The sequence below is a fragment of the Rhipicephalus microplus genome, chromosome 6 (assembly GCF_043290135.1).
Source record: "Rhipicephalus microplus isolate Deutch F79 chromosome 6, USDA_Rmic, whole genome shotgun sequence".
In the NCBI taxonomy this organism is placed as follows: Eukaryota; Metazoa; Arthropoda; class Arachnida; order Ixodida; family Ixodidae; genus Rhipicephalus; species Rhipicephalus microplus.
In genome coordinates, this window is record NC_134705.1 from 143,090,900 (window position 1) to 143,235,078 (window position 144,179).

Sequence of the window (144,179 nt, forward strand, 5' to 3'; positions counted from 1 at the left end):
CATTGAAGCAGTATTTGCCCAACAAGCCCAAAAAATGGGGTTATAAGCTTTTCCTTCTCTGCGATGAATGTGGCATAATGTACAACTTTGAAGTTTACACAGGCAAAATTCTTCCTCAGCAAGGTTTTCCCGACATCGGCGCAAGTGGCAACATCGTCCTGCGAATGGCGAGTATTGTGCCCCGCGGTCTAGACTACATCTTGTATTTTGACAACTGGTTTTGCGGCGTGGACTTACAAGTAGTCCTCAAGAAGGTTGGAATCAGTTCCATAGGGACAGTACGCGAGGCTCGCCTAAAAGGATGCAAACTTCCATCCGACAAAGATCTGAAGAAGAAAGGGCGTGGCTCTTACGTGGAAATGGCGACCACATTTGAAGGGGTGAGCCTGAGGGCTGTCAAGTGGTTTGACAACCGCCCCGTGACTTTACTGTCCACGTTTGCTTCAGCGTCACCCGAGCAGGCCCTGAAGCGCTTGGACAAGAAGACCCGAACCACTGTGAGCATACCCCGCCCTGCTATTGTCGGCATCTACAATGAATGCATGGAAGGTGTTGATCTTTTGGACATGCTTGTGGCACTCTACCGCATCCACATAAGGTCAAAAAAGTGGTACAGGAGGCTCTTTTTTCATTTATTGGATGTAGCAGTTGCCAACTGCTGGCTCCTCTACGGCGGAGATGCCACCGCGGCTAACGTGCCTCGCAAGCACCGAATGACCCTGCTAACATTCAAAGCAGACAATGCCTGCGCCCTGAGGCAACAGGGAAAGGTATCAACCCCTTCGAGGAAGCGACCATTGGGCCCATCAAAAGTCGAGAATGAATTGCAGGTGAAGAAGCGGCGCGGGCCATCAGCTCCTGTTCTATGCAAGGAGATAGGGCTCGACACTATCGGCCATCTCCCGATGTTTTCTGCAAAAAAAGGCCGTTGTAAATACCCAAACTGCACAGGAATCACGCGAGTCATGTGCAGGAAGTGCAACGTACACATTTTGTTTCACTCCAAGGAAGGAGTGCATGCACAAATTCCACACTAACCCGTAAGAAGCACGCAGTGAAGCCTACCTTGTGGCTCGTGCCTACTGTTGCCCACAGGCAACAAAGCTGTATTTTAGAAACTATACGCAGAATTTTTTTTCTTTTTATGAAATATGCTTAGTCTTGTTGCAACAATTGTAAATATGTAGAAAATAAATGTTTTTTGCAAGTATTTTATTGTCTCGTCAATAAAGGGTTAACATTTCATACACCACACGGTCAGAACCTGGGGCAGAAGTACTGCAGGAGTTTAGAGATGTTCGGAGCTCAGCTAGACTGAAAGCTTGGTTATATGCCTCGTATCTAGTGGATTTGTGTTCGAGTTTCTGCTTTTCTATTCTTGTTCTGTATTTTTGGAAAGTGTCAGTATAATGGGACGAGCTGGATACCCGTTCAAAGTGTGCACCGAGGAAGTTTGCCTGATCTTCCAAGGTATCAACTTGAGTGTTTACGAGTGGAAGTGTGTGTACTTGCTTTCCTGCTATCCTACCGACCATGTTCCAGACTTTAGCCTCCTGTGTGTATGAATTGATCCCCGACAAAAACTTCTGCCAGCTTTCTCTTTTGGCCTGCCGACGCGTTCTCCTGCCTTGAGACTTTATTTTCTTGAAGGTGTCAATATTTTCGGCTGTCGGTGAGTTCCGAAGCCACCTCCATGGCTTATTCTGCTCCTTTCGCGCATTGCGACACTCAGTGTTCCACCATGGGACGTGTCGCTTGCCGGGCTGTCCAGTTGTTTGTGGGATGCATTTGGCTGCTGCGTTAATGAGGAGAGCTGTGAAGTACTGCACAGATTCATCTATGCTTAGCCCACATATGTCAGTCCAACATAACTGAGCATTGTTATGAAACTGTTCCCAGTCGGCTTTGTGTATAAGCCATTTGGGAACTCGTAGAGGACATTCGTATGATGTTTGTGTACTCAAAACAACAGGAAAATGGTCACTTTGGTAGGGATTATTTAGAACTTTCCATTGGAGTAATGGTACAAGTGAAGGAGATGCGATGCTGAGATCTATGGAAGAGTAGGTTTTGTTGGCAAGGTTATAATATGTTGCCTCTTTCCTATTCAACAGACAGGCACCGGAGGAAAAAAGGAACTGTTCAATGAGACGACCTCGTGCATCGCAGCGAGAATCACCCCATAGACTGCTATGAGCATTCAGGTCACCAAGGACCAGATAAGGTTCCGGTAGTTGATCTATTAAGGACTCGAATTCTAGTTTTCCAAGACAGTGGCGTGGGGGTATGTACAGAGGGCATATGGTGACGAGCTTGTTGAAAAGAACTGCTCGAACAGCGACTGCCTCTAGTGTTGTTTGCAGTGGTAAATGTGTGCATGCTACTTTTTGATTAACAATAATGGCTACACCGCCGGATGATGCCGCAGCATCATCTCTGTCCTTTCGGAAGAGAACATACCGACGCGAAAAATTCGCGTTTTTATATTTTAAATGAGTTTCCTGTACACACAGCACTTACGGCGAATGTTTGCAAAGGAGCTCTTGAACATCATCGAGGTTTCTAAGGAGTCCTCTAACGTTTCAATGTATTATTTGTGTTGCCATATTGGAGGTAACGTAGTGCTGTGTGTAAAAAAAATGGGTGTGTCTGCTTCTTAAGCTAAGCGTTAAGACTCAAAGAACAGGGCCGTCGCCGGGCCCCGTTATTGGCTTTTTATTTCTTTTGGCGCGCTCCAGGGAGCTACGCCGATCTTTCGGCACCAGGGGTACCGTGGTGTCCATTGCCTCCTCAGAGGCACTGCGTGCCCGCATTTGCGAGCTGATGTTTTGGGCTTGGGACCTCGCCTGGTGAGACGAGGCCTTCATATCGGCTGACCCTGGGGTCTCCTTCACCTCGGAGGGCGAAACCTTCGGTCCTCTTCGGCTAGAGGACTAAGGAACCTCCTTTGGTGCTGGGATACCCTGGCCGCTGCAAGAGCTTGCAACGGCCGTGGTTGTTGCCGTGGGGACGAGTGGCAGGGCAGCCTTGGCTGTTCCCGCCGTGGGTGGGGGCATTGGCGACCGCCTGGGCACACTGTGCCTGGCATGGGCAGTTGCCGCAGGCCGTTGTAGTGCTGCCCCCTGTTGCACTACATCGCCGAATGATGGTTTGTTTGTGAAAAGACCAGATACTTGTTGACGGGCTTCTCAGAAAGTAATGTTTTGTGTGATTTTGATTGTAACAATTTCTTTTTCCTTTTTCCATGTTGGACAGGTTCGGGAGTATGCGGGATGGGCACCATCGCAGTTTGCGCAGGGGCCCCATCCTCCACCTTACACTCGTCTGTAGCGTGTCCTGTGGTGGCACACTTTCCGCAGGTGAGTTGGCCGCGGCAACTCTGAGAGCCGTGACCGAAACGCTGGCATTTGAAGCAACGTCGCGGGTTGGGAATGTAGGGTCTCACATTCAACTTCAAGTATCCTGTTTCGAGATGTTCAGGCAGGGTACTGGTGCAAAATGTCACAATTATGTGTTTTGTTGGGATTTCCTTCTTATCACGCCTAATTTTGATTCTTTGTACTTGTGTCACATGCTGGTCTTTCCAGCCCTCGAGGAGCTCACCTTCAGTCAGGCCAAGCAAGTCTTGATCAGATACAACGCCTCGGGAAGTGTTGAGTGAGCGGTGTGGTGTAATTGAGATAGGAATGTTTCCAAACGATTCTAGTTTCGAGAGGTTTTCATACTGGCTCTGACTTTTTACCTCTAAGAGGAGATCCCCACTGGCCATTCTTGTAGCCTGGTAACCTGGTCCAAGTGTAGTGGTGAGGCATTTGGAAACAACGAAAGGCGAAATAGTTCTGGCGTTCTTTTCAGCCGTTTCACAATGGATTACATGGTGGCGGGGAAAGGTTTCTTTCGGTTTGCTGAAATAATTGCAAAAGTCTTCGGTGCACCCTCTCTTCGAGAGAGGACGATCGTGCAATGAAGCGAGAGAAGAAAAAGCCATAAACTAAATACGAGTTCGGCAGCCATGCCAGCCGCCCACCATGGAGCCCAACACGGGGATGTGACAAGTCCTAAATTTATATGAGGCATGTCAACGTCAGCTGTACACAGCCGCTATAACCAAATATATTGTGCCCAAGACAGAGCACATACACAAGGTTAACCCTTGCCGCCAGGAAAAATCGGTAGTAAGTGGAAGAGAGAAGAAGACAGGATAGATTTAAAGGCGAGAAAAGACTAAGATGTAGAGAGAGAGAGAGAGAAATAGGAAAAGGCGACTACCGATTTCCCCTGGGTGGGCCAGCCCAGGGGTGCCGTCTACGTGAAGCCGGGGCCAAAGGGGTGTGTTGTCTCTGCCGGGGGGCCTTAAAGGTCCAATCACCCAGCATTGGCTCAACCCCCAGGATCCCCTTTTCTCCAGACACGGCAAAGCCACGCACGGCTAGGCGTGGGAGGGAGCCGAAACTCCCCCGTTAGCTCGGGTCCGTGGTGTCGCTACACACCAAACGCCTACTTGCGCAGGCGCCCCTGCGGGGCATCGAGCTTCAAGTAGGTGGAAGTCCCACTGCTCTTGGAATGTTCAATGCGCTTCTTGGAGTGGCGAGTTGGAGCATCATCGCGTTGCACACAAACGCCTTCGCACGCGAAAGGCAGCTTTTGCATCCTGACTCCTCATGGCATGATCCATCCAGGCTTTCCTTAGTTTGCAATTCGCATGGCAAAAAGTCCGAGAGCCGGTGGGAGTGCGAAAAATGCGAAGTTGCGCTTCACATGCCTGTGTGTTTTAAAGAATTTCACACACGCAAATCATACTGACCGAGTTGCTGCAGTAAAGCATTTTAAACAGAATAAAGCAAGAATTGTGGTTCTATGACGTTTCTTGCGGACTTTATTGCGATTTTTATACACCGCCCAATGCCGCCCGCTGGCGCGAAACTTTTGCCGCGGAGTGGTAGGCAGGACCGGGCACGCAGTGCGCGGAAGCCAATGGGTTAAAGCTATAGATTCATAGCCTTAGTACATCAAACGTGACAATAGTATTTGTAAAATATTTACTAAAGTTTAAATCGCACAAATAAATGAAGCTTCATCTTTCACATACAATTTTTATAGAAGCATTGCAGTGTTTCATTTATTCGGTCACTGCTCATCGTCTTCACGACTGTTTATAAGGATTATGCTTGACATGCACGTGCCGTCTCGATCAAAAACAACACAATACATGGATTTGCCGTTTGCTGGGAGTGGTGAAGTTTAAAATTTCGAAACAAGACGGGGGGGGGGGGGGGGGCCTTCTCGGTGTGCTAGTACGCCGCAAGTTGTGCGCTTTTAAACCTGCGTTTACGTCATCTCAATTTGTGCTACATGTTTAATTTTAACTGGCTTTTTGTGAACAGCAGTTCCAACTCCCCACTCCTGGAAAATTAAAAGGACAGAACATATTTTTATTTAATTGACCATTTTCAAAAATCTGCAAGGCAGCTTTCCTACTAGGTTGTTTTCCAACCATAAGAAAAACAAACAAAATTAAAGCTCTCGTGCTCAGACTGCTTATCTTGCTCACTGTGCTTTTACCACTCCAATTCCAGTGAAGGCACGTGAATGCGACTAATGCGTTGGTGCGACAAAACGATTTTTACTTTGTGATTGTCCCGTGGAGTTGACCCACCTCGAACGAAACCGCAGTACAGTGTTCTGGAAAGTGTAACCGCAGATCGCATGGCAGGCAATAGGCAGCCGTAGCTCGTAAAAAGAAAGGATTGGGGCAATTGAGGCAAAAACACAATGAGTGAGAAAAGCAGTCTGGGAACGAGACCTTTTGGTTGGGAAACACCTTTGCAGAAAAGCCAGCTTGAAATTTGCGCATATGGTCAATTCTCGTCACACTTTTTTTTTTTTTTCAACATTTGTGGCACTTAATATTTTGGCTTGAAAAAAATTACATCGTTGTGTACTTTTTTGCATATGCATATTTTTATTTTATTTCCCGACCACATCCTTCACAAGCCAAGCCAGGATTAATCCAATCCGCTCACTGAGTGGCTAAGAGCATTTTAGCGCCCCACGTGTATTGTTGCGTTGCTGCACTTATTTTTATGTCAGAAATGGTGCAGTTCTGCTTAGTGCGTTTTGATGGCGATGCGGATAAGCGAACAACTTTCGACATTGTCAAAATGACTCGTTTCGTGAGCAAAGAAGATGATGGTCCCTGCGAAGGATCGCAGGTGCAAGTTCGGTGGCGGGACAAAGGGCTGTTTAAGGCTACGCTGATTGCCATATCAGGTAAGCTTGAATTTTGGTTTCTATCATACAAATACCGATGTCACACAAGCTGTTTTGATCCCGATCTGGACCGGATTTCGATGGTCGCTCCTGCTCGGACAAATCTTATCCGGATCGAGCCTGGCGCTCATGTCACCCCAGTTGCGACCTGGAAGCCAAATCTGGATGCACAGATCGCTGTCGGGCCGGACTGCGATTGAAAGTGACCTTGTAGCAGTGCCTGATGTGGATCGGTGATCGCCGGGACCAAAAGTGACCGTGTGACCCCGGTATAACTGGTGGCATTATTACAATGTCGGCCGCGCACCACGTTGGCCCCGGTGGTATTTCCTGTTGCTAGGATTTTTGCATTGCGTCAGGCCTTCATGCTTTACTTTTCCGTGTAACTAACGTGTCCCATGAGCACTTTTTATTGCTATCAAGCCTGAATGGGAGAAAATGATCAACAAATGTACATCGCGATCTGGCTGACTTCTGCGCCGAAACTGATCTGGATTGATCTGCACAGTGTAGCAGCGACTTTTCTTCATCGTGACCGAGAAATATGGTCTTGATTGGCTCTGATCGTGACCAAACATGCCCGTTTTCACACTGATACTGTCCTGTCAACTGAGGAATGTGAATTTACGTAAGCTCATAGCTGTTAGGGGCTACCTTTTGCCATACCAAGACGTACACCGTGGGCGCTGAAAATGGCGTTAACTTTGTAAGGCCTTATGATATATCGTAATTCTTGCCGCGTCTCCCGGACTAATCAAATCGCATTCATCTTAAGGACATCTGTCACCCTTTGCTAGAACTTAAAACTTAGAAATACGTACTTTTGACAAAAACTTTGCTTACTACACTACAAATGTAACATTTGTAATAGCATCTATGGTTCAGACATATTTTGTACGTCACTTGTAACAAATCCCATGTGGTTCTTAAGGTTCACTTCAGTGAAATTCACTTGATAATTGTACATCGTCAATGTAAGAGCAATGGCTGGAGTTGCTGTGATATATGTTGCAATGTTGTGAAAGATACAAAGTCAAGCTAATGGCACCACATTGTGCTTGCTTCCACATTTCAATATACCTGGAAGGAGATTGGAGTTGGTATAATGCAAGTTTATTTCATTATTAACCTAAGATTTTTCTCTTCAAAAGACACTGTTGTTGACATCATCAGCTGAAACGTGAGTAACCCTTTACTGCCTAACGTCACGAATTCAGAACATAACGAAAAACTTAGAGCAAGCAAGTCATTGAATGCGTGCCTCCTTTAATGCCAGCTATCAACTACTCATGGGGAATGTAGGTTTTAGCATGAAAAATCTAGCGCTATCTTGCGCAATGTATTGTATGCTAGAATCAATTGTTTTTAGCTGGTGGTAGAGAGTGCGAAGCACGTGCAAGAGCGCTCACTTTCACTCTCTTTATTTTTTCTCACAAGCCCCGCCGTGGTGGTCTAGTGGCTAAGGTACTCGGCTGCTGACCCGCAGGTCGCGGGTTCCAATCCCGGCTGCGGCGGCTGCATTTCCGATGGAGGCGGAAATGTTGTAGGCCCGTGTGCTCAGATTTGGGTGCACGTTAAAGAACCCCAGGTGGTCTAAATTTCTGGAGCCCTCCACTACGGCGTCTCTCATAATCATATGGTGGTTTTGGGACGTTAAACCCCACATATCAATCAATCTATTTTTTTCTCACATGGCTGACGGGAGTTCTATCTTCGATAATTTTGTTAATTTGGTGTGTACACACTCCAGGTATGGCACATGACATGTTGCGTAGTTCTGAAGTACGTTTTTTATTGCGAGGTCCTCACTTCCGTGGCATGTGGAGATTTTGCCACGTACGTAAAAGTATGCATTAAAGGTAGATTTTAGATACTTTGACTGTGAAATCATTTAAAGGTTGCTATTTAAAGCTTAAAAGGAAAGCAATTTTCATTTTCTTCAGCAGTTTCATAATTTAGGCCTTAAGGGGTTAAATTAGATGTGCGGCACCTTGGACAAAAAAATGTTAAGCAACCTAATACATCAACTTGTGAATGTTACTTGTGCTTGTGTAGAATGGGTATCTGCCGCAGGTTGCTAAGCCAGACTGGCCTATCGACTTGTGCCATGGCTATTTCTTGCCCACAATGAGTCGGGCCTTGAATGATGTTCAATACTATAGGCTGCGTTGCCTTCATATGGCATGTGCTTTGCTCCTTTGTCCAACAGGCATCCAATATGCCTAATGTTTATATAATTTATTACTTAATTGCTTTTAAATAGTGCAGCAATCGAATTAGTGTTAATATAAGGGTTGGTTTACCACCTGTAATCTTTTCGTTTTTGCTATCTAAAAAAATATTAGTGCCAGTTCCCACGTGTGAAATCTGCATAATAAACAGAGCAAGTGCCACCACCCTGCAATCGCAGATCGAGTTCTTTCATCATCTTATTCTGCTTTCTTCATCTCTTTCAACGTCGTCTTTTTTCTTTCATAATTTCTTTTTATTTCTGTATATCTTGCACTCTCTCCTTTTTTTTCTTTCTCCATTCCTGTCTACCCTCACTCTCCTTAACCACAACTGGTTATGCTACACTGTATATGGTTATGCTATGGTTTACACTCTCACTTCTACATCAGTACTCCTCATCCTTGCTTCCCTTTTCTACCCTTTTGCTAAACTTCTCTATACAAGGCTATATCATGCTGTACCCTCTACCCTTCCTTCTTTTCTCCTCACCAATACATTACTCCTTACTCACTTCTTTCCCACCCAATTTCTATATTGTAATATGCATGGCTATGCTTTGTATAAAAAAAGTCTACTGTTAGAAGAAGTTTTGACATAAAAACCATCCTGAATAGCGCAACTAAACAGAGTATGCAGCAATAAACAACGTGTTTATTGGTGACAGACGTGCCTCTCTATTCGGGGTTTGTGGGCAAAATTATATTTTCTTGATTCGGTTCTTGTTTTTAGGGGCAAAAGAAAGGTGCTAGGGCCTTCGCCTAGCTTGTTGTGTAACTTGGGCAGGTTGCACGTAAAACTGCATGCCTTAAAATATGAAAATGTCACAAAATGAGGGAACGCTAGACGGTGAACAATCCACACCTCTACATACTGCACAAGCGTATTGGGGACAATGTCTTCCCCAGGCCATGGAATTGAAGTGCGGGGACCCCCCGCTCCTCGACCAGATGGTGCATCAGAACGTTGCAAAAACGCCGAGCGACATCACGCCGTGGAGCTGGGCAGAGCGAGCCGCTTATACCGATGGCGATGCGGTGAGCTGAAGTGGTCGGCGACGAGGTCATCACCAGCACATCCTGGTCCAACCACTGTCCCGTGCGCAATGTGCGCATTGACAGACAGATCAGGGCTGTGCTGGTTGGAGTCCAGACAACAGAAAAATTTCGTGCCATTGCCGATGTGTTAGCAAAACCCATTGGCAACTTCCAGGCCAGCCGGTTTTTCGAGTTTCCGGCGATGCTTGACACTGAGGCGATGGCACAGATCGTCGAAACAGTCCGCACATCGACAGGGACTGAACGGGATGAAGCAGCTTTTTTAAGATGCATGCTGCTGGGAGAAATTGTCGCCTCCGGCGACACACTAAAATTACTGACACACGCAGCGTCCGTTGTGGCAGTCGACGCATACGTGGCTCGAGCCGAACGCCACATCAGCCTTTACGGCAACTGCGCCCCTAATGGAATCGTAGCAGCGGTCGACTTGTCGTTCTTTGCTGCTTTGATGACCCGCAAGGCTACCTATAGGGAGAGAGAAGAGTTCAACGCCGATGGCTGGGACAGCCTGGTGGCCGTTGTACCCGTCAAGATGGAGTACAGCGGTTCAAGGGCCGTACTTCCTTACGTGCTTAGCTTCTTGACCTCAAGGTACTGGACCCAGAGGGTCGCATATCTCGTCAAGTCACATGAAGTTGGGACAGATGGGACGAATATGCGACAGATCGATTGCCTGCACCATGCAGGTCAGGCTCTGATCGGGGGGTCCAGAACACTTTTTGGTAGTTGTTTTGGACGTTGAGGTGCACCCAAACAAAGAGATTCGTTTCGGCCTAGGCGGAGGAATAGGTGTGAGCGTCCTCGGACGATCTGCTAGGATGGGGCCTGGGGAGTTTACCACAGTGCGCGATGCCATTGTCGATCAATGGCTTGGGAGGCAGATGATGAGTGGCATTCCCCCTGGACGTCAGCGAGACGCCTACGAGGCATTAGCTCGACTGAAAATAGCGCTAAGAAACGGGGACACAAGAAGAGGACACACGGCACAGGCGTTAACTTCCAACATAATGTTTATTACCACTGCACGCTCGCCTATATCACCAAAAAAATATATCACATGACATGAATGATGCGCACAAAAAATTATAGTCTTAGAAAATACAATTCTTTATCACTAAGCGTGCACACCCTAAGCCCATGACCAACTGAGGGGGCAACGTTGCTGAAAAGGCGCTTGACTTCCTGTGGCGAATGCAAAAAGCAAGGGATCGAGCTTGACAGGATACAAGAGCGATGTAGGCGACTGTGGCACATGGATTTGATTTGCCCCTTGCTTTTTGCATTCGCCACAGGATAATGCCTCAGGAAGTCAAGCGCCTTTTCGGCAACGTTGCCCCCTCAGTTGGTCATGGGCTTAGGGTGTGCATGCTTAGTGATAAAGAATCGTATTTTCTAAGACTTTAATTTTTTGTGCGCATCATTCATGTCATGTGATATATTTTTTTGGTGATTTAGGCGAGCGTGCAGTGGTAATAAACATTATGTTGGAAGTTAGCGCCTGTGCCATGTGTCCTTTTCTTGTGTCCCCGTTTCTTAGCGCTATTTTCAGTCGTCACAATGCACCAACAAGCCCAAATTTCGACAGTGTTGAGGCATTAGCTATGATGAACACCCTTATAGGTACCCACGAGGTTCACGACACTGCTCTGAACCTGGCGACAGAATTGTCGCGAGGATTCCACCTCGGAGCAAGTGTTAGTAGCGAAGGCGACGAAAGTCAGGGGCTGTAATGCTACGGGGAGGACATGTCTGGTGGCAGGCGTTTCGGGGCAGGCGGGCCTCTTGGAAAGCAGTACAGTTGGGCGGATCCCGATGTTGTCAGCAGGGAGCTTGAATGGGCAAGGAGATACGCCCTCGCTCCATCCGGGATGTTAGCAGAGGCGACGGGGGTAGCTGAAGGTTACGCGGGTGGTGTTTGGCCGAACGCACTAAGATTCGCGTACGACGCCTTCTTGGTTGTGGTCAGCTCAGCCGACTATGAGCTCCGCATAGCGCGAGCTCTTCAACTGATCGAACCTGGAACACCCTCAGTGGTGCCGAGACATGAGCGCTCTCTGTCATTCCAGCTTAGTGGCAATGCTTTGTTGCTGGCCGGTGTGACGTGGGGGGCTTATTTGTCAAGCGGCACCAACTGGGCCCTCGTGAACGGGATGCTCACCCCCTCATCTGATCTAACAACTTCCGTCAAGGTGCTCGTCCTCTTGGTGACCAATAATCGTGTCACCAATTGCGTGGACTCGAAGCGCCGGCTGTACCGCCAGGGGGGCCAGCTGGCTCACATACGCCGATGCCACGATGACTACCTCGACCAACCTCACGCGTAAGTTGAAAAGGAAATTCAGTGATGCGGCACGCACGCTGAAAGTTCCACAGCGTAGTGCTGTGTGTGTGTGCATATCGCCTTTGTGTGTGTTCTTGTCGTGGTGCGCTATACCAGTGAAAATGATGAATCTCAACCAACTAGCCCGGCAACGTGCCTTAGCAATAAACAAATAAGCACAGGCGTACACTAACTACTGATTTTATTGAAGGCAGATTATACATCCAACAAGCTGCACAGGCACTACGTCACGATAAACAATTTAGATAAAAAAAAAACAAGGCACAAAAGGAATTGAATTGCAACAATGCACGGCACAATAGAAATGTTGCCTCCGCACTACTCACTTGCTTTCCTAATAAAAAGTGCTTATAATATTTCGTGAGCCGTTTCGTCCGCTTCTGCCTAGGATATTTTGAAATTAGAATCATAGTTAACAATGTGAACACGCAATGCAGTGGTCAATGAGGTGACTTCTCTCGTTATTCAGATTTCTTTGATGTTCTCTGCGTCGGTCACTGAAGCAGCACCCCATCTAGCCGATGTAGACATATAAGCAGCATAGCGGTCATGCCGTGCTAGAAGCTGCTTGGCACAAGCTTGTTTTCGGTGGTTCATACCTGATGAGTTTTCAGAAATGACGGCTGGCTCAACCTCTCTTTCTAACAGCTCTGCTATCAGAAAAAAAAAATGCTGGCATGTGTATTCGTTGCTAGTAATATATTATACGTGTAGGTATTGTGCGCATTTGTCAAAAATTATTAGGGATGCTTGTACCTACTCAGCTGGAGATTGAGTTGCAAAAGGTATACATGTGAACAGGGTAAAATAATATGCCTCTTTTTTTACCTTGCCGCATTTACTCTATTTACTAAACACTGCAGGTTAGACACTAGTTTGGCGGGAGTGCAGTTGAACTCAGGAGCTTTATTGCCACAATGCATGTTTGGTAATAGAGCTCTCAGTAGGATTGTTTCCCATGAAATTCATACTTCTAATACCTATTTCAGAGGACCGTCCCAAGCTAATTAAGCAAATGGTTAAAGCCATTGCAGAATATAACAGACAGGCCATGGCAGACCCTAAAAAAAGTGTAAGTTGTTTTCTATCTATTGTACAGTCATTACTAGTTTTACAGATTGTTTTGCACAAAACCCAGGCTCACACTTCACTCCCTTTCTACTGAAACTACAACAAGAATAAATATAAATTTGTTTCATTTCACAACTTCTTCAAATTAGACTTTAAGTAAGTTATCAAGTTGGATGGTATCGGCTGACACATTCTGTGGGAACCATCATGTACGCCGTTCTCAGGGCACTAGCCCACTCGCCGACGTTCTGTGATCATTGCTGATGGTGCGTATATTTTAGAATTACTCCGCTGGAGCACTGCCTGCCAATTTGCTGCTCTTTTACTTCGCTTAAATTCATTGTAACACTTTATTATCAAGCAGTGTCATGCAAGCACTCACTCTGTAAGCAAACAGAAGGAACCACTTCTTTGTCTGTTGATGCTTAAGTATTGTTGATATTGTGTCTTGCAACAGCTATGCCTTTCGCTTATATAGCAAAATAAATAATACAATAATTAAAAGCCTGTCACGCAAATGCACTGTGCATTCTTATACCTTGAAGTGTACCTAAGGATGCTGCTATTCATCATCATCAGCCTGACTACGTCCACTGCAGGACAAAGGCTTCTTCCATTTTCCGCCAGTCGACTCGGCCCTGTGCTTGCTGCTGCCACTTTATACCTGCGAACTTCTTAATCTCATCTGCCCACCTAACTTTCTGTCTAACCTGCTTGCCTTCTCTTGGAACCCAGGCAGTTACCCTTATTGACCATAAGTTATTTTGCCTGCGTATTACATGTCCAGCCATTGTCGATTTTCTCTTCTTTATTTCAACTATGATATCCTTAACGCTGGTTTGTTCCCTGATCCACTGATCCACTCTGCTCTCTTCTTGTCTCTTAAGGTTACACCTATCATTTTCCTTTCCATCGCTCGCTCCGTCGTCCTCAATTTAAGCTGAACCCTCTTTGTAAGTCTCCAAGTTTCTGCTCCGTAGCTAAGTAGCGGCAAAATACAGCTGTTATATACCTTCCTCTTGAGGGATAGTGGCAATCTACCTTTCATATCTTGAGAGTGCTTGCCAAATGTGCTCCACACCATTCTTATTCTTCTAGTTACTTCAGTCTCGTGGTTCGGCTCCGCGGTTATTACCTGCCCCAAGTAGACATAGTCGTTTACAACTTGAAGTGCACTATTACCTATCTCGAAGCGTTGCTCTTTTCCGAGGTTGTTGAACATCACTTTCGGTTTATGCAGATTAATTTTAAGACCCACCTTTCTGCTCTCCTTGTCTAACTCAGTAATCATGAGTTTTTGTTCCCATTCTAGGCTTCTGAAAACCTCCTGTAAGCACGCAGTAAATAGCATTGAGGAGATTGTGTCCCCCTGTCTTACACCCTTCTTGATTGGTACTCTGTTGCTTTCTTTATAGAGCACTGTGATGGCAGTTGATCCCTCCGGAATTTTCTTCCGGGATGTTTATATATGCTTCGTCAGCACCCTGATTCTGCGATGTCTGCATGACTGCAGATATTTCTACTGAATCAAACGCTTTCTCGTAATATATTAAGGCTATGTGTAGTGGTTGGTTGTATTCTGAGCATTTTTCTATTACCTGGTTGATAGTATGAATGTAGTCGATTGTTGAGTTGTCTCTTCGAAATCCTGCTTGTTCCTTTGGTTCATTGAATTCTAATGCTGATATGTAATGTTCACTAACCTCTCACCTATTCTTTTACAGCCATCCTCTTTTCTCTCACAATATTAAATCCTATATATTATGCCATCTCAAGGTCATAATAGTGTGAAGAAACTATGCTAGTAAACACTATAGAATAATCTTTATTAAAAAGTAAGAAAACAATGCTTATTGAAAGCAGAGCTGAAATGACCAGCAGCATAATTGAGCACAGGCAAGGCACATCATTTTATGTTGGTCCCTGAAACCTGTTTCATATGCTAGCTACTGAGGGGCTGCAGTTGCAGCGATGAGTGGCAGCAGGACGCGTGTATGCATCTTTATTTTACATGCTTTACTTTTTCACGGCACGCTTTTGCAATGCGCAGTGATACTTGTGGAAAGCGAGTGTTCGCATGGGTGTCTTTCTCCAAGTTGGCTTGTTATGGCGAGCTTGAGTTTCAGGTTTCAGCAGCCTTCTACATTGGCGACCCAGTTTCAGGCGTCTAATGATTGATTGGTGGAGTTTATTGGCGCAAGGGCCAGATATGGCCAAAGAGCGCCAGAGCGATGATAATGAACTGTGTGATGTCCAGTGTGGATAAAACAGATGTGACGTGGCTGTATATGGGCCTAAAAAACAGTCGCTGTAGGTGCATAAAAATATACATATAGTAAAATTATGGCAATGAGAAATGATGTGTGCTATGGAGACATAAATTGCTTTAAAAGTGATACGTATGTGAAATAAAAACTTGGCATGGAGCACCATTGTCTCGACAGAACCCTTAAAACAAGAGCATGGAGGCCTGAACTCATTGAAAGCTGCTATCACAGTAGCATTCTCTGAACAGAGGATGCGCTATGAATCAGTTGGGCTAAAAACATTCAATGTTGGCCTAAAAACATTCAATACTACATCCTTTAAAAAGCTTAAAACTGATTTCGCATCAAAAAGCGGCTCTTCACTGAGAAACATAATCGGATGTAAAGGAAGATTATAGAGGTATGCTAAAGCAAAATATTTTTTTTCTCTCACTTTCAGCTTCTGGACACTCCAGGAGGACGTGGAGGACGATTAGCCTCTCACCACATCTACCACTTTAATCTCAAGGATTTGTTTTTACACACCGCACGCCTGCACAAGTAGGCGTTTCCTGCAACCTGAACTACCCTGGTATGCAAGGCACCCTTAGCATTGGCCCAGCAAAACGTTCGAACTAAGTAGAAAAATGACAGAATATCATATTTACTCACATGACGTGCGCACCCCTAATATTTAGTCAGCTTTACTAAAAAAGATATATTTAAAAAATGTTTTGCACTTCCTGACCCATCCTTCTGTGTGTTCTCGACACACGCATGAAGTGACTTAGGACCTTCAGATACTTTGGACGGGTGTGCCCCTCACCGAACAGGTTAGAGCAGTCATGTATACAACGGGCTGCAAGTGCGAAGTCTCTTCTTTCAAAGACTTCTCCCGAACGACGGTCCCAAGAATACCATACCCTAACAGTGTGGCTTACCGAAACACCCACACCTGTTGATGGGTTTTCAGAATTGCTCGAGTTTCTGCCTCCATATATTGCGCCATCTTTTCTGCCGTGAGAAGGCAAGAGCAGGCTTGCGACACGGCCCAAACTATTCTCTGCATCGATAAGATTTGATTTCTTTTTCTTTTTTTTTAAAGGGACACAAACTAAAATAACAATTTACGTTAGAGTGATTGATTAATTTGTGGGGTTTAACGTCCCAAAACCACCATTTGATTATGAGAGACGCCGTAGTGGAGGGCTCCGGAAATTTTGACCACCTGGGGTTCTTTAACGTTTACGTTTGAGTGAAAGCTCAAAGTATGGCAATACCTAAAACGACAATATTATCAATAGCAGTGCTCTACTTATAGAAAAATTAAGGTAAATTGACAAGAACACAAGCGTTTGAAAATTGATCCTGATGACATCAGACGGACCGCCAACAATTAATCACCAGTGATCGATCTAACTGCACTAAATAAAGAACTTTCTGTGCATCAAGAGACTCAATAAAAGGCTGCTTGCTCGTTTATGCTTGATTCGTGGAAAAGGGAACCGCCAGACGTTACTATTGCGAATAGCGCGAGTGGTTCAAAAATTCAATTTTCGCGTGGGTACACGAGACAGGTGGTGCCATCTAGCGGGACGCAGTTGAAACAAAAGCGTCTGCAATCGCGGAGCTAATGGAGCGAAACTTATCAACGGCCGTTGTTGCTGCTGTGGCTCCAACTGCTTTCGGTCTGCTGCTACTAGCGCAGTAAAGCCGGGCAATGTTGTGCACGGCAACAGTGACGTGAGGCGGACCGGTTGATGCACTTCTTGAGGCGGGTAGTTTAAAGGGCGCTAACCCGATGCGGACCACTAAAACGCGATTCTATTTCAAAATAGGCTCTTCCTCGGCACAAAAGTAACACTACGAGGTTTCTTGGCCACCATTTCAACAACCAACCTCGACTTAATAGTTGACTTTAGTGTCCGTTTAATGTCGAGAATAAAGATTCGCTCACACCTCCTTGAACTAAATTCTTAGCTCAGACTTGAAAAATAATAGTCTATTCTACCTTCCTTGGAATTGGGCAGGGTCATGCTGCAGGCTAAGTGATAATAATGATTGTTGGGGTTGAGGATCTCAAAGGTCAGGCTTATTGAGGCAGCTTGTACCCATTTTTTGGCCACAGCTAAATGTCAGTTCCAATGTTCTTAATGCATCGAATATACATCTGAATTATAGAATCATTTTGCATGGTCACCTCACATTCATAATCAGGGTTGTACTGTGTTTGCTTGTTGACCAAGGGCAGCAATTGATGCAGCCTGTACTTAATGCACTGCTAGTATAGACACTGATTACTGGCCGAGTTGCCTTTTTAGTCTAGTTGACAAGAATTATCTTTGTACTTTGTTCGGCACCAGCGTTTCATTTAACAATAAGTATTTAGCTGAAATTGTCAGATTGACATTTTTTTGACTGGCACTTACATTTACGTGTTTATGCTGACAGTGGCCTTTTTTGCTTTATCCAGAACTAGATGGCTATTTGAAAAGTGCAGAAGCACTTGTCAAACAACTGACAAAATGCACATCTTGCCGAAGTCGCGGGGAAGAGGAGGAGGAGAAGCGCGGTGCGGCCAAAAAAATGGGCGCAATATACCGGCCTGCCATGCTTAAACAAATTGTTTCAGCAACGCTGCCAACATCAGCAGACGCGCGTGGACCTCAACGGACCTGCGACCCACACCACGAGTCAACGGACCTGCGAGTCACCCCACACCTGCAGGCTGAAAAAGAGCAGGGGCCATGTTTGGCCTCGAGGACAAGCAGCTGTTCACCACCCTGACCTGCTGAAGAATACAGGTCAGTTTATAGCTGCAGCCCTGCGGGCCCAAGCAGGGAACCTGGTTCTGGGATAGCCACGCAGTTGCTGTTCTGTTGGAGTGACCCTGATGTAAGTCTATTTATACACGGCTTTCATTGTGCACAGGTGTAGTTAAAGTGGAGAAAAAGGCTGCGCTGCAAAGTTAAGGACAAAAAACAGGACTAACACAGTGAAAGTGCATCGAACAACTGAAGGTAATTGAAAGAAATAGCCAAAAAAAAAGAGGATAGAGTAACATACAAGGGAGTGGCTACTGGAAGCAAACCACTCATGATCCTACTAATATGCTATCTATGTCATAATACACATGCTTTTATAAAACTCTTATTTTTGCTTATCTTATTTCTCATGATCTGTAAACATCGAAAGTGCTATCGAAGGTGTTCGCCAAACTTCCCTTGTACGTTACTCCACCCCCCCCCCCTTTTTTTGGCTATTTGTTTCAATAAACTTCAGTTGTTAGATGCGTTTTCCCTGTGTCAACCCAGTTTTTCGGCATCAACTTTGCAGCGCAGCCTTTTCCTGCACTATGTTCCAACTAGCCGCCACACAAGCTTTTCTAATTAAAGTGGAGACAGTCTCATTGACTTAATATGAAGGCCCTCCGTGACAGTATTTCTAGCTGCTGATTGATAAAATATAAAGCCCTGTGATAGCTCTGGTATGAATTAGGTGGATAAAATATTATTTAAGAGGTAAGCATAGTTTTTGGAAATTGACCTATCTTCTTATCATGCTTGTTAATGTAGGCCTTGTGTGCCGGAGTTTTCAAATGCCACTGTATAGCTCCAGAAAGCAGTCTATTCGCCGCGAGACCAAGCAGAGTCCTCGCCTGGCGACAACTGGCCGAAACGGTAAAGTGTGGATTGCTCCTTGGGTTGTCTGCTAGCCACGTCGCGTTTCTATGTGCGCGTAAGGTCATGCACATTCTTAAAGTGTAGTTTGTTTGGTCGTGTCAGCGCGAATGTAACTGTTTCTACGCATGCCTGAAATGACGTACAAAAGCATTTATCCTGCTCGGCTGATTTGCATTGTAAGAGGATCGGCGAGTGCAACTTTCCAGAGTGCTGTTCATTGTCGTCCGGCCCTCCACATTCAGCAGAACAATTTCCAAATGGGTGCCGCTTTCTGTGTCAAACATATCGCAAAATGCTCTTGGCATCCTCCCAAACATGAGGACTATTAAATGCTGTGTGAATGCAGCGTTCTATAGTGACTTGACTGTAAAAAAAAACAAAAAAAAAACGCCACAGGCTCTAGGCCATGCGCTTACGCGCTGTTGGTAGGTGTACAACTACGGCACTGTAGTTTATCGATCATGCAAGGGGGCTTAGTTCTGTTTATCTGGCCCTATAGAAATACAGTCGAACCCCGCTACACGAAAATGACAGGACGCAGAAAAAATTTTGTTGTAGTGAAATCGAAAAAAAAATCGCTGATCTTAGCTAGCTAAACAAAGAAACGTTTATTCTCAAAATTCAAAAGATGTCTGCTGCTTCCTATTCTTTCCCAGCAGCGTCATGTCGTGGTTCTCACCAATGCATAGCGAGACCAGGGTGAAAAGCACGCTGAAACAACGCCTACAACCGCTTTCATGAACGAGCCAAACACTTGCATTGACACGTTAACACCAGCTGCTGTCCGCCATCAAAAGTGTCCGACAACGTCGACATGGAGGCAGGGTATCGTGGAGCGGCGACTTTTGCATTATTCTATGCCATTCTTATCATCCATCACTCGCAACTAGTTGATTTTGTTGATAATGCGGAGGAACAGCCTCTGAATAGTTACCACACTGGCCAAGCGCGAAGATAATGATAAGCATAGGAATCGTAAATTTTTCGTTGTAGTGGAAATTTCGCTGAAGCGGTGTTCGTTGTAGCGGGGTTCGACTGTAGTACTATCACACACACTGCGACACATTGGTACTTGAACTGTACTTGAAATAAAGTTACTGTGCTCAACTGTGTGCTTAAATATAAGACCGCTTTAAAAAGCCAAGACGTTGAAAATTAATTCAGATTGCATGGCCTATATATAATGTTGCATGATTTCGCTGGAAATTTCATCTTTTTTACATTGTCTTTAGCGTTTATGTGGCATTGTTGGTGACTGACATAAGGCAGTGGTCATTTGTTGTCTGAAAAAAAAAAACATGCTTGTCCTATTAACCAGGCCTTTGTTGTAGCACTGTCATGCACATAATCCATCGATGAAAGCTAGGTTTTTATATTTTTACTGGTGCAAGAACATGTGCGTACGCGTGGTAAATGCTGTGTAGCGCAAAGTGCTGTCAGCCACTAAGCTTTTCTGTTTAGACTTGTCGACTGTCTCACATTTCATGGCGAACAGAATGAGAGAAAAAAAATCAGGTGTGTAAGGTGCGAATGGTGGTATTGAAGTAATCGCACAGATAAGCGGGCTTTCTAAGATAATTCTTTCTTTCTCTCTTTTTGGTAGTATGCAGATGACAAAGATGTAGATGAGTACAGCAGTGCATAGTAGGTGAAACACAAGCTAACCACGTGCAAACAGCACAGCAAGGACATGATTTAGTGCGAAAGCGTGAAGAGTCGCCCAGGGCGAGCATGAAAGGCAGAATGCGCTTTATTCTCGGGTAATGTTGAACGTTGCGTGTCATGCACCGATTCAGTAGAGAAGAGTGTAACATGAGTTACAATGTCTGAGGCTACGTAAATATAACTGCGTGTAATTTCAAGATTATCGAACGAGCACATTCCAAGCTAGCCTGGCAGAAAGACCTGTTGACATGTGTTCTTTGGCTCAGCAACGTACCACTAGCATTTTTTTTATGGCACTTCGTTTCTCAATTGGGCGATTTTGCGACAATAACTGGGGCAGTTTTATCACAACCACTTTTTTTTTGTGGAAGTCTATTTGTTTTGAATAATCGACCTACAATCGCTGAGGCCAGGTAACTACCTGAACATGTACATTCATTGTGATTCTTCTTTAAATGAATTTTTTAAGAGCGACAACCATTTTATTAAAAATGGGCACACTTTTGGCATATCGCCAATGGTGGCTCGCTGCGCTGAAAGAAACTTACGCTATCATGCCGTGCTTCGAGATGTATAAGACGTTTATTTTCACTTTCTCTTTGTGTTGCTTCTACGTCGGATTTCAAGCTCATTCGTCATAGACCCGTTCGTTATCTAGTGCAGTGATTAGACACAAGCTTGACGACACAAATCAACACACACATCAGTGTTTGTGCTTTCATCGTTTCATAAACTTTGTATTGCGACATTTTGAGCCGAACCAAATGATCTGCTAGCGATTGTAGAATTACATTAAACTTAGAGTGACGGTAAATAAGCAAGAGTTATTTTAAACACTAATGCACACCTTAAGTGCCGTTGGACAATAGTGTACGTATTCGCTCGTCTCGATTCACATTTCACCCATTACTTCGACAGTTGTCTGTAAATTTATTGCTAGTGCTTACTGTATGTACAATGTCCATGCATGTTAAAGAGCTCCAGGTGGTCCAATTTTCCAGAACTAGACTTTCACTACGGTGTCATATTGGGGTTTCGGGGCGTAATCTCAAATATTAGTATTAATATTCTTTTCGTCATAAATGTGTGCACTATGGCAAGGACTGCACTGCGATTCATGCATGTCTCATTTTCGTTCCCCCTAGCGTTAGCAACATCAGTCGATCAACCAGTCAGAGCTATATAGCTTGCGTTCTGGCCAGTGGATGGCATCTACAAGTGTTCAACATGAGCAACAGTGCGACATGATGTATATATGCATTGAAGATTTAGTGATGCACTAGAAAATTATTGTTCTTGAAGAAACCAGCTGGCTGCCATGCAGGTGGAGCTACGGATTAGTATGTGCATATTTCCGTAACTAAAACAATTCACAAAAAATGTGTTAGCAAGTCACCCTCCTAGAGTTTTTAAGTAAGGACTCCAATAGTTTGGATCCCAAAAGTGCGCTTTGCGTGCGTTGACTGTGGGCCTTGCAGGATCGTACAATATTGGCCTAAGGGCAAGCTATATATACAAGAATAATTAATAAAAGCTGACACTTGTCTGCTGCATGAGTTTGGCCTAATTTTCACTTTTTTATGTGTCCACAGGTTGTGGAACTGCAGCCGGGGAGCTCAATCTTTGTTGAGGCACGGGCACTGCAAGCTGTGCTCCATTCAGCAAAAACATCAACTGCATTGGCCCGGGGGCTCCTCCCTGCAGTTTTCAACAAGCAGGCCCTCCTGACATGCTCAATGAAGGGCCAGAAGGCCAAAGGGGCACATAAACCAGTGGCCCAACGGCCTCCTCTTCACGCTGCTGCAATTGATGCAATTTTAGGTAAATATATGTTTCTGCTAGTGAATATTGATTATCCGAACTTGGTATGCACTTTAAGGTATAATTTATGCTTGATTGAAGTAATGGCATTTAAACTACATAACCAAGAATTTTTCGTTGTAGGGGGTTTGATCATATGTACATATTCAAAGTATAGTGCAAGAACCAATCATTAATTTGTTTTTATTCAGGCCTTGTATTCATTATTAGAGGCTATTGCAATAAATTTAATAGAGCTTATTGGCGGGGCTTATCTAATGAGTTTGTGTACACATCATGGTACATGTTAATCTGATTTTCTATTTACAGCGTACACGAAAAGCACAGCAATAGGGAAAGGGTGGGACTTCTCTGAAAAACTCCTGGTGCCCTCAATGGGCACGAAGCTGGCAGAGCTGAGAGCTGAAGAAAAAAAAAATGCAGTCCTCCAATAAACTAGTCGTTTTTACAGCATTATGTGTTTGAGTTTTCTAAAGAGAGGAAATTGCCTGTGCATGCGTGGTGCTGCCATACGTGCATCGCCATGCAGCCCTCGTGATCAATGCACACATAAGCCATTCAACTTAGCTTTATTGTACGTGCTAATTATTAAATCCTGCCTGCTGCTAGGCCCCGCAGTGCTTGCCACGTGCTGTGGCTGTTGTGTAACGTCTTACACTCACCTGATACTTTAGCAAATTCACCTGCTGTACAGGCAGATGTGTGTGTGTTTGTATGTATGTATATATATATATATATATATATATATATATATATATATATATATTATACAGCTGGCTCGATCATATATCTGCAGCAATATGATTTGTGTGTGCACGTATGTCACACAATTTTACTGTTGTGTTCCCCAGCTTTCTAGAGCTTCAAATCTGGAGTGGATACTTGGCCATACATCGACCTTTGTTATATACACCAAATAATAGACTAATTAAACTTGATCCTTCATCAATCTTCATATAAACCGTCGACATTAAAGTTTATAAGGTGCATGAGCAAATGGATATATAGGCTGAATTAATTCACGGGGCACCATCAATTATCAGGCAGTAATAATTATAGCTGTAGAATGATCCGTGAAACTGTTTAATTAGGCCATCCACAAGCTGAATTCATATATGCGTGGAAATTGTCTATATATGGCTATATATAGAAGTGTTTATATAAAGCCATACATAAGTATATAACGCCATATATGGCTTTATAAAGCCTGATATACATTCTATCCATATATGGGGACATCAGGATGGGCATATCTGGCCATATATGGTGAGCATTCATATATGGCTTGATATGCCCAATTCCTGATGTGGCCATATATGGCAATTTTTATATATGTCCATATATAGGATTTTTGTAAGGGACCTCGTTGTCTTAAGGTATGCTGTACGTATTTTAAAAGGAATGTGTTACTGGCGCTCTTTATGTAAAATCGGCCGTTCATGCTTTTGTGCTGTTGTTTTTCTTTTTTCGCATTTATGCACACATGCCTGCTCCATTGAATGTACTCAGTGACAAAGGCACAAGTGGACATCGTTCAGACGTCATGACAACATACTGCTCTGACGTCATGATGGGCAAATTTCAGTAGCCCTCCAAACATTAAATGATAAACTTATATCTTACCAAGTGCAAGCATACCTCTTTTTTTATTGATTTTCCCTCTGATGAGACATTTGCTTATAGACGACGATATTTCAGCTTATTAGTGATGACAACATTGCTCATTTCAGATTCTGACGGCTACCAGGTGGCAAGAGATCGCAAATGATTTTTGCGGCAAGTGGGATTTCCCGCTTTGTGTTGAAGCGGTGGACGGGAAACATGTCCAAATTCAAATGCCACCGCACTCCGGAAGACTTTACTGCAACAACAAGGTAATGTTGACATTGCGTAAAATGCTTTCAATTTCGGGCATATCCTGTTATCCAATTTGTAACACAAGCTGAAGATAGAAGAGACTAAACATTTATTTAGTGCCACGTCTTTAGTGTATGTACCTTGTTCGATCAATACAATCTCAGTTCTTCTCTGACGACCAAATTTTTCCTTTATCATAGGGGACCTACTCCATTGTCTTGATGGCAGTGGTCGACAGCAACCTGAAGTTTGTTGCCATTGATGGGGGTGCCTATGGGCGGCAGAGCGATGGGGGAACATTCAGCAACTCTAGATTCGGCCGAGCTTTGGGAAATAGCCTGCTGTGTCTTCCACCGCCGGAGCGACTACCTGGTGACACCACCATTGCTCCACATGTGTTTGTCGGTGATGAAGCTTTCCAGCTTCGCCCAGACTTTCTACGGCCCTATCCGGGGACTCGACTTGAAGATGACAAACGAATATTCAATTATCGCCTGGGCCGCACGGGATGATTTGGATGGCATGGAATTCTCATTATTAAAATAACTGTCGACCTTAAGTGCCTTATATGTACTTATACGTAATGTTCTTGTGCTATTCAAACCTACACTTTCTCTTATGTCAAACACTCACCTATGCTTGCGTCATTATTTATTTTTATGCGCAAGAGGTGCGTGGAAAATTCTTTCGGCGTCATGACATTAAGGTTCTGAATATTCAGGAGAACCATAAACCTGCTACTTGAAAACGCTATGTTGTTATGGCGTCGTGTGTTCTCCACAACTTCCTATCGGAAGACGTCTTTTACATGCCCACCAATTACGCGGATGGAGAAGATCCGTATGGAAATACAACGAATGGCCAGTGGCGCTCAGCAGCGGACGCAGAAGGAACTGCGATGATTTAACTACAGCCTCCTGTGGGCCACAATTACCGCAAATCAGCGGCTGAAACGAGAGATAGTTTTAGATCTTATTTTGTAAGCCCACAGGGGGTCGTGCTTTGGCAGCGGGCGTCCGCCCGACTACGTCCTTAAAGTTTTTGCAAAATGTATCGTAGGGTACATGCCAAGGTGAGCGATAACTTTTTTAGCGAGAAAGTGAAAGCTTGTAATGTACAAATAACTAGATAGCCTAAATGCAATTTTCATTCTTTTTTTGGGGGGGGGGCAGGGGGGTGTGTAGTATCAGCTCATATTTTGTAACATATCGTGTTCTCTTTTCATTGAAGTTCGAGTGTTGTTTTACCTTAGTTATAATATTGTATAATACACCACACTCTATCCCGGTATTATTTTATATATTATGTTTTATATTTTATTTCTATATTTCTGGGGCTACTGGCGTGGCTTCAGAAATCGAGTGTGTATGCATCGACACCTCTGCATTGCCACTAAGCAAACGGAAAATGTTACTGGAAAATACACTATAATTTCATGAACAGTGTCATATTTGCCTATACAGAACGTTCAGTTTGAACACAAATGTGCTTCGATTGGCCATTCAATAAATAAAGATACCGACGCATGAAGTTCACCGCCTAGTTCTATTTTATTTTCAATCGGCACTCAACGATCGTATGAATGCAGTGAAAGAGGATGGCGCCCCTCGCTATAGGTGGAGCAGACATGGAGTAGATATATCTTCAAATCTGTGAGCATTTCTTGTGGCGTGCTACGCAGGTATGGTTTCAAAGACAAAAGAAATAACCCGTTAGCACCCATTGGCTTGTGAGCCACAATGACGTTGTTCACTACGTTCAGTTTGTCGTCTACAATTTCCGATTCTCTTTATGAATTCATTTTGGTAATAAAAAGTGTGCAACTAAGTACGCCACCTTGCGGCACGCCTGTTTCTTGGACAAATGTTTGGGAAAGAATGCTGCCTACTCGAACTCGGAATGTCCAATTTGACAAGTAAGATTATGTTAAACATTCTTCCGCGCATGCCAAGATGGGACAGGTCTCTTAATATTCCAAAGTGCCATGTTGTATCGTAAGCCTTTTTGATATCGAGGAACACAGAGAGAAAATATTGTTTATGAACAAAAGCATCTCTGATCTGTGCCTCGTTACAAACAAGGTGGTCTGTGCTGGACATACCTTCTCGAAAACCCGAACTGAAATGGGTCAACTAAATTGTTTGTTTCAAGGTCGAGAATCTTTAAGGCTGATGGTGTCGCAGACTGATAGATTATAGCACCATAATCTAGGCGTGTGCGTATGAGGCTTTTATATAAATTCATCAGACATTTCCTGTCACAACCCCACTTAGTTCGTGATAACACTTTCAAAATAAGCATGCTTTTTAAACGCCTGTCTTTTAAATACTTGACGTATGGGATGAAGATTAGTTTTGTGTCTAATATTAGGTCCAGAATTTCATGCTCTATCTTCACAGACAGACGTTGACCATGCAGGTCAATCTTGGGATCGGGATGAACGCCCCTCTTTCGGCAGAACAAGATGCAGGTACTCTTTTGCGCATTCAGATTAAAACCGTTATCATCTGCCCATTGAGAGACCTTGTTCAAACCAAGTTGAACCTGACGTTCACACACTGAGAGCTTACAGGACTTAAAGCCGACCTGCACGTCGCCAACATGTGTACAGTAAAACATATTCCGTGGGATAACGAGACACAAAGAGTTCATTTTCACTATAAGAAGTGTACAACTCAGTAACCCTCCTTGCGGCACTCCTGTTTCTTGAACAAATGTACGGGACAACACAGTGCCCCCTCGAACACGGAATGTCCAATTAGACAGGTAGCTTGCGATTATTTTCAACATTCTGCCCCGCACACCTAGGTGTGACAGGTCTCGGAGTATGCCAAAGCGCCACGTAGTGTCATAGGCCTTCTCCATATCGAGGAACACTGACAGAAAGAATTGTTTATGAATAAAAGCATCACGAATTTGTGTCTCGATACGGACAAGGTGGTCAGTAGTGGACTTAGCCTCTCGGATTCCGCACTGGTATGGGTCAAGCAGGCTACTTGTTTAAAGGAAATGCATCAATCGTCTATTCAGCATTTTTTCAAAAACCTTGCATAGGCAACTTGTCAATGCTATGGGCCTGTAGCTTGTGGGAATCGAGAGCGCCCTCCTACCTGGCGCCTCGTTTCCAGCTGCCCACGCGCGCTGACAGATTAGCCCGGGTGTGCATAAGCACCGGCATCCGCCAAGATGGCTGCCAGGGCGCCTCTTGGTCTGGGCCAGTTAACCGTCAGCTTCTTCCCGCGCTGGCATGTCCGGGCACGCTACGCTGGTGCGCTGCGCGGGCCTACGTCACAATGCAGCGCCATTTCCCATTGGGCGCACGTGACATCCTCCTCTCCTACGAGCTGTGTTGCGCCCGACGATTCGCTCGTCGCAGCAGATGCTCTCAGGCCTTCACGAGGGGTTGACGCGCTGCTAAGCAGGCGGCTTCTCGTTCGTGCATTCAACTTCGGCCCTTGTGCGGGAGTCGTCGCGCCCTAGGCAAGCGTACTTGCTCGATCTTGCGAAGTTCCCTATACAGCCTGCAAGCCCGTGAGTGTCGCACTGTGCGTCATCTTGGGTTAATAAACCCGTTGTTGTTGTTATCCTGCAAAGTGGATGACGTAGTAGGGAAGCTGAGCAGACTGTTTCTGTATGTACCCTCAGCTGTGCACTTAGGACACCCAGAATAACCTGTATGTCCTTTAATCTGAAACACAAATGATCGTGCTGGGGCATTCAAAACAAAACACTTCAAAGAAACATCAATTATGTACCCATGAATAATCATCCCTTGGGAAAGAAGCTGTTGCAGGTCAATGACAAGTTGGTTGAGAAACTCATTGGCTGAAGCAGGCTTTCCTGGGCCTGCGAAAATTCCAACTACAAAGGGTGGTATTCTTCGATCTTCATGGATCGTGCACTGTATGGGCCACAACTGCATGGTGGAGCTTTTGGAAATTGGCAGCCCGTCAATGTTAAAGGCAAGAGAAACTTGACTGCCTTCGTAACGTGCTTTTGACAAAGCATTCTCGACACTTTTCTGTAGCCCAAAGTGGCAGTACTGTCCCGGTACCATTGAACTGACAACAGGTGCACGCTGCGTATCTCTAGGCGTGGCGAGAAGAGTACGAGCGTCGCTAGGCAGAGATGAAGAATCGAAAGTACTGACCTTGAGCATTTTTAGAAGAGCGGACAAAGCTGTATGAGTAACATTTTCTTTGATGTCCCAACTGCGCAGTGACACAACAAAATCTTTGTACTTTGACAATGCATCTGTGAAAGATGAACTAACAGGTACCTCCAGTACTCCGCTTACAGGAGAAGGCACATCGCTGAGTTGCATTGGCGAGCCTTCGGGTTCAGTGTGCGATGCTCCCCTGGGCGAACAGGGTGAACATTTTGTGGGCGATGCGTCCGTTAAGTCACTTTCGATGACGCAAGGCGGACTGCCCTCAGTGGGTGCCGAGTTGCAGCAATCTGCCTGAGTAGCTGCTGATGTAGCCGCAGTGTTTTCGTCAGCCCCACGCACGCAAATGCTCGCACACTCACTGGCACAGCATGTGTATCTGCACTGGCACAATCGTATCTGCACTGGCACTACAAGCACGCCGCCATTGTCCACAGGACTAACAGAACAAATCGAGTGGCTTGGCTTGACTAGGAGATGGCTCGCCAGACGAAACTTTTTTTTCTCCGCTGTTTAGATAGATCACCGTCAATATAAACAACCTCGTTAAAGTAGCTTTATAATATTTACCAATTAGGCAGTGTATTACAATGGTTTTTGAGGATAATTACTATCAAATAGCCTAAATTAAAAACACCATTTTTGTGATTTGTTTCAGTTTTTTAGAGAAACATTTGCGACGCGGCAACAGTGTCATCGCTAGCACGGTGTGTATGGAGCGCATGGCGCGTACCTCACGTAAATTTTACATTTGTCGGGTTGTCGGAGCAGCATGGTCGATGCGGTACATAGCAAGTCCAGCTGAACGAGGTGAGTACTCTATCATATATGGCCATTATATAGGCTACATAGCTGTTCTTTTTCTTTAACTCATATCGCTGCCATTCCGCCCTGGTGCACGCTGCCAGTAATTAATCCGCTTCAGAAAACAGGTGTTGGCGTACGTCTGGGCCAGGACGATAGAGCGTTATGCAGCGATGCCACATCTTTCAAAATATATATGCTGTTCAAAAGTGTGTCTTGATACGTGCGTGACTACTATCTTTTCAGATGTTCGCACTTGTTGAATTTTCGCCCTCACAATTGGTCGAGGTGGTACCGTCCACGTGGGTGAATGGCAAGTGTCAGTGGCTGAAAGGGCCTACTGACAAGGCACAAAGAATGGTTTGACGCCTTAAGGAACCAGATGATATATTTATCACCTATGATGCGAGACTGAAAGGCTTACTTCGTGAGTATTTGGCTGACCTAGACTTTTACGAGCTATTTCAAATATTACCAAGCGAATTGTAAACGCCTGTACTTTGTTGAGTCACCTGCATCATGTAGCAGCCCGTGGTTAGCTTGAGGCAAGTGCTTTGACCTGAATGTACTTCAGGCATCATTAAATATCGGCAGTAAATGATTAGATTTCACACTTTAATACTAGCTATGAGCTGTTATTTTCTGTTCGCATTTCAATTCATGCATGCTAACTGTATTTAATAATTGAGTGTATAATTAGGGTCATTAACAAACCCCAGTACATGTTACACTTACAGGCACATATGCAGAATGTCATGCAAACTTGGCAAAGCTCGTAGATAAGCGAGATTTTTTTAGTTCCAACAATTTCGGTACCAAGAAAAGGAAGAAGACCAAGCCCCAGCGCTACATTTCCAGCTCAGATTCCGATTGTGACGGCCCTCCTGCACCTTCTTTGCAGCTTTCTGCCCAGCACACACCATGTATGTAAAGTTATTTTGCTTGTATAATATATATAGGTCACCTTCTTGTTTGCACTGGATCTCTGAATGTGTATACTATCTAGTATAGGCTGGGTGAAAAGCTGATTCCCGATATTGTGCACTGGTTATTGGTTGGAGTTTTTCATTTGTGGTGCAGAACAATACTATCTCCTAAACCTTTGCAATCTACCTTCACTGCCACGTGAATTAGGTGCGAATTAAAAATAAACAAGCGAAATACAGTGAAAGTGCCTCTCAGAGTGCATATTAAAAATTTTCATGACATTTCTTAGTTTTTACTGCAAGCTTTCTTGTTTCATTTGAGCTTCCAGGGCGCACACAATTAGGGAAAATTCAGGGCTGATATCCCTCACAACCGATTGCCTTGTGTTTTTTTTTTTTCTCGTGGCATTCAACGTACATATTTTTGCAGCTTTTAGTCAGGAGCCATGTGACCGAGACCAACCAGAGTCTGGAAGGAGGGACCATGAACAGACGGCTGATTGTGCAACAGATAGTGCGAAAGAGTGTCCAGGTAAAAAAATTTTCATAAAGGTAATTTTCGTGCTTAATGCACATATGATCAAACTCGCATCACATTGTTATTTCATTGATTATCACAAGGTCAGTTGAGGAGCAACAACCGGCAGAAGAATATATTGACATCAATCACCAAGACCCAAAAATCGGAGCTCGAGACCCTGCTTCGTCAGGTTTCTCGCACGATACTGGGTACTCCTCATTATACAAAGTCTGATAGGGTTCAAGGAACTGCGATCCTACCAAACCTCGACGAGTTGGCCCAAATTCACTGTGAAGCACAATTCACGGTGAAGCAAATTCACTGTGAAGCACAATTCATCAGGCACCCCAACACAAGGATACGCCCAGCTTCGTGAATTAGGCTGTGATATATCTGCACCTGTCGCACTTGAAGCGACCCGGCCCCCTTGGGCGACGCTCGACCAGATCACCGTCGAACCAGTTCCGCGGCACATGGATCGAGATAACCAAACAGGACGACCTAAATCACGAGTACATCTCCAAGAAACCAGGAGAGAGCGCTGGAGATGCGCGGTAATCAGACGCGACGCTCGGTGGCTCCGTCGTTTTTCGGCTGGAATCGTGCTCTTTTCAATGTGGCTGCTCCAAAACTTGTGCGACTGCATCTGCAAAGTCAGCAAGATTCTGGAGACACCGATCTTACCCAGGTGCACCCAATTTTCGGCCACTTCGAGCAACTTCGCATCACGACGTAGCGAATGAGCCAAGCCTTACGGCTGCGGCTCCACCGCTGCTGGATGCGGAGACGCCTTTCGGTCAACTCCTCAATATGGCGCTGCCTGAACAACATGGCTACAACCCTACGAATCTGTCATGGTCATATATCCCGACAAATCAATCAAGCGAGGGCCCATCCACCATTACGGCGGAGCAAGCAGACATTTTTCAACTCGTCGAGGGACGGCGTCGCCGCCGAAGAAATGCGGAAGGAGGGTCTGCACAGAAAACTCCTCTCAACAATCCAACCACTGGAGACGCTCGCGGTCCATCTCCTAAAGCTCCACAAAAGACTTCACCAGTCTCCAAGTGGACGCCGAAACCAACCATCAGGATGAATCCTGGCGACTATGTGATCGTGTTCAAGCCACGCATCACGGTAGCCCCCAAGACAGCGTTTCAAAAAGATGAGCTCGGCGCCGCCATTTCCCAACTCATCGGAAGGCAGCACATGAATGACATCACCATTTCTCCCAATTGGGAGCAAAACATCATCATCTGTGGCACGCAGAATAACGAGGTGGTTCAGAAACTGCTGTCGGACTTTCAAATCAACACCAGCAAAGGACCGCTGCCGCTTCGCGGTCACCTCAAGCTCACCGGTGATGTATGTCGCGGCGTGATTTCTGTGCACAACCTCGAAACCAGTGCATCTCTGAAACATAGTGTGCAGTGGCATGGTGGTGAACTAGTCTATGTGCGCAAGCTAGGGAACTCCAACGTAGCTGTGTAGACTTTCGCGGGAAGGAGCATTCTGCGTTTCGTCCAATATAACCCAGAACTGACTCCCGTCAGGGAGTACAAGAAGACAGTGCCAGCGTGCTACCGCTGTGGCGCACTGGGGCATCGGGCGAATATCGGTCACCGAAAGATGCAGCCTTTGTGGCCAAAACGTGGGCGCTGGTCCCGAGGGGATGGCCCCCAATGAATGCAACCCAACGTGCATAGTTTGCGGGGGTCCGCACCTCATCAGCTCCCGCGAATGCACCGAAAAATTGATCAGGCTTCAGCAACCAGGGTCCACGACATCAGGTACCGCAATCCAATCCAATCCAAACTTCATTTCCACGCGAAAAAAAAGGAAAGCCAAAAATAAAGGTGTGGGAGAACCTGTCCCTGCATAATGCATACCAGGTTTAATGCCAATATAAAATAAATGAAAAGTGGTTTTAAAAAATACCCAAAGCGCAAATTTATATAAAAAGCCGATATTGATAAGAAGAAAAAAAAAGTGGGCCACGGTAACGCATATTGTGTCCTAAGGGCGCAACGAGCACGGATACCTCGCGGGGCGTTTAATAATTGACAAGGAGGCTTGGCTGGGACCAGCCCAGCAAGAAAAGTAAAGTTGTCAAAAAAAAACTGCATTGCACGTAGTCACTGCACTGCACTGCTAGTAATAGGCGCCAAGTTTCCAGTCTTCTCGTGTTCACGGTGTCCTCTTCGTGGCCAGTCCTTTATGCACTGTCGTGGTCGTAAGATTGGTGAACTGTCCAACGATAATGGCTGTTGTCGAACGATGATGGCGTCACGATCTCACCTCAGTCTTTGCCCGCCGACCGGGGCAATGTGGCAAGGCAGGGGCCGCCGAGGTTCTCACCCTCGCCAGTACATGGCCTACAGGGCGATCCTGCCCCCACATCGTCCCAATCGCGCGGGTGTGTTCTTTGTGTGTGTTCGGTTTTTCATAGATGACGTTCCGTTAATTTACCACGTACAAAACGCAAGAACAGGTGACGCGAAATGCAGGCCGTACTCAAGCGAGGTCGGGGATCGTGTCTCCAATCAGTTTAACTAGTCTAATGAATAATGCGCGATTTCTCGCGTGTCGCAACAGAGACGCGTATCTTCTTTGGTCGAAGTCGGCTCGTGGTTTTATTTTCCCCGTTATTTGTGTCGTAAGGGGGTAGTCGTACAGGTAATGATCGGTTCCCTCACATGTTGCACCGCACGAACAGACGGGTTCCGCGAGCAGATTAAATCGGTGAAAATATGAATGAAATCGGCCGTGCCCCGTTAGCAGGGTCACGAGGGTTTGGTTGGGCGGAAACCAAGAAAGCGCGTCTAATACATGTGGTACCCACTTAAAGAGGTTCGTGTCGGCGTTGTTTTGCCTCCAGTCGGATTCCCAGCGGCGCAGTTGCTCTCTCCTCAGCATACTGTGGACCGCTCTCGGAGTGAGTGGGGCCTGCCTCGCGTCGCCCAATCGTGCCGCGCGAGCTGCGAGAAAATCCGCCAGCTCGTTTCCGAACAGGCTGGAGTGTCCCGGTACGTGATAAAGTGTAATCTCTGTCGGGCTGAAATGTCATTTAAGAGAGCCTTCACATCCCGGACTCTCGGGTCGGTGGTCTTGTATTCAGATATCGCCTGTAGCAGGGACAGACAGTCTGTATATAGTCTGACCGTGGCGGCTGAGCACTTGTTTTTGACGTATCTCAACGCCTCGATCAACACTATGACTTCTGTGCAATACGCGCTCGTGGCATTCTCAACTTGGTATCTTCCTACCGCTCCGATGCGCTCACTCGGTCCTAATACGATAAACGCCACTCCTGCCAGGCGAGCGGTATACGAACCGTCTGTGTAAATGTGTAATCCCGGCAAGCGGGCCATTCGTCGCGCCTCGTCCCTCGTGAGTCTAAGAAAGCGGAAGGCGCATCAGGCCGCGGGGTGTTCCTGCCAGACGTCCAGTGTGGGCAGGACGCGATCTGGACGCACGGACAGTTGTCCGTAACGAATTGGCTTGCGAGCGATTAGTACGAATTCCGCATTGGCCCTTTCCAATTCTAGAGCGATGGGCGGTGCTCTCATGAGCACTTGAAGTGCCGTCGTTCGTGTAGTCTTGAACGCCCCCAACAAATTGAGTAGAACCGCGCGCTGCAGGGTGGTAACGCGGGATTTGAGGCGGCGGTCCGGGCATATCGCGTCCCACCAAACTGGTGAACCATACATAATGGCAGGTAAGATGACGTTTCTATACAGCGTCACTTTCTGTTCGGGGCGCAACAGTCCACCCTGCATTCCAGAAAGTACCCTGATCTTCGCAACCAGCAGTTCGGTCTTTTCTTTAAGGTAATCGGCATACTTAAAGAAAGAGAGGCGAGTGTCAAAGACGACTCCGAGTATCCTCAAGGAGTCTTTGTACGCGAGTTTTTTGTCTGCTGGGTTTAGGCGCATGCTCGGGCGCCATTTTTCCATACCACGGTGTCCGTTGGAGAATAGCACGCAGTATGTTTTTTCCGTGCTGAGGGTGACCCTTGCCCCAATGGTCCACTTCACTATGTTTTTAAGACTGCGGACCCAACCTCTCCCAAGCACTCTCGCGATTCCGCCGGGATGACAACGATGGTGTCGTCAGCGTACGCTTGAATTGTGATGCCCATAGGGAGTGGGAGGCATAACAGGTCGTGAATCACCACGTTCCAGAGCATGGGTGAGATTGGGGACCCCTGCGGACTCCCCAACGAGGGGTATGCCACCAGTTCGCCAGCGTTTGATCGAAACACCACCGACCGCTGTTGTAGGAACGTCCTGAGCATGTGATACAGATTAGCCGACACACGGCGCTCGTGGAAAAAAAACCCGAGCACTCGAGGGTGCCATACGCTATCGAAAGCGCCCTGGAAGTCTACTGACATCAGAACCGCGGGCGTCTTTGAGACTCTCAGCTGTAAGAAGGTCTCTTTTAGATGAACCAAAGCCATCACCGCACTTCTACCGTGTGAATCCATACTGATGGTCGTGAATATGCCTGTGCTTACATAGGAAGTGATAGAGGCGGCCGTTCAAGAGTCGTTCCAGGATCTTGCCCAGAACCGAATTCACAGATATCGACCTATATGACGTTGTGAGCTCGCGGGGCCGGCCGGGTTTCGGAATGAAGATTATCCTGCCGCGGCGCCAACAGCGAGGGAAATATCCAAGCGTGAGCGCCGCGTTGAGTACGAACATTACGAACCGCACATGCAATTTAAATAGGCCCTTCACGAGGAGCGGCATTATTGCGTCCGGCCCCGGCGACGAACGCGGTGGCATCGCCCCAATCACCTCGCGTACCTTCGCCTCGGTAAATGGGACATCTACCTCGTTGAAATCGTATGGCCTTGCGACCATTTGCCTGGCCTCGGCGGGCTCGGGCAAGTCTTTGCTCGCGTCATCCACCGCGATCTGCGTTTCAAGTAGGAGGGCCGCCGACTCGAGATGTGTCGCAGTCATCGAGCCGTTAGCTCGCTTCAGCGGGGGCAGGAACCTTGGTGGGCGGTTTCTGCCAAAAACTTCTCTATATGACGTCGAAAAGACGTTTCCGCGCGAACACGCCATATGGCATTCTCTTTCGTATTGGGGCTTTGCCTCCGCGACCCACAGACGAAACCGTGCCAATGCGCGACTGTAGTCCATTTTGAGGAAGGCCCTAACGTCGTCGCTTTTTGCTCTTTGAAAGTGTCTTCGCATGGCGTTTACCTTCTTACGCTCTTGTGCCAGAGCTGGTGTCCACCAAGAGTTTCCCCTGGCGTTCGACTTAACTGACCTGAGCTGGCGTCGCAAGTGTTTCTCCAAAATTCCATAAAAGGCCCCCAAGATGAAATCTAGTGCCTCTGGGGACCGTGGTTGCGAGCAGATGATCTTCGCGAACCAGGGCTCCCTCTCTAGCGAGCGCAAGAGCTCTTGCTGTGCGTATCTTGTTAGGCGTTTGCGGGCTACTCTTTCGTCGGATCCTATTCGCACTTCTATGTTCTTATGTTCTGAATATGTGACGAGCGCGCTTGCGATGACATTGCGACTTCGGCGCGCTTGCGATGACATTGCGAGTAACCATCGGGGAAAAAACTAGAGTGGGGTGGCGACCACCCACAAGCGCTGGTACGACTTATCACCGGGGAAAAGCCTTATCATAGCAAACATCCCCGGTTATCTGCTCAAGCACGCATGTGGCATACTGTCACTTTAGGCCTACTCTACGCTTTTAGTCGGCGCTGGGCCGCCGATAGCTGCTGCTTCATTTTACTGGACCGTGTTCAAGCGCGCACCTCCTTACAGCAACGGAAGAAGTTCGCTGTCGTGAAGTTCAGCGCTGCGGATCGCGGGCACAATGAAACCTTGCTGTATTAGAAAGTTTTAGAATACCGCACCGCGAGCCCTTGCGGTGGGGTCGCTGCCACTGCGCGTGCGTCACACCGCGAGTCGGCATTCGCGTTCGCGGACCGCACGCAGAAAATCCGAAATTGCCTGCGGTGATGGCGGCCCGTATGTGGCCCGCAAACGCCGGTCTCCAGGCTACGGTACAGTGGCTAGAATATTCTAGCCACTGTAGCTACCATGGAGAAAGGAAATTTTTTCTTCCTCCATGGTAGCTACCAAGGAGGTTATACTAATGCTGTTTTTCACTGGTAGATTCGGAGCAGGTTTTTTTGCTCCGTGGCGACGAAACCGCATTTCACTGGTAGATTCAGAGTGGATCCGCGCTTTTCACTGGTAGTTTCAGAGCAGCTCGCTCCGAGGCGGATTGCTCGCACTGCTCCGCCGACAAGTCGCAGATTCGGGCGGAAACACGACGAGCAGCATACGTCACTTCCGTCGTTGTACGTTGCTGAGTTTTGCAAAATGGCTGCGTTCGCTGCCTTGGCGGAACTTCTGTCTAGCGACGAAAGCACTTCAAGCAGCAGCTCGTCCAGCTCAGACGACGAAGACTTCGAGGAAAGACAAGCGCTATGCGAAGCCTTCTTTCGGGAAACTTTTTCGGAGTCCCACCGCGAACGTCCCAAAATTTTGGGGTTCATCGAGAACGTTGCGCGGCTGTACACAGACGAGCAGGTAAGCGCGGAGCTCCCTCTTTTCATAATACTACATGAACCTAATTTCATCTTTTTATCATTTCCTTCTCTGCAGTTCCGTCAAGACTTCAGGGTGTCGAGGCGTGTCGCGGAAACGTTGATCCGTGGTTTTGAAGGCTCGCGTCACTACCCATGCAGTGATCGTGGTGGGTCCCCCTCGAAAACCGCGGAAGAGCACATTCTGGTCTTTCTGTGGTAAGTCTGCACGCTGTTTTAAAAGTCATGCCTACCAGTGTGTATAATCTTAATGCTTTCAAGTGCTTCGGCGTAGAAGTACGTTTTTTCGTTGCGTGCGCAGAATTTTGACGGGGAGTCCAACCATTATAAATTTTTGTTCGTGTGTTTATGTGCGCGTGTGTAGAGAATATACACATGTGAAATTTAACAATTTCGGCGGCGTTAAATCTCCCTAGTAGCCTTCCCGTGGCTACGCCGCTTGTGCTTTTTGTCCTTGAAAGTTGCTAAGTGTGATGCAATGGAAACCAATGAAATATGACCGCTTGCAACTGCACAGCCAGAGAGAACAGTGTTAAGAGCTTCTACTTTTCTTACGGCTGCTAATTTTGATGCAAATATTTCATGCCTTTATTTCACAAAGCAGGCTTTACTTGATCACTTTCTTCCATAATGTGTGTTTGCTGTGTCAGGTTTGCTGCAAACAAGGCGTGCCTGAGGGACGTTGCTGGACGCTTTGGCATGGCAACTGCGACAGCATTTAGAGTCGTGGAGCGCACGCTCGAATATTTCCTTGATATAGCCGAAGAGGTAATATCATTTCCAGGAGATCTTGATCAGCTGTCAGCGGACTTCGAACAAGTAAGAATTTTAGGTATTTCACTGTTCCATGGCAAACACAACAAATGAGTTGTCTAATTGAAGCTTACTTTAGAGAATAGTCACATAATACATTGATTGTAGCAGGTTAAGCTGCCGTTGGGGCACAGGGGATGTGGTACTAAGTTGCGCTTGAAAGATGGGGTTATTGTCAAGCAGTCTCACTATCAAATGAGAAATGCTAGAGAAACATGTATTGTTCATTTACAGTGCACATAAAAGCAGGGTGTCTGCCAACGTGGAAAAGTCAGGGAATTTCAAAAAAACCAGGCCAGGTCATGAAAACTGACAGCAGTTCTGTGGGACCGTCACAAAAATAAGCATCGCCATTCATCAAAGCTTAAAAAGTCTCTCAGCTGCAACTACAGTGGGCTGCTGGAAGGTGTGTGAAAAAAAAAAAGGACAGTGCATAACTCTTGCTTCTGAGTGTAAACGCGAAAGGGACCCATAGAACACAAAGTTTACTGACATTTCAGTACCTCATATGGGAGAGAGCCTTGTTTAAAAGTCATGAAAAAGGCACAGTGTACTTCAGTACGCCTAAATACGTGACGTAAGCAGAGAGAGTACATTGTCAGAAGCCTCCCATCACTCCTGTGCAGCGTATGTACAGTTGTCTGTATCTGGATTCGAGAGTTTTACAAGTCTATTTGGTGGTCTGTGATTCCGTGTGTTCAGGGAGGGCAGTCGAGGCCACGCCTCGTTTTGTGGTATCATATTTGTGTTGTTTAACTTTTACCAGTTTCACCGATGTACTGGTCACAATTATGTCAGCCTATGGCATAAACTAGACTAAGGAAATTTCTGCTCGGCAACTTGTCCTTCACATTGGCTAAAGCATTCTTTAACATCCATGTTGGTATATCCACTCTTTTGGTGCCTGTTGCTTCTACATATCACACGGCATATCTGACTCACGTCTGTAGATTTATGCATGTTTTGTCTATGCCACGATTTCGGCCCGGCTTGAAGGCCGTCTGGTTTTTCTAGGCTAGAACTGCTATCAGCTGAAGCTTGCTGGGCTACTCATGTCTTTTAATAATAATAATAATAATAATAATAATAATAATAATAATAATAATAATAATATTATTATTATTATTATTATTATTATTATTATTATTATTATTATTATTATTGGTGGTGCAACACCAAACGTCTTCAGCTACACACTTATGCTGGTAGCTCGTGTTTCAAGGGTAGAACTTGGGTAACTTCAGCTAAATTTTTCATTTCAGTTTTGTGAGATTGTGTAAATAAATCTGCAATTATTTTTCAGTGTCACGTCTACAGCAGAGTACGTAAATCAAGGTAACATGCGGACATTCATGATTCATCTATAGAATCAAGGAAACTGTTCCACCTTGACAAATTCATTCTCACCACCACATATTCAAATGTCAGCACTTTAAACGTTGACCCCAGCTTTCATTTCACTTCAAGTATGACAGCCCAGATAAATGCATGTGCTTGTCGTAAAAAAAAAAAACATTTTGCAGTATGGCTATGTTCTTGCAACGTTGTCGTTACTCGTTGTCAAGGCAAGATACATAGAATATGCGAGTAGTAGTTATTTACTTTTTTTGTTGAAAAGTATACTTTAGAGGTGTGCAAATTAGGCGGCGGCGCAAATCAATAGTAAATACATCAATCTAGGTCGAATCAGTTCTAATCTAATCTACATATAAATAGGTGAGTCAGTAAATACAGTAGTTCAGGTCGATCTAATTAAATCCAATCCACATCCTAACCGGCGTGGGCTACAGCCATTATAGTAAAATAGATTTTACTCCAGTGGCAGAACCGGCCAGGCTCCTGTGTTTTCATTTTACACGAATGCCACCAAATGGCACCACTTCTAAGTTTCTCAGCAGCTTTGACTGCGATGTCAAACGATCGCAGACACCTTCAAACTTCATCTGCGGTTACTCTTAACTTGTGTGTTTTCTTCCTGGTTCTTCGGAACATCAAACAGCTGACTTGCTCACTGCCTAGCTCAGGGGTTTTATTTTGGCCAGATTTACATGTTTTTTCACAATTGTCGCATGCCCTGAGAACATTTTGAGTGCGTCTGGTAATTATGTTTACCTTTATAGAGCGCCCGGTTTTTTTTTTCTACTCGGGTTTGTTTGCAGTGTACAGTGTTTTCCATGCAAACGTGGCAGTCATGGAATTTGCTTTGAATCATGATGGAAAACCTGGGAAATTCAAGGAATTTAGAAATATGAAATTGGTAGACACCCTGAAAGGGACCCCTGGCACTTAAAATTTCTAATGCCTTTTGCTGTGGTGTTCCGTACAATGATTCCATAGTTCTGGCATGTAAAAGACTTGTGTCACCTAAAGTTAACTCCGCTAAGACCAACAAAACTACTGCATCAAGTGTTAAGATTATTTACTTCAAGAAGTTCACTACAGGTGTGTTCTTTTTCTCTCACTGTCACAGGTGTCAGGAGTGCCCAACACGATCGGTTGCATTGACGGATCCTACATAAGCATCCGCTGCCCTGCAAAAAAAGTGCGTTCAACCTATGTGAACAGGCACAGTTATCCGTCACTGACACTGCAAGCTCTGTGTGATCACAAAAAGAAGTTTCTCGATGTGACTACTGGACACCCCAGCAAGATTCACGATTCGAGAATCTTCAGGACATCGAGGCTTTCTTCAAAGTTGCCGCATGTGTGCTGTTCCGGGAAGTACCACGTTCTCGGGGACGCTGCCTACCCGCTTCGAGATTACCTCATAACCCCATTCAGGAATTATGGTCACCTTGACGCGAGGCAGCGCGCCTTCAATTATCACTTTTCGGCAACGAGAGTGAAGATTGAGAATGCCTTTGGAGACCTCAAGGCCAGGTTCCGCCAGCTGCTGCACCTGGACTTTCTGTTTGTAGACAAAATGAACAAGTTCATTATAGCTTGTTGTGTTTTGCACAATATGTGCATTAATTGTGGTGATGTGGATGTGCCGCCGTACATCGATGATGAACATGCACCGTGGGAATGGGAGGCACAACCGGATGATGTTCCCCCCAACAATGGCCCGCTTGCATCAACTGAAGATGCACTGCGTCGCCAAGGCGAGGAGAAGCGTGAGCGCTTAATGCAAGCGATGCGCATTTGATTTAAAGTTAGGACTGCCTACGTGTACACAAAACAAGAAACGTTAAGGTGTTGTAAATTTTGTTTCGTGTTGTAGAGATTTCTAGCAGAAAATAACACTAAAAGACGGGACGAAGCAAGGACACAAACTACGGCGCTGACTAACAAGCAAATTCGTTTTATTCTTCTAATCCGCGTATATATACTTTACCACAATCTCAAGGAAACAAAAAAAAATAGAATCATGATAAATGCATGCCCCTCATTTCTGAAGCGTATCATTTACAACGGCGGCGAAACATGCATCAGTTTCCCTTATATTTCCCTCTCTCTGAAGGAGTTACCTCTCCTGTCTTATTGAGCATTTCTTTCCTCCTGAGTCAGCCAACATTTGTGTGTGTCTTTTTTTTGCTTTTTCTCACCCTTCAGATTAGTGGTGGAGTGTATATACCTAGACTGGAAGAATAAGACACATTTGGCTGTTAGTCAGTGCCATGGTTGTGTCTCTGCCATGGTTGTGTCCCTGCTTTGTCCCATCCTTTAGCACTGTTTTCTACAGGAAACACTGTACTAACCAGCTAAAATGCATGCCGCACTGTGTTGTAGTGACTCATCTTGCTAGGGCGCAGCCTGATTTTTTTGTTTCTTAGCTTTGTGACACGTAGCAGCTTCCACATAGCGTGAGTCAACCCAAGATGTTTGCAGGAATCTGACTGGATCAGTGTAATTGTTTCCTATGCGAAGCCATCAGCATGCTTATTGCTGACTAGTGCTAACGCCGCAGCGTGTTGGTCGGTATGGCTACTGCAGCTGAAGATAGCTGGTGATATTGATAGTAACTGCACTCTTCGTGCTGGTGAGACACGAGAAAGTGACAAAGTCAACCGGCCAAACATAGCTGGGCTCCAGCTCTCGTCAGCCACCACAAACATTCTGAGAAACATGTAGTGACATTGGCATAAGTCCAAGCTAGTGCAGGCTACACTGAGGAGCATTTGTGTTAATGGAACAATGTCACCAAAATTACGAGCTTGAAATGTTTGTGTTGTTTGTCTTGCAGTTGGGGCACTATGCTTGTCAGTTAAACCTGTCGCTTCGAGGAATATTCGTAATGAACACCCATCCCGACTCATTGTTTCCCACGCATGGTGCCCAAATTCAAAAAGTGCGCTCTGAACGTCACAAAAGCCCGAGTCTACATAGTCTTATGACTCCTGAGATTGTTCGCTGTGTAATTTTTTGTGATTCCAGTAGTAGTTTTACAGTGATGCCAAAATTAGTCACAAGGAGCCATTCTTGCATTAATTACACAGTACATTGCAATATTTATGATCAAAGTTTGGGGACTACCGGACACAATGCTCTTAATTAAAGCATTCAAGTCAAAACAAAAATTTGTCAGGGGTCCTTTAGGCATGGTGACTGCTGCTGTGAGAAATGGCTTCTTTGTCATGCAATTTGGTTATTGCTTGTGCATTAACATTTCATTTGCCTGATGAAAATTTGCATGGACAAACGTTCTGCATTTCTTAGTCTTTGTTCAGCTTTTCTTACCATCAAAACGGCGTGAAATTATAATGATCATTGCAACTTTGTCTTGTAAAAGGGCCCTGGAACCCTTATTTCACCTCAACAACAAACATTGTCAATCTGTTATCAATGCGCCTGCCAACGTGCACATGTGTACAATGCTTACAATAAACATGCTTTTCACATTTTATTCATTTTTCTTCAAGTTGAAAATTTCACGGAGAAGATTCATCTTTTCTTTGTGCATTTCTTCTCGTCGCTGTGTTTTAGCAAGTCGTCGCTCTTCCCTCTTGCTGTCTCTTTCAGCCTTTCGCTCTGCTCGCCGTTCATCTAACTCCTTCATTTTTTCAAAGAAGGTTTGCAGGTGGAGCTCGCGTGCTGAATTCGGGCGTTTTCTTTTTGAATCAGGAGTGCCGTCCTGCCCAACGGAGCTGGATGGAGAGTGTGACGTTGACGAGCTTGAACCAGCAAGTGGAACAGACTCGGTGGATGACTGTGGACATGTCTTTTTTGATACCACTCCACTTGCGTCGCGTACCACTTCTGGTTCCAAGCTGTCGTCCAGCCACTTGATTTTTTCAAGCTCGGCCTCGTAGGGGACTTCTTGTGGGGAACAGCCAGACGTATTATTTTTCCCAGCTGCCACATTTTTTCTTTTCAGTACGGTTTTGTACCGAGAGCAGCACTGCTCACCAGTTCTCATTACACCCAGTTTATTATTAATGTCTGTTGCAATTTTTTCAAACATGGCCTTTTTGTTGCGAAATTTTTTCAGAGGGCCAACTTGAGGGAAATATGAGGCGTAGAGGTCCAGCAGCAGCTTCGTCTCGCCACTCGTCCACTCACACCCTGCAGCTGAAATATGCATTATACACACATAAAATACATATAAACTGGCATTAATAGACTTTTTTGATACAGGGCACGAAGCTATATGCTCTCTGAGCCATAGAACACTTACTGTAAAGCATTAGTACTGTCACACTGTTTTGGCACAGCAAATATTGGGTGCTGTGGGGATCGCTTTGCATATCAGAACAGACAATCATGCAAATTCATAATATTACTATACATAACTTATTCACAGCATAATTTTCTTAGAGAGTAAATTTGAAAACACTGCATAATACATATGGGGCCTCTTCGTGCAGCTGACTATTCGTTGAATTCAATTTTATTATTTAAGCACCCAATATTGAGAAGCGTGAGCAAGAAGCCATTAAATGGTTTTGCGTAATTCGTGGTTTTTTTGAGAGGGTTTGCAATCTGCTGGACCTATCTTCATCCTAATGCCACTAGCATGTTTGTGTATGCATGCTTACCACGTGCAGGAGTCCCTGGCTGACAAGCCCGACTTGGTGACGCACCAGTAGACGCTGCAGAATCTGTGTTTGATAATTGAAAAGCATTGTAGTATGTTAATATGTGTTAATTTTAAGCAGGTACACAATTTTCTTCAAGTAGTCCTTACACGTTGCTCGTCAAGGCATTGTCCTCTACATATATAGACGACTGTATACAAAACTAGTTCTACAGAGACACATGTAGACCAATTTACCATTTCCTAAAAATGCGCCCTGTGTATGTGACAAAGCGTCGGTGGCGTCACACTGTGTAGCACCTTCAAATAGAGAAAAAGAAAAGACATTTGCGGGTTAACACCAAAAGAGTAGAGGTCAAGAATCACCAAGAAAACGTTACTTCTCTAGTAAATTTTTCATGCATGTATTCATGCGCGAATACAGAGATCGCCATGCATTTTTATTAAAGGTAATACAGCAGCTTGGTGAGCGCTGCGAAAATTCCGGCGCTTGTGATATTCTAAATAGTAGGACTGTAAGGTGTTGGGTAAGCAACTGCTCTGATTAAAAAAAAAAGCCTGCTCACAACATGCCGTATTTTTGCGAGCGCCGATTGCGGCCGTTACCACGTGTACCCGCATGCTTTACAATTATCTGACCAGTCTTCATGCGGAGCTATCAAAGTTAGCATTCCGTGCAGAGTTTATTATCAGCGTCAAGTACGTCGCACTTACCGTTCAGATCGTTGCCGCTGTTTCTGAAAACGCCCAGCAACAGCCGACGCACAGCCGGTGTCAATTCCGCGTGCTCGTCCATACTTGCTACACAACTGCTGTTCGCGACTGCGTTAAAGTGTTCTACAAAGCTTTAACTGCGTGGTCGAAATGCGCGCCCTGCAGTGGCGGCCAAAGTTGCCAAGGAAACGAAGAGAGCGGAAAAAGAAACTGTTTCCGGAACCGGTTTGCGTGACGTATGCATAATCAACTTCCGGGGCACCTCTCACGGAGCATTCTCGTGTTTCACTGGCAGAGGTGGCTTCGTGCGATCCGAGTGCTCGCTCCGGGATTTCGGCGGTCGCTCTGAATCTCCCAGTGAAAAACACCATAAACTTTCTGGAGTGGCGGAGGGGCTCCGCGGCTGACGCCACGCGCCGCCATATTGCTCAGGGCAGAAAGCGGTCGAACGCATTGTAACGCGTGCACGTGCGTGCGGCCTCTCCGTTGTTTTTCTTGAGTGCGGTGCCTCTAATCGAATGAGGCCGCTGTGGCAGACGACTGTGACCTCTTCTGAAGACGATGGTGGGCTCTTGCGCAGCATTTGGCTGCGCAAATCGCGTGAAGCAAACACCGGGGATAACTTTTCACGTGTAAGTAGCGTGCTTTGCTCGCTCGCTTTCCCTCGCATATTTTTGCGATTACGAATGCATTCGCGCGTACAAGCATTTCCCATTTACGTCCGGGTGCCATGGAGACACTGTGAAACATTTTTGTGCTTTGCAGGTTTCCCAAAGACTGCGAATTGCGCAGTGCACGGGAGCGCGCTGTGAGGCGAGAAGGTTGGACTCCGAAGAAGAATGACGTCTTGTGTTCAACGCACTTCGAAGCAGACTGCTTCGATAGAACAGGGCAAACAACGAGACTACGAGCTGGTAGCATCCCTACCAAGTTTGCAGCGTTTCCAGCGCACCTACAAAAGCCAGTGAGTACGCTTCGTGAGCTCTTCGTTTACCAAATGTAGTTATTGTAGCGTTAGCTCCGCATCTCTGGGATTTTCAGTTTCTAATATTTAGTTGCGCATTCGCTCTAAATGCCTAAATTTCTGACGCTGTCGCGTTATTCCTCTTTTTGCGTAGGAGAAGAGAAAACGAGCTCCTCCAAAAAGTCGGGAGATGCCTTCGCCTCAGGAGCCTGTTTTGGATGAAGCTGCCGAAGTCTCCCCCCTGCAAACTTCCCCCCCGAAGGAGTGGTACAAGCAGAAAGTGCATGCATCGGCGAAAGAGGTACAGCAGCTGAAAAAGAAGGTCAAGACGTTGCACCAGAAGAAACGGAGACTTTCAAAACGCATTGATGCTTCTCAGGATTTGATTGAGCAGCTAAAGGAGCATAACCTTTTGTCGGAAAAAGGGTTGGAGGTTTTCCAAGCGTCATTTTCTCCGGATATCCAGCAGCTTCTCAAGAGAACTCATGAAAAGACGAACAAATACCCCCCAGAATTAAGAGCATTTGCACTGACGCTTCACTATTATTCGCCAAGGGCTTATGATTATGTGCGAGCTAAGTTTAACAATGCTTTGCCAAACCAGCGAACTCTTCGCGAATGGTACAAGGCAGTGAATGGTGATCCTGGCTTCACCTCAGAATCATTCGAGTTTATCAAGAACATAGTGCAAGGAAGAGATGAGCCACTGGTCGCTGCCATAATGGTTGACGACATGTCTATTAAAAAACATGTCCAACTTGTGGGCAACAAAGTTTTCGGATATGTCGACTTGGGCATGGAAATGCCAGATGACAGCCTCCCAGAAGCAACGAATGCCTGTGTTTTCATGCTGGTGGCACTCAATATGAGGCTGAAGGTGCCCCTTGGGTATTTTTTCATTGATTCTCTCTCTGGTTCTGAAAGAGCGCAGCTAACGAAAGAGTGTATCTCGCGCGTGACTTCAGCAGGTGTCATAGCAGCATCACTGACTTTTGATGGAGCGGCCTCGAACTTTTCAATGGCCAGTTTTCTTGGTGCTGATCTCCGCTGTCGTTCTCCGGGATTTAACACCTCATTCCAGTGCTTAGAAGATTGCCCAAGCAAAGTATTTGTGATTCTAGATGCCTGCCACATGATCAAGCTTGTGCGTAACTGCTTGGGATCAGTAAACCACCTCACTGATATTCAAGGGTGCAAAGTGAAGTGGTCATACATTGAAGCTCTTGAGGCCTTGCAACAAAAAGAGGGCTTGCACCTTGGAAACAAGCTGACGAAAGTTCATCTGGAGTGGGCAAAGCAAAAAATGAAGGTTCGACTGGCTGTGCAGACCCTTAGCTCATCTGTTGCTGATGCACTGGACTTCTGCGAGTATAAACTGAAGCTTCCCCAGTTTCAAGGTGCCCACGCAACAGCGGAGTTCATTCGAATCTTTGATCGCCTCTTCGATATTCTGAACTCGAGGAACCCTCTGGCGCGATCATTCAAAGCCCCACTGCGGCAGCAGAATGCAGCTTCTTGGAAATCGTTCTTCCACGAAGCCGAGGAGTATATTAGGGGGCTGAAGGATGCAAGTGGGCGACCAGTGATAGATGGACTGAAAAAAACTGGGTTTGTTGGCCTCATCATTTGCATTCGAAGTGTCACTGCCCTTTTCGATGCCCTTGTGGCCACGAAAATTTTGAAGTATCTGTTGACGCACAAGATGTTGCAAGACCATTTGGAAACGTTTTTTGGTTGTGTGAGGGGAAAGGGGGGATACAACAACAACCCCACAGCCTGCCAGTTCAGAGCCGCCTATAAGCGCCTCCTCTTCCACACAGAGGTAACATCGTCTGACGCTGGGAACTGCTGCCGAGATGTGGTGTCTATCCTGAACATGTCCAGTGCTGTCAGCCTTGCCGAGTCACCAACAGCAGTTACGTCACACAGGAGGTCGTCGCTTCTGGAGCCTGTGGATGATGAACATGACTACACTCATCGTGTGGATCTCCCCCAGAGCCTTTCAGCGGTGACGAGTGCTGTTGTGCCGTATATAGCGGGATTTGTGGCTCGCAAGGTGCGGTCTGTCACGAATTGTGAGGAGTGCTATGCTGCGCTGGAATCAAGCGAAGAACCAGACCTTGTCAGAGCAAAAAACAGAGGTGGACTTGTCGCACCATCCAAGGACGTCTTAGAGATCTGCAGTATTGCAGAAAAGGGACTGCGAGTACTACAGCATGAATGCAAGAATTTGAAATCCCTTAATACTAGCTCAGATAGCCTTTTAGTACATGTGATGACTGCAGTGTTTGAAAAAGCATTGTTCGCGCAGCTGGAGCCTCACCTGCTGGACTGTGACCCCCTTGATAACCATATATATAGCTTATCAAAGAAAATTGCCAGCGTGTACATCAGAACAAGACTTCATCACATTTCTAGGAGAATGAACCAGGAGAACTGTAACAAAAACGTGCGCACACTCCTAACAAGAGAGATTATTTTCAAAAATCTCTAAGTGCGAGAACTTGATTGATGTGTTTTTCTATTTAATTTAGCTCACTGTTAGTGTTTGATGCATTTGTTCTTTTAGTCAGAATTTTAATTTTTTGCTGGAAGATTTAACGTTTGGTTTAGTCAAATGCATCTGGTGCTGAATGTGACTAACTGTAGGGTTTAACGGGCCGACGCATTGCAGGCAATGAGCCTTGCCGTAGTGGAGGGCTCCGGATTAATTTTCACCATCTGGGGATCATTAACCTGCGCCGAAATCTCGTTTTCGCTTTTCGCCTCCATTAGAAAAGTGGCCGCCGCGGCCGGTAACCGTGGTGCTGAATGTGGACAAGTGAATAAATATGGTTGTACCGTGAACAGTAGTGATCCAGCTGCGCCATTTGCGCCAATTTGCTACAATTATACCTTCCTGCGCCTTACTGCGCAAGTGTTGTTTTGTTTGCGCCAAATGCGCCAAATTGCACGAAAGAACCCGACTTTAGCGGATGTTCATTTTTCAGTTGGCAACAAGTGAATTCTTTTCTAGGTTGGCAATTGTTTACCATGTGCTTTGCAGCTTAGGTATTCGTCGGTGTCGTTCGGGTGTTTTCTGTAGGTTTTCGCGCTCATGCACAGCACGTCGTGTCGTTGCATGTGCGCCATGTGCTTGTGAACAAACAGTCAGCGAATGTTTGTCATCCCCCCGCTGTTGAAATGGACAAAAGTAAGTCGCTTTCTTTTTAAATTTTGTGGCATTTCTTAATAGCGCCCGTGAAATACTTTAGTGAATGCTTAGGCGATCGCGTAGCGCTGCTGGCATTTATTACCGGCCGCACTTTGCTATTGAATCAGTACAGAAGTTGCAACTTGCCTATAGTTCTTGCGATTTCTCGCTACTGATTGTTTTTGTGTTCGGAGTGTCTGAGCGCTGTACGTAGGCTTAGGAAGGTGCGCCGTGCCTTGTTTCGTGGTGCGGAATATCCGCATTTGAAACGCGCAATCGCTCGTACGGCATGCAGCAGTTACACCTCCTACATGCTACCGTTCGGAACATATAATAGTGCGAAACGAACGAGCGAGTGACGCGGAATACACTACGAATTTCTGCAGGCGGGTCGCTTTTGTTGACGTTAGCAGATCGCTAGATGGGCCGTATGTGCTGCCGGCGCGTCACGAATCGGGCGCCCCACGCAGTGGCGTAACTAGGGGGGGGCAAGGGGGTACAAGTGCCCCGGGCGCCACTAGGGAGGGGGCGCCAAGCCGAGTCCTCGGGTTGGCGCCCCCTGGAAAGGTTGTCAATGTTTTTTTCCGTAAAACCGCCTGGAAGGGGGGAGGGGCGAGGTTGTAATGTACGACTGGAAGTGGGGATGGTGGTGAAGGAAAGGGTTGCCGCAATGGCTTTTGCATCGGGAAAAGGATCCTCTATTTTCATTTTGCTGCGCTACCTCCGTGCCTTCCCATGACCCTCGGCTAAGCTTTGTTTTGTGCTCCGCAGCACTGGGTTAGATGAGTTTCAGCGAACCCCACCAGCCTCCCAAACCACTTACTGAAAGCTTCCCTGAAACCAACCACGTACGTAAACAAAATAAAATAAAAAAGTTCGAATGCACCTTTTTTGAGTAAGAACAGAAAACTCCAACGAAATAGCCGATCGTCCAACGACTAATCGTCCACGCAGCGGCGGAAGGAAGGGCGAATATAATCCGTGACCTCGGCACCAAAGGCTAAACAAAGGCGTTTATTCGCAGAGTTCTCTGGAGGAAAGACGGAGAAAGCGTGACACGACGGCGACGTTTGTTGATTCCCTGCATCGCGGGCGCCAGCAAAGCAATAGAAGGGCGGGGGTCAACGTTTCCCACATGCCATCCACCGCCATGGGCAGGTTCATCCTTTGGCCCAAAGAACACGCACCTGCGAAAAAAGCGCAGAGCGTAGTGTACCCGACAGCATGTGCCGACTGCCCCGCTTCGTACGTTGGAGAAACCAAGAACTTCCCTGAAAGAATGCGGCCGCACAAGGATGACCTCCATCAATGGAACAGCGAACGGAGCGAAACGGCAGAACACTCCGACCAGTTTAACCCCCATACCAGACCCGAGGGCGCGGTGTCTAGCTGGTTGCTTTGTTTTGTACTCACCCTGCATTCCTTGGGATGCACAAATAGCGCGAAAGCTTAGGTACGAGAAACTTGGGCCTGGGAAGCGCCCGTGCCGTCAAGATTTTTGCAGTGTGGACTGGAAGAGAACAATGACGGGTAAGGGACTTCCGGAAGTTTGAATAAAAAAAGAAAAATACTATACAAAAACGCGGGCGTAGCTCATCGAAATCAGAACTGGTGGCCCTTGGCCTCCGAAATGGCCCGCCGCGCGCCAGTAGGCAATCGCGGAAGCCTACATTAGCGCTTTTAATGGGGGGGGGGGGGGGGGATTTTGCACGTTTGTAACACCAGATGTTCCTTGGTCCACACCTGTCGTCCCGTGTTGGCCACCAAAAATCATGGCGCGTGCCTCACCGACGCCAGCGTGCATGGGCAGACTATCTACGCGGAAAAGGCCCATTCTAACAGCGTGCTTCTTCTAGCAAAGTAGATGCGCAAATTGTGTAGTAGTAGTAAATTAATCAGCCTTGCTCGCTCAGGAGCGTGAAGGCCGCCCACAACGCTACATATAAAATTTTTGAAAATATTTTTTTTTTACTTTTTGACCTTCGCACAAATAGTTTTCACCACCATGAGGAACTCAATAACCAGAAACGCAGCTGCCGTTGCATAGAGAAAGAAGCAAAATTTGTTTTCAAGACAGAGTTGATGGGTCTTATCAACTTTGTAGCAACTGTTATGTAGCAACTATCATAAAATGTCGCATAGTGAGACATTTTGCGAAAGTACTTTGCTTCATTTTACAAGTTTCATAGAATGTTACTTTATTGTTATTCAGTAAATTTCTACATACACGAAATTCATGCTCGAAATTTCTTCTTTGTAACGGTAATATTTGTCTGTTACATCTTCATGAACTTTCGAGAACGACGAGTTGTGAAACTAGTCCCTCCGTGTTGAATATGTTCTATATTTTTTGCCTCCTAAAGTTATATAGGCGCTTAAAAAGAAAACAAGGTTCCTTTTCGGGCTGCTTGGTGAGATGGGCATAAAATATAAAATATTCAATCAAATCGAAAATACTAATTTTCAGATCCGTGTCGATCTCTCATGGAATCACCCGTCTACGATAACAATGGTTAGGAGACAAACTGCGGACATGTCTGCCGTGTAGCTAGCATACCTGTAACCGTGGTTAGCCGTAGTGCTCGTGTGACAGAGGTATTAGTGGGCTTTAGTTGAAACTGGGGTATGCCAATCAAAGTACCAAGTAAAAAAACTTTTTTGCGCTACAAGAAAAATTCGAAGTTTTGCATCTCGCATTCTCTTTAAGGCCCTTCTTCCTGCCATGTACTCGCACCTAATGTTGGATCGCGAGTCTGCGAAATTCCGCTGAGGCAGACTGTCGATCGGCAGCGCACCTGTAGGCCGGTTGAAGTTACCGGCTGTCTCCTCGATGGGCCAGGATTCCACAAAAAGCTGCTTATAGTAATCGACCTCTAAGTAGACCACGCGGGAATTGTCAAATTCGATGCGGTTGTCGTTCACCACGCTGTGCTCAGGCAGCTCAGCGAGTGTATTCCTTTTTCACTGAAACTTGCACATGTCGTTTTTATGTTGCCTCAGACTCTCGGGGAAGTTCCCCAGCTGCATCGCCCGCGAAGGGAGCGTAACTATGAGCACGTGCATACCTGCGAAGTTCAAGTATTCTGAAAAAGGTGGGGGGGAGGGATTGCGCCGATTTATCTCCCCCCCCTCTTTTTGCGCCCAAAAGAAAACTGCGGGATCAATTAAATGCAATCTTGCTTTCGTGGCGAGATGTCGCTTTAAGGTATAAAGTCTGCAACCCCCTCCATCGCGGCAATAGCTAAAGCCGCGGCGAAGCAGCGGCCATTTGCACGTGTGGTGAAGTATATGATGCCGCTTTCTAACTCGCCGAGAGCAATCACATGAATGTGTGATTAGAAAGAAAAGGAAAAGGCACGTAATTTCTGCAGCCCTATAGGGAGCACGGCGCAGTGCCCTTCGTGACGACACCGCTTCAACACCGACAGAGTAAGGGCGCGAGAAATTGACCATTTGCAGAAATCTGCAAGGCGGCTTTCCTGCAAGGTTGTTTTCTAACCAAAAAGGAAAAAAAAAGAAAACTATCGTGCCCAGTCTGCTTTTCTCGCCCACTGTGCTTTTACCACTCCTATTCTAGTGAAGGCACGCGAGTGCGACAAAACGACTTTTTCCCCCAACAATTACTGTGTGGTTGTCCCACCTCTAACGAACCCTCACATCGCATGGAGGGCGAGGCACCTGTCGTTCGTAAAGAAGGGAGTGGGGGAAGGCAAAAGCACAATGAGTGAGAAAAGCAGTTTGCGAACGAGACCTTTTGGTTGGAAAACAACTTTGCAGGAAAGCCAGCTTGCTGATTTCCGCAAATGGTCAATTGTGTCTGCTTTTGTTTTGATGAATACCGGAGAGTTCATAAGTCAGAGTGGATCACGTGATTGTGAACAAACATTTGGTTATCGTTGATGCAGCCAATCAGTTGCCCTGTGTGTGTTACTTAGTAGGCCCTCTCACAGGGTGCCGCCATAGTCCTCTTTTCGCTTCCGTGCAACAGCCCAGGAAGGAGGGATTCCTATTGGTACATGCCCTTGGAGGCGTGGTCTTGGTGTTATAAAACTACAATGTTAGGGGTTATGGGTCGATCCAGAGAAGCGAGAAACGAGGGTCAGTCAACCGAACGAGAGTGGTCAATGAGACGTACATTCGCGAGTTAAATTGTTTAGCTACCCCAGAAGCTCCACAGGCATTGAATATTGAGTCTCCGGACCGAACAAGATATCCTAGAGGCAGGCCACAACCAGTCGCTACATGACTCCATTCCTGCAAACCCCGAGTTGAAATCCCAGCTCACTTCTCCAGAGTTTGTCACCACGACGAGGGACGTCTTCGCAATAGAACTTCTGCCTAGGTGTGAGTATTTTTTACCTATGTTATTCTTTTGCACATGGATTATTACCACTACGTTGACACAAACTGCTGAGAGTATAAAGGTGTTATTCTCGGGAAAATATACAGGTTGTCCCAACTATCATAAAACCCGATTAAAAAAATGAGTAACTCCGTTACGCGAAGCAAACCTAGTGTACATTGTTCCTAGTAATTTGGAGCAACCACTTATAATTCATTCATGCATGAGAATAAATTAATGAGTAATCAAAGTATTTATAATTCCGCAAGTACTCACCTGATTATATTCATTGGAGGGCATGTTTAGTTCAATTACTGTACAGCTTGAAGCTTAGAATATACTTACACATTTAGTTTCTCATATATGTATGCATAAAGTGTTATATATGTAGCCATTGATGAGGCTATTCATGTACGATAGTTTGTATGTATGTTCCCCTATGGAACGCCGGTGTCTCCACTACTATTGCTCTTTTTTATTGTAAATGTGCTTGCAATGATTCGTATGCTATAAACACATTTTCAAATTAATTTTTTAATTTTTTTTTGTAGAAGCCATCGCCTAGTTCTTCGTAATGTTATGTTCTTGCATTTCTTATTCCAATGCAGTTGCGTTGTGTGACGAATGTACTGTGTGGTGCTAGAGGCCTAGTAAGGTGACTTATAACGTCGCCTTTAGTATCCTGCGCCACGACAATCATCTACTGTCAAACAAACGAATAAATAAATAAAGTAATTGAATGTTGAAATTACATCTAACTGCGCTATTTTCAACAACGTATTGCATCCACATTTTTTTTTTCCTGTTGATAAAGAAAGCCCACCAAATATGAAAAGTGACGCGTAACCAGACTGCTGCGTACATCAGGAAGCAGTACCCTCAAACAGGCTCAATGGGAGGTAGCCAGCGTCAAGAAATAGATGCAGAAAGAAAAAAAAAATGTGCATGGCCCTTTGTGCCAATCCCCGGTCAAAGAAACACGCCGCTTTGAACTTACAGAGTCAGGCCGTAATCAGAACAGTGCTCCGGTCGCGTTATCAGTGGAACGGTTGACCGCTAGATATGAATAATTATAGTGACATACAGTTGAGCGAAAGGAATTCCTGCAAACTTGCAACGCATGTTGGCGCGCCCTGAACACCCTTGTCAAAATGCGGAACGCTGCTGTTTTCAGCGGACAAGAGGCAAAGCGGTTGCTTGCTGCTCTTTTTTTTCTTCCTCAGGGGGGCGCGCAGTCATATGTTATTTTCTGATTTCGCAGGCTTTTTTTATTGGCCGCAAAAATGAGAGCGCAATCAATGCGTTGTTGAAAATGGCGCAGTTGGATGTCGTTCGAACTTGCTTACTTATGTCTAATTGTTATTTTGATAATTACGCGAGTACTTGTCGAGTTATGAATTGAATTGTGACAACTTACTTAAACTACTTGACGAAGAAATAGTGGTGCGTACTATAGTGCACTGTCCACTGGGAATAATATGTGCGAGGTTAGCTTTGCGTACTACCATTTCTCCTTTTTAAAATCATGCTTCATGATAGTTGAGGTTTTTCTACTTGAACAACGTTTTGAGCAGTTGGGTTAACCGCGAGTTAACATACATTTATGGATAGAAAACGGAGCTGTGAAATTGTAAATCCACCTTAATATCAGCAACAATTCTTATAACCAAGGCCGATGATGCCACCGCAGTGGATCATTTGCCGTCACCAACCTTAATCTGAGAATGTACGTATATTGCCGCGAACTATGCCTTCTCGTTTGTGAGACCAGCGTTATCTGTGTGAACGATGTTGGTGGAGAGGATACGGCAAGGTATAAGAACGCTTCCACTAAAAGCGCAGGGACATTCGTTTTCCGCCGTCGTCGACCGGTGGGCTGTTCCTTCACCACCTGTGTTCCTTATCATTTTTTTGCACTTTTGCCGAGCACAAGTTCGCTCTAATAGAACTAGCTTTCCGAAAAACTCTGAATCGTTCCTGGCTACATGACAATACACATACATTGTGTCTTCGGTGACAGCAAGTGTTCAGGCGACTGGCCGCATAGCTGCATTGCTTGATGGCTAAAAAGGCATCTGAATGTATAGTGAATGAACGGCTCAAGGATTTTTTATTTTTTTCAGCCAAGCAAAGCCATGGACCGGGTGACAAAAACAAAAAGAAAAGAGAGCGGAGCTGAAGGACGCAAGAGGAGAAGGCTACAGGCGCAGGAAGCTGAGAAGTCAAAAAAGTTTTTCGCGCCATTTTTTGAAAAACCTGGGGCAAGTACTTCATCATGTCCTTTGGAAGTAGCTCCATCTCCTGCCACTTCATTAATGTCCGTACAACTTGACGAAGGAGTCGTTCACGAAACTTCTAAACACAGTATGCTATGCGCAGACAATCCCGGGGATATTGCAGTAGAGGAGGAGGACAACGGAACCGACATTGGACTTCGGCTGGTTGAGCCTGTTGCTCTGAAGCTAAGCAAACTGGATTCCACGAAGCACCCTCAACCTATCATCTCAGAACTCGTTCAGAAGCATGACCTAGGTCTCTTAAAATTTGACACTGGTACTGGAAAAGCCGTTGTGTCTGACGCTGTACGAACGGAAATTGTTAAACTCGGGGCCATGTATTTCCAAAATCGGGAAGGACCTTTCTTGCCAACAAACAACCGATCAATGACTAAGAGTTGGTTTAAGAAGAAATTAGGTGATGGTCGTGGTGAAGAAGTCACCCGTTCGTGGCTGGCCTACTCTCCTGCCAAAAAGGCAGCATTTTGCATTTGTTGCCTCCTTTTTTCCCGCTCAGATCACCTATCATCTTTGGAACAAGAGGGGGGATTCAGCAAATGGAAGGCACCCGAGAAGATCACCCTTCACGAGAATGCAAAGAATCACCGAATGTGTTTCTCACAGTGGAAAGAAATGGAAAGAAATTTGATGCATACTACGGGAATAATTGACGCTGACCTTCAGTCACAGATGGAGAAAGAAAAGCACAAGTGGCGTGAAATTTTGACGAGAGTCCTCCACTGCATAAAATTTCTTGCTACACAGAACTTGGCATTACGAGGGCATCGAGAGAGTTTTCAAACCAGCCGCGAGAACAATGTCGGAAATTTTCTTGGTCTTTTGAAGTTAATTGCCGTTTTTGACCCCGTTATGAAGCAACACCTCACATACGTTGAAAGTCATCCAGGGTCCACTTCGTACCTATCGCCTTCTGTACAGAATGAATTCATTCACATGATGGCTGTCACAGTTCGCGAGTCCTTGCTGCGAAAAATCCGTAAAGCCAAATATTATGGCATTATGTTTGACACCACTCCCGACCAGGCACACCGTGAGCAAATGTCAGAAGTTGTGCGATATGTGGAAGTTGACTTTGATAAAAAATCTGTTTATGTTCAGGAGTCCTTCCTCGGCTTTATCCATGTAAAGAACAAAGACGCCGAGAGCTTCGTTGACGTGATACTTGGCAAGCTGGAAGAGGACAGAATGAACTTACAGGACTGTCGGTCACAATGCTACGACAACGCTGCCGTGATGGCTGGACAAAAAAGTGGTGTCAGTCAAAGAATCGCGGAAAAAAACAAACTGGCAATCTTTGTAAACTGCGACAACCACTCACTGAACTTGGTTGGTGTACATGCTGCTAAGGAAGAAGCCATGATGATGACTTTTTTTGGGACCATCGAAGCACTTTACGTGTTTTTTTCTCGCTCAACGTACCGTTGGGAGAAATTAAAAAATGCAGTGCCTGTTGTTGTGAAATCAGAGTCTGAGACCAGATGGAGTGCAAGGGTCGAAGCAGTGAAGCCGGTCGGTAGATACCTTGAGAAGATACTTGAAGTTGTTCAGGAAATGTCAAATAATGACCAAGAAACGAGCGAGACGAAAAGTGATGCTGCACTACTGCAGAAGCGGATATTAAGTTATGATTTTTTGATTTTGCTGGGCTTTTGGAACAAGGTACTTGTTCGCATAGACCGTGTTCAAAAAAGACTGCAAGATCCTAAAATGAACTTTCACGATGCTGCCTTAGACATGAAAGCTCTCAGAGATCACTTTCATGAAGAAAGGGAAACTCTGGTAAGTGAGTCACTTGGTGAAGGGCTTCGTCTCTGTGAGACGTATGATGTCGACGTTGAAAGGCGTGCACGACGAAAAAAACAGATGCCTGGTGAAAAGTCGAAAGGAGAGGCGTTGACGGCTAAACAGGAAACAGAAAGGGTTATGAAATGCACACTCGATCGTCTTCATTCGGAAATCGACCAGAGGTTTACTCGCCTGCAGGACACCGACCTCAAGTTTGGCTTTCTGCTCGACATCAACAAGCTGTGCTACAGCGAAGACAAAAACGAACTAAAAACAAATTGCAACACATTTGGCAATTTCTACAGTTCCGACGTTAACGCGCAAGACCTCTATGAAGAGATTTTAGATTGTAGGCTGCTGCTTTCACGGCGTATTGACCAGACAGTATCAAGACCGGAGGAACTTCTTAAATTTATTGTGGAGTATGGTGATGATGGCGTATTCCCCAACCTTCGCGTCGCCCTTCAGATGATGTTAACCATTGGAGTTTCCATCGCTGGCTGTGAGAGGTCCTTCAGCAAGCTGAAGCTAATACTCTCCTATTTGCGTGCCACAATGGGCCAAGACAGACTTACTGACCTTGCGCTACTGAGTGTGGAAAGAGAAGAAACTGAAAAAACGAACTTTGACGTCATTATAGAACAGTTTGCTTCATCGAAAGCAAGGAAAGTGCAGCTCTAGTTTTTACGGAGTGTTCCAGTGTATAGTGCATTTTATATTTGTCTTAATATCCAAATGATGTAAATAAAGTGTTTTAAATAAAAAAACGGGTTTTTCTTGACAACAATTATTCACGATCAGCGTTACAGCACTGACGTCATAAAAGGCAACAATATGCGATAACAGGGAGACAACAGGGTTTGCCGGAACGAGTTTTTTAACGCATCATTAGCACTGATGAAAAAATGCAGGCATCATATGCAGATTTGGCGTACGCAATAATTAATTTTGAATGATACATTTCACGGTAATGTAGCGAGAAATGGTATGGACTATTTACATATGCCTAGTTCGTGATTCTATTTTCTGTGCTTATATGGATTTCATGAATTTCGCATATTTTAAGTAAAGCGAGATGACAAGAAGTGACCACCAAGGTCCATTTTTTGTTAAACTTTTTTTGCTACCATTGTGGACTTCTGGTGTGTTGTGTGATGCATGGACGTACAAGGCGGCTATAGTACACTGTAGTACAACAGCAAGAATAATAATAATAATAATAATAATAATAATAATAATAATAATAATAATAACAAACATTATCACGGGCATAATGAGGGGCGCGGAAATATATTTGCCCTGGGCGCCGTCCTATCTAGTTACGCCACTGGCCCCACGGTGCGAGCTGCTTGTAGAATAGTCGGAAAAGAGTGATTGAGCGTCGACCATGTCAACACAAGCAAGTCAATAAGCACCGTAATGTTACCGCATTAGCGGCAGCCGATCGTTGGGAATCCGCTATTCGTGACGTGCCGTTCCCAATCAGCTTTTTTAAATATTTAATTTAAGGAAAACATTGCTGTCGATTTCTGCTCTGGTCATCGCGCGCCGCGCCGGAAGGAAGCAAACCTCCAACATACATTAGCGCCTTATGCCGCCTTGCCAGCTGGGGCAATGCGTTTGTCTGCGGCCGTCAGACCCACGCGTCATCCGCATGGCAACTTCCTGTAAGTTGGTCGCGAGTTTTAGGTGTGAATGGTCGACAGACAAACTGGCATCCCGATTCGCGCCATTTGTCGAGGCTGTACCCAAAATGCTTGCGCAAATATTTGGTGTTGGCGCCTTAGAGTTGGTATTTAGATCTTCCAATGAAGTAAGGTTGGCAGTATGTTACGGGCTACCCTAAAAATAAATCTAGTAGTTACGTGCTCTTTTTACTAGCGTGCCTTTGTCGTGGGAAAATTTACAAGAGTGGAACCTTGGGCTAGTTGGTGCGTAGTCACATTTGCAAGATTTTTATACTGACGCATTGACTAGGCTTGTATTTTGTCATGTTTTTAATCATCCTTTTTTGGGCATATATATTCTTGCCACTCTGTGATATAAAGTTAGAAGTCAGTGCTCTTTCTGTCTACCCTGTTGCTTTTACCAATATTCACGCTCTGAAAAAAAACTTGGGAAAGTTTACTGTCATAAAGTTCGTTTCGCTCATGTTTTCAGATCGCAACACCAAGTTCAACGCCTCTGTACTCAACGAGGTGGACTCCAATAATGATCCGATCAGTCGGTGGTGCAAGAGTGGAACCCGAAATACAGATGCATTTTGTATTCTTTGCAACTGCACCATTTCTTGCGCACAGCATGGAGCGGCAGCAGTGAAGCGTCATGCTGGGATGAAGAAACATATTGATGCAGCTGCTAGACACAGAGACAAGGACGGGAATCTTCTTCCACCCAAATTGGTGCAAGGCACACTGGACTTCTCCAACGTGTCTGCTAATACATCACTTGAGCACCAAGTCAGCAAGGCAGAAACTACTTTTGCTTTGTCTGTTGTGGCCAAGGGAATTCCTTTTTCATGGGGAGACACGGCAACTTCGATTTATCACTGCATGTTCCCCGACAGTGACATTGCCAAAAAGTTTAGCTGTGGCAGAATAAAGTTGGCCCGCATTGTATCAGATGGACTGGGTCCCTACTTTAAAGGACAAGTGGTGACTGAGCTGTGCCAGCCAAATGTCTATTTTTCCATTATGATTGATGAGACGCCAAAGCCAGAGCTAAGGGTGCAGCAACTAGATGTGCTGGTACGCTATTTTTCCAGCAGCCAACAGGAAGTTGTTGTTGAACATGTCCAGTCATTTGATCTTGGGCGTGCAACCGCTGAAATAATTGTTGGCTGCATAGAAGAAGCAATAGCAGATCTTCCAAAGCAAGGACTTGTTTGCTTTTTCAGTGATGGCCCTAATGTTATGAAGAGCGTAAGAAACAAGCTTCAGAAGCATGTGGCACCAAGTTTGATTGATATTGGCAACTGCAATCTTCATAAAGTTCATAATGCATTTGGCAGAGGCCTGGATGCATTTGGCTTAGATGTAGAAGAAGTAGTGAGAAATATTTACTACTACTTCAAAGGTGCTGTCCGCGCTGAAGCACTCAGAGAATGCCAGGATACTTTGGGAATCTCTTGTCATGTATTTCTGCGCCACGTTTCTAATCGCTGGCTGACGCTACAAGACTCACTTTGCCGAGTTGAGGAACAGTTTGAAGCGCTTCGCACCTATTTTTTTAAGGGCAATTCATCTCGTCAACGACCTGACACCCAAAGCCTACACAACAAGCTTGTGTCGGCATTTTCTGAGAAACAACTTTTGGCCAAAGTGTTGTTCCTTAAGAACTGCGCGCAGCTTTTCAGTGGATTTCAGCTGCTCTTCCAAAAGCAAGAGCCGCTCTTGCACATACTTCACGTTGAACTTATTGTTCTAGTCCAACGAGTCCTCAGTCGGTTTCTTCGTCATGAAGCCTTTGCAGACAAGAGCGCTGAACAACTGAAAAGGCTAGATGTGATGGATGCATCCCTTTGGAAATCGAGGCCAGAAGTTGGTACAGATACTGAAAAATCAATGCTTGAGTGGGACTCTAGTGAGAAGAAGCGGTTTTATCTTGGAGCACGTGCTTTTTACTTGGCCTGTGCCAAGGATCTTCTTCAGAAGCTTCCACTCGATAATAGAGTTCTTCAATCTGCTAGCCTCCTCAATTGGCAGTCAACAAATGTTGAATCGGAAGTGCGAGCACTGAAGTACCTTGTGTCTCAGCTTCCACAGGTAATCAAACATGAAGAAGTTTCCTCAGCCATCGATGAGTGGCATATGTTAAAGTGTGACTCCAACAGTGACCTCCTGGCACTTGGAGGTGAAAGAATTGATGTTCGTTGGGGCAAAATATTTGAACTGAAGTCTCCTGGAGGTCAACCAAAGTATCCATTATTGTCGAGGCTTGTCAAGTGTCTGCTGTGCCTGCCACATGGCAACGCAGACTGCGAACGAGGATTTAGCGAAAATAAGCGCTTTTATGAGAACCGCTACTCATTATGCATTGCAAGCATTAACGGGTTGCGCCAGACAAAGACATATCTCCGCAGGTATGATGGAGATGCCACTAAAGTTCCCTTGTCTACAGAGCTTCTGCAAAGTGTAAGGAGATCTAGAGCCCGATACACAGAGAGAACTGCAAGTGCACAGCAGTCAGAAAGCAGGAAAAGGCTTGGAGACCAAGACACTGGTGCTGATGTCGACGAAAAGCGACTTCGTAAGAACTTGGAAGAAAAGGTCACCTCAAGTAGGGCATTGCTGAAACGAGCAGAAGACATAATTTCTTCTGGTCTGCGTTCTAAGAGCCTGGAACAAGTTGAAGCTGGGCAAACTTTATTAGCTGAAGGCAACTCCGCTTTGAGCCAAACCCTCTCACAGCTGGAAGAACTAAGCAAGAAGGTGAGCAAGAGGACGTAAATGCTGCAACATGCACATCTTTCTTCTGTAAATAAATGAAAGTTCAAAACTCTCCTTACAGTTCGGTTTCTGGGAATTTTTGTCGTAGCTTTTAGTGCACTTTAATCAACTAATGCTACACCTGCACTACCTTCATTTTCAGTAGTGCATTAAATCTGATGGACTGGTCCATTTCTTGGTGGCTTTTAAAATCGGCATGCACGTGACACTCTAATTAATAATTGAGAATTGAGACAAATACGGTTTTATAGAACTGTGGTTGCTATCACAGCTTTAGTTTCAGCAATAATGAGAGATGTATTTTTGTAAAATAAGTTGCTGCTACAATTGCTGCTCCAAAATCGAGTGCCGATACAAAGCTGCTCCAAAAGAGCATTTTCTCTGCTCCAAAAATTGCTCCAAAAGTTAAAGTGGCTGGATCACCACTGCGTGAACCTTCAGTTTCCTTTATTGCGTTATTGGTTTCATATTTTTGTTTTCGTCTCCAGCTAGCATTCTACAACTTCTCCCGCTCTTAAATTTTATTTTCGTTGCATCTTCTCGAGCGGTACTTCTGCCGTGAGACAACAGTGTAAACATATAATACAAACTGATATCCTATCGCATCATCTTTAACTCTCAGTGTAAGTGTCAAGAAAAAAATAAATAGGATGTAGATTAGTCGTTTCAAAGTTCCCTCACGTCCTAAGAAAAATAAAGCGGCCCTTTCATTGCTATTACAGAATTCACGGCTGCAAGCGTACGGGGCACAACGGCGGCACAAGGCAGTCGCCGCCTCCTTCTGCCCTGAGCAATATGGCCGCCGACGGGTTTCCGCGGCTTCACTCCGATACATGGGCGGGTATGCGGGACCGCCACTCCAGAAGTTCTAAGTATAACCTCCTTGGTAGCTACGGTGTCGCAGCGTGAAATCCCGAGATAGCTGTAGCCGAAACCACAGCCAAGGCGAGCCGAGCGGCAAGTCACAGCTTTCCCACTCATTATCAGGTGTACGAAACGCCGGAATGGAGCCACCACAAAAGCGGTTTCGTTTCACCATTGAAACGGACATTTACATGTTGCGTGAGGTGAGGGAGCAAGACCCTTAAGGTACGAACACACTGGCAGCGCCGCGCTCCGCTCGCGAGACGCCCCTTTTCTCTCTTTCTCCCGCCCAGCGTCGTGGAATTCCTGCCGCCGACCCAATCACTCTTTGTGCTATTTCTGCCGCTGCCGCCCAAGCAAAGCACCAATCAGCGACGTGCGTAGGTCGCCATAGAAACGCACATAGCTTTTTTTTCGGCTGTCATTTTTCTCACGCCGTCATTTTTCGAAGCACGCACCATGGACACTGAACGCTTTTTAGAGGAGATTAGACTCTACCCCTTCTTATACGATAAAACAATGCCTGATTACAAAAATAACGAAGCGAAAATGAACAGATGGGATCTTATAGGATCTATGTTTGGATTGACAGGTAAGTGGCAATTGCATCGCTCATTGCATGTTGAGCGCGAATGAATTATATGTTTTATTCACTCACTTGTGCAGGAACACAGGCCATGCCGAAGTTTGAAAATATCAGAGATAGGTGGATGAAGCTCTTGTTGGGAGTAGAGGCGAACACTCTGAGTGGTGTGCCAGGTAATAATGGCAAAATTAAGTAGCCACTATTCTCAATTATTGACAGCATGCTGAGGCAGACACCTCACTATGCAGAAAAGTGAGTGATCAATGACGTGCCGTCTCATATTGCAGCGCACGCAGGATACTTGTTTCATGCCTGCCGACTATCTTGATTTTACTGCGAGACTCCAGAATACTGACTGACCCTCCGGGTCGACGTACCCGTTCCCGAGCTGTCGCTCAAAGAAAACTATTTACAGAATAAGGAAAGGTGGGCTAGTTGATAATGAATTGAATGGGGCAGCATTAGGACGAAGACACGAACGGGAAATGAATTGACAAGTGCTGCTAAAAAAATTACTTACGACTCGCAGACAAGCGTTTTTATTTCCTTTCCCGCCGTCCATGCGAATGCCGTTTTAAACACCGCAGGCCATGAAAAGTGCTTCTACGTAAATTAGGCGTTGTGCGTTAATTTATCGATTCTACTTTTTGCAATGAATTCGTGCTACAGACCGGTTCATACTGTGGGGTCATGCAGTGAGGCCTACAATGACGGCGAGGGCACGCCAGCTGTCGCGAGACACAGCACATCTCGTTTCATAATTGTGAGTGAGTGTTGCGAGCACACATATTCGGCGCATAATGAAGGGTACGCCCCCCACCTCTCAGATACTATAGTAATCGCTAGCTTTAAAGTAACAGCTGGCTGTTCAGGACAGGATCACAAGTATTTTTCTGTCCCTGTGTGGTGCTATACAGGGATGCAAATGAATCACATCTGCTTTACTGCCAATAAATAGACAGCTTGCTTCACTCCAAGGTATGTCAGGACAGCATTGCAAATGTCATCTTTGAAGAACTGGCCTGTGTCACCCATGTACCAACTACATTATTTATATTTCTCGTGTTATGATCGCATTTAATAAATGAAAAGAAATTAATTAAACAAAAATTTTAAAATTCATCATGCATGTCTATGCTGATGCAGCAAATGCTCATTTTCAGGCCTGTAACCAACATGCCACAGTCATCTGGAGATTGGTAAATATAAACTTCCTCCACTCTTTCTTGCTATATGAATCCATATCCTATTCTTGCATAATAAGACAGTCTTTACATTTATGTGTCTGCAAGAGACATTGTGGGTTGTGTGCGTGGCTGTAAGCTTACATGCTACACTAGCAGCAGCAGGCCAAGCATTATTGCAACACTTCATTCTCTAATTTGCAGCAGTCAAGAGGCTCCACAAAACTGTACAAGGCATTCTAAATGGAATGTAAGTTCCTCAAGTTGTTTCCTTGGTGGGCCATGTTTTGTCTCCAGGCTTATGTTGCTATAAATATGTTAACTTTTGGCTCTGAACATGCAGCTACGCCAGTGCCAATGAACGCGAAGAATCGTGCAGTTATGCTTCTCCGTGAGTTGCTGTTTATATTTTTTATTGTTCAAAAGCAGTTCTCTACTAATCTAAGCACACTGAAATAGAACTGCTTTCTCTGTCTTCTAGCCTGTGTGCTGTTGGCACAGCTTACAAGTAAAGTTTCTGTGTTGCTAACCTAAACGCAGGATAGCTTTTATCGAACTTGTCTCAAGTTTCAAGGAACGGTCATTTACAAGTAAAGTTTTTGTGCTGCTAACCTAAACGCAGGATAGCTTTTATCGAACTTGTCTCAAGTTTCAAGGAACGGTCATTGTTCAACAGGTGAATGTGAACAACTACGTAGTGTTGGCTGTCTTCTTGAGTAAGCTGCGATATTAGGACATCACTGTGACATTTCATAAATTTCAAAGAATGACGTGAAGTAATCTGGAATATTTATTTGTAAAAACAGTTTCTGCATACTCCCACACTGTAAGCCAAAAAATAACAAGCAACACGCACAGATGCTTGTTCACTAGTGGTACATAGATTCTTTTACTTTTTATTAGAGAGATATGCCTTGAAGAAGAATGCCCTGAAGGGTAAGCCACATTTCTAAAGTTTTACCTTTTTCTTAATATACTAAATCAAAACAAGCATTCAGTTTCAATGACTTTTTTTCGCTGTCATAAAATGTGCCTGTGACAGTTGTACCTGAAACACAGTTTGCTAACGACACAGCAAGCAATTCGTGGCTGTCTTTTGCTCATAATTGTGAATCCTTGCTGTTTTCAATGATATATTTGGTCCACATGCTGAGAGAAGTATTGACTAGCTTATAAGCATTTTCTTTTATGTCAAATAAATGCCCTAGGACTCCTTTATAGGGACCGCCAAGGAATTCTTTCGGTACCTGTTTTTTTTTTTTAGTGCAAACGAAAGCCTACCAGTCAGTGTCTAATCATGGGATAGTAACATGAAAAACAATGTGCCGCGTTTATCAGAATCTCTCATTCACTGGTAAGGGAGACCCATATGCAAAATGCATGCTGGAAGCAGTAGAAAGTGAATGCAATAATGAAATTCGGGTTTGTGCTGTGCAGTTGCCTGCACATGTATACACCTTTGCCGCATACACTATGGCTGACGTGTTCCACTAGTTGGTGCAAACACAGCGACTCTTTACAGCGTTAACTCCTTTTACCTTGTAAGCAGCTCAGAATAGAGTGAGAAGAAATAATAACACACTGTAATCTTGGGCAGTAATTGTGGTGCACATAAGAGCATCAGCCTACATGCAGCTAAGCAAATGTTCAACTCCACAGTTTAGCGTGACTAGGCTGTGTGACGTACCATGTTTTTTTGTAACATATAAATGGAAGTGATACATCTACTTTTTCTTAATTCATGAAAATGATGCTTAAATATGTCATTGTATGAGTCTTAGTATGTTTATTTTCATGAATATCTAATCACATGGTTTAGATAAGTGTCTGTCCCTTTTATGCACTGCAAATTTAGCAATGTTTGTTTTTTTTTCTAATAATTACAATTTCATGTAGTACTAGTTCATGTTTGGCTTCATGCAGTATGTGGGATGTCACTGATGTATCGTTTTTACAGTTCTTACAGGTCTTCGCAGGCTACGAACAGAATCAACTGCTCGGCTGTGCCACCTACCACGCCTTCAATGTAACAATGCCTATGTGAACTTTGAATATTAAAGCTGCTAGGCTTTGATCAAGCTAGAGGTGTCATGCTTGAGCAAGTATGAATTTGTGATGTCAGAGGAGATGGATAAAATAAAAGAAAAATGATGACAATACACTGGCAGCACACATTGCAATTCTATTTTGGATTGCTCAAATGAACAGCAGCTTGGACATATCTTTTCAGTCATCCTGCATGAGCAGCCTCCAATTTTTTTCGTAGGACAGGTGTCATCTGTGCTCTGCTTGCACTGCCTATTGCAGATTGACAATCACATGCTTTGAGTATTGCTGTCAATGTATGGTTGCATCATGCAATTCAACCTAATTGTCTGTTTTTGTTAACATTGTGTTGATGGTGGTGATAGCTGTTAGAAGAGGAGAAAGGCACCTAATTTCTGCAGCCCTGTCGCGAGCACAGCGCAGTGCCTACACTTATACTCTACAGGCATAATCACTCACTTGGCAGTCATCAGTTTTTTTCCCTTTCTTTAGCATCACTCTCTGTGCCAACATGAGAAACTAAGCTGCTCAGACTTGCATATGAACTTCACAACAGGTTTTCTAATCTGTGCCTTGTTTCTGTTTCTTCTGCAGGCACACCAGGAAACCCACAGATTTCACACCATCTCGGTAATAACACCCTCCACACTTTTTGCAAACATTTTCAGGGCACTTAGCAAGAGGTGTAAATTTGTTTTGCAGGAAGAAAAAAACACGCAGTGATGAGGACATCGATGCGAGTATAAAAGACCTGCTTGGCAGCTGCTCTACCTCCATTCAAGCAATTGCAAAAGAAAAAGAAGCACTGCAGCCCGATGAGTGTGAGATAGCAGGCAGCCTTGTAGCTGTTAAACTCGCAGCATTACACAAGAGAAAGTGCTCAGAGGTGCTTTTTGATATTCGCAAGCTCCTACATGAAGCTGAAATGGAATGTCTAGACGACTCGTATTGAAATAATACTACATCTTAATGAGACTGGCATCGCTTCAGATTTGGACAAGTGTACAATTAGAATCATTGATCAATCACATTGTATAGCGATTCTATCGAAATCGTGTTAACCTAATGTCAATTAGGTCCACCAAATCATGATACCATCTTTCCCATCCTCTTTATTGGGTGTATCTGTGCTGTGTCCAAACCACGTCGTCGCCATCGCGGTACGAGCAGCATTGACAAGCAATCCCAGGTTTACATGCAGAGATACATTTGATAAAGTGAATGGCCCGACGGGCAACTGCCTTAGCTCAATTGGTAGAACATCAGGTGCGTCATTCGAAGCTTGCAGGCTCGGTTGCTGTGATAACAGTGATTTGTGCTGCGCTCCCCAACATGAAGCCTCGACTAACATGAACACAAATCTCCTTTGTCCGTCAGTCATCTGGTCTCTCTTCCTTCCTTTTTTTTTTTTTTCACATGACAGGAAGCCTGCACCTTTTTCTCAGCTTCAACATTTTTGAATTTGTAGCCAATGTTGTGGTACATGCTGTTTAATTATTCGTGCATGAGTTTATTTCACTCTGTTTACATTCATTGCAACCCAACTGTCACTCGTCATCATTGCCAGTTTATTCTGTGCATGCTACAGGATGAACTCTTCAAATGATCAACTATTCCCACTACAGCCAGCACCGCGGAATACTGACTAAAAAACCTTGCAGGGCCCCTTTCTCTTTTTCTTGAATTTCATTGTTGTCCTCCAAGACTCAATGAGAATCCATTGTTAAAATGTCTATATGCAGTAATAGTGTACATTTCTGTTTGGGATAGCACCAGTCTGCTCGTCAAATTTTAGTTTGTCAATGACATATTTTTTTTGCTATTTGTGATCATCATGGCTGAAGACCACTATCCCATCTGCAAATCCTAGACTGCTGTGATACACTGTTAATATTAATGCCTGTTTCTTCCTAGTCTAGTCATTTTAAATATTTATTTCAGGCATACAGTAAATCTCCTTGTTATTGCAAATTTATTGCTAGTCTTTTGGCTTGTTTAATCACGAACAAAGTCACAGCTCATTTTGTTAATATTTTGCGTTTATATTGTCACTCGCTGTTACTTCACTCAATCACCTGTGTAATGTTTTGGCTGTGGAGGGAAGGTTAATAAAGAAAATTCATAGCCAGTTTTGAGTTGTTTCCAAGTTCATGACTTAAATTATTCTTCATGGAGAAATCTTGCACTTCGTCTTTCCACCACACCTATGTAGTGCGCCATTCCATAGATCAATAAGTGCAGGTAGACTATTATGTGTTCACGACGTAGCGCGATGCATTGATCAAACTTTCTCTATAAAATACACTTAATGACAACAAAACAGAGTGCACATGCCATCTCAATGAAAAGAACATAATATAAAAGAACACAGTTTATTAGCACATTGTCAGAAACCCCACGCATAACACGTTCTAGTTTGAAAATGCACACTTGTAATCGGCCATTTACTAGCTATGGGTTGTCAAGCCTGCTTTGGGACCAGTGAATGCAGCATAGCAAAGCATTCATATTTAAAGCGTTGCATTTTTTAGCGCACTTAAAGCACTTTGAGTGTTTCCATCTACGGATCTACCTACTTTTTTATCTGGCCCCCTATGTCTGGGTGCTCTTGTGAACATAGGAGTAGACAAAAGTTAGTATGGTAGAGTAAGAGGGTTGCATGAATATGGTTGGCTGGTGACGACACGAATAAAATGAAAATCCGGTGCATACGTTGCCAAAACTTTTCCCTCCAGACATGTACTTGTGGCACATATTCATATACCATAGGGCGCGGTATTCGCCACAGGTGATTGCTGGTTTATACAGTCGAATCTCGATAATTCAAACTCGAAGTGGTCTGAAAATTTGTTCGAATTAAAAGAAGTTCGAATTGATGAAGGCTAAGTAAACTGAGGGCTCCCCCATGCAGTGGCGCATGTGCATTGGGCTAAGACACGAGGGGGAAGTTTCAGAAGACTTGCATTCATTCACAAATCACAGGATATCCATCATTAGTTGAAGTAATCGGTGATGCGCATCTGCACAGGTTTGCTTTGCAGCGAGTCAATCAATTTCGCACGCAGCTTGCAAAGCATGTCTACTTCGGCTTCAGCGTTCTCCTGGCAAGAGAAGTTGCGCGCGGCAATAGAGGTTTTTAGTTTGACGTTTTTACGCTCCACTTAGCAGCTAAGCAGAGCGGGAACGCGAGTGCGCATGCGCCCTTCGCTAAGGCCTTCAGTGGGTTAACGGAACGGAACTCAGAACCGGAACCGTTACCGGAACAAAACTCAAAGAAGGCGCACGCGTCGTCCCCCTTCCACAAGTGGAAGGGGGACGACGCGTGCGCCTGGTTGACGACGCGTGCGCCTTTTTTTGCGCGTGCAGCAACTTTGCTCATTTCAAGATGGCTGCCTCCGAAGATGGCACGGTTTCCGCGAGCGCTGCAGCTTCGCTGCCACCTACCCAGCGCAAGCCGCGAAAACGATTTCGCATCGATGAAGATTTGTGCCTGTTGAAGGAAGTTGTGTGTGCTGACCCCTTTAGCAATCCCACCGACTGGGAGGACGTGCTGCGAAATGTCATGACAGCAGTAAACCGCGAGCTCACAATTTGCGGCATCAAAGAACGAGTGGACCTCCTCATCGACTATTTCCGACAGCAGGGCACAGCGAACCTGAGGAAGTGAGTGCTTGCTTACTTTACTAGTAAACGCTGTTCAAGTGCTGTAAATGAACCAGTCGCTCTCTAGGTCTGGCACCGAAGAACAATATGAAGAGCGGGAGCAGTTGCTTCAAGATGTATTTGACCTCATGAGGGAGGTCGATTATGCCCCTAGAACCGTGCCGCGGAAGAGAAACAGCATGGGGCCGTCGAAAAAAAAAACGCCGTGGCACCGCGACAGCCCGCACAACTATTAGCATCAGCCAAGACGCGCAGAGCCCAGGCTCTGCTAATTAGGGATGCTGCAATGGCATTTTTACCTGCAGTCCGGGCCTCAGACGACGGACAGAAAAATGGCAAGTAATCTGGAGTGGATGCTAACAGCAACCCACCACCTATACTTGTACTATGAAATCTGTGAAAAGTTCACCTTAGCGATTTCTGAATCGGGATTGACGGCATGCATTTCATTGGGAGTGTTCACAGAATAAATTGTTGTGACAGACTAGTCAGACAGGTTATTTAGCTAGAAAGTTTTCACTATAAATATTGCATTATTCAGTAATATGCTGGCCACTGTACCTGCTAATTATATGGCATTGATCCTCAGGCAGTCAATATCCCAGACAGTCCCACGTTGTGGATGTGTGATGTACTTAATCTGCACACAGTGAGAAATGACTGAATTTAAAATTAATATAATGCTATGTTTTAGCTTGCTGAATTTCTCTCATAACTTCAGTGAACATATTTGTGAATTAAGCTCATTAACTGAGAAAACAAATATCTATTTTGAAAGATATGGAGAAGGAAGGTAGTGTTTATTGTGTGTGAATTATTGCTTCAGGGGTCCTATAGTATTACTAATCACATTCTCATTCATGTGCCTCATTTTCTATGTGCAGATGAGGCAACAGCAACAGATCTGTTGTTGTCAATCTATGAGGATGGCCTCAGTGAGCCACCACATAGAGAAGACGGGACAGCAGGCGACAGCACCACAACTAGCCCAGCTGGGGAGGTGCCAGCTGTTGCACCAGGCGTGCCAGCTGCTGCACCAGGTTTGTGCAAAGTACATTAGAAGCAAAATATTTTTATTTACTTATTCACAACCTGTAGAACAGGGCACGCTAAACAAATGTTCGTTGGCAAAAAACACATGAGAAGCAAGTGCACCCTTACTACTATGCTAATGTATATTCTTAATACTACTACTAGCAGAAATTCGCACATGGAAGTGTTTATGCATGAGGCTGCAACGCAAGTTGTACCGTGTAATCATTGTTGTGCAAAATACTACAAAACATGAATTAAAAAGATATACAAAATACCTTAGCTAATATGCTCCGTGCCTAACTTCTGATGATCATTCATGCCCTTGTAGCACAGGATACCTTGCAAGCAGAGAATATGGAGGTCAGCGACGCTGACCAGGACGCTCAAAGGCCCAACGTTGCCCATGACGCTCAAGGGCCCCTTTGTGGGCCGGAACAGTGGCATTACAGACAGTCTGCTGTTCCGACAGGTATTGCGAATCAAACTTGCATGATTTTTCAAGTTGCACCAGACGATGCATAGCTCTCATTGCATTGGAACAACATACGCTACATGTGATTCCTTTGCTTATTTTTTCAATGCCAATTTTAGGCTTGGCATTCATCATAGCCGAATGTGATAAATGGCGCTGATCCCACAGTAAATTAATTATGAGCTACAACACTTCAGAAGTATGTCATTTGTGTTCTACTTCATTTTATAAGAATCAGAGGCCTTCAGGCCCTTGGACTCCAGCATCTTCTAAAAAGAGAAGAAAATGAGTTTGTTCTCTGGCAGAAGGAGAGATACAACACCGACGGCTTGACCATGAGGAACAACGCATGACACTAGAAGAAAGAAAAGTAACGTTGGAGGAAGAGCGACTGAAAATGGAGGCTCAGCACCAGAATGCTACTACTCAAATTCTCCAGGAAATGAGCAACAAGCTCGAACAATTAGAAAAAAATTACTCGCCTACACAAATAAAGAATTTGTGTCGAAGGAATCAGCTCAGTTCTTTGGTCTCAAATATTCTCCCAGCTGGGGAGGTTCACTTTCAAAAAATTGAGATACCTGTGAGCCATACATAAATGTGTGGCAATCAGCAAGTATTGTGCCAACTTTGTACATGCGTGACACGTTCTGCCGTTTGAGTCTCTGATTTTTACGAAAATCCAGAAAAGCGAACAAGTCTGCAATCTTTCCGATACCCCCTTCGACTGCTTGGCTAACGGAACTCATTCTCTTGTTGAAAGCCCGCTGCTGCACAGTCACGTTCCCGCCATAAGGTTTCAACAGCAGATGTAGCAGTGGATAGGCAGAGTCACTATACAAACAAAAGCTATGGCCTTTGGCAAGCTTCTCTAGCTTGTGATAGGTGTTGCTCTTTCAGAGGATACGTGGAAATACAAGAGCACATGAAAACATTTTGCTACACGATATGTGACACTGAATGCTTCATAAAATTCTTGCCACTTCCCAATACATTTACACAAATGTTAAGACGACTGTGTAGTGTGCACTTTTTGGATGCACTCTTTCCAAGTAAAATAGAAAACGTTTTGATGTCTATTCAAGTACGAAGGTTTCTTCACAGTGCTATGCAGTAAAACACATTTATACTGCATTTATCAATAGAACCTGCATGGCATTATCTGTGACATGAGTTTTAACTGAGGATTTGTTGCAGAGTAACAAAAAAAACTTGGCCACAGCATTATGATGGTAACTGGGGCATGCATTTATCATTTTAGCTTGCACCTTATTCTCGAAATAAACAGTTCACAATTTTTTCAGGTTCTCTTTGCAACACCGTTCAATTTGAATAATATGCTGCTTTTTGCTGTAACCATAATTAGTTGTCCCAGATTGAGTGTACTTCACAACATTATTACGAAGTGATAGCTTGTTTGCTCAAGTAGCACAGAGCATTTCCTCAGATAGGGGCGATGGTGCTTTTTTTTTTTTTAAGTTGGACAAGTAGGACGGGGCTCAGCATAACAAAAATAACTTGCCTGCGTCATGCCGGCTGCCGACGTATGGACCATTCAGTTGGCTAATGATTCCATTAGGACACATGATGGACTGATATTTAAGGGCGTGAAAGTGCTTATGCCCTGAAAAGAACCGTTTCTGGTCCTTCGATGGATGGCAAATGACTCGCACTGTCCCGTAAATGAAGCCCCAACAGTTGTGCAACGCGCCCCTTTGGAATGCACAGCCTGCGATAAAATGTTGAATTAACAAAACAAATTAACAAACTTCATACCTCAGAAAGGAGTTGGAGTTTAGTGATGTCCAGCCAGATGGGGTTATTCACATCTTGCAGCAGATGTCTAAACGTGCTATCAATGTGCACGAGCACTGCGTTAGTGGCTGAAAAAATCACTGAATAATGCCGCCTAAACAGCGGCTCCAGTTTTCGCAGCCTGTTGGGATAAGACAGCCGCCATAGCGTAAGGCAAAGTGCCTCAAGACCTGAAACGTGCACGCCCTGTGGCGTTGTCACATTTTCTGGCACTTGTAGTGCACAGCACAGGCTTCGCACATCACCTCTATCAAACCTGAAATGCGTGCGAAATTGTCCTCTGTCCATGTTGTCAATGTTTAAGAGGCCATGTCGTGACAGTGGGTCTCGCCGAGTATATTGCAAAACTTCAAGGCGCAACAAGTCCTCGATTTCGGACCACTTTAAGAAACCCATCAAAAATGGGTCCTCAAGCACACTTGTCCGAGGCATAAATGGTTACGCAAACACAGTTTCAATGGTGAAAAATAAAAACGCCCCCACCACACCCACACCAAAAGCGCAAGCAACACACAGTGAATGCTTGCAATGGATCTGGAACGGAACCTTGCTGGCTTTTGAGTGGCTATTATCAAAGTCAGAGCTTGCTTCTTTGTCGAAAAAATAGACGGTTAATACATTAAAAGCAGATTTCTAAATACGTAATGAAAAAAATAATTTATACGTTCTTATTTAGCTTTGTATATGTGAAAAAAAATGTTTTTTATTTTGTTTAACGGCAATGAAAATGACCAGAGGGCGCTGAAACTGCGAATGGTACTACAACACCTATACAATACAACTACAACACCTAGTTGTAGGCTGTAGCGATGGAGTGGTAGAGGTCGGACGTGTTTTTGGAGAGCTCCGGAATGACTGCTACAGATAAGTGTTTTTGCATGTTTCCAGCTTGCCTCTATATGTAGCGTTATGAGAACATAAGGCGCTAGCGTAAAGCTTGATTAGGTCTAGTACGGTGTACGTTTTTTGTTTTTTTTTATTAGTATTTTGTACTGTGTCTTTTTTTTCTCCAGTCACCACGTGGCTGAAGCCTGCGCGTAGACCGACCACGTGCATGCGCAGGTGCTGTGAAGTGTAGCGTATTTATTTATTATTGTGGTTCTTTTTGGCTTAGACCAGTGTATTTTAGTACAGTTTTCTAACACGTGGGCATCGGTAAACTGAGCTAGCCATGGTCAAAAAGACCGTAAAGTGTTCAGAGTGCGGGGTAGGGTGGAAGGTGGAAATTAGTGCGGAGGAGAAAGCAGAAGATGACGCCAAGCGTAGACAGTGCGAGTTCGAGGAGAAAATGAAAAATATGATGGCGGCCCAGAGTGGGCTCATGGAGAAAATCGCAGAGCTGGAGAATGCATTGGCGAAGGAGCGAGAGAAAACGTCAGCCATGGAAGAAAGGCTCCGGGCAGCCGAGAAGGGCCTATCGAAGGTCGTGAAAGGGAACGAAGACGCAGGTGACGGCGGAAGCATTATGGCGACGACCCCCCGTGCGGGAGAGATGAAGGAAACAGGCATGACAAAGGCAGATACATTGGCCACAGGGCCCAGCTACCGGGAAGTAGTTTTGAGGGAGGGAGGGAGCAAACCAGCAGCCGTGACTCACGCTAGTCACCTAGTCAGCAGCCAGGTGCAGGTTTCAGAAGGAATGTCTGAACAGGTCATCATCGCCAGTGACTCAAATTTAGTCCGATGCGCAGCGGCAATCAAAGAAAGGGTGAAAGGCGACAAGAGAGTTGCGATAGGGACGTTCCCAGGACAAACGATGGGGACAGTAATGAGTCAAGCGGGTGAACAACTCGCAGCTAAAGCTAACAATCGTAACCTCGTTGTAATTGCGGGAGGGTTAAATGACGTCCTGAAAAAAGAATCGTCAGGACTAGCGACGACCTTGGCGAAAGGGGTGGATGACATGCGCACCGTGTCCCCCCAGGTGCAAATTGTAGTATGCACAGTACCGGAAGTACCAGTACGCAACGTCAACCTGCAAAGAGCGGTTGTCGACGCAAACAAAGAGATATGGCGAATTAGTCGAGAGAAGGGTTTCGAGGTAGTGGATTTAAACAGGGAAGTGCACAGGTGGGGTGGATTCCATAGAGACAAGATTCATTTCGATAAGAGGCTTGGACACGAGGTGGGCTGGCGACTGGCAGGACGCGCAGTAGCTTTTTTGGGGGGCTCACGGGCCCTTCGGAGTCCGGGGTAGCTCGTAACAGGGAAAACAACCAGGAGGACGCTTTGACAGGTAGAATTGCGAAAAACCAGAAAAAAGGTAAAAGAAAAAGGAAAAAGGCGCGTGTTGCAATTAGTTACATAAACATGCAGGGTGGCAGAAAGAAGGCAAAATGGTTAGAGATTGAGGAGCAGTTAAACAAAGAACAGCTAGGCTTGTATGCGGTTACAGAAACACACCTTAGAGACTTGGAAGAGCCACCACATATTAAAAATTATGTTTGGGAAGGGTGTAACAGGACCATATCGGAAAGGAAAGGTGGGGGTGTAGGAATGCTAATTCACCGCGGAGCCAAATGGGTTAGAGTGAAACAGACGTGTTCAGAGCACCTCTGGGTTCTGGGCACAGTAGGTGGAAAGGAAACGTGGCTAGGGGTAGCCTACTTGTGGACGGGGAATAACTGCAGAGAAAAGAATCAGGAGATAGTGGATTGCATGAGTGCGGATATTAAGGAATTTGGTAATGGGGCCGAAATCATCCTTCTAGGGGACATGAATGCCCACATACATGACCTTGACGGATATTCAGACACCAATGGGAAGTTATTACTAGATCTTTGCGAGCAACATAGTCTGGAGATAGTTAACACGGGGCCTAAATGTGACGGCCAGATCACATGGGAAGTCGGAAACAAGCAATCAAGTATTGATTATTGTCTCATGACTGAAGGAATTTACCACAAACTGACAGAAATGAGGATAGACGAGGAAGGCATTAACAGCTTGGGTAGTGATCATAAACGAATAACATTACAAATGGGATACGAAACTGAAAATATGAGCATGGAATCAAAGTCTGGCAGCTCGTATTTAAATGACAAACAAATAATAAATATAGCCGCAAGAGTCGAGGAAGAAGTAGGCGAAATGCCAGGCAAGGACTGGGAGTATAGTGAGCTGTTACATCTAATGACGAAGGAGATAGGGAAAGAGAAGAAAACTGTTTGCTGGAAAGGAAAAAGGAAGCCAAAAAGTTGGTGGAACAAGGAAATCCGGGAGGCGATCGAGAAGCGACGCGAAGCATCACGGGAGCATAGAAAGGCAAAAAAGGAGAAGCAGCCGCAGGACGAAGTCAAAAAAATATGGGAAATATATTTAGAGAAAAAATCCCTTGTACAGAAACTGGTAGAGGCAAAAATGAAAGGTGAAAGTGAACGCTGGATGACAGAGATACAGGAAAAAAAGGAGGCCGCGCCTAGGATTTTTTGGAGCCACATAAAGGCGCTAGGTAGGAAGTCTGTCACAACGCAACAACATATTCTAGATGAAGGAGGAAATCAATTGGAAGGGTACGAAGCGCTAGGTTACATACAAAAGGTAACAGCCGATTCGTTTCAAAAGAGCGTCCAGGGGATCTCCCCGGTGAGTAAAAGTGTGGCGGAGAAAGCAACAGAGGAAGAGCTAGTACTTGATAATTTCAACTGGAAAAAGGCCGAAGGAAAAATTCCAAAGCGCACTGCCGCGGGTTTAGATGGGATTCCCGTTAGCCTCATTAACGAACTAGGACATAACACTAAAGAAGCATTGTTAAAAGCAGTAGAAAAAAGCTTAAAGGACGGACAAATACCGGACAGTTGGCGACAAAGTAGAATGAACTTAATCTATAAAGGCAAGGGAGAAAAGGACAAGATTCGCTCGTATAGACCACTAACCATTACATCGGTACTATACAGGATGGCGATGCAAGCAGTAAAAATGAAAATAGAAACATGGGCCGAACATAACGATATTTTGGGAGAACTTCAGAACGGATTTCGAGTCGACAGGCGGTTAGACGATAACCTGTTTGTTCTCACTCAGTGTATAGAAATATCTAAAATAGAGAATAGGCCCTTGTACGTGGCTTTTCTAGACATCACTGGGGCATACGACAACGTTAATCAGGAAATTTTGTGGGATATATTGAAAGGAATGGGCATGGGCGACGACTGTATACAGCTTTTGAGGGAGATATACCGAGAAAATACAGTTTGCATAGAGTGGGAAGGAATGCGTAGCAAAGAGAACGTTGAGGTTAGCAGGGGCCTGAGACAGGGATGCCCTTTGTCCCCGCTGTTATTCATGCTGTACATGGTGAGTATGGAAAAAGCGCTAGAAGGTAGCAACATTGGTTTTAATCTGTCACACAAACAGGGCGGCATGATGATTGAGCAGAAGCTTCCAGGTTTATTTTATGCGGACGATATCGTCTTATTTGCGGACAGTCGAGATGATATACAGCAGCTGGCGAATATATGCGGAAGGGAAGGTGAAGCTCTTGGACTAGGATTCAGTGTAACGAAGTGTGGATTGATGGTATTCAATGATCCCTGTGATCAGACGGTGTCCATACAAGGCCAAGAAATACCGAGGGCAAGTGAATACAAGTACCTTGGAGTATGGGTAAATGAGAGTGATAGATACATGGAGGTACAGGAAAAAGCCTCGGCAGCAAAAGGAAAGAGGAATGCGGCAATAATGAAGCACAGAGCGTTGTGGGGATACAATAGGTATGAGGTGCTTCGAGGTCTGTGGAAGGGTGTAATGGTTCCAGGGCTTACTTTTGGGAACTCAGTGGTGTGCATGAAGGCAGAGGTGCAATCGGGAATGGATGTAAATCAAAGGACTGTGGGACGCCTCGCGTTGGGTGCTCACGGGAAGACGACAAACGAGGCTGTAAAGGGCGGTATGGGGTGGGCAGGTTTTGAGGCGAGGGAAGCGCAGAGCAAAATAAGGTTCGAAGAAAGGCTAAGAAATATGAAGGAGAGTAGATGGGCAGAGAAGGTGTTCCGTTATTTGTATAGGAAGAGCGTGGACACACAGTGGAGAAAAAGAACTAGAAGACTCACTAGTAAGTATACGGCTGGTATTGTAAGCCATATGTCAACAAAGAGCGTTAAGGGAAAAGTCAGGGAGGCGGAGAGGATTTACTGGATGGCAGCTATGGAGAAAAAACCGGCTTTGAGTAACTACCGAAAGGGCAAAAATGAAATAAGGAGGGAGGCATTTTACGATAATTCAAGGGGAAGCGCTTTACTGTTTGAAGCGAGATCGGGTTGCCTTAGAACGCGTAGTTATAAAGCAAGATTCAGTAAAGAAGAAGAACAATGCACATGCTGCGGGAAAGATAAGGAAACGGCGGAGCATGTTCTGATTGAATGTGGAGATATCCACCCAGGTGTACGTTTGGGCACGAGCCTACAGGAAGCCTTGGGTTTTAGGGACAACAATGGAAAGCTGAACACACCCGCGATTGAAATAAGTAAGAGACGGTTAGAGTATTGGTGGCAGAAAATTAGAAAGAAAGGACAAAAATAAATATTGGAAAAATAAAATATGGACAGTGTGCCGTAAATGGCAGAGTACTTCAGCTGAAAATTTACCTTTTTTCCATTAAGATAGAACTTATCGAAGTAGAGGCATTAGGCCAACATAAAAAAAGAAAAAAGTTTTTTTTTTTTTTTGTCGAGCCTGGTGGCATACTTGTCACCACCCCGTTATAAAGGGGACGCTCATAGCACCCATCCATCCGTACGTAGCGCTGCCGGCAACGGATAACTAGAAGAGAAAAATCATCCGCCACTTTGTTGCGTCTTCGCGGGTGCTCCCAGAGCGGGGTGGACCCCAAAAACATCAAACTAAAAACCTCTAACGTCTAGCGCCGACACGCGAAGACGACAACGACGGCTGCATCACCGCTACTACCTCTGCGCCAAAGCCGCAGTGTGGCCAGCACATGACAAGAAAGGAGGAGCGTCTCTGCGCGCAGAGAAGCAGATCAGCATTTGAGATAAACTAACACCCCACGGCAGCCTTTTTTTTTTTTTGCGTTCTTCGCATGTGTCCTTGAAAGAAGGGTTACGTAGCAGGGACGAGAAAGGGGGAAGCGTGGCACCGGCACATGAGAGAGAACCACACTTTGCGACAGCTTTTTTTTCTCTCTCTCTCTTTGAGCATGCCGTTGAAAGGAGAAGGTTCTTTACGTGAAAGGGGCGGAAAAGGTGGGGCTGAGTGCGGTCACTTGCGGGCCACGCTCGTCAGGAGTACGGCTCTTCCGCGGCAATGCGTTCGCTCCGGCGTCAGTGACGGACTTTTACCCTGATCTCCTGTCGGATTAACCTGCCATGAATTGCCCTTGAACCCCCCGCACTTCACACTGCTGGTTGGCGAGTTAATTCTCTTTCCCTTCGTGTGTTTTACGCGGCCGACCGGCGTGTGTCGTGGTGTAGGGGCACGGCTCCCAGCACGTAGCATAGACGCGCTTTCACCGCCCCAGTGCGCGCAACGCACGGGCACTTGAGTTTCTCTCACAAACAGCTAGTCCCTATCATGTGTAACCACTCTATTAAGAAACCACTCCTGTCGAGTCGTGCAGTGTCTGCGTATTTTCCTTTCTGGACAATACCACGAACACTTACAGTGACTCTTCCCAGTCTTTCCTAGTGCACCCAGTTGTTTTTTCTTTTTTTTCTTTCCTTATACTAACTGCAAAGTGTTTTGCTTGAGTGGTGTCGTGCATCACCATGAACACGTGCGCGAGTGTGACGATGCACTCGCCAAGGCGCAACTCCGTGCCCGACGCCCGCTCGCCCATCACGGCATCGCCTTCAGCAGAGAGCGCTCCAGTTCCTTACCCAACTTCTGAGGAGCCCACCAGGCGCCCTTTCCGTCACCGACGATCAAAGAACCTCCCGATCCAATGATTATAGATACTTTTTTCAGTTTCCGAACTCCTCCTTTCGAGGCGGGCGCAATTCGCTCCTAGGGAGTGTGGGGGCGCTGCAGTCTAGCTTTGCGGCAAGTAAACGGCCGCTCTCCCTTGGCTTCACTGCCGCCGCAGTTGTGTTGGTTGTGCGTGTTCCGTGTTAGTGTTCGGTAGAGCTGTTTTTTTTTTCTGTGTGTATGCCTCGTCGCTCTCTGTGAACGTGGCATGCTAACACGGTCTTCTGAAGACACCCCGACGTCTACGCTCACGAAGACACATCTACGAAGTAGGACTCGCCGTTTGTTGACATCGCGGGCATGCATTGACCACGTGTGGACGCACCGAGCACGTGTGTACGCCTGGACATCTCCCAAGGTGAATTCTACGGCTGCTGCTATCCTGTGCGTCATGCCTTAGCACTTTCGGGACATCATGCCGACGTGTTTTGTGCCTGGGTGCATCAGCGGATACAGAAAAAACCCCGAGAAACGCCACTTCTTTTCTCCGCCGTCCGACCCGCTGTTGCTGCAGAAGTGGGAAAGATCTATTCCACACGCGGACAAAACTTTGGGAAGGACGTGCAAGGTGTGCGATCTTCACTTTCAAGAAAGCGACATCCTGAAGACATATAAGCATGTCATAAATGCAGAAGTCATCGAAATCGACCGTGGTGCATGGGCATTGAAGAGCGATGCAGTTCTTTGTTTATTTCCGAACCTCCCAGTGTACCTGTCATACAGCCACAAAAGACGAAGGTCGCCAAAGAAAAGGGCACCTGTACCTCAACAAGCTGTGCAGCTGCCTTGCGATCTTCCAGAAGAATCTCCGCAACAGGTACACGCTCCTTTGGAGGACTTCAGTTTTTCTGAGCTAGTGGAAAAAACTGCTTCACTACAGCTTCCTCGCAATTGGAGTTCGGCGGTCCCTAAAGAGCCAAGAAAGCCTCCGGTAATCGTATTCTATAATGCAGAATTCAGAGGAGACATCTACTGCATTCTCAAGAGCACTGTCATCCACGAGGATTTGACCTACGTGGTTTCAGCGAACGGAAAATTGCTGAAAATGTTACCATTTGATATACCACTGCGGTCACTCAAGGACGTAAAAGTGGTCGTGCATGTTCTACACTCTTTGCAATCTTGCCTCGGTTGTCCGCCTGTTGGCACAGCGAAAGAAGGAAATGTGTCGTTAAGAAATATTCATCACAAGGACTGCGCAGGCTTGACTGATGGTGACAGAGGTACATGTGCTGCCTGTGCCGTTTTAGCGAGAACACTGAAAAAAAGAATGGCAACAAAACCCAAGAGGAAGGTGCAGATTGCAACCGGCGTATTAAAGAAACACTTGATTCGTGCCACCGCCGCACGAGAACGGAATAAACTTGAAATGCGTCGGCTGAGTGAAAAGTTGAAGACTGCGTTTTCGGCGACTCTGGATGATCTCGTTCAAGATTTACCTGAAGTGCAGAAAGTGTCCATTCGTACATCCATGATGCAACAAGCAGCAAAATCACTCAATGGGTATAGGTACACAGCAGATTGGCTCATGGTTTGTTTGCTGCTGAGGCTCAAAAGCCCAAAATGTTTCAGAAGGCTGTTGGAAATGAAGGTCCTCCCCCTTCCTAGTCCAAGTCGCCTTGTCCAGCTCTTGAGGGACCTTCCATGCGACTATGGCCTGAATAAGTTTGCTCTTGAGAGCATTAAGAATCACATGACTGGGAAGCCGGATCACCATACCTATGGTTGTTTGATTATTGATGAAATTAAGTTGCATGAGGAAACTCAATATAATCGGTCTGCATACAAGTTTGATGGATTTGTTGATCATGGTGATGTTAGTCAAGTAGACAGTGACAAGCTTGCGGACCATGCTTTGGTGGTCATGTTCAACCCAATGTTTGCATCATGGGTGCAGCCTATTGCTACTTTCGCTGCGAAAGGAGCAGCACTCGGGTGGATTTTAGCTAAAGTTGTAATAAATTCTGTGCTACAATTGCATGAACAAGGGGCCAGAGTTCTGGCAGTGATCAGTGACGGTGCTGGAAACAACAAGTCAATGTGGACTCATCTGGGAATAAGCGGCAAGCTTCAGCAACCAAAGTGCAAAATGGCACACCCATGCCTTCCAGAAGGCACATTCCTTCACTTCATATGTGATCTGCCGCACATAATGAAGTGTATTAGAAACCATGTGATGAAACACAAACTTGGACAGGTGAGTAAACCACACTTACCGACGCAGCAGTCATACCTCTAGGTTATGGAAAAGCAGTGCAGATATTTTGTATGCCATTCTTCTATTACAGATAGGAGACCATAAAGCTAATTACCAGCATTATGAACGGCTTTTCGAGGCTGAGAAGAAAGCAGCCATCAAAGTTGTGCCAAAGTTAACTGAATATCATGTCAAGCCGCAGAAGCTTCAGACAATGTGTGTCCGCCTAGCCACCCAGGTACCGTATCAGCACATTGGCTGCCGCTTTACTTTGGTACCCTCCTGCAGACGCTTTGACACCTTGCTAAGTCAAGCAAACATTTTAATGTTGAATACACATCACATGTGCAAAAACTCGGTTTCCTCTTATGAATGGGTTGCTCATGCATTTTAAGCTGTTTTAAGTTTTATAATCAATATTCTGGCAATGTTTTTTTTTTTTTTTTGCAGCTTTTCAGCCACAGTGTCTCGATCGGCTTGAAAGTGTACCGCCAGTTAGAGGTGCCAAGATTCGCCGACAGCGCTGGAACACAGGAGTTCACATTACTTTTGAATGACCTTTTTGCATCCTCAATTCAAAAATTCCTCAGCTGGAATAAGAAACGGCTCTCCAAAGGTAAAGGTATGCTGTGCACGTAAATTCTTCGTTTACTGAAAAAAATATTGCTTCACTCATTTTATGGCAAAGCGGGCTTGTAATAACTGGGTTTGTGCTACACCATTGGTTCTAAAACTGTTATTGTTCACCATGCTAGCCTGCAATACGCATACGTGTGGCGGCATATGTTTCTGCTTTTGCTTGGTTCCTTGCTGCTAGTGCATTTGCCACTTTCATAGTTATGTTCTTTGCAGTCTCTCGAGCGTTTCCTGGAAATGATGAATCAAACAGAGGCAATGAATGTGAAGCTATTTGCATCAAGACAAACCATGGAGTCTTTTTGCGCGTGACACTTATGTCTGTTTTGTCCCTTACTGACTTCTTGCTGGGCCAGGGTGTGAACTACATCCTTACTGCAAGCCTTAACCAGGACCCACTTGAGGTAAAGCAAGAGCTTGTCATGTTATTTGTCGCAATATTCATCAGGAATGTCTTTTGTTTCTTTCAGCGTTTTTATGGCCTCACGAGGTCCTTTGGAGGCGACGAAGATCATCCCACAGTGACCAAATTTAGTCAGCTGTTCCGCCTTCTCGCACTGTACACTCCAATCAAACTAGCCACCAAAGGAAACTGCGAAGCTGGCCAGGCGGACACTGAACGAGTCCTGATGAGCACGTTTGAGTCTCGGGGCAAAACGCTGTGAAGCCCTGCAGAAAAAGAAAAGCCTCAAGGAAAAGGTTTGGAGGCGTCTGACATCCATACCCCTAAGGGAGTGCAGCAACAGGCCTGAAGACGATGTGCACAGCGTCTCTCTACCAGCAAAGACAGCGCTGTACTATTTAGCTGTATATGTAGTTCGCAAGGTCCTCAAAGTCACACGTTGCACTGAATGCAAGAAAGAAGCAGTAGGTGCACAGGATTCCCTTCCTTCTGAAGCATTGTTGGTTTTGGAAAGGGAATACATGAGCGGCAGCCTTGTGTACCCCTCCAAGAAACTATTCGAATGCGTGAGGAGCGTAGAGTACGTCATCAGCCAGGAATCGAAAAATTATTCCTTTGGTGACCTCTTTTGGAGATTATTGGATGCACTTACTCAGAAAGACACCAGCTTCGTTGGTTGCAAACAACACTACAGTGAATTTACTGCAGAGTTGGTTCACGTCTACATTGTAATTAGAATGCATTTCTTTGCAAGACAGAAGTGCCAAGACAATGACAGTGCCATCAAAGCACAGAGAGAAAGAAAATAGGCCAAACTTGTCTGAAATTCGAATGCTCATGACAAGTGTGCTTTAGTAAAGATGCATTTTCCTTTTCATGAGTTAAAGGCAATATACTTGTGAACTAGTGCGTGATAGTGGCAAGTATTTGTGTCAATATATTGATGTTTTCCTACTTCTTTCCACAAAATTTGCATTTTCCGTTTGAATGATCCTAAATATTATTCTCTAGTTGACAGACATCCAGAAACCTGAATACTTGGAAAGAAGAAAGCACAGTGGTTCATGTCACTTGAACAAAGAAATAACGTCGTTTCAGTGGAATTTTCAACTAAGGTTGTACCTTACAGCAAAGGCTCAGTTTCAACTTCCTTTAGGGCACAGCACGCTGAGGTGCTTATTGCTGAAAGGTTAATTTACCGAGCGTCGAAGATCCCTATGTTAAGTCTCGCTAAAACAGCTTTCAAATAACAAACGGTAGGAAACAGATGAGTCGCAACTTTTACCGAGGCTTTGTTGAGACGTAGCTCATACAACTGAGCTCCAAGTTTTGCTTCTAGTATCTGAAACAAGAAATTACAAGGCAGCGAAACGGCTCTTTAATCGACAAGTGCACGCCTGGCACTATGCTTGCGCGAGCTACTGTTTTTACCGAGGTCCCGGAAAGACGTAACTCACGTATCTAGGCCCGAAATTATACTCCTCGTGCCTAAAACAAGGAGTTGCGTTGCAGGGCTCTTTCTTAACCTAAAATCGTTGTGTAAACGCTGCACAACGCGCCTAGGAGTAGCAGACGACCCTCGTTTGCGTGGCGCAAAGTTCGACTGCAGCCGGCCGCCTGCTCCCTGTAGGCGAAGCGGGGAGTTCCGAAGCTGAAAAAGTATCAATAAATATTGTCCCGACCAACAAGGTCCAGGCACACCGCTATCTGTTCTTCGACAAGATTGCGACCGACAACATCCAAGCCCATCGTGGAAAAGTGGCTTCAAGCCAATCCTGTCGGCCCACACAGGTCCCCATACCGGCCTCCCAGTGCTCCTGCGGGGCCTCGAGCACTGAAACCACCTCCCAGCTGCCTCTGACAGACGACCATGCGGCGTCTGAACGGGCCAGCACCCTGGAGGAGCACAGTGCTATTGCACTGCCCCTGACTGACGACGAGGCGGAGCAGATGGACTCGTGGGCCACTAGGAAACGTGCTCGGGAGCCGCTTGGCAGGGATGACGCGGAGGACGGCCTGCGTAAGCAGCCGGTCACCTATCCTGCTGTACCCGAGCTTTCCAACATGGGTGGCGACCCCTCCCTGCGCCTCGAGCAGACTGAGTGGGGGGGTGGGGGGGGGCTGATCCGGTGGACCTTGGAAAGGGTGCGACAGCTGGTACAGCATCGCGGATACCTTTGGACAGCCCTGCTTCTGCTCAACCCCTGCCAAGAGAGCTACCAGCCCTAGAAGTCCCCACAACACACAGCAGCAGTTCTGCCCCTGCAAAAGCTGACGAAGAGCACATGGAAGTGGTGCCCGATGCCTCGGCTCCCAAGGCAGCCCTACCAACTGTGACGGCCTTCGTCAAGACAATAAATGCAAGGCCCCCTGCTAAAAAGAAGAGCCGGAAAGCCAAGAAGGCAACGCATCAGCAGCCAGCACCTGCAGCACAAGGTGCCGCCGACAGCCCCCCTGCCCCTCTCCTCCTGGAGCCGAAGCTGCCAACAGCTTCCCGACAGTCATAAGCAGAGGAGCTCGCTGCCGCCAAGCTAAGGACATTGCTGCTGCTGCGGTAATCCCAGTAGACACGACCATCGCAGGCACAGTGCTCTACCATCCATCGGCACCCGGTGGCTCTTTCAGTGGCTGTCCTCGCCTCATGCTCGCTCAGGCACTCTCCTCAAGGCCTGGGATGGCTGCCATACGCGTTAACCCCAAACGCAACATTGTGGCTGCAGACGCCGCCACGCGAGAGTGCCTGGAGCAGCTCCTGAGGATTAACACTTTAAGGGGAGATGCGCGTCGAAAAATCGCGTTTTTCGCGGAATTTTTCAGTTTAGAGATTTTACCTGTAAAATTATCTTTGTATATTCAGCTACAACTCCGCAAAAGATCAAGGCGAAATTCGAACGAGAACTTAGTAAAAATTCTATTTCATTCAGCCACGGCGGCTCGAGAAAGTGCTAGTTTCGTCGCAAATCAGCAACTTTCGATCGTCTCCATCTCGAAAATGCGGCGTCTCCCGCCATTGCTGTTTGCTTGGAGAGGTTGAGAAAGCCTTCGTTTAGCCTACAGCACCTCCCTCAGTTTCGCATTTTGGCCCAAAATAATAAAAAAAGGCACGTTTTGGCGCCTGTTCAAGCGTTTCTACTGGACATTAAAATCACGTGGTGCTCTAGCGAGGCCGCCATTGGCCTACACGGAGACGTTGCTGCGGCGAAGCACCGAAGCCTGCATCCGTCCTCGAATGTGTACGGCGACTCGATCGAACTCTGTGGTTCTTTTCCTGCGTTTTTTCAGTTATTTCGTAATGAACGAACCGAAAAAGCGCGATTTCCGAGCTCGGAAGGCTCGGGCGAAGATCCCGCACCGAGTGCGGCGTCGCAAACCTCTACGGAAAGTGACAGCGGGAAGCAGCCGGCCGACGCCTCCGGCTAGCCCTAACCAGCACAACGGCCACTCGGACGAAATCGACGCCGCGCTGAACTTTGTGAGCGCTTCGGAGGTGAAGATTGGACTCTTCGAGAACGATAGAGCAGCAAGCGATCGGAACTCTGCGAGTGCTGTGATATGCGATATCAGTGCGCTTACGGTGCTGATAAGTGGAGCTGCTTGCCCTGCGTGCCACACCTGTACCCTCGCGGTACGAGAACCGGTCGAAAAACGGAAGAGTCTCTCGGCGTTTCTCGAGTTGCATTGTGCGAAGAGTGAGTACCCTGAATCGGTACTTTCTTCTGTGCACACCTCGAGCCGTGTTGTGCCTGGTGAGCTTGCGAACGATGCTAGCGGAAGCCGGGAATATCGAAGAGGGAGCTCCCGCGACAGCTTCGCCGTGAACGTCAAAGCAGTGGTAGCTGCGCGCGCGATTGGCATCGGGCACAAACAGCTTTCACGTTTTTGCGCCATTCTTGGCTTGCCGACGCCGTTACATCACAAGAACTTTATTGCGATCGGCAAGAAAGTTCATGCTGCGGCCATGAAAGCCGTGGAGGAAAACATAGAGAAAGCGAGAGTTCACACTTAAGAGATGGTCGGCAGCAGTGATGTTGCCGTGATGTTTGATGGTACGTGGCGAAAGCGGGGCCACAAGAGCCATAACGGCGTTGGCACAGCTGTGTCTGTAGACACTGGCTGTGCCTCGATTTTGAGGTTCTCTCAAACTTCTGCCTTGCGCGCAGCCGTCACAAAGACATCGGGAGCGAAGAGCAAGTGTGGCAGGCGTCCCATGGCCCAGTTTGTGAGAAGAACGTTGACTGCTACTCTCATGCTATGGAAACTGAGGCAGCAGTGCGCATATGGACGCGGACTCCCTCATATGAGACACCGCTGCGCTTCACATTTTTGAGTGATGGGGACAGCAAAGTCTTCAATGCTGTCTTTGAGGCCAAAGTGTACGGTGAAACATCCATCGTGAAGGAAGATTGCACCAACCACGTGGCCAAGCGCCTGGGCACTTCAATTCACAAGCTCAAGACTCCTCTTCCACGTGGCGAGAAGTTGAAGGACGGGCAAATACAGAAGTTGCAAAACTACTACCGCATAGCCATCACCAGCAACAGGGGCAATGTCCGGGAAATGTATCGTGCCATTTGGGCATCACCTTTTCATTCGAGTTCGACGAATGCAGCCAAGAGCCGTAAATTCTGCCCCGAAGGAGTTGAATCATGGTGCAAGCACCAGCGGGCAGAAGCACTTGGAGAACCTGCGCCAGACCACACTTCGCTTCTGACAAAGGCACAGGGGGAGGCTCTGCTGCCTATATACAGGCGTCTCACGGAGAAGAAGCTTCTCACCCGCTGCTTACAAGGGAAGACTAAAAATGCAGCAGAGTCCCTCAACAACAAGATCTGGTTACTATGCCCGAAGACGAAGTTTAGGTCCAAGACAGTAGTGGAAACTGCAACTGCCATCGCCGTTTTGTGGTATAACTGCGGTCATGGCAGCTTTGAGCAAGTGCTTCAGGAGCTTGGTATTCTGCCACCAGAAGAGCTTGTTGTCCTGGGAAGCTCCCGTGACCAGAGGAGAATGAAGAAAATGTCCGTCCGCCAAACCGCTGAAGCTCGAGCCCATCGCCGAAACCAGGTGAAGAGAGCGCGTCTCACGGACTCCATTCGAGAGGGTGCTGAGGGGCAAACGTATGGGCCAGGGGAGTTCTGAACAGCTGTGCTGTGTTTGAGACATATTGCTCTATTTTTGCAAGAAATTTCATGTGCTTTCGTCATGTTTTTGAAAAATACAGATGTTTGAAACTTTCAAAAGCATTTTTCTTCATTTGTACTTTTCAGCATTTTACGTTTTGTGCACCACATTTCAGGTACTTCACAAATGGTCAGATCTGGATGAAATTTTTCACACAGCCTCTTCAAAGTGTGTAGAATGTCGATATCTATATGCATTTTAAATATCTCTTATACATTTTTTGAAAACAATCAAAATGTTGACTCACAGCACACAAAGTATGTACTTTTGATATTCCTGATGTTTTTTAGAAATATAGAAATTATTTGAATAAACTTTAAGTAGTATCTAACATACTACTTTACCTAACCAGCAAAATGAGCTATTGCAGGCTTTTCTAAACAAAAATTTATTATGAAAAAAGATGTGCACAAAAAGCCGTACATTTTTCTCTTGAAAGGTGTCTCGCACAAAAACTAATAAAGCTAGATAAGAACTAAGCACATATTTGGAATCAGCGTTACAAACTCAGTCTATGACCAAAGTTTCATAACTTTAGGTATAATATTAAAGAAAAAGTGTTTGAGGAGCATCTCCCCTTAAAGACCAGCCCATAGGGCCATCGGTCGTATACGACCGATGGGTTTTAACGCACTTTCAAACTAAATTTTTTGCGAATTTCGACATGTAGCGCCATCTGCGTGGTATTTCTAACACCACTCTTCCATTTTTTTAGTAGTTTTTTTTTTTTTCCCCCCCGGGAGGTGGCGGTGGACAATCGCAGTTTCTTTTCGGTGCGGTCGCGTCACCTGATTGAGAGAATAGCTTCAAGTTCACGACACCGCGCGCTTGAAAAACGGCACGGATCTCGCGATTCCGCTGCTTCAACGGCTGATTTCGTTGATAATACGAGCAGCGAAGAGTCAGAAGACGACTTCGAATATTCGGATTTCAGTTCGGACAGCGAGCCGGGGGACGATCAGCCTGGAAGTTCAACAAGTGCACCAAGATTAGCTTCGCTTTCCTTTCAGCTTGCTCTTGAGCAAGTTTACGCGGTCGTTAGACGTTCTTATCGTGTTATGTTGATTTGGCAGGGTTTCCACAACATACGGCAATGACTTCCTGCCACCAGCGCAGCAGCAGATCGTCTTTGCGCCGCATCCTGCACCTGGTGTTTACATCACTGACTACGTAGGCGTGGCACTCGGGAGCGGACCAAGAAAATTTCTGACGGCCCTCGACTTCTTCGCTCTTTTTTTCACAACTCAAGTGATCGCTATGCTGCGTGAAAACTCGAACAAATACGGCTGGACGAAAATACAAGAAAAACCGACGCACGCTCGTCCTGATGGTTCGGGGGAATAGGTGACCCCGGACGAGATGATGAAATTCGTTGGCCTCATAATTTACATGGGCATTGTTAAGGTTCCACGCCTGAAGCTCTACTGGAACGTGGGTGAGCTCTACAGTGGCCTGCTCCCACGACAAATAATGCCCAGACGCCGCTTCATAGCGTTGCTCGCTATGCTCCATGTTGCCGACTTGGACGATGTGAGCCAGCTATCGAGAGGAAAACTCCAGTTCGTGTGGTGGCTCATGGAGCATGTGAATCAAGTGTCCGCGAACTTTTTTCAGCCAAATCGTGATCTCTCCGTGGACGAACGAATGGTGAAATCTAAAGTGCGATCGGGAATCGGGCAGTATATGAAAGATAAGGTCACAAAATGGGGCTATAAGCTCTGGGTCCTAGCTGATCCCGGCACCGGATACACGGTACGTTTCAGTGTCTATACCGGCAAGCGGGATGAGCGAGGACCTCATGAATCAGCATTCGATATAGTTTGCCACCTGTGCGCCGAATATCTTGATCAGGGGTACCGAATATTTATGGATAACCTTTACACGTCGACGCATTTGTTCAGTCACCTGATTGACCAAAAAGCATTGGCTTGCGGTACAACGAGAAAAGACCGGCGAGGATTTCCGGTTGAACTGAAAAACTCACGATGGGGAAACAAAGCGCGACGTGGGGACGTAAGGTGGCTCCGTGATCGTGGTATATTATACCTACAGTGGAAGGACCGTCGTGTTGTCAACATGATGAGCACTATTCACACAGCCAATATGACCGTCACAGCAGAAAGAAGGAAAAAAGGGGGAAATACTTGGGCTCAAATTTCTGTACCAAAGTCATTGCTTATACATGAATACAATGCTGGAATGCTAGGAGTAGATAAATCAGACCAGATGATTGGCTATTACAATGTCCTCATGAGAAGTGTTCGGTGATGGAAGACACTCTTCTTCCACTGCATTGATATTGCCTGTGTGAATAGTTCCATTTTATTTCAAGCACACCGCCCACCACACCCAGATGTCCCCGAACTTGAAAGGAAAGCTGAATACGACCACCTGGCATTCAGAGAACAGCTCGTTCGTCAGATCTTCAACATTGATAGTGCCAAGCCAGCACGCACTCCTCCTCCACTAAACGAACGCTCCACAAGCCCGAAAAGGCAGAAAGGCGCAGAAGCTGCAAACTATGCTATAAAAGCAAGAAAGTTGAACTCAAAACTAATTGTTTTTGCAGAACTTGTGATATTTACTTGTGTTTTACAACGACTAGAAATTGTTTCTTGCAGTGGCACGAGAGCCATCAGCTGTGACGGGCACACGAGTGCTCCGAGTGTGCAGTAGGCTGAGCAAAGGCAGTTGTAGATGGGCGGAGCAAAGTTTTATTTTAGAGAAAAGACGTTTTGCCACTTTTTGTATATGTTGAAATTTTAGTTCACAATTTTACTTGTATATGAGTGCCTTTTAAAACTTTATTTTGTTTGTTTTTCGAGACTCTTTCTTTTTGACACTTCATATTTATTATGTATAAACTTTTTCTGTGTAATATTTAGCATGCATCTAAAAGACCATTCAATTACCTTCATTTTGATATATAATACATGAGTATACCTTGTTTACGTGACTTACGAAAAATATTTATCATAACACTCCTTGTGACTGTCTTATTTTCCCTGGTCCCAAAAGTGTTAAGGAGCTGAAGGGGATCCCTGTCACTGCCAAGGAACCCGCTGACCACAGGACCAGCACGGGGTTCCTACACGGCGTTGATGGGGAGCCTTCTGTATGCCTTCCGGCTGGTGGACCTGACACCAGCCAGGAGACGCCTGCTGGAGGGACTCCACAGGGGTGCACTGAGTTCCATCCTGGGGCTCCCCAGGAGCTCGCCAGTGGCAGCGACTCACGCGGAGGCGGGAGAGTGGTCTCTTACGCTGCGTATGCTCCAACATGCGCTGGGCCACATCGGCCGCCTTCACCGCGCCAACGGCAGGGCTCTCCTGGAGCGTCTCCGCAGTCATCCAGGATCATGGACGGGAGGCCTCTGCCTGCTCTACCACGAGATGGTCCCGGATCCGTCAGTCCCGGTTACCTCTCTACCGCCTCACCACCGGCCACCAGAGGTCCACCTCTGCTTGGAAGGGGCAACCAAGTGACGGACACTTGCGGCCGCTCTGCAACAGGCAGCCTCCTGCAAGCTTCAGAAACAACTGGAGGGACGGCTGCATGTGTTCACGGACGATCCGTGATGCCGGACGGGACCGCAGCAGCCGCATGCATAATCTCGTCCAGGGCCAACAGCAGGCAGTGCAGGCTACCCTTCCCGGCGAGCTCCACGGCTGCGGAACTGACTGGACTCCATCTAGCGGCAGACCTGTTGGCCGAGGACATCCCCGCTGAGCCAGTCACGGTCCTGTGCGACAGCAAGGCGGCCTTGCCGACCCTGGCCAACTCCCGCCGCGCTGAACTGACGGCCTGCCTCTTGACAGCCAAGGTTCGGGCCCTCACCGTCGCCGGGGTGTCCGTCTCTTTCCACTGGCTGCCCTCCCACGTGGGCTTCGATGGAAGCGAGAAGGCGGACACACTCGCCAAGGCTGCCCACCAGCCTGGCCACCCCTACTCCTGCGCCGTGGCGGCCAGGGACTATTCGCAGGCCCCTCTCAAGAAGCTCCTCGTCACAGTCCACCCAGACACGAGAGAGATACGATGCAACGACCGGTCAAATGGCGTCAGAAGCGCCACCTAAAGAGCGGGAAACGAAGGGGGCCGCGTTTCGCGCCGCATCCCGGCGGAGTTTGCAAACTGAGGTAATCTAGTAACGTTGATAACTACATCGTAATAGTGAAACCTTGCGTTCCCTGCATGTTACGCAAATTCGTCCCGGCCGATCGCGCGGGCGACACCATCCGCAGCTACCTGGCGACCGGACCACCACGCAAATTCAAATGTGGCCGATCTGGGAACAAAACATCTTGGTCTGTAGCACCACCATTTCGCCTATGGCACAGCGACTCCACGGGGACTTCCAGCTGCAAGTGGGGGATCAGCAGCTGCCCGTTCGAGGCCACGCCAAGGCACCAGGGGACACATGCAAGGGCGTCATCAACACAAACCCTGCTGAAAGCCCGGAGAAGATAAAGTCAGAACTGCATTGACCTCGAGGTACTATCCTCGTGGTCCACAAACTCGGAGATTCCGCGGCGGCGGTGGTGACTCTCGAGGGCGCGAAGTTACCTTGCTTCCTCTTCTACCACTGCGTAACGACGTACATCCGCACCTACAAGAAAACGGTCCCTGTTTGCATTAAGTGTGGTACCATCGGTCATCGACCACCGCAGTGTCCTCACTTTGCTCCAACCCAGTGTGCCAAAGGTAGCATCGGTCATCGACCACCGCAGTGTCTTCCCCTCGCTTCAACCCAGTGTGCCAAATGTAGGACTCCCACACCTGCAGGTCTCAATGCCCACGACTGCCACCCCAAGTGCTTCCTCTGCCACGGCGCCCACGAGACTGGAACCAGTGGCTGCACGGCAAAATATTGGAAACGCAAGCAGCCCTCAACATCTCCTTGAGAGATCACCTCAACTTCGTCACAACCAGAGAGCGGCACCAACCTGTATCAGTCGGCTCCACCATTCCACGCCGACACTCAGGCATTCCCACCACTGCACCACGAGAGTGCTGCCACCTGGCAACGAGCGTAGGTGCGTGTTTCTTTCGCTCCGTTCTTTTTTCTCTGATTTTGCCGATTTATTGAGTCGCATTCTCACGAACAAGCATTGATCGGATGTATGAAATCATGTGGACCACCGGGAACCCCAATTCCAAGGTAGGGGACCACTTTGACTGAACTTTGAAGACTTTTTTGTGCCCGTGAGGAGCGCCCACACGGAAACAGTCTGTTCTTTCAATGTTAGTTGTCCTGAAATGCCGGGACAGCTCATTAGCCCTCATCTCCAATAAGCTTATGCTCTGACATCGTATATAATCACAACCCTGAACAGCGAGATTTATTTCGAGCTCTCTTGTAATGGTTCTCACATGGATACATTTGTGTTCGAGCAGTCTGTGGGTGCTTAACCATATAGATTACACAGACGACAGTACTGATGCTTGAGTCGACAGAAATGAAACGTGAAGGACGCACACGTTAAAATTGCAGACTGAAGCCAAGCTTCAACTTGAGATCAAAATTTGAATTTTTTGCATCTATTACAAGGTGCTGCCACTGCACAAAGTGATACAGGTGGCATAGGCGAGCTATGAAAAGAAGTTAAGAGCCTTTTCCCCCTCCATGCACGCGAAACACACACTGATCCTATCACAGATTAAAAATTCCAACCCCTTACAAACTCCCAGAATATGTAGGGCACTCTCACACTGTTTTTCCTCAGTGACGCGATAAAGACGCCCGCAATAACTCAGTCTGTAAGTGGTACACTCGCTAATGAAGAGCGTATATGACAAAAGAAAGGAGGTAGGACAGTGGTGTTGTCAGGAAGCAGCGAAGTTAGCCTAATACCTTATCCCTAAGTTTATCAGCGACGTGGTCTCTATTTTGTCTTTCGTATAGCGCCGGCAAGCTCGCAGTCACCTATGTGACAATTGGTGGAGTTCTTTGCCACAGTTAGCTGTTTCTCGGTGTTCATTTTCTTGCATAACTTTGTTCAAGCTCGCTTCGAATACCCCCACTTACGACTTCATAATGGCTCCAAAACTCATGCAAATAACTGTTAAGCTCACTCCTGAACCGAAGATCAACGACAAGGCGATCAAATTAATGTAAAGAGTGACCAAAAACACTAATACAACTGAAACAGGGAAAAGTGCCACAAAGCTAACGATGCACACAAAGGACGTTGCTGCCTTCAGAAAGGCTCCGTAGCAGGCCGCTGATGTTGCTGATGCGACAACTAAGGAAACAACAGAAAATGAGGTCAAGGATATTACATGCTTCTATCTGAATTCCACTCCGAAGCCGGCAGCACATTCCAGTTCCGGTTGTAAACTCGCACAAGTTCGCTCAATAAATTATCCGGAAGTTTATTACCGACGAAGTCTCTATTTCGTCTTTTGAACGGTGCCGGCAAGGCTGATGATTCATGTGGGAACTGTCAACATTGCAGACAATGAGTGCACACAGGCTCTGACGGACTTGAAACAACTCGTTGAGCGGATTCACTAGGAGCGACAAAACCTTGAACTCTACATCAGCATGGTGCTACACAGAGTACCAAACCGCTGGCGCTGAGATAAGAACAAAAGGTTCGTACGCTGGACCAACAAGGAAGCATCCCACTTCGTAAGCCATGTGCACCACTTTTGCCATCGAAATAATTGGGTAGCGCTGTCTTATTTCGACCAGGCCTTCCATGAGAAGGCGCCTTGGAGGGCCCTTGCCGCCAACGGCCTTCACTACAGAGGACTACTGACCACCAGGACGAGCTACTGCCATTTGCAGAACTTGCAGCTGGCGAGAAACGCTGCACCCGTTGGTGTCGGCTTTTCAGCGCCAGCCGGAAACATGGTTTCCACAAGGGCAATTGTTCACAAACTTTGACCAAGGCCGGTCCACCGGTCGAAACCCTAGGAAATAAATTTAAGACAATCGCCAATTTGTGTCTCATCTCTTTTATATATGAGTGATAACACAACGCAAGATATATGTTATAACCCAAATCTTAATGAAGACAAACTGGCCTATTGAAATATTACTCTCACTGACGTTGAACCATGGCTGCCAGGATATCATCCATGGAGCGTTTGATGCGAAGGTACCCAAATTACCCTACTAAGTATGCCGTCATCAGGGACTCTATCATGCGGTATGTCCATACGTACTTAAGCCCGAACGATTCGACTACACAGTGCTTCACTTCGTATGGTTGTGCTATGTTTTCTGATATAGCTCCACTACTTGAGTGCCTGGCGGACCAGAAGGACACGTTGCTCCATGTGGGCACCACAGACATCATGAAAAGTGGCTCTTCAAAGTCACTAGACTCGTTGAAGGAGACATTCCAATGGGTGATGCAGATGCACTCGAACATCACGACACTGCATGGCAGTGTCACACCTTGCGAACCCGATTGCTGACGTCGCTACTGAAACTGGCGATCGGTGTCTCGGTTCAATAAAGAGGTGCAACGTTTCAACAGAGAGGCCCGTCTTCTTTGCCACTTCAGATTGTTGGGAGCAGGTGTTTACTACTTAGAATATGATTTGTCAACCCTTCCACTGTGCCACTTCCTGGCTGCTGATGGCTCTAGTGTGCTGCTGAAACAGCACACCAGAGTACAGCTGCGAAAGAGAAGGATGATAGTGGATGGTGAGCGATATCAAGCATTACTTTTATTGCCCCCGTTCTGGAAAATATGAGTGCACTTCAGTGGATGAACGATAGATTTCCGGAGGAGGAAAGCAGGGTTCCTGTATGAAAGTCAGATAGGGAGCAGTTTTATTGCTTTGACATGAAAATTCCAGTAGATAGTAAGCGATTTCAAACGATACTTTTAATGTCACCGTTCTGGAAGATACAAGCTGCATATTTGCAATATTGTAATGAATGGCATGTGGTGCTACTAAGAGTTTATTACGGCTTCCATGTTCCCCTCTCTCTCTATTTTTTGCACGTAAGCTCAGGGAGTGCCCCCAAGTACTACCATAGCCAAGATTCGGACTGGCATGAACCATCGAGATGACAGCTTATCACTACATAGTACCTTCACAGCATTCGAGAAAATTTTAAAATCTGCAAGACCTAGCAACGAAACTCTAATGACTTTAGGGGTGTCAAAAAAAAAGATCAATTATCAGGCTATCAAGTTTCCCTTGAACTTGTGCTTATGACTTTGCCTCAGTAGAAACTTTTTCAGTAGCTCGGTTCTGAGAAGCTTTTTCAATGACTCACCACATGGCACAAATGCATACAAGTATTTTCTGATGACTTTGCTCATAGTAACTGAACATGGATTTGGTATGCCATTTGTGCCTCCTTAATATCAAAGAAGTTGATGGTGTGGTTTTCTTAAGCTACCAAGAAAAGGACAAATCTAATACAGTGAAACCTGACAATTTCGAACTTAAATAATCCAAAATTTCAGTTAATTCGAAGAACTTCTGCAGTCTCATGTTCTCCAATGTAAATTTTACATCAGGATAATTTTCAATTCCCACCGGCAGCAACGGACTTAAAACATCCTTCCGGCGATGCTTATCTTGGAGATCATAGCAGCCGGAATATCGAAACGGCTTGAATGCATGTTCCGTTTCATGCTTTCAACGTTTTCCAGTATTTTTCACACATTCCGTTTCCGGTTTTAGCTTGCGTGCTTAGCATTCGCCGTCTTGCATTAGTCTAGTTCATTCCGCCACCCACGCCTGCTTTTGTCGCTACGTAGTCCTGACCACTTGTCCTACACGTGATGATGAAGTACAAGACGCTGAAGCTGTGTGAAAAGGTGGCCTCGATCGAGAAGGCTGAGAAGTCGACGTGCACGGAGACCCAATTCCCAGAAAAGCTTCAGATGTCCTTGTCGATGCTCTCGACCATCTTGAAGAACAAAGAAAAGTTGCTTGGGGCATATGGCAAAACGCATTCGTCAAAGCGATGAAGGATTCACTTCCCAACGTACACGGACGTTGAGGTCGCTTTGATGAAGTGGCTGCAGCACGCAAACGCAGCTCATCTTCTCGTGAACGGCACCATCCTTCCGGAGAAGGCCGATGACATGGCACTGGGCCTTAGCAACAAAGGCTTCAAGTACAGTAATGACTGGTTCGCCCTATTTAAAGAGTGAAATAACCTTACATAATTGACCTTGTGCAGGAAAAGCGGCAGCGCCGACAGAAACCTCGTTGACGACTGGCAGATGCGTACCCTGGCAGCACTGCTTCAGGAGTTTGAAGAGGACGACTTCTACAACTTGGATGAGGCAGTCTTGTACAATATGCTTCCCGCAAAAACATTTTATACCAAGGACACCAGTGTCTCGGGGAGAAAGCAGCCCAAGGAGAGAATATCTATTTTGTTAGGCGTGAACATGTCTAGAAGCGACAAACTTCCACTGCTCATAACCGCGTAATCGGTCGAGCGGATCAGCATAGATGCTTTAAGAACGCGCTCCTTCCACCGAGGGATGTCGTCATGCAAATACATAACAAAAAGGCCTGGATGACGACGGCGATATTGGAAGAATATGTGTGGCTCCTCGACCGGACATTTGCAGCCAAAGTGCGGAAAGTGCTCTTTGTTATCGATAATTACCCCGCTCACAGGGACATCAGATACCTGGAAGAAGTCAAAATCTTTTTCCTCCCTGCAAATACTACGGCCATATCGCAGCCGATGGACCAACGGGTGATCATGGAGACGAGGAAGATTAATTACCACCACCTGTTGAATTGGGTTCTGCTTTGCTACGACAGTGGAAAGCAATACCACATCAATCTGCTTGGTGCAATCTGTTTAACTGCTTTTGCCTAGAAGGAGTTGGAGCCAAAGATGATCAGGCGCTGTTTTCAACATGCCAGTTTCTGCAAACAAGGTGACGAAGATCTTGACAAAGATTGCAGCTCGTCCAGCCTAGACAATAAAGAAGACTCAATGTGCACCCGGATCACAGACTGCAATGACGGGGAGGGACTCCGCTTCGCCGAGTATTGCAGGTGCCCAAGCATCATATGCTGAAGTACGCAAGGACGTCGCTGACAGTGAGCTAGTCGGCGACAACGGTGACGATAACGAGCCCGCCCGCGTGCCCGTTCAGGCTTCAGTTGTCGATGCTGTGAACACCTTCGCAGCTTTGTCAAGTGCAACGACGGTGACAGTGAAATGCTAAGTATTGTGGGTAGGCTTGAGAACATGGCGCTTGGGATGGTGAACTACCACAATAAGCAATCCAATATCACCGATTATTTCAAATAACTTTTTCTTGCAAAGAAAATACATGTGAAATCATCTTGTAACGATTGTTTGTTTTGTTCATTTTTATTAATTTGAAAATCTGCTTAATTTGAAAAATTTCTGCAATCCGGTGGCATTTGAATTATCGAGGTTTCACTGTATATTGTAAGGCTTTCATGTCAGATGATGCCACACCTTTTGGCAATGCATGGCAGCAAGTAATGGGTCCCATTCAGCAAGAACTGCTCTGTTCTTGACACGACACGCGAAACTGGAACAAGCACCTTACCGTAGCCACCAACAAGAAGATCCAGAACTCAGTGAAAGAACATTTGATAAAACTCAAAGTGTACGAACACCCAGAATTTCATGCAATAGCTTCAAGGTTTATACCCACTCTCTCTAAACAGTGTGACATTGAAGACCTTCCATCAAAAAAATAAGCGAGAAGACATCATTAAGTACTTTGAAAGCGGCCATGCCAAACAGGCAGATAAGTGGGCTCTCTGCCACAGAAAGTGTGTTAGCCTGGCCACAAATACCTATGTTGAGGCAATGCACAAAATTTTGAAACATGGCTTCCTGCAAAGCAAACGTAACAGACGTCTAAACATATTAATTTAAGGTGCTTTTCACCATAACCGGCGACTAAATTTATGCAAGAGGAATAGCACGCGAGAAGAGCATTCCTAACTGTCAAAAGACAATGCCGTTTCAGAAGACAGTGCCGGCTCTTTCAGAAAGACAGTGCAGTTTCAGCACGGAGTATCTCAAGCTGGATTCAAGGCAGTTGGAGGAGAATTGCTGGTGAAGTCTGAGAGCTTGGAGGAATCCTGAATCCTGCCACACGGTTCAAAAGGCAAGCAATGTGTGCAGTGGTCATGAGCTCTACTAAGAGCTCTGCAAGGCTTGCCACAACATTCACCCACGCTCGTGTCTAGACCACATCACGCAAGCACACACTCATAAATACATTCCCGAAGCAGCTTTGCAACAGCTGCAGCGTGGTGTTTCGCTCAACGCTGCTGAGCAAGCAGGCTTCCTTGTCAGTGCTTCTTTGTCAACGATGACGAAGGCTCCAGTGCTAAAAAAATCATAGGTAGTACAGCCCACCAGTTGCCAGAAAGAACACAGGGAGCACTGCATACTTCTATGGAGGCTGCTTTTCTGAAGGCAATGACAATAATTCCTGAAAGGTGACCTAAGAGTGCCAAGCAAATATATGATGACTTCGTGATTTTCACTGCCAACTACCACCTCCGCAACAGCAATCAAGAATTTGAAGGACAGAATTATGGAACATGAGCAGACAAAATAGTTCGAGACCAAAATAGTAGATGCAGCTGAACCGGAGATTAGACTCATCTCGGTGGACAGACATGTAGACTCCAAAGACATCTCAAGGATACTTCTGGAGCAAAATGAAATAGAGGGAGCAGAGGAAGACATTAAAGTAGTCTAGAGGACAGACAGGAAATTTGGCTCTCATGTCACACTGCGCATTTCTAATATAGGACTGGCCAAGGAAATAGTGCAGAAGCAAAGCGTCAATATTGGCTGGTCTAAGTGTAGAGTTGTGGAAAACGTATACCTCCCAAGTGCACGTATTGAACGAGACTGGGGCACAGAGAGGGAAACTGCTATGCCAAGAAGGCACGCTGTACGGAATGTGGAGGAAACCATTACTATAAAGATTGCAAGGAGGAAGGGAAAAGCTGTCCTCTCTGTGTAGATGCAGGGAAGCAAGCAGTGGACCACTCGATGTGGGATGGGCCATGCCCCACATTCGAGGACAGATATCAAAGGAGGAGGCGAGAGCTTGGTTTTGCATAAAAAGTTTCCCACCTAGGTATCAATAGACTATCTCTATAGCCAGACGAATTAGGTAATTAACACTTCCTAGCCACAGTAGGAAAAAAAAGGGAAAAAAATAAAAGAAAACTAAAAATGGAAGGATTGAACACACTGGTGTGTTTACAAATAAATTTAGGTCGCTCCTTTCGAGCGACAAGTAATTGAACAACCTTCACTTAGAATAGAACCAGGATGTTTCATTCATACAAGAACTGTATCACTTAAAAAATAAGGTTATCGGGTTCCCCATTGAAACGAATTATACAAGCAGACGACAATCAAAAAACGGCAACAATAGTACATAACGAGAAAATTGGAATCTTTCTCTTAAATATTAAACAAATATTAATAGTAGCTAGATTTACTTGGAACAACATCGAATTACTGACAATAAACTGTTATTTTCCGCCACAATCAGATACATCACCTATATTACTGGAAATAGAAGAGATCCTCAACAAGTCCCAACCTACAGACAATATATTAATTATCGGGGACTTCAACGCGAAAAACATAATCTGGGGAGGGAAAACAACAAAGAGGCATAGAAGTTTTAGAATTTCTTAATAGAAACAACCTAACTGTTATAAATGACCCAGAATCATTACCAACTTTTCAATCCTCGAATGGCAAAAGCTGGATAGACCTCTCTATAAGCTCGACTCCTTTGGGTGAAAACATTCATAATTGGAAGGTATTAGAGGAGGACAGCCTTAGCGACCATCGTTTCATTAAACTTGAACTTTTCAAAGTCAAAACCAAGAAAGAAAAAAGATTAACGAAAATGGTGGAAAAGAAATTATTAGAGGAGCTACAAGAAGACAGATGGCTTCGAACCACGGCCCAGAGGACAATAGAAAATAGGAATCAGCTTGAAACCCTAGTAAACCAATTCTACAGAAAGATTGAAGAGCTTAAAAAGAAACATTCAAAACAGGTTAGAAATGATGACAAGAAGCAGAAACCATGGTGGAATGCAGAATTAGAACAAAAAAGTAAAAAAGTAAGAGCATTACGGAGAAGGTACCGAAGGTGTACAAATGAGCTCAGAGAGGATTTCAAGAAAGCATACCAAGAAGGTCCAAAGAATTATCAGAATGACATAGAGGAAGCCAAAACCAAATCGTGGAAAACATACTGTAGTAAGCAAGAAAAGAATCCATTTTCTCTACCGTATAAACTTGCGGCCAATAAAATAAAAAAAAGAAAATCGTATTTCAAGGTTTCATCAAGGAGAATGGAGAGACAACCATTACCAAAGAAGAGACGATAAGATATATACTTAATAACCTCTATGCAACGAATGAGGACATCGGAGAGATAGATAGAGGAGATAGCGAACACGAAGAAAAAGATGATGAAGAGTACAAACACATAGATTTCACGGAAACTGAAGTGGATTATGTTGTGAACAACATAAGGAAAAATATCAGCCCAGGGCCCGACAAAATAAAGACTGATTTTATACAGAGAGTGTACCACATGCATAAAAAGTTTTTCATTAACATCTTTAATGCAGCATTAAAACTTCGTCATTTCCCATCAGCTTGGAAGATTTCAAAGGTAATTCTGATCCTAAAGAACAGGGATCAAGGACAGCAAAGTGTAAACAATTTTAGGCCAATAGCCATTAACTGCATCCTCGGGAAAATTTTTGAAAAATCGACTCTACCATTACTTTGACACTCATGAACTACTCCCAGAAAATCAATTTGGATTTACGTATGGTAAGTCAGCGATTAAAGCATTATATAAGTTAAAACAGGACATGGTGGAAGCACTTCAAAACAATGAAAACATAATAGTAATATCCCTAGATATAACCAAGGCTTTCGGAAACATTAAATTCGAACGCATAAGACAAAGATTCATCGAACTCAGCATCCCAAAAGAAATGAGAGACCTAATTTTCCCTATACTAGAAAACAGAACAATCATCTATGACTTGGAGATTCACAATATAGAACTTAAATTATCCAAGGGAGCACCACAGGGTTCTCCACTTAGTCCGTTCCTATGGAACATTATTGCTTCAGAGCTCCTAGCAATGGAGATGCCCGAGAATGTCAGTCTGCAAGCATTTGCTGACGATTTGACAATTTTAGTAAGAGGGAGAAGCAGAATGATCCTAGAACAGGAAGCAGCAAAAGCACTGGACATCATACATAATTGGAGCATTCAAAACGAGCTAACTTTCAACCATAACAAATGCGAGTTTATTAATTTAGGTAACACATATAGGAACAGACCACCTGTCATTAGAATAAACAGTAACCCAATTAACCCATATGTGCCCTGTCTCCTACATGTAGGACGCTTTTTTAATGTGCGCTATTTTTATTTCTCTATTTTTTTAAATGAACAGTAGCGCCACCCTATAATGCTTCAAACAAGCATCCGCCTTGATGTGTGGAAGCCTACACTGTGCTTGCCTTTCGTTTTGCTGCGTGGTGGACTCCACTCTCCGTCCGAGCACCCACGCTGTACGGAAGACGCCATGAAGCCGAGGAAAAAGTAAGTACTGACAATTTATTCACTGTCGAAAAACTTCAATAATGTGTCGACCGTCTCATAAGAGTATGTATACTAACTAGGCTCAGTAGTGTTGTTCAAAATGCAGGAAGTGATAAGTTACAATGCGCTAAACTTAGCCATCCTATATTTAGGACACTGGGCAAATCAGGCGTCATGGGGCGGTGTAAGTGCCCAGAAGCAACCGCTACGTAGTTTCACGATGTGGGTAAGCACAATAGTGACGATAGTGCTTCTTTCACGCAAGGCTTGTTGACATGTTACGCCATCTGATGTATTATGGACGAATTGTTGTTCTTGGCGGGTATTTTGAAAAGAATGTGATAATACCCTTGTGTTCGCGTTTTTTTTTTTTTTCCGCCACACTGCATGGATCCCGCCTCTTTCTCTACAATAATACAAAAAATGCAGTGGCTAACATTTACGCTGCGTAGATAATATGAATTCGACCTGATCACGTTTTATGATTTTTTTTTCAGGGAGGGAATACCGTGTCCGGTGTTTTATGCGGAAACAGCGCCACCAAGAATTCTGAACGATGTGTTAGACCTTGTTGATGCTGGTGGCAGCGGGCCCTCCACACTGGCAATATTACCGCCTGACAATTTCGCAGCTACAGTGACTGACGAAGAAAGCGGGGATGAAAATGACACTGACATGGCTCGCTTGTCTGGAAGCGTCCTTCGAGCGGAAATTGTTGGCCTGGACAATGCTACAAGTGACGACGACGAAGGTGAGCCAGCCAGAAAGGTCGCAAAATCCAGCGCAAACTGGTACAAGAGAGACTTGAAGACAAAGCTACCTCAAAGTGAGTGGTTGGCAGAGGAACAGGATGAAAGTTTCCTCACTCCCGCAGATGCATTCGAGAAATTCTTTGATGACGACATCATCGCATGTGTGAATATTTCGCAAGCATGTGTGAATATTTCGGAAAGCACGGGTGTAAACAGTTCTTGAAAGGAAAACCAATACGATTTGGATACAAGCTGTGGTGCCTGTGTACACCTCTCGGCTACTTGTTGTCAACTGAGCCCTACCAAAGAAAATATGGCGTGGCCCCTGAAAGCAAAAATTACCTTGATCTCGGAGGTTCCGTTGTGGTGGACATGGTTGGCAGGCTCAAGTCTAAAACTGACCTTTGTTTTCACGTGTTTTTTGACAATTTTTTCACGAGCTTGAAGCTTGTTCGAAAACAGGCGTGAGTGAAGTGCACTGGAACTGTCCGTGAAAACAGGATTGAAAAATGTCCACTTCCAGCACAAAAGAGTATGAAAGGTAAAGAACGAGGCACATTCGATTACAGAGTGGACAGTGAGAGCGAAGTAATTGTGTGCCGTTGGGTGGACAATAGTGTTACTGTTGTTTCAAATGCACATGAAGCGGAGCCAACGCAGCAGGTGAAACGATATTCTAGAGAAAAAAAGGCAAAAGTTGCGGTAAACCAGCCGTTATTGATTGCTAAATACAATGCCAACATGGGAGGTGTAGACAGAATGAACCAAAACATCTCCAAATACCGGACGGCCATCAGAGGAAAAAAGTTGTACTCATCTCTGTTTACCTACCTTCTCGATGCATCCGTGAACAATGCTTTGCAGCTGTATAAGCTGAAAAATGGGAACATCGAGCATCTTTGTTTTCGCAGGTCTATTGCTATGGCCTACCTGAAGAAATATGGATGCAAGCCCTCCCGTGAAAAATCCCGCCAGTCCGCCATTCAAGCAGTCAGTCGTTTGGCCGCACTGATCATATTGTTATTCCTCAAGCCAAGCAGACAAGGTGCGCTCATTGCCACGAGAAGACAACAACTCGTTGCGAGAAGTGCGACGTGGGTGTGCACGTGAAGTGCTTCAAGGTCTACCACACCCGCACATAGCACCCCTAAAGGCCAGTGTCCTACATGTAGGACGGCTTTGAAAATAGTGTTGCCTTGAAGTGAGTGTAAATAAAAAAACCTGTACCTTTTGCTAAGAGTGGCAGTGTCCTCTTTGTAAAAAAAAATATTTGTTTTTTCATGTTTTCTTAGTTTGGGCATATATGGGTTAAAAGAGTTTTCCTGGTGGTTTTCCTCCACCAGGGGGCCCGGGTTGCTTGGGCGGTTCCACAACAGCTCAGCCTTTGGACTTCAAATCCCCGTCAAAACTGTGAGTAATAATCTAAATTTCCTCGCATGGTTTTATGAGGCTTCGGAGCACTTCGAGGAGCACTGTTTAGCCACCCAAATCAGTTACAACCTGAGAGATTAACGACTCATACTTCGGTTAGGCCTAACAACAGCAGCCACTGGCTCCACTCCGATCAAATCAGGAATTCCGCAAGAAAAGCTACTACGCACCTCTAAAACCACCCTCTATTCTTCTTGGGACGTTCCGGAGCCTCGCCGCTACCATCTTATCTTGAATCTGCAGGAAAAAACGGTTTTTCTTCACCGAAAATCAACTGTGGGTAACACGTGTATCCGCCCTATGGGGGCTGCCATGTTGACAGGGGACTTTAGCACCTGCCCCCTCGAGCTCAAAGATTGAATGAAAAGGCAAAAGATCACAACAAATATTGGTAACATTATTATATCACACAGAAGGAAGATTTCGGGCTCTGAGCTCAATCTTACGAGTTTCTGACCGGCGAAAACAAACCCACAAGAAATTTTTTCCACCTTATGACCATATGGGGGCCGCCATCTTGTGTGGGACCAAACCACTTTGAGGACGAGTCATATCTCAGCTTTTACACACCCCGGGAAAACAAATCAGGTCTCAATTGAATCGTTAAAATCCGGAGATAGCCATAGAAAAAACCGCGAGCGCCCAATTCAACTGAGAGCGTCAAAAGAGACTTAAGCTATGTTCTTACTACGGTCGTAAGGCGTCGATTTTTCATAACACGCGTAAGCGGAAGCACAACAAGCGTATGCGTCTAGCTCAGCCTGTGAACGTAAAGGTACCAACGTTCGCAACGAACGCATAAATCGTGGGTGAGAGTGTTAAAGGCTAGGCAACTTTTACGACTGCGATACTACAACCATTACGACACAGCCAATGACCGATCAGCTTTCGGTTTTCAACAACCGGTCACGAGACCTGACGGGACTTCCGTCCTCCCGGCTGCAGCAGCATCGCGGAGGCGATGGCGGTAGCTGCCGGCGCGGGAAGTGCTACTTCGCCATTCCGCGGTGACATTGGGTTGGCTTTGTTTGCTCGCAACGTGCGTAAAAAGTTGTTCCGCGCTGCCTGCCGTACTGTCTTCATTTGGTGTGGTTTAGTCGTTGGACATTTCTGGGAAGTGAAAAGTGTGCGCAATGGATTCGCTTGCGAGCGACAATTTATTAATAGAAGAAGTGCGCCGGCGATCGTTGCTGTACGACCAGCGTTTGAAGACGTACCGGGATAAACAACTTCAGCGAGATGCATGGAAGCAGGTGTCCAGAGTACTCGGACAAAGCGGTAAGTGCGAATCAATTTACCATTTGCGTGCTCGACAGTGGCGTTAGCAGTACTGTCGTCAAAACAAGCCGTTTTTCTCGGTGACAGCGTCGTTCGGCAGTGTCTGTGCTGCCGCGGTCTATGGCTATCTCCGTGCCGTGTGCGTCGATTCGCTCACTCCCTAGGCGCTTTTTTATGATATCCAGTTTTACTCCATACAAAGTTTTGTAAACATTGTGATACTGTCTAAGTGAAATAGCTACGAAGAGTATTTATGACCAACGTGGGTGTCTGATCGGTGCATGTGAATTTGGAGCATTCCGTGAAAGCAGAACACTGCACCAAACACAGTGATGGGCTAGCTAAGGAGCTTAATGAGCTGTAAATAACATGATATCAGTTTCAAAGTTGTCACAGAAATAGTGGATTGAAATTTTACCAGTTGGTTAAATCATGCTTTCGTCGTTAAATGTATTCGACAAAAGTATTCGAGCTAACGATCTGTATTGTTTTTCTACGTCATGCCTGTAGGTTTGATAGCTACAGAGTTCCATGTATAGCAATTATTTCAGGGTACCGTGCATTTCTTTTCTCTTTTCACTCGTGCAGTGCCTGATATTGAACATCGATGGCACAGCCTCCGACAGAAGTTTCTCCGGCTTCGGAAAGCGTACGTGAAATCCGGAAGCGGCTCTGACGACGTAAAGAAGAAATGGGCCCTCTTCGACAACCTCATGTTCATCAACGACGCCATCCAGAGCAGAAGGCAAGCGATCTGACGTTGGCGTTTTAAGTTGCTCATTGCAAGTTGGTGCGCTGAGCACCCGCTAAGCAGGGCTGTAGATATACCTGCCCCGATTCCTCTCTCGTTTTTCCTCTCACCACTTCTCTCTGGAATAGTCTTCAAATTAAATTCATGCTATTCCTGTGCACTAGTTGTATGCGATGAAGTGAGAAAGATATTTTCAGCATCCTGATATACAGTTCGACACCGGCAGTTTAAATACGAAACGTCACTGCGTGCATTTCAATATTATTTTTAATTGAACTCATTGTTTACGTTTGAATAATTTTGAAATCATTCGCATCAAATAAAGTAGTACAGAGTGCATGGTATTTTTCCCTTTTGATTAATACTTGACGCGCGGTCACATATGTTGTTCTCTCTCTCTCTCTCTCTTTTTTTTTATGCAGTACTGTGTCCAGTATGGAAGGAGGACTCCGTCATTTGCCACCGGAAGTACGACCTCCAAATACTTTTACCCCAAGCAGTAACTCAAGCACGTCGGCAGAGGCACTTCTTCAGTCAAGGTATATGGACAGCAGCGAAGATACCGATCGAACTCGCGACAATCCACTTAGCCAAGCTGCATACGTCTTGGAAGTCGGCGACCAAGTAGCTGAGCCAAGCTCACTGTCTGACAATGACGTTGTTGAAGACGACCTTCAAGGACCTCCAGGAAGCGAGGCAGATTCAAGCGCGTGTGCCACTGCAAGGCCCACCGCACCTACAGGCACCATGATTGATTGATTGATATGTGGGGTTTAACGTCCCAAAACCACTATATGATTATGAGAGACGCCGTAGTGGAGGGCTCCGGAAATTTAGACCACCTGGGATTCTTTAACGTGCACCCAAATCTGAGCACACGGGCCTACAACATTTCCGCCTCCATCGGAAACCTACAGGCATCAGGAAAACTTCCTCAAAGAAGAGAAACCAAGTCGACATTGATGAGCTAGTGGTTGCTACCCTAACAGAAAATAGGAAGCGGCTGAATGAACTAAAATATTCGAACACTGATCAAGATGAACTTTTTTTGCTCAGCATGAAGCCACTCCTAGCTAGGCTAGAAGACCGCAAGAAAGAAATGACAAAGATCACAATCCGCAAGTTGTTAGAAGAAGCTGCTTTCCCAACGTGTGAGCCGAGAAAGGACAGTGAAGGTGTTTGAAAAAGATACAAAGTGCTGTAAACAGTATTTTATTGCCAGTGCATTTTGGGGGGAGATTGTTCTATTTGTTTATGGTGGAGCTCAGCTGTGCTCTTTTCTACATAGCAACCATATCCACGCTTTTTTCTGAGTGTAATCATAAGCAGCTTCTCGAACGCATCAAAATAAATTGTCATGTGTAATAAACAGTTGAAAAGTAAACAGTACATGCAGCCGAGACTTCTTCCTTTAGGTAAACTGCCATGGCACTGCGCCAGGCCCATGGAAGTAGCTGGCAAAGCTGTCGCGAACGTCTGCTGCCCTCCTTGAGTAGGTATTCGAACCTTGTCGGTACGCTTGGAAAAGTGGTGGGGTGAAGTTCCTCCAGTCACCTGAAATGAGCTCTCCTGAGCTTCCAGTGGTGTCTGCGAACTGTGGAGGACAGTAGCCACCAACCTGTCTTCCCTCCTGCATTAGGAAATTGTGTAGGCAACAGCAAGCAGCTACCACGAGGACGGCATTGTCTGGTAGAAGGCTCATCCGGTTCCTCAACACCCTCCAGCGTGCACACATAACGCCAAAAGCATTCTCGACGCACCTGCGAGCTCTTAAGAGCCTGTAGTTGTAGATCCGTTTTGCACTGTTGGCCGCTTGCGTGCCAGGGTACGGCTTCATCAAATTTGTCTTGAGAGGGAAGGCGTCGTCAGCCACAAACACGTAAGGGAGCACTGGGCCTCCGTTTGGGAGTGCGCAAGGAGCGGGCAAATTCTTGTGGCCATTATCCACAAATATTCCCAGCTGCGACGCCGCGAACACACCACCATCGCTTTCACGTCCGTAGCATCCTATATAGACTTATGTAAACTTGTAGCTTGCATCACAGAATGCCATCAGGTTAATGCTGAAGCCCTGCTTATAACTGAAATATAATGTTCCAGCGTTTGGTGGTGTATCTAAATGAATATGCTTTCCATTAATCGCTCCGGCGCAGTTAGGGAAGTTCCACTTGCACCAAAACTGTTCTGCAATAGCCTCTATGCTTTGCTCATGTAGTGGTTTTAGAAATCTAGGCTGAAGAACGGTCCATATCGCTTGGCACACCTTCGGAACAAGCTGCGAAATCGTCGATTTGCCGACGCGGAAGCTGCATGAGAGAGACTGGTAGCTGTTACCAGCGGCCAGGAACCTAAAAAAAGGAGGTATGTATGAAGTTGGCAAAAAAGCTAACCCCACTACGAGTAATTACGGCCAAGCCATTAAGCAAAACAGTGCTCTATTGGCCACCGGATATAGGAGACGCGTAAGCCAAATTGCAGCGAACGACTAGGAATAGTGTGCAACACAATGCTTAAAACTGAAAAATACAATATCTGCTCATAATGTAATACGAATTTAATTATATTTAACCTGTCTCATTATCAAATTAAACCAAACATTCAGATAGTTTTTCATTTATTTGGCAGCCTCCCATATTGAAAACGTATCTGTATGGACTTTTGCTGCTTTCACGCATCAATGTGCTCACACAAGTGTTATTGCGAGACGCTCCGCCGACGAAATGGCAGAACGGAGATGTGTGCTCCGAACCTCGATGAGTGGTCTCCCTAAGTTCTCAAGGAAGTCGAACTGCTGGGGCGACATGCGCATGAAATTATGAAACATCGCAGCGTCTCCAAGTCGGAGCTTGACGAGAAGGTTGTGAAAGTCGCCATCCACGGCCCTGTCGAGGAATACTTGGTGCACCCAAACTCTTCTCTGTCGCCTTCGCCGTCTTCGGGCTATTGAATACACGACTATAAGCTCATTTTGAGCGTGAATTTCTTCCAACTCGGAAGCAAATTGTAAGCAAATATTACACAAGAGACGAGGATAAAAGAATAAAAATAAAAAGAGAGAAGGGGACAAGAGAAACAATGATAACATAAATGCAGGAAGCAATGACGGAAAAGGTCTAGCTCAAAACCGCATGACGGTGACAGCTATTAGGTAACAGGACAACATATATAAATAGCAAGTCAATTCCTCATTCACTACCCAACCAAACTCCAAAAGTTCCAAATAAATATTGAGGTTCACAGAACATAAACAATTAATAAGGCTTTAAACAGATAAATCGAGAAACCATACGGCGAACAAACACGGTATTTCAAAAGAGTGAATAACAAGTGACCAATAGTCTTTTCTCAAGCAGGAGGAATAATTGAGAACGAAGGTCAACCCGTGGAGCCGGCGAGAAGAAGGAGAAGGAAGATCCACACACAAGACCCGAGAAGCACAAGAAGAAGAAATGTTAGTCAAGATACAAGGCACAAGAACAAAATTATCGTAAAATCACATATCTTATTGAAAAATGAAAATAAATATCGCTGATTGAGTCGGCCTGTTCCCGTGGCCGGGGTGGTGCTAGATAGTATTTCACATTTTTTTTTTCATCCCCTTTTCCCCTTCCCTTCCTCCCCTCTTATCTCCTTTCTATCCTCCGAATCAACCCTTTGGGGCAAGCCCTATTCATTTTATCTTCATTGAATTAAGCCTGTTAAACCTCGGCGGTGCAGGCTGAGGCATTTAATTTATGTTGTTCTTTAAGCCCCAATATACGTTCTGCCAAGCACAAGCTTGATGGCTCTCACAACAGCTTTGCGACAAGTCCAAAGTAATGCCTCCTAACAAGAATGTTGAACAGCAGCCAAGGTATGGATTGCAAAGGACCAAAAGAGATGATAGTACCTTCAAACATTCCCCACATTGCTGCAACAAGAAGCTATACAGCAACAGCTGATGAGAGGTGAAGAGGAATCCCTGTTTACACACAATGGAAGTGACGACTACATTAGCACAAGTTCTCTAAGAAAGTGATTTCAGCATTTCTTTTTTAAATGAACATTTGAAAGCCTTCAAAAGTGGCTTCTCCCTGAAATCGGGTTGACCATACTTCAATACTATGCCAGCACTCAGCACTCACATACGGTTACTATTCATATGGTGTGCGCATTAGAGTGCAAGAGAGACCTACAGATTTGGCCTTGTGTATAGACGAACATGTGAGAGAAAACCAAGACAATTAGTGAGCCATTGCTGAAGACAAAAGAAGCCCTTAAGAGGTACTCCTCTCTAAAATGAGATTGACCGCAGTTCTCTGGAGAATAATATGCCAGCACATGGCTATTGTTTCTATGGTGTGTGCGTTAATGGTGCGAGACACCTACAGACTAGGCAGCTCATTCTGAACGGGATTTAGGTGCTTGCGAGGAAGAAAGCAGTCCCACCAACGTGGGCCTTATCCTCACTGCCTGCTATGTGCGCGAGCGCCATCCTGACCCTTACGTGACGCCCAGAAAGTCGCCATGGCAATTGCTTCTCAAGGAACTATCGCAAAGGCAGCTGCGGATTCCTTCTAAGTCTTCACACTGCTGACTACTATACGGCAAGACGCAAGAATTGGCAGTCCATACTGCATCGAGTGTGGCAATTTGTAGACACTCGACCATCTGCTGCTCGAATGCTCAGCTGGTGATGCAAGCAGACAAGTGATGCGCCCCGTGTACGGACAGCTTGGCCCATTTCGGGAAACATCGAAGCCCCTTTCGTTTCCGGACAGGCGCTACGAGCACGCCGAATAGCTTTCTCTGCCGTACTGGCTTCATTGACGGCAGCAGATTACATGAGCGCATCTAAAGAGCTCATGCTTTTTTTTGGGGGGGGGGGGGGGCAGACCACTGGATGAGTACCGCCCCCCTTATTTTCTCTCACTCCTTTCCCTCTCAACAATCTTCTTTGGTCTTACCTTACCCCTCTACCTCTGAACCACTGGTGAGGTGTGTTGCATTTTGATGCCGAGAAATGCAGTGTTATTGAAAAGCGAAAACGAAAACGAACAGTTGCAGGGTTGTTGAAGGTCAAAAGTGAAAACGAACAATCATGAGCGAGTACACAAAATTACTCCAATAACCATTTGTACATATTCCAACCGAAACTGACCGTAGCTCAGTCTAAAGCCATTAGGCCTAGCCGCTCGTGCTAAGCTAATAAGGCATCTCAACAATAAAATGTCCTTACAGCTTGTCGCTTTGCCACGTCAACTCTGTTGTGTCGACACTTATTCGAGTCCTTCGTCACTTTCTCCGTGACTTCCTACTGAAGAGGTCCTTTTCCGCCAACCGAGCCGCTCTTCCTCATTGCCAGTGTCCCGTTCTTTGTCGCAGTCTTCAACTTCGATGGGCTAAGCTTGGCTTGTCAAAGACTCCCGTGCAGCAGGTCCACTCTGCAGACTGGTGGGGGCTGCTCCCGTCCTAGCACGACGTGAGATATCTGCAAGTCCATCAAGAGCTGCTGGGCAATTCCTGGCAGCCTTCGGGAGCACCTCCGAGGTTCACGGCAACTTTCCGGGCTTCTCACGCCGACATCCTTCAGGACCAGGCAGCTATGCTGTTCTTGTTGAAGTAGCAACACTGGTTTCTAGCGTCTTCGCAGCTCATCCTCCGCGATTTTCCATCATAGCTCGGGTCACGGGCCACGAGCCTTTTTCTGAGCAATCTCGTACGTGAAGGTGGCGAGTTTGCACAACATCTAGGGTGCCTGAATGCTTTCCCTCGCCCGCCGCTTCCGTACAGGGTGGGGACATTCTTCGATGGTGTGCTCGCCACCTCGACCGGTTTTTCCCGATGGCCGCCGCCATTGCGGATCTCACTTCCCAAGGCGACGGAAGCGAGCAAGGAGCTGTGGCCGCCTGGTCGCTTTCTTTTTCAGCAAAATGACTGGCTGCTGCGTGCCCATGTGCACGAACAATTCCAGAAATGGTTGCAAGCTCTACCATATTCTGACAGAACCCAAAAGAAAGCTGCAATGGATCGTGAAGATTAAGCAGGCAAGTGGCAGCCTACGAAGGCGTCGTGTGTATGCAGTGTGAGTATCATGACATTTGTTCTTTTGCCCCTCGAAAAATTTGATACGTATTTTTACACGTATGTATTTTACGCGTATGTCTGTGGGTCACTTTCTCCGTGATGTAAGCGCTTAAATTCTATGTTATTTTTTTTTGCGATCTCTAAAACACGCGGCGATGGGGAACAGCTGCTTGTAGGCCGCAGTATTTGAGGATGTTAGCATCTTTTAGTCACTATAAACGAAATAGGCTGCTTGTTTGTAAACTGCCTATTCATCAAAAAAGGCTTTTTACGTTTATTGCGATTTGCAAAGTTCATTGAAAGCTGTGTGGTATGATGTGCTTCTCACGTTAATTTTTAATGCTAACCTAAGCATTAGTGAAGAGGAATGTAGTGAAGAGGAATGCCCACTACTGCAGCGACATCGACACGTTGGCGCGAGCTTAGACTGCCTGGTTGCTGCTGCGACGCTGCCCGTATACTCTGCGTGCTCTTGCTGCTTCGGTACCGACGCCGCTGCCGCTGTTGACCTTTCATTTACATTATATTTTGGTGGAGAGTGCTGCAGTCTTCCCCAGTCCTGGAACTGCGTAGCCGAAAGCTACGCAGTTACGCTGACCACCACCCTCCTGTTAACCGTCGCTCGCCATCACCTCGACGCCGCTCGCCATCACCTCGTTGCCGCTCGCCATCCCCGATGCGCCGTCGTCCTTCATCGCCGGAGCGGGAAAACTGATTGCCGCAGTTCCACAGGCAGGAACTGCGTCGCCCACGAAAAAACCAAGGCCTCTCTCTTCCCCAACGAATGCTCTTGACGTATATGTGGACGGCGTCGCTGCACTCGCTCTTGTCGACACTGGTGCCGCAGTTTCAGTGATCAGTGCCAGACTCTGCCGCTTGCTCAAAAAAGTTACGACGCCAATAGCAAGTATAATCACTTCGTATAGCCAGCGCAAAGCACGTCACGCCAGCCGCTGCCTGTACTGCTCGCACTGCGATTGATGGCTTCATCTATGTCGTCGAATTACTAGTTTTAGATTCCTGCTCCCATGATCTCATTTTAGGTTGGGACTTTCTCTCCGCTAATAAGGCCGTCATCGACTGCTCTCGCGCTGAGGTAGAATTTGAAGTGTTTGGCGACGCTCCATTAAATGATGCTCTTGAAACCGGGGACAAACTATTTGTTGCTGAAGACATCATACCGCCGCACTCTTTCGCCCTTACCATGGTATCTTGCAACTCGCTCGTCGAGTCGAGTGCCCTTTTCACGCCATCTGCCCTTTTCGTTCGCCGCAAGTGTTCGCCGCTACCTTATGCCCTTCTAGAACTTCATGACGGCGTCAGCAGACTGCTAATCTCGAACCTCTTGTCATGTCCTGTAACAATGCTTCGGGGTGAGTGCGTCGGGCGGGTCTCGACCCTTCTGCAATTTTTGACATGTCGACTCGTCCTTCCGCCAAACACGAAGTAGCCGGAGAGACTTGTGCCTCTTCACCGCAGACTACTAGGCCTGACGTACTCAGCAGCTCCATCGCCGACACTTTAACCATTTCGCAACGTGCTGAGCTGCTACGACTGCTGGAGAAGTTCCGTTCTTCCTTTGACTGCCAGCATACTACCCTCGGCCGCACGTCCGCTGTGTGTCACCGCATCAATACGGGTACCAATGCGTCATTGCGTCAAAGACCCTATCGCGTGTCCGCAGCCGAGCGCCAGGTTATCGATGACCAAGTAGCTGACATGCTCAAGCGTGGCGTAATCCAGCCTTCGAATAGCCCCTGGGCATCTCCAGTCGTTCTCGTATCTCCAGTCGTTCTCGTTAAGAAGAAGGACGGGTCAATTCGCTTCTGTGTTGACTATCGTCGCCTTAACAAAATAACTCGAAAAGACGTTTATCCCTTACCGAGAATCGACGATGCCCTTGACTGCCTCCAAGGTGCGGAGTACTTCTCTTCTATTGACCTACGGAGTGGCTACTGGCAAGTCCCTCTGGTCGCTGAAGATCAGCCTACGACGGCCTTTGTCACACCTGACGGCCTTTACTTCTGTGTGATGCCTTTTGGTCTTTGCAACGCCCCCCCAACATTCGAGCGGATGATGGACAATCTTTTGCGTGGCCTGAAGTGGAAAACATGCTTGTGCTACTTGGATGACGTAGTTATATTTTCATCAGATTTTCCAACGCATCTCCGCAGGCTAGATGAAGTACTGCAGTGCCTAACTGACGCTGGCCTTCAGCTCAACCTGAAGAAATGCCGCTTCGGCGCAAATCAGCTCACCATCCTCGGCCATGTTGTCTCTTAAAGACGGTATTTTTCCTGACACCGCCAAGCTTCGGGCAGTTGCAGAGTTTCCTAAACCTGCGTCTCTGAAGGATCTGCGCAGCTTTCTAGACCTCTGCTCCTGTTTCCGCCGCTTTATTCGGAATTTTGCGATGATCACCGCCCCCTTGACTGAACTTCTGCGCAGTGACTGGAAAAGTTACGCTTGGTCACCCGCCTGTGACGATGCTTTCGAAAAGTTGCGCCGCCTGTTAACCTCGCCGCCAATCTTGCATCACTTTGACCCGACTGCTCCGACTGAGGTACACACCAATGCCAGCGGTGTTGGACTCTGCGTAGTGCTCGCGCAGCGCAAATCAGGATTCGAGGAGTACGTAGTCGCATACGCAAGCCGTACCCTCACTAAAGCGGAGAATAACTATTCTGTGACAGAGAAGGAGTGTCTGGCAATTATATGGGCTCTAGGTAAATTTAGACCATACCTATATGGTCACCCCTTCGACGTAGTCACCGATCACCATGCGCTTTGCTGGTTATCCACATTGAAAGACCCCTCAGGCAGTTTAGCTCTCCGGGCTTTGCGGTTGCAAGACTTCGACATGCGTGTTGTCTACAGGTCTGGTCGACGTCACACTGATGCCGACGCCCTATCACGTTCACCTGTGTCCTCCGAAAGCTCTGCATGTCTATCTGCCGTGGACAAAATAACGTCATTCCCAGAAAACTGTGACATGGCGTCTGAGCAACGTAAGGATGACTGGATCAGCACTCTTCTGCGATTCCTTTCAGACCCGTCGACTTCTCCATCTTCTCGAACGTTGCGCCATCAAGCGGCTCACTTTGAGGTCCGCGATGGCCTCCTTTATCGCAGGAACTACAAGTCCGACGGCCGAAAGTGGTTACTCGTCATACCTCGCCATCTTCGTGCTGCAATATGTTCAGCTTTCCACACTGACCCTCAGTGCGCATATGCGAGCGTCTTTAAAACATACGCTCGGCTTTCCTCCCGGTTTTATTGGCGAGGCATGTACACCTTTGTGCGCAAATACATTCAGTCATGCCCTCAGTGCCAACGACGCAAAGCTCTCCCTCATCACGCCTCTGGTCCGATCCAGCCAATCCCTTGCCCAGCCAGACCTTTCGACCGCGTTGGAATTGATCTGTATGGGCCTCTGCCATTCACGGCTTCGGAAACCGTTGGATCGTTGTCGCTGTCGACTACTTAACGCGATACGTGGAAACAGCCGCTTTGCCTGCTGCCACAGCACGCCACGTCTCATTTTTTCTCTTGCGGAATTTCATTCTGCGTCACGGCGCACCACGTGAACTTCTCAGCAACAGAGGACGTGTATTCCTCTCTGAAGTCGTCAACGCACTCCTTGCCGAATGCCGTATCATTCACCGGACTACCACCGCCTACCATCCGCAGGCGAATGGAGAATGGATTGACGGAAAGATTCAACCGTACTCTAGGGGATATGATATCAAAGTATGTTGCCTCAGACCACTCCGACTGGGACCTCATTCTGCCTTTTGTGACATGCGCCTACAATACTGCTCCACAGGCGACTACGGGCTTTTCACCATTTTTTCTGTTATATGGCCGAGACCCTTCCACCACACTAGATACCATTCTGCCCTACCACCCCGATTCCTCCGAGTCTACGCCCATCTTTGAAGCTGCCCACCGCGCCGAGGAATGCCGTAAGCTCGCCCAGTTGTTCACAACCATCGACCAATGGAGACAAAAATCTCGGCGTGACGATAACCACCCGTACCCTAACTTTGTTCCGGACACTCTTGTTTGGCTTTGGGTTCCCGCTGTGCCTACAGGCCTTTCCTCGGAGTTTTTTTCAAAATACCAAGGACCCTACCGCATTGTCTCGCAGACTTCACCAGTTAACTACATCGTCAACCCGTTACGCCGTCCACAGACCAGCGTTTTCGGGGACGTGAAATTGTTCACGTACAGCGGCTGAAACCTTATTACGACCCGCTCGTACTCTGTTCACCGTGAGTCGCCAGGATGGCTCCTTTTTCGACGGGGGACGAAGTGTAGTGAAGAGGAATGCCCACTACAGCAGCAGCATCGACACGTTGGCGCGAGGCACGAGCTAAGACTGCCTGGTTGCTGCTGCGACGCTGCCCGTATACTCGGCCTGCTCTTGCTGCTTCGGTACCGACGCCGCTACCGCTGTTGACCTTGCATTTACATTATAGATACGTATTTTTACACGTATGTATACGTGTCCTGTGGGTCACTTTCTCGGTGATGTAAGCGCTTCAATTCCAAGTTATTTTTTTTTTTTTTTGCGATCTCTAAAACACGCGGCGATGGGGAACAGCTGCTTGTAGGCCGCAGTATTTGAGGCTGTTAGCATCTTTTAGTCACTATAAACGAAATAGGCTGCTTGTTTGTAAACTGCCTATTCATCAAAAAAGGTTTTTTTACGTTTATTGCAATTTGCAAAGTTCATTGAAAGCTGTGTGGTATGCTGTGCTTCTCACGTTAATTTTTAATGCTAAGCTAAGCACGAAAATTTATGGTTCACAATGTGACGTACCCGCAAACACGGACTGAACCCCGCTCCCTTCGAGATGTGTGCGCTCGTTTCTCAAACCCACGCATAAAGGGCATTCCGGAGTTAAGTGCCAGCAGGATTATTTCTACTATTCTCACAGGCTCCCACGCGCAAACACGAGGGCCGGGCGGCGCCTCGTCGTCTACAAACCGTGTGACAGCGTACGGTGGAGATAATCGGCGTGCTCCCTTCAGATATGTGGCATGGGGGAGCAGCAGAACACCTTTTGTTGGTTCGAGCAATGCGACCTTTGCAGCAAGCGCCTGTGCCGGGTCCAGTATGCCTTTCCGTCAACCTCCGTGGCTCCAGGGCTTATTACTGCGTTCTGCGCGGATGGCCGCCCGCGGCGGTGAACGACGAAGAAGCGGCGGCTACGAAGAATTTGGCGGGAGACACCGAGCTGCATGAAAACGTTTAGACTTGGTCTGGACATCGGCTCGCCAAGTGCCAAAAGCATCGGGACCATTGTTCGCCGGTAATTAAAGTGTCTTCGGACGGCTCGCGCATCACTCTCCCTGAGGCTTGAGTTTGTACATCGTTACTTGCTCGGCTTTGTTTGGGAGAGGGTTTTCTACTGGTGTAGGCCGCGGGGGCGGCCGCCGAAGAGGATACACTCGGACTGAGAAGAAAAGATATGCCGCGTGGAGTGGCGGACTGGTTTGGTGCCCCGGTAGGGTGGAGTCGGGTCCTACAAAAAGGGGACTACGAGACGAGCTTGGAAGCCCGAGATACGATGTGAAGAGTCGGAGAGAGACAGAGCGTTCAGATTGAGATGGTAGAAAGACGGAATGGAAAAGGAAGATAACGGTGCGAAGATATAGCAATGAGAATCGATGAGATTATGACTGAGGCAGAGATGATATGAGGAGGAGTGAAAGTTAGAGATGAGAAACGAGGAAGCGAGTGATTGCGGGACGTTATGAAAGAAGATTAAGATGGAAATCGCCAAGAGAGACAATGAAGACGACGAGGACGATGAAGACTGACAAGACAGACCATTCGTGAGACGAACTTTATGCACCCTATTTAGATTAGCTTTGCGGGAAGGGAGGTGGCCTGTTGAGACATTGCGTGGTTTCATTCATTGATAACTTTATCATTTGTGTCGTCGTGTGTTTATCCTGTATTATTCTGTATTCTGTCACCGTTACTTATGTATCCTGTTTTGCGTGTCGCGAGTATTTGCTGATGTGTTACAATTTCGTGTAACAGATGTTGTTTACGGACAGTATGTGTGTACGCCATTTGAACTTGCTATTAAATTAAATGAATCAGAAAAGAGAAACAGGTTGTAGCGACTCTTGCTTCCCGGCCCCAGCACGAATCCCTGTATGTGGGAAGTGATTTAGACACATAGCCAAGAGGGAACCGGATAGAAAAAGGGTTGAGTGTTCTTCCCTCTCTTTGGCGATCGGTGGCGTAGCGGGGGACGTCTCAACAACAAACGTACAGGCTCACTTTGAAGCAAGCAACTTCGAGCAGCACCGAGCTGACCAGTGGAAAAAGCTGAAGCCGAACGCTGTGCCGATGGTGTTCCCATTCAGGAGTGAGTTGCTGTTTCATTGTGCATCAAAGATTCTGTGTGAACCCAACAGGCAGCAACAGTAAACTGTACAAGGCTAGACTAAAATAGCTTCGAAGATTAAGTTGAGACGTGGAGTTTCTCGTTTGGGGAGAGTGGAAAAAGTCAGGATACTTGCAACCTATGATACCAGGGGCGTAGCCAGAAATTTTTTTTTGGGGGGGGGGGGTTTAACCACGCTTTATGTATGTTCGTGCGTGCGTTTGTATGTGTGCGTGTATATATACACATGCAAAAATGAAAAATTCCGGGCGAAGGGTTTGAACCCCCCAGCCCCCCGTTTGGCTACGCCCCTGTATGACACTTCTAGAAGCATGTCCAGGTCAGTAATTAGAGCTGGCTGCCTTGTAATACTTGCAGCTCGTGACGCTCCTTTTTTGTACTGCAGATTTGCCTCCCAAAGAAAAGTGCCAAAGGATAGAGCAGGACCTACTGTGTTGCCGGAAGGATGCCAAGAAACACGTGATGACTGTTCTACGGCCATTAATTGTACGCTGCTCGCAAGCGAACAGGTGAATACAGATTCACTGGCAGATACCGTTCATGCGCGGCAACCGCAAAGCTGCAGTTCGCAGACGCCCAATTCAGGAGATGTACCCCAGATTATGGAAAACCAAAAAGTTTCGACCTCTGCCGACGAACCTGGTGGGGCATGTGAAAACAGGCAGCTAAATAGGCAGCTTTCCGATATGGGTAGGAAATACACTCAACTTCACCAGGTTCATAAGAAAGCCACTTCCACCATTCAAGCACTGAAAAAACAGGTAAAAAATTTGGAAAGCAAAATGGAATTAAGCGCGAGACAGACGTGCGATTTTCTCTGCGATGCGACGTGCCGCATGCGACATTTTGAGACACATGGAGCAAAAACTGCCGGTTCGCCGGATAGTTGAGGCTCCGCCTTTCGCAGCGTTGCCTGACCAGCCAAGTGTTTACAAAAGAAAAAGTACGTAAAAGTCCTCTCTTTCTTGACTTCAACATAACGAAATATAAAAAGAAACTCAAAAAATTTAGTTACTGCAATCTATTCCGAGAAACGTAATGAGTTTGTATACGCACATCTGTGTAACTACGACTCAGTTTAGAAGGAGTCGCTTCAAGATGTTGGCAACAGTGGCAGTAGTCAGCGTTGTGTCGTGTTTGATTAGAGAGACCTTTCACTCTAGTTCGGCTGCCTGTTATTGTTGTTGTCTGTTCGGCTACCTGTTATTGTTATTGTTGTTCGCGGGTCGCCGACATGGTTTTGACTAAGCGCTGAAAGCGACTGCTTCTGTTAAAGAAGGTCCTTTTGGCCCAAATGATGCTGGAGGATCAACGCCAGCGGAGGTGGTGGGTGCGCCCGTCATGGCGAACGCGGCACGCGGAGAGTGAATTCTTCACCACGTTACGTATACCTGTTATCGCATTACCGCCAATAAATTACATTGCTAGTTGCGCACGCATTAAAACATTTCGCTGCGCGTTAAAACGAAGCATAATACCAACTCAATATGGTTCCTCGTCAGATCATTAAATGTGCATTGCGATTCTATATTTTCTACGAAAGCGTTGCTGGAAAACGTTCTAGTCTCGTTTGTTTATGTGATTTTAACGTTCTTCAAAAGTAAGTTGATCATCGACAGTGCGGGTGAGCTGTCAATTGAAAAGTGTTCGCGACGACAAAGGACACACGGCAGCACCTCCCTCCGCGTGGACCAATCAATAATTGTGACTGCCTGGTTATCAGGCTGATTCGCGCCTCCCCCCCCCCCCCCTTTTTTTTTTCATATTAGTGCACAGCCGTCCTGTGCTCAATACACTGCTTGCTCCGATGAAAATAAATATTTCATGCGTACCTTAATTCCATAAATTTTCATCCTAAAAGTGAACCACTTCTTTCATTATTCAGATTGGCACAAATCCATTACACCTTGCACGGAAGTCGTATTCTGCTGGCCACATTTTGTTGAGGGCAATTTCGGGCAATCAGTGCACAACTACTTCTTTTTATTTACTTAAAGTTATTCGATTGTGCTTGTGACTGCCAGAGATATGATTTATAATTTGGTCATCATTTGAGACTGACTCTGGAACATGCATGAAGTAATCTCCTTGGCCTGTATGGAGCAATACACATGCAATATACGCGACACATATTTCTAGAAGTTTTGAGCTATGTATATGCTGCTCGCTTAGGTGCCAGTCAACATAAATCTGCATAGTTATGTTTTGTGACCTTTGCTGGGAAAGAAAAAAAAAAGCTAAATTATTGTTTCTATTTCAGATAAAAAAAATGCGTGCTGGGGACCTAGAATACTTCAAAAAGTACTATCGCATGTCCCCATCACAATTTGACTATATCCTCAGTTTGGTCAAGGAAGACTTGGAGAGAGAGACCTTCATCCGAGAGCCCATATCTTCAGCAGAGCGACTTGCTATGACCCTGAGGTAATACAATTTGTCTGGAACCTTGTGGCAGCGCACTTGTATTTTAAATGTTTGTTTAATGCATGATGAATATTTTTAATGCCAAATGTACTATAGGATTACATGCATAATACACATATGTAGTGCATTACTTCACCTACTTAGTAAATGCTGTGATTGTTTCTCATGTAAACTCGCTCATAATGCTATATCAAGTATGGCGATTCAGTTTGCTTTGTCAGCACCTGTCTATGTTATCCATGGCCAATTGAACTGGCGTATATTGCGACACCCATGCACAGCAATGGACAATGTGTCATGCATAGGGTACTAAACGGGCGCAAGCACGAGGAGACAACACGGTAGGCGACGGAGTCTGTAGGTACCCGGGCATGTCGGTGGCGCATTTTGGAAGTGACGGAGCGCTGCGTGATGCACGTGCACACTATGTATTGAGGACTGTTGTCTTGCAAGATATGCAGAAATCTTACAATGTGTCCTGCAGTTCATTTCTGATTTGATTGTGCAGCATCACCTTGATTTCAGCTGCATGTGTCCATTGTGTTTGACAATATGTAAGCTGTAAACACTCGAACTTTCTGAAAAAAACTAGCCAGTTGATGTGGCTTGAAGTTCCCCAAACCAGTTGGCAGTAACGAAGTCATGGCAGGACAATGGATAATGTTTTCAAACAAAGGCACAGCAGTTTTGTAAGCGTAATCTATGAGGTGCAGAATTTTTACACCTCTATTGAAAGCATTGCGTTGTGTTGATATATATTATGATTACGTACAAAATTGCTTTGCCTACACAGCTATGCCCTTCAACTTCAATTTGCATAATTTATGCTACTTTTTAGTGATGACAATATGACAAGAGAAATTGCTTGCCAATAGTTCCAAAAATGTCTATTGTAGTTAATCTCTTTTACCGCATTTGTCAGTACCTCACATGGTCATCGGGCTAATTGGATGTGCGTACATAAAAACAGTGCTGCAGAATAGAATGTGGAGGGCACATTAGTTGTTTAAGGAGTACTTCATCAATGGCAAGTTTTGAGTGTTGTACGACTTCCTGTTATTACAGAGCCTTAGGGCCACAAGTACTAGCATACACAAGCTCATTTCGTTACTTGTTTTGTTTCTTTTTTTTCTTTTATGTGGCCGTTGAACAGATTTTGACTTTTATGTGGCTGTTGAACAGATAGAAGAAAGGACCTGTGCAATACGGTGCTCAAACAAATATCCAGTGGCCAGAGACCCTTGGAACTAAAGCTTTCTGTTCTCATGCAACATTTGTGCCTGTAATACACCTAAGGACCACATGCAATAACTATACAGAGTATCCATACTTGGTTCGAGTTGCAATTGAATGTTGTTATGGCAATATAAAATCTTTATATGGCTCTGCAATGGCTGCCTACAAACCAACTAAATTTAAATGCAGGTATCTCCTCAGGAGCCCTCATGCAAGACATTGCCCTATCATTTCGTGTGGGCATATCCACAGCTCGTGAGGCCGTGCAAGAGACATGTGCGGCACTTTGGTCCAGACTGAAACCACTGTACATGCCTGTAAGTAAATGAACATGTAAAGGTGTGGCTGAATATTCAAACCTTGTAACCATAGTTTCCTTCCAAAGGCGATCACACACATGCCATCAGTATAATGATTTCCATATCACAGTGTGGTGTGTGGAAGGTACAGTAAGGCCCAAACAACGAAACGTTCCTTTCCTTTGACCGCGTCCTCTCCTTACGCGAGGCTTCCTTACAACCAAGTACCGACGGAGGAAGCAAGCGTACTCCGACAGCTCCCTTAACCCGTCCTCGCGGGAGGAATGGTTGCCGCGCTCCTGCGCTCGAGATTATCGAATATAAGCTTTGCTCACAAGCGTTTATTCTGTAAAAAAAAGTTGGGTCACCACATCACTTCCAAATTGAAGTGTTAATATAGAGACGCTGTACGCTTTCTTCCAACTACGATTACTGAATGTGAAAAGCCACCGTCGTCGAGCGCAAAACATGATGCATTCTAGCAACACTGCGCACCGTCGTACCTGGCATCGTGCACGCACGCTCGCCGCTCGTGTCTCCCCGCAGAGGTGGGGTGGAAGGGTTGCCTGGAAAACGAAAACATCAAGTGGGCTAGCTGTGAGGCGAAGCGCTCGTTTAGGGCAAGGAGCGGGCCTAACAGCACACGAAGGTAGCCCCAAAGCAACCTTAAGCTGAGGAAGCGCCAAGGAAGCCTTCACCGAGGGCTCCTTCGTGAGGAAGCTTTCAAAGAGACATAAGGCGGCCTCACAAAAATGAAGGCTTCCTCACTGAGGAAAGGAACGTTTCGTTGTTTGGCCCTAAGTCATAGCGTTGGAATCATTAACAGATCTCGATAACTAATGGCCGCACAGCCGCACATTTGTAATGAACTGTGAAATGCACTTGTACATTTTAACAGAATTAAATAACCAATTGCTGACGGTCAACTAAATGAAACAGTGCCTCAATGTGGCACTAACACATGCATCAGAAGCAGCACCTTCACAGAATCAACTTGTTGTGACACAACGTGGTCACTGCAGCAATCGCATGTGCAAGTTATGCTTGAAGTTGAGATGTCGCATTTTATGCCATGCCTGCTGTACATGTGTATTCACTGTAACCTAGTTGGCTGTGTTTCGTCTCCTCAGTTTTAGTTCCCGTTTCTGGAGCATTATTCGTGCCCTACCTTTCATGGGCATATTCAATTGCAGTACTTAATTCTTTCTTCACCCTACTTGTCAGGCTATTTTATTGTTCTTGTTCTTATTGATCTTGCTGACTTGGTAAAGTGATACTAATATGACAATTTTCATTTCTTCTTTTCTTGCATCAAATGAAAGGCCATTCCCTTGAAGAACCTAAAAATGTTGTGCTAAGTACGAGTGCAGTTAGCACTTGATTTGGTAATGTCACTTGTTAATGAAAAGAGAGGTCAAAACCTTCAAATGCCTTTCTTAAAATCCATTAAATAAATACAAAGATGATGTTGCAGACATGCAAGAAGCATGCTGTGTAGTGAGCAAAGCATACTGAAAAAGGATTGTGTGTTCTGGCTATCTGTGGCACCCTGCGGCTTGCCAGATGTAGCCAGAAGTGAAAGTTAAGTCCACTTCAACATGTCCAGCTTTGTACCTTACTTTAAAATGCACACTTTTGCATGCTTCAAGCCATCGTGAGAATTCGTGAGCTATCTTTAAGAGGAGAGGAATGACCTTTCATTGAAATAGATGCATATGGAAGGTTATTAGTTTGCCAGTGGCCTGAAGGGGTCAACAGTGCATAGCGGCTCAGGCAAAAACTACAGTCGGCCATGGTACATGAAGCTAAGGTTTTAAACTGTGGACAGTTTTTGATGTTTGAGGCTTTCTCTCTGCGATAAAATGAAGCTTTCACTGGCCTAGATATCTCCACTTCCATGGCACTGATCCCAGAATGTTATCATTACCGATAAAATCACTGCTTGTTTCATTTTAGGAGCCAAAGACGGAGACATGGTTGCATATTGCTGAAGGATTCAGCCGGACATGGCAGTTTCCGAACTGTATTGGGGCTGTTGATGGAAAGCACATACAGATTAAGTGTCCTCCGAACTCTGGAAGTATGTACTTCAATTATAAGGTTAGTATGTACAATTTTCTGATACACTCTGCAGACAATTTAATTCTGTTAAAATTGCTGTCTATTGCGCACGAATTTTATGTGCCGTTGTAAGCACTGAACACATAGTATGTTTTAGTGTGCTGTCTGAATGATGGCATCAGATGTTCCAATGTGAGGAATATGATGCCATAATCTTTACAAAGCACACATTCACGTTGGTTTGTCATACAGTACATCGTACTTGCAGCAAGTATGATAGTATTCCCTAACGCTCTCACGAACTTTCTTTTGGTAACATGTATTATAACAGGGCACTCTAGGTAACTTCAATGAGAATATTCTTAGGAGTTCGCTCCAACTTTTTTTTGTCAAGTTTTACTTTGAACTATTACAAAATAATCAAGAAATAATAGAATTGGCTTCACACCAAAAATTTTGCTATTCACATAGCTCTACTTATGTCCCTTTCTCTTCTTGAAGCTAGGATGGAATGTTGGTGCATGTGCAGTTATAAATTACATTACAGTTTCCATGCATGCATTGTTAAAAGTTAACCTTGTGTTTAATTAGAAACACTAGATGTGAACTCTTATGTTGCAACCCCATAAATTTGGCCTCTCAGCACATCAGCATTTTAAAGCATATAGTATAATGTTACACAATCCTATTGTATGCATACTCATTGCAGGGCACATACTCCATTGTTCTGCTTGCCGTGGTCGACAGCGACTACAAGTTCGTGATCGTCGACGTTGGTGCTTACGGCAAACAGAGTGATGGTGGAGTTCTAGAACAATCAAAGTTCGGGTGTCGCTTGGAGAATGGAAAGCTTCATATCCCGCGAGACCTGGAACTTCCGAACACGTCCCACCCAGCGCCTTGCGTGTTTGTGGGAGACGAAGCCTTCCAACTCCGCACCGACTTCCTACGGCCATACCCTGGACGATAGCTAGAGGACGAGAAGCGCATCTTCAATTACCGATTGAGCAGAGCAAGGTAAATTAGACAAACCTGGATTTGAGAGGAAGTGTTCATTTTTCTTCTTTATTCCCAGTGTGTTAACTTGGTACTCATTTTGGCAAATCTGTTGAACACTTGCTTTTGAAGATAATAATGAATTTCTGCCAACTAAAAATGTGCAGTATCAGCTGAGCATGAGTATTTCATCGCCGGGTATAATATAGTTCGTTTTTCGATACCACATGCCAAAAAGAAGCCATGGACTTGCAGTATGTTTACGAACATATTACGCCTCATTTAATCTTCAGTCTTTTAAACACTCTGCCAAACAAGTACTCAGATTTTAGTTATCGAGTAATGTTGCAAGTGTTGCATTGTTTCGAATAAGGGACAACAGCAAGGAGGAATGAACAAGTGGCAAAGCATTTCAAATTTTTGTGTGAGTTGAAAGTGTATTTGTAAACTTGCCGGTGTCATCTTCCATCGCTCATGCGATGTAGAGATTGTACTTTAAGCGACTCCCTCGATAGACTCTACCCCACTTGCTTTGTTGTGCTTCGAAGACTTTGCATAGTGCTACTGAAGTAGCAGGAAACGTTGCTGGCCGGACTAGTTGCCACTCTTCCACTTCCAATATGAACTACTGTTGTGCGGCACTTTGACGTATCAATATCTACCAAGGGAACGAATGTCTGAGATACACAATGCAGGTGAACTGTTGTGGATTTTTTTAACATGTATAAACAGCATGGGAAATTTGTGTAGATGTCATTCTGCACGTGGTCATTTAAGTCGTGTGGCAACCGTTTCTGAGCCATCCTGTGCATTACATATTCTCCACCTTCACTATAATCCCAATGAACTGAATTTTATTGCCTGTACAAATTTTCAGTGTGTTGGATTTTTTCGACAATATTGCAGTCATCACCAAGCATGAAAAATCGGTCGGCGACTGTAGCAACACTGACAGAAGTCAAGTTACCAATTTTGTCCAGTAGTTTTTACAATGCTCTGGACTGATCTAGTTACTGCTGTGGTGCTGTGGACAAGCTTTGTTTGATGTGATATCACCATACAGGACGAAAATGGCAGCCAACGTAAGCTTATGGCATCTAGTTTACGTTGTGACATGTTCCATTCTGCCCTTACATTCACAGTATGTGCATTACCATGTTCCTTAAATGTGCATTGTTTAAATTTATTGTTGCTGTCTTGCATATTTTTTGCATGCCACAAAATGTTCGCTTTGACTGTTTCGTGGCAGTGCTCCTTTAATTTCGCATTCACACGGGAGACAGAATTCTCGGACGGGCAGCATGTCACATGGGCTCACATCAGTGATTCTCCTTGCCTACACCTCATCACAGAAGGCCGATGTGATTAACCCATTTTTCATTGGGAGTCTAGCGACGGAAAGTTGCGGCTTTTCCCTGTGTCAATTTTGGCACCACGAAGTGGCACCAAAATTTCTGCTACTGTTGTTGGTGATTGTTCAGAAATAGAGCTGAAAGTACAGTCGCCGACCGATTTTTCGGACTCCAAAAATTCGGACTTGTTGATATTCCGGACTTCATAAATGCATCGTCAGGGACCCCATAGAGCTAATGCATTGTTTCGACCGATTTTTCGGGTGAATTTGCCCCTGAAAGTTCGATTTTTCGGACTGAATCGCTCGTTTTGTGCCACGCCCCAAGCCATTGTGAACGCCGCCATGTTGGATTTTCCGTCGGCTTGGCTAAGCTTGGTCTTCAGATGCCTTTCCTGCCTCCAAGATTGGAATGCGCACGCCATATTTTAAGTTTCGGAGGCCGTGTTTGCTTTTTAAAAGACGCGGTGATGGATGCCGTTTTTTCGTCTTCGGTCAGCACTATCGTCATCACATCGCACGGGGAGGAGGCGAAAGAAGGATTCTTTTATTGTCGTTGCAGCTTTTTTCAGTCGCCATTCTGCACGTGTTGTGTCGCGTAGCGTCGAAACGTTGTGTGCTTCGCAGCGGCTATCTGCGGCATCGAATTTTGTGTTCTCGGTGCCATGGCTCCGCCATCTGTGCCATCGCGGGAGCCAGGTGGTGTGAAGAAGCGTGGGAAGTATACGACCCTGACGATGGAGAAGAAAGTTGCCATAATCAAGCTAATAGAGAGTGGACGTTCGCAGCTAGATGTCGCCAAAGAATACCACCTCTCCAAGCAAACGGTATCCGACTATGTCAAAAACCGCATTAAGATTTTGACAGCGTTCGAGAATTCACACAACAAGAGCCAAAAGAACGACAGTAAGGGCGTTCATCCAGCCCTTGAAGAGGATCTGCAGTTGTGGCTTAAAAGAGTTTTGGCAAAGAACCTGCCCGTGTCGGGAGATTTATTAAAAGAAAAGGCCGAGTCGTTCGCTGTCAAAATGGGCATTGAGGATTTCAAATTTACGGACGGATGGCTTCGTGACTTCAAGAAGAGGCACGGAATTTTGTTCAAAAAAGTGAGCGGTGAAAGGGGAGCGGTGGAGCAGACTATTGTGCCCGATTACCGTGCCACGAAGTTGCAAGCCTTGCTTAAAGAATACGCTCCTTCGGACATATTCAACTGTGACGAGACGGGACTTCTCTTTAAGATGCTGCCGGATCGTACCCTATCATTTTCGGGGGATTCAGGCGCCGGTGGGAAGCTCAGCAAAGAGCGCATAACAGTCATGGTAGGTGCCAACGCCACCGGTAAGGAGAAACTGCTTCTTCTTGTTATTGGGAAGGCGAGAAACCCGAGGTGTTTTAAGGGGGGAGGCGGGTCTTAGAAAAGTAAAAAATGGCCAAAAAATCGATTTTGAGAAAAACGCATTTTTCGAATCTTTGAACCTATAAGCACCTCTTTCCTCAAGTTATTAACGCTAAATTCGATAAAAAAATTGGTTAAAATCTATTTTCAAACCATCACGGGAGTCGCAAAACAACCCGCAAAACAGAAAATTTGTTCGAACTTCCCCCGCGCGCCGCCAGCGAAGCAGCCGGCGGATCGGCGCCACCTTGGGCTTGTTTTGAAGCTGGTTCCTTTGTGCGCGTTTTGCGGGCTCTCAAAATGGCGAAGCTCCAACCACGGCGGGCTAGAGAACGAGCGGCGCATGCTTTCATACGGCCTCCGCAGCGGCGGCGAGAACAAAGGGGAGGAGTCTCGACGTACAGTTCCGCCCGTCTCCGCACGGGGGCCACGCGAGCCAACCCTTGCCTGGCACTTGCGCTGCTTGCGCGCTTGCATTTGCAGGCTGCTTTCGACGCACGTGCGGGCTGTTTTCGCAGTGTTTGTGCTTCTGTGATTTAACCGCAATCACATCGTCTTACTTTTCTTCGGTCTCAGAGAGGCTGAAGGCGTGAGTTTTCAGAAATTCATCGCAGTGCGCTGCATGTTGTTCAACATAGTAAAGTGAACTCAGTGTATATGCTTCGACCGGTGCTGTGATGGTGTACTGTTGTGTCCCGTACTGCAAATCGCGTGCCGAGAAAACGCCGGGGGTTTCGTTCCACCAGTTCCCTGTGGATCAAGAACTGTGCTCAAAATGGCAGCGGAACATTTCAAGGCAGAACCTCGTAATAAACGACAGGTCGCCGTCGACTGTCGTATGCAGCAGGCACTACCGTCAGATCGATTACGCTCCTGACTGCAGGATAAGAAAGCTGCTTCCCGGAGCCGTGCCAACTGTCTTTGAAGATTATCCCGCATACTTGGCGCCAAGTGCGAAGAAGCCCCGGAAAGAACCAGTGGTAAGACAATCTTTGCCCCCTCGCAAACCAACTAAGCGGAAGGCAGAGCCAGAGGAACTACCTGCGGGTTTGGATGCTCCGGAGAGTTTCGACAAGCCGTCTGCAAATGTTTCCACCCAGACCACTAACAATGATGCGCAGCGAGCAAGTCGGTACCTTTCTATGGTTGGAAGACTGCGTTCTCAAGTCGCCTATCACCGTTCTCAAAGTCAGAAGTCTCTGTCTCTGCTGAGAGCTGAACAAAAGGCAAGCGAGGCGTACCGTGCAAACAGGCACTTGGCTGCACTTGAGGAAATTGTGGCAGACGCTGAGCGAGGGGAAAAAAAGGCCGTTTTCCTTCTACATCAGATCGGAAGGTACGGGAAAAAGCATGACAGTTACCCTGAAGAGTTCATTCGAGAGTGCGTAATATGGCGTTTCATTTCGCCGAAAGGATATGACTACGCTCGCACGTCGGGCCTTTTAACCTTGCCTGCAAAGTGTACTCTACAGAGGTACATGGGTCCATCCCCGACGACATCCAGAATGAGCGCCGCGATGAAAGAGAGGCTCGTTTCCGAGGCGTCGATGCTGAGCAGCAAGCAGCATATGGCCTCCTTGATAATCGATGAAGCAAGCATCAGACCCAAGTGCATCTATGACAGGAAGGCCGACGCTGTGTTTGGCCTTAAAGACAAGCCCGGCGGTGATACGCCCAGCAGCTCGAAGGAAGTGCTCGCGAACAGAGTTTTGTGCTTTGTATTGCAAGGCCTGTCAAGCAAGTACAAAATTCCCCGTTCGTATTACTTCACAAAACAGCTGAGCGGCAGGGACCTGTTCACGTGGACAAAAGAGGTGATCGCTGCGGTGGAATTGTGTGGCTTCGTTGTGACCCGCATTGTGACTGACAATTACTCAGCCAACGTCACCTTGTTTAAACACTTGGGGAGTGGCTCTCTGCAAACAGTCGTGAGGCACCCACACGATGACAGCCGCATCATTCTGCTCAGCTTCGATCCTTGCCACGTCCTGAAGAATGTGCGCAACCAGTTCCTGGAGCGACAGCTTACGGATGGCTCAGGTGTGATTAGTGGCACCTTCGTACAACAGCTGTACGAGCACCAGAAGAATATGACAATCAAGCTTGCCAGGAATTTGACGAGGAAGCACGTCTACCCTACAAACCTGGCAAAGATGAATGTACTTCGTGCGGTTCAGATCTTCTCCCCACAGGTTTGTGCAGCACTGGAACACCTCGAAGAAAACTCCCGCAATGACCCTGCACTCTCCGCATTTAGGCGAGCAAGTTCCACCGTGCACTTCATGAGGACAATGAAAGATTGGTTTGATATGCACGACACCTCTTTCCGGGGAACGGGGCAGAAGGCCCCCATTGCAGACGTGGACGATGGCCGGCTATTGTGGCTAGAAAACGACTTCACGTGCTATGTAAAGAAAGTAAAAGCAAGCTCAGTCGCCTCTGGGAAGGGCGCTTTCACCGACGAAACGTTTGAGGCGCTGCTTTTCACTACAATGTCAACAGTGGAAACAACTCGATACCTCCTAACCCAAGGCATCAACTACGTGCTAACAAGGAAGCTAAACAGCGACCCCATAGAAGCAGTATTCGGCAGAGTCAGGTACATGTGCGGTGGAAACGACATGCTCGACGCCCGGGCTGTGACGGCTGCTTTGGACCAAATTGTAAAATCCAAGTTCGCAAGGCCACCTGAAGTCGTGACGTGCGACACTGATGTTGACAAGTTGGTCAGTAGCCTGTCGGTGACGTTCTCCGACGACCTGAAAGAGCTTAGGGAATGTACTTCCGCTCCCCCACTGTCTGTGACATGCTCTGGTTTGGCCTACGTCGGTGGTTACATCGCGAAACTGATCACGGACTTCGGGTGCGAATCTTGCGCCATGCTCCTCACTACAAGCGACAAAGATCAGCCACTGTACGCGCTTTTGAGAGGCCAGGACAGACGTGGCCTTGCCTACCCAAGGCCAGAGTTCCTTGCACTTTTAAACGGGATCATCACATTCTTCGAGAAAATAGCAAAACACCTGCCACGCACGCATGTTCTCGAAGTTCTACAGCTGCTCGTAGGACCGCATCTTGAAGACGTACCTCTGCTGAACTGCCCCGAAAGTGTTGACAATAGTCACGGAAGACGGTCAGCAAGTTTGATTGCTGACAAATTCTTCAGGATCCTTTTAGAGAATCACTCCACTCGAGTCACCGATGACAACGAAAAGCACATGAACTATACACATAAGCCGTCGAGGAAGCACTTCCGAACTGTGAAGCTTCTCCAGCTCGAACAACGTTTCTTTTGTGCAAGACTCTTCTGTCACGCCGAAGATGATTTTTCTGGTGCTCGAACTCGTTTCCATATAATAAACTAATAAACTCGTTTCCAGTTTGCCTGGTGCCTTTCAGTTCACAGATTATCCCTGATGCTTTTTCTTCGACATGCAAAAAGATTAAAGATTTCTAACTAACGCTCTGCAAGTTTTAAGTCGTAACCTATGACAATTAGAGTACGCCGCTAAGTACTTCAACCTGCATATGAAACCGAAACATTGAAACTAGCCAAGGCGAATCAATCACGCTGCACTGAGAGCAAAATTTTGAAGCAATTCTGTTTGTTGCACCCGATGGCGGGCGCCCACGATAGCGGAGTACTTAGGATTTCAGTTCAGAAAAGGGGGAGGGGGGGGCAGGGAGGGCAGCGTGAAAGACCAAAAAAGTACACAAAAATTAAACCACACAACAGAAAAAAGCCAAAGCTTGTAATTTATTGACGATACACTAAAAATTTAGGGCGATTCCACGTTCTGTCGAACTTTGTAATTATTTCATTAATTTCTTCAGAGAAATCGCAAAATGGCTTATCGTCGCTTTGAGAACATACATCGAAGTCGCGTATGGCTGGTCACGGCCGGGCTAGAGAGAAAGCGGCGCCGCTCTCTAGCCCGGCCGTGGGCTGGTGCGTAGCGTGCGACACAAATAATCAGCCGAAGATCAGAAACCATTATTCGGGGATGGGCACGCAGTCTTCGTTTGTTTCTTCCTACCCGGCCCCCTTAACCCCCCTTCTGCGTACGGCAGTAGCGGTGATTGTAGTGAAAAATAAAAAAAAAAGAAGAGCAGAGGCCGCGCATAGCTCGCCCGCGCGCGGAGTGGTAGACGAGCGCGTCCGCAGGGTTGGCCCGCAGCGCCAGCTCCTAACAGCGGCCGCAGGCAGGAACTAGGCCTCTTGCGAAGGCCGTAAAAGCGCGCGCGCCGCTCGCTCTCTAGCCCGGCCGTGCTCCAACACAACGACTGCCCTCCCCCGTTTTGCGAAGCCGTCTGCCGGACCGCTGATTGGCTAGAGCGCGCGCGCGCCGGCAAGCCCCCCCGTCTCGCGCTTACCATTGGCTGGCGCGGCGGCGCGGCCACGGTTGCTCGCTCAGCGCGGACGTGACGGCCCGGAGGACGAAAACCTAAGTTTTTGTTTTTTGTTCCTTTTTTGCTTGCAAGAGATAATGTTGTAGAAGTAGGGATCGGCTTAAGTAATAGAGGTAAACAGATAAAAGAGCAGCTAGCGGGAGTAAGCGGCAACCTAAATGTAACGAGGCGTAAAGCCACGTGGTAGGTAGGTTTTTTTTAGCTGTTTTGGAATGTTTTGAGGGTTGGGAGCAACTAGTGTGACCGAACGGTGGCGGCGCGGCGGGCGCGTTAGTGTTCAAGGGAGAAGTTGGGGCATTGGTAGCGGGCTTTGTGTGACGGGCGACTTAGGCCTAGGGGTTGGCCGAACAATGGCCCCGAGAAAGAGATCGGGCACTGGAGCAACACCCTCTAGACTACAGGCCGGAGGGCTGCTGACGTCACAATGTGGTGACGTCACGGGGCGTAGGCGGTCGCCGCCGCCGTGGGAGGCAGCGGTGCAAGGCGCTGTGGTGGGCGCGGAAGCACACAATGAAAAAATTTTTCTCCGCCAGTTTTCATTGCGGCCCACTAGATGGCGGCACCATAGTACAACAAAAATAATTTTTCTGAATCGTGGTGATATTTCAAAAAGACAGGAAAGCAATTATCTCTGTGGGTGTTCAAGCATTGTTCATATAGCACTGATATTCTAACAAAACAATATTATTCATCTGGGAAACGTCGTAGTGAGAGCGCACTATATTTTACTGCGGAATACAAGTAGTCCCGCAACAAACCGGTCATGTCAGGTTTTTTCCGGCGCACATGGGTGCACGTGCGTACATGTTGGGCTGTGATTTTATTGCTTTCGTGATTGCGTGCATTTTGTGATTTAATTGTGGTTATCAGCCGTGTTGTGGTGATGTGTGGAACATAAAGTTTGAAGAACCACCCTGCTGAGTTCGCCATGCCGTACAAGTGTTGTGTGCCGCAGTGCCGCAGCAATTATGACTCGACACGCAAGGTGCGCGTTTTCCGGTTTCCCCACGACGAGGAACTGTGCAGGAAATGGGTGCGCGCTGTACCGCGAGAGAACTTCAGTCCGACACAGTATTCCAGGGTGAGTTATCCCGCAAAATTTTCTTTGTGCTCTAGATAGCAATTAAAAGCACACAACATTTTTTCTTCAAAAAGCCCATGGCACTAAAAGTTTATGCAGTGAAAGGTTGAAGTTAAAGTACGACTCGTTTTTTATAGGTTTGCGAGCTGCACTTCCAACCCGAAGACATAATGTACGAGACTTCGTACGTCGACGATCGAACAGGGCGTACGGTAACGGCGCCTTTGCCCAGTTCCCGCATTCGTCCTGGCGCTGTGCCTTCAAAATTTCCGGCCTGCCCATCATATTTCTCAAAAGAGAGCACGAGCAGAGAAAGCCCGGACTCGAAGCGGAAGCGGTTTGAAGCGGAAGCCCTCCAGGCAGCTATTGCAGAATCCGCAGAAACGTCTCTCCGCGAAGAAGAGGCCGACAGAATAGCATGCATTAGAGATTTAGCTTGTCACTTGAGAAATCGAGACTCAACATTCTGGCACATCATCGAGAACAAAGAACGGCTGGTCATAGTCCACATCGCGGAAGACGAAGCTCCTTGGATCAAGTATTCGCTTGTTGTAAAAGCTGACATGGGGACAACTTTCTACTTTATGAAGAAGCCGACAACAACGTTGAGCACGATTTGTGCGTCCCGGCTACAGCAGAAAGCAAAAGGGCCGTCATGGAATTCCTCGACGGTGTCCAGGCATGGGACTCCAACACGGACTCACCATCGAAAGAGCACACTGAGGACATTATTGAAGCCATTTGTTTTTTGCTCAGTGCATTGCCGCTGGGGGAAGAGGACAACGCCGGCGCAATACGATTCTTGACAGAGCAGTTGAGGCTGCTTTCTTAAAAACAAGACGCGGAGGCGGTACTCACCGGAGTTCACAGTGTTTTGTTGCCTCCTGTACACAATATCGCCACATGCGTACAAATATATATGTAGTTATGGTGATATCCCAATGCCACATCCAGTAACTATCAGGTCTATATGTTCCTCCCAGGGAATGAATCCACAGGCAGAACATAAGAGTTCTACTTTCTTGGGTTACATGAAGACAAGGATATCTGGCCTGGATGAGCGTCAACGCGCAGTTACTGTCATGGTGGACGAGATCCACATAAAACCGTTCTTCGATTACAAGGGCGGTAACATCACCGGCATTGCGCAGAACACCCACGAGGCCGCTACTAGCGCCATGGTTTTTATGGTGCAGAGCGTTGCCTCTAGTTTTAAAGAAGTTGCTCACATAGTGCCTCTCCGCGGCGCCACAGGAAATATTTTGCACAAATTGCTCATGGAGGTCATCTGTGGTCTTGAGAAGATCGGGTACAAAGTCATTTGTGTTGTGACCGATAACAACAGAGTGAACCGTAACGCAATGGAGCAGTTCTCATCAGCGCTAACCAGCGATTCGCCAGCTTTCGTGTACCTGCACCCTTTCCCAAAAGGCCTTTATTCTTTGTGATCGATCCAGTGCACATTCTAAAGTGCGTTCGCAACAACTGGATAAAACAGCGCAATCACCAACGCTGCTTCTATTTCCCAGAATTCGAGCAGCAAACGGCTTCGGAAAGACGTATGCTGTCGGCATCGTTTGGCACCATTGTAGATGTGTACAACCTTGAGGTTGGCCAACTACTCAGGCATGCTTACACGCTGTCGCGGAAAGCCCTGTTTCCGTCAAACCTCGAGAAGCAGAATGTGAAACTTGCTTTGCAAGTACTGAACGATACTGTCCCTCCCGCTGTTCGTGAAATTGGGGGAAAGAACAATCTCTGCCATGTAGAAGGGACCGCCACGTTCATTGAAATCATGGTGAAATGGTGGAAGATCGTGAACGTGAAGACCCCGTCTAAGGGAGCCAGATTAAGGGACGAATTTCAAGAGCCCGTGTTTTCGATTTCCGACAGAAAAGTAGATTTCCTCTACAACCTTCTGGACTGGATGGAGGAGTGGAAAGAAAGGACGAAGGGTTGCGATAGTGGTACGCTGACGAAGGAAACCCATGCTGCTCTTCACCAGACTACGCAAGGTCTCATTGAGATTTCCAGGTACTGCTTAGATGAACTGAAGCTTACCTATGGGCTGCTTGGCAAAATACAGACCGATTGCCTGGAAGACCGTTTCGGCAAATACAGACAGCTAGCTGGCGCTCAATACCATGTGTCGATAAGGCAAGTGTGTGAGTGTGAAAATAAACTCCGCTTGCAAAGCACGCTGCCGACGGTTGTGAATACTGTAAGCGTCAGTGACCCAGACGAGCAATGGCAGGATCTTGACAGTGAAGCTAACTGTTCAGGGCCCGGCTGCAACGTAGTTGTCACAGAAGAAACGCTGTCAAAGATGGAAGACATTATCCCTGTACTGGTGTATGTGGCAGGGTATGCAGCCTATGCGGCCTTGAAGAAACTCAAGTGCGACAAGTGTAGGGAAGCACTGACACTGAATAAAGAAATTTGAGTGTCAGTTGCTGACAAGCATTACGACCTCATCAGATCGATGGATCGAGGAGGGCTTGTGCACCCAGCAATGTCGGTTGTGAATGCTGTGGCACATAATTACGCCGTCGTGGAGCAACTTTCACAAAACGAAGTGTTTTTGAAACTCTCAAACCAGCGGCAAGTTGTTGCAAATCTCACGGTGGAGCTGCTGACAAACGACGAGTCGTCAGATTTCAACACTTGCGACGATGGACACACCAGCGAGGTAGTTCTGAAATATGTGTTGTGGTGCAGCACAAATATTCTGCTCAAAAACTTCTGCAGAAGAATGAATGATGACATTTTAAAAGCGCATTCTGACGCACAAAAAAAGAGAAAGTTGCAAACACTCAGCAAGAAATAGCTGTCGAAGTGGCTTTGTAAATAAACTTGTGTGTTGTAAATAAATGTGCTGTAAATAAGTGCCTGTAAATAAACTTGTTCAGACAAGATGCTATTCGTCTCCCAACCTCATTTATAAAGCATTCTAAATGCCTCGCAATCTGTGTAAGATTTGCTCTGGAATTTATTTACTGCCTGTCCATAAATGTATCGCCCGCTGGCAGTCGCAACTCACGAAGGGAAATGTTTCGCAAATTCACATTAACACCCGAAAGCAGTCAACCTTTTATTTTTGCTAAATGGCAAATGCTAACGCTCGTGTACGAGTAGTATTGTTTTGAACCATTTGAACAGACCGGAATGATTTACATGTAGGTACTTATTTCCGAGATGCGACCTTAACTATCCGTTTGGGCTGCTTTTTGTTGCATATATCAATGAGACTAAAGATCCTGTTACCTATGGGATACGTAAACAAGGATAGACAAGAATTGATGACGATACCCATGTACGAGTTCACTATCGCGCTGGAAATGTACTGCTGGTAGCTTGACTAACGACATTTCCGTGCGCTTGCTAGTTCTTTCTCCCAAACACGCTTTTTTGCTGGTTTGAAACGAAGAAAATGTTATATTGGGTGAGGTTTACTGGTCGATAAATATTTGCAGCTGTAAACTTCCTTTTTAGCGGCGGGAACAGCCTGTTCATTACTTCACAGTGCATGCTGAAGGCACTCCTCCACGGCGGCCGGGCGCCGCCTTCGCCTCCGCTCTGTGACATCACGGCGGCAGCCTTCAGGCCTTAAAAGTCTAGAGGGTGTTGACTGGAGACGAGGGCCAGGTGCAGTGCCAAGAGTGCCTGCGCTGGTGCTTCTTGGGCGAGACAATGTTCGAGAGTGTGGCGGACGCTAAGAAGGCGCCCTTCGAATGTAGGCCTTACGAGCGGACAAGGCAGGGCTTCGACCGCCTTGAGAAGCAGATGAATGCGAGGGTGAAGGAACTGGAGGGGTACCTGAGGGAGGAAAGAGAAGCGCGGGAGGCTCTCGAGGCGCAAGTGGCCGAGCTTGACAAGGCGGGTCAGGCGAAGACCGCCCAGTGGGTGCGCACGGTGGCCGAACTGGACGAAGCTCGGGAAAAACAGGCCCAGCTTGAAAAGCGGGTGGAAGAGCTCGCGACTCCGGCGGCAGGAGACGACGCGAGTGCGCGGGCTCAGAACAACGAGCGGCACGCCGGCGGGAACGCAGACCCACAGGGGGTGACTGATGCTGCGCACACGAGCGGTGTCCGTCAACGCAGAGCGGACTCGTGTAACAAAGAAAGCCCCGAGGCGGCGCCGGGAAGTGGGGGATCGCCAGCCAGGTCCTTGGCTGCCGTGGTCAACCACAGTAGTCCCCGAACACCTGCAAAAGTGCCGGCTAAAGACTAGAGGAGGCGCCAAGTGATTGTTGTCGGCGACTCCAACATGGCCAGGGTGGGAGAGGTGATTAAGGGGAGGGTGGGAGACGACGAACGCGTGAAGGTGAGCAAGCTTCCCAGAAAAAGAGTAGGGGAAGTGATGCAACAAGCAAAGGAGCAACTGTGGGATAGAATGGAGGACCGCAGTTTAGTAGTGGTAATGGGGGGTGTGAACGATGTGTTGCAGGGACGCGGGGGAGGGTTCGCAAAGCAGATTGCAAAGGGGATCACTGAGCTGAGGGAGACCTCGGAGGATGTGCAGATTGCTCTCTGCACGGTGCCGGAGGTGCAGAAACAGGGAGTCCACGTAGAAAGGGCGGTGGTTACGGCAAACAGGGAGCTTTGGACTCTGGGTAAAGATGAAGTTCGAGGTGGTCAACCTGAACCGAAACCTGGTCCATGCAGGCCGCAACAGGGCGTTTGTGTCTGACGGCATACACTTCAGTAACCGTCTAGCTGAGCATGTAGGGCACCGATTGGCAGCCCGCGCGGTGGCTTTTTTGGGGGGAGGCCAAACGTTCAAGAAGAAGGCGGACTGAGTGGAGGGGGTGGTGAAAGGCAGGAAGGAGGGGGCACTGATGCACGGCGGCGGAAACACAAAGGAAAGAAAAGGAAAATAAACTGGGGGATTAAAATTAGTTATATAAACATGCAAGGCGGCCGCAAGCAGGAAAAATGGATTGAGATACAAACCCAACTCGAGAAAGAAGAAATTGACGTGTACGCCCTGACCGAAACCCACCTGAGAGATATGGAGGAGCCACCAGTGATGGATGATTACGTATGGGTGGGGTGCAACAGGGCAGCGGGAGAAAGGAAAGGTGGAGGCGTGGGCATGTTGATTAGGCGAGGAGGGAATTGGCAGAGGGAAAATCAGGGCTGTAAGGAGCACTTATGGGTTAGTGGAACGGTGGGGGGAAAAAAGACACGGTTGGGAGTGGCCTATCTGTGGACAGGGAATGACGCCCGAGAACAAAATAAAGAGTGGGTGGACTGCCTCAGGAAGGACATAAAAAAATTTAAAGAATCTGGCGAGGTGATGTTAGTAGGAGATTTAAATGCCCACATTGAGGATCTAGATGGATATACAGACTATAACGGTGCAATGGTTATCGATATGTGTGAAGAACAACAACTGGTAATAGTTAACCGGGAACATAAATGCGACGGGCAGATAACGTGGCAAAGCGGCAGTAGACAGTCTTGCATAGACTACGGCCTGGTCTCAGAGCACACGTACGAGCGGTTGAACCAAATGACGATAGAAGAAGGAGAAAACAGTCTGGGCAGCGACCACAGGCGTATAATCCTGAAATTTGACAGTGGGGGGGGCTAGGAAGAAAACACAGGAGGTTGGGCTCCCGAAAGTAAGCGAAAAGCAGATAGCAGACATCGTCAATAGGATCGAAAGAAAATTAGAAGCACAGCCAACAAAGGTGTGGGAATATGACGAGGTTGTTAGTTGTATACAAAAGGAAATAAACAAAGTAAGGAAAAAAAAACGCTAGAGGGGTAAACGGAAACCACGAAGCTGGTGGGACAAGGAAATTAAACTGGCTATTGAAGAGCGACGACGGGCCTCTAGACTGCACAGAAAAGCAAAGCAAATGGGATATCAGGATGACGAGGCGCAGTTACAGTGGAGCCGGTACCGAGAAAAGAAATTTGAGGTGCAGAAACTAGTACAAGCGAAGATTAAAGCTGCGAGTGATAAATGGGTATCAGACATACGTAAGAAGGATAAGAGCGCCCCCAAAAATTCTGGAACCATTTAAAAGCATTGGGAACGACGACTAAAGAGATGCAGACTCAGATACAGGACGGGGACGGTAACGTTCTCCTGGAGGACAGCGCATTAGAATACCTACATGGAGTCATAGGAAATACTTTCGGCCAAGCACGCGAGAGGTCGGCTAACTGGACACAGGTGGCAAATAAAAGAGTGGCAGATGAAAAATTTAATATCGAATTTTTGGACTGGAAAAAGGCAGAACACAGTGTTCACAAAAGTACGGCAACAGGGCCGGATGGAATCTCGATAGAGATTATCAACCATTTGGGACCAGCGGGACAGGCGCACTTGTATGGAGCCATCGAGCGCGCTATAAAATCCAAGAGGATTCCTGCGCATTGGCTCGAAAGCAGAATGAGTTTGATCTACAAAGGCAAGGGAGAAAGGGACAAGGCGAGCTCTTACAGGCCGATTACAGTCACGTCAGTGCTCTATAGATTAGCTATACAAGCCATCAAAGCCGAGTTGTTGAAGTGGGTCAAAAGTAACGATATTTTAGGGGAACTGCAAAATGGATTTAGGCCGGGTCGACGCTTGGAAGACAATCTTTTCATCATAACCCAGACCATTGAAATTTCGGCAGCACAGGGCAGACCAACATGGCTACTGTTTCTGGACATAAAGGGTGCCTATGACAACGTGGACAGGGGATTGCTGTGGCATATACTGGAAGAGGAGGGGATTGGGTCGGAATTTGTAGGGCTGCTAAGGGCAATATATGAGGATAACAGGGCACACACTACATGGGAAGGGCGTATATACACAGAGCCCGTGTACATTCGAAGAGGTTTAAAACAGGGGTGCCCTCTTTCGCCATTGCTGTTCACACTGTACATTACAGGAATGGAAAGACGACTAGAGGAGAGTGGATTGGGCTTTGATTTGTCACACCGAAGCAATGGAGTGTTAGTGGAGCAACGGATTCCGGGATTGATGTACGCAGACGATATAGTGCTGCTGACAAATAATGCGGAAGAACTTCAAAAACTGGCTGACATTTGTGGTGATGAGGCAACGTACCTAGGCCTACATTTTAACCCACAGAAATCTGGAGTCATGGTGTTCAACGAGGAAGCTCACATAGCACCCATAAGGATACAACAGGAAGCCATACCATTAGTAAATAAGTACAAATACTTGGGGATCTGGCTTAATGAAGGAAAAGGCTACCTGAATGCTCATGAAGAACACCTCAAACTGAAAGGGAGACGAAATGCAGCAGTAATGAAACATAGAGCACTTTGGGGACACAATAAGTACGAGGTAGTACGAGGCATCTGGAAAGGGGTAATGGTGCCGGCGCTCACGTTCTCTAATGCCGTATTATGCTTAAAGTCAGATATCCTGTCGGGGCTGGAGGTTAACCAAAAGGCAGTCGGCAGGTTAGCTCTGGGAGCTCACAGTAAGACTACAAACGAGGCTGTACAAGGCGATATGGGTTGGGCTTCATTTGAGGCGAGGGAAGCACAAAGTAAAATACGGTTTGAGGAGCGACTTAGACATTTAGATGAGAAGAACTGGGCAGCCAGAGTGCACAGATACCTGTACCTGAAAAGTGTGGACACCCAGTGGCGGAAGAGGACGCGAAAGCTGGCGACAAAATATAACTTGACCGAGGCAAATAAGCAAAGGGGGCCAGTTAAAAAGCAAGTGAGGGAAACAGAGACGCTCATGTGAAAAGAGAGGATGGAAAAGAAGGGATCGCTGGGAATCTACAAGGCAAGCAAACAAGAGATCTAGAAAGAGAACTTTTATGACAACAATAAAGGTAGTGCGTTGCTCTTTGAGGCGCGGGCTGGCTGCTTGAGAACTCTAACTTACAGGAGCAAATATTCGTCACAGGATGAGACGTGTTGGATGTGGCATAAATAAAGAAACAATCGACCACATAGTCATGGAATGCCAAAAGATTCAGCCGGATAGAAATGGGGGGAAGGTCACACTTCCTGAGGCGCTGGGCTTCGCGGTTGATGGAAGCATTAACTGGTCAGCAGTAGGTATTACTAAGCAGTGGCTGGAGTATTGGTGGAGGAAAAGCAGAGAAGTCGATAAAATAACATCCCAGCCAAGAGTAGCGGCTGGGCAAAATTAAAAAGACATCCGAGTTGAGGGACAAAATTTAAACTCGAACTATTAAGGTAGGCTAGATGGCGCATGCCGTCACCCCGATTCAAAGGGGAGGCCTTTAATCATCATCATGATCCCTTTTTTTTTTTGTTTTGCTCCGTCGGCGCCTGCTCTCGTGCGTGTTATCTCGTCTGCTACCCACTCGTGTACCGACGTCGCCGACGTATACGTCTTTCTGCATTTCGCCGGCATGGCTTGGGAAGCTCGCCTGAAGAAGAACACTCGTCAAGCTTTCGGCAGGAAACGAAAGGGACCGTGGAATGCGCGGCAGAAGGGAGCGGCCTGCGCGCCGCCGAGAACGCCGGAGATGGCCGAGGCAGCGCATTCTGACGACAACGGGCTGTCGGAAATGCCTGTTATTGCGGAGGCAGCACATTCAGACGACGACTCGCTAGCGCAAGTGCCTGTTATTGCCGAGGCAGCACATTCAGACAACGATTCGCTGGCGCGAATGCCTGCCGAAGCGGTGCACTCTATTCGGCCCAGCTGCAGCACTTCGTCGGATCATCACGTCAGCGGATCGTCATCCGGCACTACTGGAACCATTCAATGTCGTGTCGACACGACGTTTTACTCTGCGGACGAGTTCGCCGAGTGCTCCATACGTGCGGCGAATTTAAAAGAGTCCCTGGCATCGCAGTGCGCGACAGCACGA

At 46.3% G+C, this 144,179-nt stretch overlaps 5 protein-coding genes, 1 long non-coding RNA gene and 1 pseudogene across 7 annotated transcripts; 6 read left to right on the forward strand and 1 right to left on the reverse strand.

The window, feature by feature from the left end:
- Positions 1–6,130: 6,130 nt before the first annotated feature.
- Positions 6,131–24,753, forward strand: LOC142766040 (uncharacterized). Its single transcript, XM_075867857.1, has 7 exons — positions 6,131–6,270; positions 12,888–12,970; positions 15,676–15,807; positions 17,689–18,019; positions 22,156–22,384; positions 24,115–24,258; positions 24,442–24,753. Exons 6-7 carry the CDS (start codon positions 24,220–24,222, stop codon positions 24,751–24,753), a joined length of 351 nt encoding a protein of 116 aa, XP_075723972.1. The 5' UTR covers positions 6,131–6,270; positions 12,888–12,970; positions 15,676–15,807; positions 17,689–18,019; positions 22,156–22,384; positions 24,115–24,219.
- A 4,342-nt stretch (positions 24,754–29,095) lies between these two features.
- On the forward strand, positions 29,096–30,973 carry LOC142765580 (uncharacterized). Its single transcript, XR_012884323.1, has 4 exons — positions 29,096–29,219; positions 29,460–29,640; positions 29,951–30,136; positions 30,570–30,973. It is a non-coding gene; the product is annotated as an uncharacterized LOC142765580 (long non-coding RNA).
- Positions 30,974–36,782: 5,809 nt separating this feature from the next.
- LOC119171947 (putative nuclease HARBI1) lies at positions 36,783–42,904 on the forward strand. 2 transcript variants are annotated; one of them, XM_037422858.2, is made up of 4 exons: positions 36,783–37,228; positions 37,304–37,443; positions 37,896–38,064; positions 40,529–42,904. In XM_037422858.2, exons 1-4 carry the CDS (start codon positions 37,019–37,021, stop codon positions 41,204–41,206), a joined length of 1,197 nt encoding a protein of 398 aa, XP_037278755.2. In that variant the 5' UTR covers positions 36,783–37,018; the 3' UTR covers positions 41,207–42,904. The 2 variants fall into 2 exon arrangements, with proteins under 2 accessions (XP_037278755.2, XP_037278753.2); XM_037422856.2 differs by having other exon boundaries at positions 36,783–37,443.
- On the reverse strand, positions 42,889–45,139 carry LOC119171948 (uncharacterized). The gene is made up of 4 exons (XM_037422859.2): positions 44,750–45,139; positions 44,273–44,335; positions 44,037–44,099; positions 42,889–43,569 (listed from the first exon to the last, which is right to left on the reverse strand). Exons 1-4 carry the CDS (start codon positions 44,829–44,831, stop codon positions 42,902–42,904), a joined length of 876 nt encoding a protein of 291 aa, XP_037278756.2. The 5' UTR covers positions 44,832–45,139; the 3' UTR covers positions 42,889–42,901.
- A 10,949-nt stretch (positions 45,140–56,088) lies between these two features.
- On the forward strand, positions 56,089–58,097 carry LOC142765579 (zinc finger MYM-type protein 1-like). Its single transcript, XM_075866784.1, has one exon. It carries the CDS (start codon positions 56,134–56,136, stop codon positions 58,009–58,011), a length of 1,878 nt encoding a protein of 625 aa, XP_075722899.1. The 5' UTR covers positions 56,089–56,133; the 3' UTR covers positions 58,012–58,097.
- A 28,798-nt stretch (positions 58,098–86,895) lies between these two features.
- LOC142765581 (uncharacterized) lies at positions 86,896–88,790 on the forward strand (annotated as a pseudogene).
- A 17,912-nt stretch (positions 88,791–106,702) lies between these two features.
- LOC142766041 (uncharacterized) lies at positions 106,703–108,967 on the forward strand. Its single transcript, XM_075867858.1, has 3 exons — positions 106,703–106,847; positions 107,436–107,592; positions 108,021–108,967. The coding sequence occupies exons 1-3, from the start codon at positions 106,703–106,705 to the stop codon at positions 108,355–108,357; spliced, it is 639 nt and encodes a 212-aa protein (XP_075723973.1). The 3' UTR covers positions 108,358–108,967.
- Positions 108,968–144,179: the final 35,212 nt, after the last annotated feature.

Coding starts and splice junctions, on each gene's coding strand:
- LOC142766040 (XM_075867857.1), top strand. CDS start 24,220: ATGCCACCGCACTCCGGAAGACTTTACTGCAACAACAAG. Junction 24,259..24,441: donor GACTTTACTGCAACAACAAG/GTAATGTTGACA, acceptor CCTTTATCATAG/GGGACCTACTCCATTGTCTT.
- LOC119171947 (XM_037422856.2), top strand. CDS start 37,019: ATGGCTGCGTTCGCTGCCTTGGCGGAACTTCTGTCTAGCGACGAAAGC. Junction 37,444..37,895: donor CACATTCTGGTCTTTCTGTG/GTAAGTCTGCAC, acceptor TTGCTGTGTCAG/GTTTGCTGCAAACAAGGCGT. Junction 38,065..40,528: donor TGTCAGCGGACTTCGAACAA/GTAAGAATTTTA, acceptor TCACTGTCACAG/GTGTCAGGAGTGCCCAACAC.
- LOC119171948 (XM_037422859.2), bottom strand. CDS start 44,831: ATGGACGAGCACGCGGAATTGACACCGGCTGTGCGTCGGCTGTTGCTG. Junction 44,336..44,749: donor CAGCGGCAACGATCTGAACG/GTAAGTGCGACG, acceptor CTCTATTTGAAG/GTGCTACACAGTGTGACGCC. Junction 43,570..44,036: donor GCCAGGGACTCCTGCACGTG/GTAAGCATGCAT, acceptor TGCATATTTCAG/CTGCAGGGTGTGAGTGGACG.
- LOC142765579 (XM_075866784.1), top strand. CDS start 56,134: ATGTGTTTCTCACAGTGGAAAGAAATGGAAAGAAATTTGATGCATACT.
- LOC142766041 (XM_075867858.1), top strand. CDS start 106,703: ATGGATTCGCTTGCGAGCGACAATTTATTAATAGAAGAAGTGCGCCGG. Junction 106,848..107,435: donor CAGAGTACTCGGACAAAGCG/GTAAGTGCGAAT, acceptor TCACTCGTGCAG/TGCCTGATATTGAACATCGA. Junction 107,593..108,020: donor GACGCCATCCAGAGCAGAAG/GCAAGCGATCTG, acceptor TTTTTTATGCAG/TACTGTGTCCAGTATGGAAG.